Consider the following 120,470-nt stretch of genomic DNA (forward strand, 5'->3'; position numbering starts at 1 on the left):
AAAGAAAACAGGTCAGTCCCAGGGAGTCCTTTAACCCCCTTGGGGTCACTGTTCCCAATTTGAATATCCAAGAGGATTCAAGTTGGAGGAGTCTCTTCCCTCTGTCTCCTCCTCATGTCATGGGGGGTATCTGATCTATAATTATATATCGGATCGATGAGATCCCATGCCTGGCCTGGGCAAAATGCCTAGCGACCGGTTGGTCGCTGGTGCCCTTCACCAGTGCGGCTTTAATGGCCGACCGGTGCATGGCCATTCGCTCCCGGAACTGTCTTTCTGTCTTGCCCACATACTGTAGTGAGCAGGAGCATGAAATAACATATATTACAAACTTGCTGGTACATGTAAGGCGATGTTTAATGTGATACTTTTTGCCTGAGAAGGGGTGATTAAATGTTGGACCCGTGAGCATATAGCCGCAGGTAACACAGTTGGGACATTTATAACATCCGTTTTTAGGGGGCGGCAAAAAAGTTTTTTGTTGGGGTATGCCCAGGTCAGAGATGTCCGAGCGGACAAGTCGGTCTCTAAGGCTTCGGCCTTTTCTGTAGCAGGGCATCAATTGTGTATCCTGTAGATGGAGACTGGGATCTTATTTAATAAGTGGCCAGTATTTACGGGTTTTTTGTTTTATTGACATGCATGAATATGTGTTTACCCATGTCACCATGGGCTTTTCAACTATCTCTTTTTTGGGTCTTAACAAGTTTTCTCTGGGAATTTTGATGGCTTTAATTTTCATGTTGTCTAATAGTTTTGGGTCATACCCCCTATCTATCACCGCCCGTATGTATATATCTATATAATAAGTTGAAGAGTGTGTGTGCGTGTGCGTGTCCGTTGCATTGTGGACACACTGTGGCACTCAGAGCCCCCGGATTTGGCAACAAGGTACCTCTATACCCGGTGGTGTGCACCTCGAAGCCGTTTTTGGGAAATTTCACTTAGAAATTTAAAAAACACCAAGTTTTAATTTGCCTGCATTGATGATCTGGGAAAAAGATTGACGACTTGGGAAACCGTTGTCAAAGGAACAACTCCACACCTGGGGCGAAATGTAATAGGGTGCGATTTTTGGACGAGTTCCAAACTCGCCAGAAATCGCACCTTTAAAAATCGCATTTTTTTACGCTAAATCGCATATGTAATGAGATGCGAATTAGCGGCAAAAAATGCGATTTGCCGCGATTTTGGTCGATTTTTAGTCATGAAAATGTGCGCATTTTCAGTCCTGAAAATGTGCGCATTTTCATATATGCGATTTTGGTTTAAAAAAAAAAAAAAAACGGCGTGCGGTCCCCCCCCTAAGCATAACCGGCCCCGGGCTCAAAAAGCCGGTGCTGGTATCATAAAATCAAAGGAACAATCAAGTTGGGGTTCCCTGGATTTTATAAAACCAGCACCAGGCTCAAGGTCCGGCGCTGGTTCCCAAAATACGGGGGACAAAATGACTAGGGGTCCCCCGTATTTTAAGAACCAGCACCGGACACAACCAGCCAGCAGGGTAATGCCACAGCCGGGGGAAACTTATTATATAAGCTCCCGCGGCCAAAGCATTAACCCCCTGGCTGGTCAGCATGGGCAGGGGTCCTGGGGAAGTGGGGACCCCCCCAATGAAGGGGTCCCCCCCCCTCCAGGACTTACCAGCCCATGCTGATAGTCCGGGGCTGTCCCCGATGCCCCTGGCCGGTGGGCATCGGGCTGATGACTTGTGTAAAAAAAAGAATGAAAACTATTGTTTTACACTGGCGAACTATGAGTCCCAGCAAGCCTACCCCGCATGCTGGGACTTGGGGAACCACAAGTCCCAGCATGCAGGGCATTAAAGGGCCCGCTGGCACTTGTAGTTCTGCAGTGAAAAAAATAGTGCACAAAATCACACTGGCACCCTGTAAAATAAAAGTTAAATACACACAAAACTCACACACACTGATAATTACCTACCTTGAGCCCGTAGGTCGGTCCCTGGATCCTGGGTCCGTCCTCCGGGGCTCCAGGGCAGAAGAGTCCGGTTCCGGGGCCTTGGTCCTGGTTACGGGGCTGGTCCTGGGGTTCCGGGGCTCCTGGGCTGCAGAATCCGGGGTCCGGGATCCGTGGTACTCCCCAGGGGTACCTAAGGAGGCAAATCCAACTCACCTGCTCCCCGGCGGCGACCTCCGGTGACAGCGCTGCTCCACACTGGTACCCGGCTTGCAGGACTTTGACCGGCGCTGAGATGTTTCCTCCTCGCCGTCTCTGCACAGAATGATTTCTTGGCCAATCAGGAGCCGAGAAAGTCGGCTCCTGATTGGCCAGAAATCATTCTGAATACAGACGCCGAGGAAGTAACATCTCAGCGCATCTAGAGCAGAGATGTTACTTCCTCGGCGTCTCTAGTTAGAATGATTTCTGGCCAATCAGGAGCCGACTTTCTCGGCTCCTGATTGGCCAAGAAATCATTCTGTGCAGAGACGGCGAGGAGGAAACATCTCAGCGCCGGTCAAAGTCCTGCAAGCCGGGTACCAGTGTGGAGCAGCGCTGTCACCGGAGGTCGCCGCCGGGGAGCAGGTGAGTTGGATTTGCCTCCTTAGGTACCCCTGGGGAGTACCACGGATCCCGGACCCCGGATTCTGCAGCCCAGGAGCCCCGGAACCCCAGGACCAGCCCCGGAACCAGGATCAAGGCCCCGGAACCGGACTCTTCTGCCCTGGAGCCCTGGAGGACGGACCCAGGATCCAGGGACCGACCTACGGGCTCAAGGTAGGTAAGTATCAGTGTGTGTGTGTTTTGTGTGTATTAAACTTTTATTTTACAGGGTGTCAGTGTGATTTTGTGCACTATTTTTTTCACTGCAGAACTACAAGTGCCAGCGGGCCCTTTAATGCCCCGCATGCTGGGACTTGTGGTTCCCCAAGTCCCAGCATGCGGGGTAGGCTTGCTGGGACTCATAGTTCGCCAGTGTAAAACAATAGTTTTCATTCTTTTTTTTACACAAGTCATCAGCCCTATGCCCACCGGCCAGGGGCATCGGGGACAGCCCCGGACTATCAGCATGGGCTGGTAAGTCCTGGAGGGGGGGGGACCCCTTCATTGGGGGGGTCCCCACTTCCCCAGGACCCCTGCCCATGCTGACCAGCCAGGGGGTTAATGCTTTGGTCGCGGGAGCTTATATAATAAGTTTCCCCCGGCTGTGGCATTACCCTGCTGGCTGGTTGTGTCCGGTGCTGGTTCTTAAAATACAGGGGACCCCTAGTCATTTTGTCCCCCGTATTTTGGGAACCAGCGCCGGACCTTGAGCCTGGTGCTGGTTTTATAAAATCCAGGGAACCCCAACTTGATTGTTCCTTTGATTTTATGATACCAGCACCGGCTTTTTGAGCCTGGGGCTGGTTATGCTTAGGGGGGGGACCGCACGCCGTTTTTTTTTTATTTAATTTTTGTTTTAACTATTTTTTTTACAACAGAAGCATGCACAGATCTCAATGATCTGTGCATGTTTCTGTAAAAATCGCCAGCAAGAAGCTGGTCTATTTTTTTTTGCGCTTTTCGGTAAGGTCCCATATGCGACTTTAGAACTCGCATCCTATTACATATGTGAGTTCTATAGTTTCCTATGGGAAAACATCTGGATGCGATTTTCAGTGTGACTGAAAATCGCATCTTTTAAATGTGCAAATTCACGGGAAAAAATGCGCTTTTTCCCGCGAATCGCACCCTATTACATGTGGGATTTTTAGAAAAATTGCGATTTTGGCCGTTTTAGACCAAATATCGCAAAAGTCTAAAAATCCCACCCTATTACATTTCGCCCCTGATCTCATTGCTGTCATTGAGTATGAATTACACATTCTAACATTATGGTGAAGGCTTTAAACAATTAGGAATAATTGAGGATATACATAGACCACACATCATTGTACACGCACACACACACACACACAGTACAACACATATGCACACATAGCACACAAGACAGACATATATACGTAGCGGACCTCACACACTTAAACATTGGACAGATACACACAACAAAACACACACATAACACACCACATGCAGTACAACACAAACCCATATACACTACAGTACAACAAACACACACACTTAAACATTGCCAGGACACGCACAGCACACTACACACACATATATATGTAGCGCACCTCACATTCGGCAGATACTGTACACATAACCCAACACACACACATAACACACCACTCACAGTACAACACACACCCATATTCACTACAACACGCACCCAAAAACAGTACAATACACAGAACACACAAACAAACATTGAACAGATACACACAGTACATTACACACACCCACACACACATTTATACATAGCACACCTTACACACTTACACATTGGGCAGATCACACAACACACACATAACATACCTGTAACAGCACAACACACACCCACATTCACCACACACACACAACAAACAGTACAACACACAAAATACACACATAAGCTGTGTACACACGGGGGCGATAGAGGCTGAATTCGCTGGAAATATGGTCGCTGGCGACCATATTGCCAGTGATGGGAGTGGGGGGGTGCGCATTCCCGTTTTCAGCCCCATTCTAATCGCAAGCTCCTGCGACCAGCTGATTACCTCTGCGACTCCCCCGGCAGAGGTTCCTTTTCATCAGCGATCTCTGGTCGCTGATAAAAAGGAGAAACTGAGCAATATATTGCTCAGCAATATATCTCCCCATGTGTACGGGGCTTTAAACATTGCACAGATACACAAAGGCACAACACACACATACACATACTGTATATACATAGCACACCTTACACACGCATTGGACAGATACATACAACACAACACACACAACCACATACACTACAACACACACACACAAAAACAGTACAACATACACAAACACATAAAAAAAAAAGAATTTGCAGTTTATTTAACAGTCTGTACCGGCAAATAAAAACTGTACCTAATGTACCGTTTTATCTTTTTCCCATATCCGTCTCTGCGCTCCCCGGCCAGTTGCACTGAGAAATCTTTGTCCTGGCCAATGAACCCATTGATCAATACAAAGTGGGTACACTGCACTTACCCTGTTAGTCAGCAGGATGTTAGGCACTGCTCTGCCCTAAGGGTTTCCCAGACTCATTTGGTTCACAGATAATGTTTGGTCGATGGGCATGAGCGCTGCATGTATTTGTTTGAATGTTATGAGTGAAAGAAGTTGAAGAATAAGACTGAGATGAAGATTTGGCACATTATAGTGTACAATTTACTCAATAAATCGGGAAATAAATATGTGTACATAGAAGTACAATCAAGAAATGAAAGTAGGATTAAAAAATAAATTCTGATTCAAACTGATAATTGTTTGGAAACAAATTTGGGTTGCGAAACAAATCTATAGGTGGAGGGGGTATGGAAATTGTGGGCATAATTGGTGTTTGGTACACCTACAGGGGGTCCCCAGTTGATGAGAAATTTTCACTACAGTGTCACCATAGGGGGATTTCCAATTGGGGTTCAGGTGGTCTTTTAGGGACCCCTTTACAATCCCATTTTCTCTGCTCCTGGAGCCTTTGGTCTCCCTCAGTGATTGACTATCATTAAGGGAGACCGTAGGCTCAAGGAGAAGAGACCTACGGGATTGTAAAGGGTCCCTAAAAGACCACCTGGATCCCAATTGGGAATCCCCCTATGGTGACACTGTGACCGTGACACTGTAGTGAAAATCCCATCAATTGAGGACCCCCTGTATGTCTACCAAACACCAATTATGCCCACAATATCCATACCCCCCCACCTATAGATTTGTTTCGCAACCCACCCCCATCCAAACAATTCATCAGATTGAATCAGAACTTATTTTTTAATCCTACTTTCATTTCTTGATTATACTTCTATGTACACTTATATTTTTTTTCACGATTTATTGCGTAAATTGTACACTTTAACATGGCAAATCTTTATCTCAGTCCTATTCTTCAACTACTTACACTCCAAACCTTATCAATGCACCCATTTATGATTGCGATGGCTGGATCGGTGGATTGGCCCGGCGGGTGTAGGGAAGAATTTGGCTCATTGCACCCATTCCCAGTGGTGCGGGTAGCGTGCGTTGCATCATGACGTCATGTGGCCAGGCCCGCGGACCTGCTCCCACACTCAGGGGCTGCCCCACTCTTTGGTAGAGACACCCTGTGCATGTGCTTTACAGATCTCCTGACCTCAGAGACTGCTGCAGGCAGGATCGGTGAGGGGAGCGGCAGTGGCAGGGAGCAGTGAATTTTTTATTAATTATGGCGCGGAAAGTAACGTCAACCCCGATCTCCACGCACCCTAGAAACTCTTACACACCCTAGAAACTGTACCATTGAAAGTATAGAAATGGAGGTGTGGCCACGTCCCTTTCTGATTTTGTACTGATTTCTGACCCTCAGATGTTGGAGGGTATGTCATAGGTGCTAAATATCAGGAGTGGATGTGGAATTCATCAACACATACAAGTTATCAAGTCAGGAGCATTGTGTTTCAAACAACAACACCACACCTGATTTCATTGCCATCATTGAGTATCAATGCAAACACATTCTAACATTATGGTGGAATCTTTAACAAATTACAATCTTGGGTCTTTGGCACAGCATACTGTAAGATGACATTTTTCAGCAATTTTGGAAATAAAAAAACCCCCAAGTTTTTCCGGGCAACGCCGGGCGGGTCAGCTAGTATATATATATATGTGTGACACCAAACTCCGCCCCCCCCCACACCCCTGGCACACATCACTGGGAGCTGCCTGTTGCAAGTTCCACCAGAAGTAGGGACATGCTGAATTCCTTGCAAGGAGCATCCCTCCAGCAATTGGTGAGGGAGCCCACTCGTAAGGACGCAATATTAGACTTAATACTTACAAATGGTGACAGAATATCTGACATAAATGTGGGTGAAAATCTGGGATCCAGTGACCATCAAGCAGTATGGTTCAAAATAAAGACAGAGACTGACTCATCGCACACAAAAACAAAGGTGTTAGATTTTAGGAAGGCTGATTTTGTAGAGATGGGAAACTCTGTAAGGGATTCTTTGGCAGAGTGGAAGAACTTGGAAGGAGTGCAGGATAAGTGGGAACAATTAAAAAGTGCAATTCTAAAAGCAACAGAACTTTGTGTCAAAAGAGTTAGGAAAACACAAGAAAAAGAAAGCCATTGTGGTTTGCAAAAGAAGTAGCAAGTATTGTGAAAGCAAAAAAGTTGGCCTCTAAGAAATTTAAGCAGACGCAGAAGAATGAGGACAAAGAGGTGTATCTTGTTAGACAGAAGGAGGCTAAGAAGGTAATCAGATGTGCAAAGGCACACGCTGAAAAGAAAATGGCCCAGTCAGTGGGTAAAGGGGGGAAAACTTTTTTTAGGTATATAAGTGAAAGGAGAAAAACAAAAAGTGGAATAATTAGACTGAAGACAGAGAGTGGAAGTTTTCTTGAGGGGGACAATGTAATAGCAGATAATATTAATAATTATTTCTGCTCAGTATTCACTGCTGAAAGAGAGGGGAAGGGGCCACAGTTAAGTTGCAAGTATAGTCAGAAAACTGAGGGAGAGACAAGTACATTTACAGAGGAGAAAGTCCTCACAGAACTCTCAAAACTGAAAGTGGATAAATCAATGGGGCCAGATGGGATACATCCAAGGATACTAAAAGAGCTTAAAGGGGAGCTGGTAAAACCAATAACAGAATTATTCAACCAGTCACTAGCTACTGGAGTAATCCCAGAGGACTGGAAAACAGCAAATGTAGTCCCACTGCACAAAAGTGGAAGCAAGGAAGAGGTAAGCAACTATAGACCAGTGAGCCTTACATCAGTAGTAGGGAAATTGATGGAAACACTCTTAAAACAAAGAGTTGTAGAATATCTCAAAACCAGCAATTTACAGGATCCAAAACAGCATGGGTTTACTGGGGGAAGATCATGTCAAACAAATCTTATTGACTTTTTTGACTGGGTGACTAAAGTAATAGATCAAGGTGGGGCTGTAGATGTAGCTTATCTAGACTTTAGTAAAGCTTTTGACACTGTCTCACATCGCAGACTGTTAAATAAACTTGAAAGCTTGGGATTGGATTCTAAGATAGTTGAATGGATAAGAGCGTGGTTGCAGGACAGAAAACAGAGAGTTGTAGTAAACGGAGTACAGTCAAAGGAGGGAAAGGTTACAAGTGGAGTACCCCAGGGATCTGTACTTGGACCGGTGCTTTTTAATATCTTTATTGGTGATATTGCAAATGGAATTGAGGGTAAAATGTGCCTTTTTGCAGATGACACAAAGGTATGCAACAGGGTAGACACACCAGGAGGGGTAAAACAAATGATTGAGGATCTAGGCAGATTAGAGAAATGGTCAAGAGAATGGCAACTACAGTTTAATGCCAAAAAATGCAAAATCATGCACTTGGGTCTCAGAAATCCAAAGACTCAATATAGTATAAATGGCACTATAATTGAAACTACTGAGGAAGAGAGGGATCTAGGTGTCACTATTTCAGGGGACTTAAAAGCAGGTAGGCAATGTAACAAAGCAATGAAGAAGGCAAGTCAGATGCTTGGTTGCATAGGGAGAGGTATCAGTAGTAGAAAGAAAGAAGTAATAATGCCACTGTATAGGTCATTGGTACGACCTCACCTAGAGTATTGTGTTCAGTTCTGGAGGCCATATCTCCAGAAGGATATAAATACATTAGAGACTGTACAAAGAAGAGTAACTAAAATGGTGCATGGCCTACATCACAAAACATACCAGGAAAGACTAAAAGATCTTAATATGTATACTTTAGAGCAGAGAAGGGAAAGGGGGGACATGATAGAAACTTTCAAATATATCAAGGGCTTTAACAAGGTACAGGTGGGAGACATTCTTCACAGGAAGAGGAGCAACAGAACACGAGGCCATGCACTGAAACTAGAGGGAGGAAGATTCAGGGGAAATGCGAGGAAGAATTTTTTCACAGAAAGAGTAGTAGATAAGTGGAATAGCCTCCCAACAGAGGTGGTAGACGCAAATACAGTAGTACAATTTAAACATGCTTGGGATAAGCATATTGATATCCTTACAAAAAAATTAGGATCAAATATGGTTTGAGGTAACATGTTTAAAAAAAGGGGCAGACTAGATGGGCCAAGTGGTTCTTATCTGCCATCAAATTCTATGTTTCTATGTTTCTATCACTTCATGCGAACAGCTCAGAGTCTTTGCGAGAGTCTGTTCACCAAGGAACCTTTCACATGCGCATAAATCATTATGTGCATGTGCAGTAAAAAAAACATTGGTCCCCCCATGTGAACTGAATAAATCGGAATGACCCCTTAACACAATGAACCCTGCCCCCACACATGAGTAGGGCAAGTTTCTGTTGCAAGGGCATGTAAGTGGCAGCAAAGGCTTTGTAAGTTACTCACTTTCCTATCTTGCCCCAGATTTATGGATATTGCACGCAGCTCTTTGCGGCTGCACACAAAAATCCATGAATACAGCAGTACTGTAATTGCAGCATGTCATGGAATGATGCAATGTTTAACCAACAATGCCCTTATGTTGCAGCAATATGACTCATGTGGGTGGGGTCTAATGACACAACAACAGCTGCTGCATTACATCTTTTCCCTTAAGGTAAGTGTGAGATCCTGCATTTGCGCCTGCCATCCATGAAAATACAAATGAAAGGATTCAACGTAAAGAGAAGAAATTAGTAGATTAAGGATGAGATGTATCATTTATCGCAAATATTTTACAGTCATCTCCCCCTGCATGCCAGCACTTTAGATCTCTGGCAGGAATTCTTGTGAAAGGATGATATTAGCTAGTGAGCCCAAGCTCCTTGAAGTTTCCTGATCTTGATGAATGCAGTGACATCAACGCCCCATAAAAACCTATGGGGGCTGCTGCGCCACGGGGCCACAGCAGATTCATATGAGGAATCATATGCAGGGCTGGACTGGCCATATGGGCCGATTTTACACTCCTTGGTTTAAGCCCCGCCTCCTGGTCAGTGCACAGAGAGAGCCTGCTGGACTCACAACGGCTCTGGCAGCTCTCTCTGTGCGCCGATCTGGTCCAGGAGAGAGGAGGGTATCACATGCGGCAATTCCTGTCTCTCCTGCAAGCCAGGAACAGCAATGCACGCTGGTCTCGTGCATATATATGTGTATATATATATATATATATATAAGTAAAAAATTAGAAGCCAGCACAGTGAATGAGAATGTCCAAAAACGTTTTTATATATCAAAAAAGTGAAAAGATTAATTCCATCAGGAAAAGACAAGTGGACACACCAATGCAAAAAATGACATAGTCCAAATACATGGTAGTTACCACATCCATAACAGAGGCATGGTGGTCCACTGCAAGGGCATCAGTGACCCTTGCAGTGGACCACCATGCCTCTGTTATGGATGTGGTAACTACCATGTATTTGGACTATGTCATTTTTTGCATTGGTGTGTCCACTTGTCTTTTCCTGATGGAATTGATCTTTTCACTTTTTTGATATATAAAAACGTTTTTGGACATTCTCATTCACTGTGCTGGCTTCTAATTTTTTACTTATCTACATTTATGTGGCTACAGCACGGTACAGTCGTTTGCAGTTTAGTGTGCATACTGCCCTTGCCTCCTATATATATATATATATATATATATATATATATATATATATATATATATATATATAAGGGTACTTTCACACGCTTCTTCCCCCGGACGGTTTGAAAAGTTAATCACAGTCTTAAAAAAGGTTTTCCTTCTCCTAAAACACAGTCCTAAGTGGCAGGTGACTGCTGATTGTTCTCCCTATAGGACATTGTTGTATTGTCTCAAGGCGTAAGATACTGAAAATAATGAGAAACAGCGTACTCTAGTGTAATAGTTAAGTGAATTCGCTGTGGATAGTGCTTAATATGCGTACCATGTGATTAAAATAATTGTGCCCATCAAAATATTTAGTGACCCTTTTTAGGACTTCATTGGTTACCAGGATCTCCCCGGATGGTGTCAGAAAGGACCTTCTAATCGGTCTCCAAACGAGTCCAAATGGTATTACTTTATAATTGCTAAAAATGTTAATGGTGGCTGATATCAGAACACAGTTCACAACAGCTTGCTGCTTATGGGGCTGCATAGCCGCAGACCAGTCAGAGTGCCTCTGCTACCATGTTCACGGTCAAAAGCACCTACAATATAAGTGAAAACTAGATCATAGAGCAATGGAAAATGGTGGACTTGTTTGATGAATCATGTTTTCTTTTATATTAAGCGGATGGGGGGTTGAATGTGCATCATTTGCCTGGAGAAGAGATGGCACAGAATGCACTATCGGAAAGCAAGGTAGTGGAGACGATGTGATGCTCTGATCAATGTTCTGAAACTTTGGTCCTGGTAGATATATGAATGTTACTTTGACACATACTGTATCACCTACTGTACCTTAACATTGTTCCAGACTAAGTACACCTGTTTACGGCAATTGTATTCCCTGATGGCAGTGGCTTCTTTGATCAGGAAAGTGCACCCTGTCACACTTGGAAAAAATGTTCAGCAATGGTTTGTGGGACATGAAAAAGAGTTCAATGTGTTGACTTAGTGGCCTCCAATTTTCCTAGAAATTAATCCAATTAAGCATCTGTGGAATAATACGATAACCAAATGATCACCAAATAAAAATAGAGTAAGTTTTCCCCATACTGTATTTCCTCTCTAAACTGAGCATTTGCAGTCATGAGCAACTATGAGCGTAGACAACTACATAACATCGCTTGTCCTCTTGAGGCTGAATGGGTGTGTGTGGGGCAAAGGGAAGTTTGCATGTACAGTAGGTTGCGTTCTGAGAGTGTGTGTGCCCCCAGCACATGCCTATTCTCAGTGCCAAAACACTTCTGTGGATCCCGGACCCCTGATTTACAGCCCCAATCAGCCACTTTGTTGAGCAAGTGGGACAAACAGTTAAATATCGACCTATTTACAGTAGGAGACACAGTGCTGGTGTTAGCACTCTGGGAAGTGCCGTCAAACCTGACCCCTTACTCTATTGCCTCTATCTGTGGTCGACAGACACGTGCGGTGCTAACTTTAACCTTTAACAGCCGCGTTCGAAGAAGCTGGTTATGCTGGCTCCAACCCCCAAGCCACCAGGCCTTAAGCGAGACAATGTGTCCGCCGAAGCAGGTAGAGCACAAGAGGATGACTAACTAAGAACCCACACAGGATGGGGTACCCCCAGAGTCTCCGGGAAAGCAACAATGCTAGAAAGATGACACACTAAATAAAATATACTGGTGTAACAATACACAGGATGGAAATGCCCAAAGGAGAATAACAATAGCAGAGGTGCAACAATGCACAAGGTGATACCGGAGAAAGAACAACTGCAGAACCCCAGACTTATCTGAGAGATGGAGATACCCAGGGAGTCAAGAAACTGGTAGATACAGGCTGTAGCAGGAACCATGAACCAGGAGATGACTTGAAGGCTGGGAACAGCTGATAGGCACAAAGACACTGGCGCTGGATAGGCAGAGGCGTAGCGACGGCGGAGCTGGTGGAGCACACGCTCCAGACGCCGAAGATAGCATGGCGCCGGAGCTGTGCTGGCACCGGTACCACCAACTCGCTCGCCCATTCCCCCGCTCGCCCGTTCTCCCGCTCCCCTGCCCGCTGTGTCCGGGTCCGGGAGACGGAGAGAGACGTCCACTGCTGATATGTAATATTCACTTTTCACACTGGACCGCTAGCCAATGGGCGCTTGCGGTCCAGCAGCCAATCAACTGGTGGCTGCTGGACCGCGAGCGCCTATTGGCTAGCGGTCCAGTGCGAAAGACTTTAATTTTACATAGCAGCAGTGCACGTCTCTCTCCGTCTCCCGGACACAGCGGGGAGCGGGGGACAGGCGACAGGACACAGGACAGGACGCACACTGGCAGGGGGAGGTGAGTGGCTGGCTATGTAGGTGTACTCCCTCCCTCCCTACGGCAACTGCACCCACCCACCTGCAGTCAAACCCACCTGCAGTCAAACCCACCCACCTACCCACCCACCTGCAGTCAAAGCCACCCACCCACCTGCAGTCAAAGCCACCCACCCACCTGCAGTCAAAGCCACCCACCCACCTGCAGTCAAATGCACCCACCCACCTGCAGTCAAACCCACCCACCTGCAGTCAAACCCACCCTCCTGCAGTCAAACCCACCTGCAGTCACCCAGCCACCCACCCTCCTGCAGTCACCCAGCCACCCACCCTCCTGCAGTCAAACTGCAGTCACCCACCCTCCTGCAGTCACCCACCATCCCACCCTACTGCAGTCACCCACCCACCCTCTTGCAGTCACCCAGCCACCCACCCTCCTGCAGTCAAACTGCAGTCACCCACCCTACTGCACACTACTCGAGGTGCATTGAATTGAAAATAGCGTCGGGGAGTGGGCCGCTGCACAGTTCTGTCCCCTTGGCAATAAGCAAATTCAGTCCCCCTTGGCATCGAGCATGAAGCCCCTTGGCATCGAGCATGAAGCCCCTTGGCATTGAGCATGTAGGTAAGTGGCACTTTTGTGTCCAATGTGTAATGGGCATTATGGTGTGTTATATAGTATGTAATGGGCATTGCGGAGTGTTATATAGTATGTCATGGGCATTGCAGAGTGTTATATAGTATGTCATGGGCATTGTGGAGTGTTATATAGTATGTCATGGGTATTGCGGAGTTTTATATAGTATGTCTTGGGCATTGCGGAGTGTTGTATAGTATGCAATGGGCATCATGTGTGGGCTTATGTGTAATTGGAATTACAAAGTTCACTAAAATGTGCAATGGGCATTACGGTGTGTGGTATAATGTTGGTCCGTGTCCACTTTTCACTGCGCAGGAGCCTCACCTATTACATATTGGGGGGGGCGCGAAACATGCCCTTGCTCCGGGCGCCGTGGCACCTAGCTACACCACTGTGGATAGGTCTTGGAAATGGAAACACTCTGAAATGACTGGCACAAGCAGATCTATAACTGCCATCTGTTCCCAGCAGACACCGGCTTTAAATACCCAAGAATTACACCTAGTGGCTTTTGATGTCAGCCGCTGCCCCTGTCCGCGTAGGGCGGAAATTCGGGACGTTGCTTAGAAATGCTCGACGCTTCTGCCCTGGCTGCCCGGCTGAAGCCGGAAAAAGATGGCCGCCGCCCCCAGTCCCCGAACCTCCGGTGCCGTGAGTGACAGCGGGTCTGCCGGAGGTAGGATACGGGCGGCGGTGCCCACGGCGCCTAACAGCTGGTCAGATGTAGAGCAGGCTGGATACAGTATGGGTCGGATAGAATGTTGGTTATTGCGTGGGTCAGATAAAGTGCAGGCAAGATACAGTGTGGGTTACAGTGTGGGTCAGATACAGTACAGTTCAGTTTGGATACAGTGTGGGTTACAGTGCATGTTGGATACAGTGCTGGTTACATTGTTGGTCGGTTACAGTGCAGGTTACAATATGTGTTGTATAGGGCACTTAATGTGACCTCAAAAGGGTCCCCCAATGGTAAATGCCTCTTACTAATAGTGAACTTACCAATAGTGCACTTACTGTGACGGCAAAAGGATTCACCAACGGTATAAATGCCTGGTGATGGTCCAACTGCTGCAGTGTACACAGCGCTCTTTCAGTGGTTAAACTCAACAGTTGCCTCTGGATGGTAGAGGACACAGCAGCAGCCACTGCTGCACTTCTTGTGTGTTAGAATGCAGGAAACTGACAATTTCAATTGGACTTTGAAATTTGCCACTGGAATCCCAAACCTGGGAAGATTAAACTTGGTCTTGCAAAACAAATATTGAGAGAAACCATGCTTAGAATCTGAAGGGGACTCACAGCTTCTAATCCTCCATTCACAGACACTCCTGTTTTCTCTCCACAACTCCCAGAAAGAAACTTACATTAAAGTTCTGGAAGGTGTACGCATAAAGGTATCTTTCAGTTTTGAGTTTGGTATTCTATCCCGCATTCACTGAAAGGGATCTTGAGTTGTACTGCGACAAGCCACACACCATATCCTATTTGATATAATACAAGTAAGATAACCGCATTAATGTTCTGCCTCATGTTCCCTGAAAGGTTTCTTTAATATAGACGATCCAAAGAATAGTTATTAACTTACAGACATCCACGACAAAAAAATATTAAAAATGGTATATTGTGAACAAGTCCACGAGAATGCTCTATCAGATTGCAGGGGAATCCACACAGATATACGGTCATCAGTGCTGCAGACACTCCCAGACTTCAGTGTATTGGATTCACAGTGGATCCCCGTCAGTGTCTCGATGTACTTTAGCAAGCGGCACCTCCGATCAACGCGTTTCAGGTACTTCCTGTACCCTTTTTCAAGATGAGCCGCTGTGCCTTCTATTGTGTTTTTAAAAGTCCCTCCATAGGTCACCTGACCTTTTTGCACCAATCCTGGAGACCTATTGCCCGGCTTTAGATAATACAGATGAGCATTAACTCCTACTACTACTATTTTCACATAAGTGGCTACAAACATAGTCTTTATAAGTGAAACATATGCTGATATAGATAATATTTTCTGATGTTAGAATGTATCAGCATATGTTTTATTTATAATGATTACGTTTGTAGCCACTTAGTAGTAGTGAAAATAGTAGTAGTAGGGCTGTATTATCTAAAGCCGGGCAATAGGCCTATGGAGGGACTTTTAAAAACACAATAGGAGGCACAGCGGCTCATCTTGAAAAAGGGTACATGAAGTAGATGAAACGCATTGATCGGAGGTGCTGCTTGTTAAAGTTCATCAAGACGCTGAGACTGTGCTGTTCCTGGCTACGCATCAGTACAGAGACCCTGGACATTTGCTTAGCAGCCTGCTGCACTTTGTAGTACCCCATTTGGATTCGGGCCAGCCGCTCCAACCGAGATTCGTCTCCACACCTTCATTGCCACTATTTATCAGCTCCACTCTCTTCAAACACCACCAATATGGAGGCTATCGCTGCCATGCATTCCAAATTAGAATAGTTCCCCCAGTGGATGAACTGTGGTAACTACAGTATACTCACCCACTTCTTAGGGCAGTATTCAATGAGAAAAGTTCTCATTGAATACGTGTTTCGTGTTTTGTGGAGAACTTGTGCTTTGTTCGCCTTGGACATTTTGCTCTCCAAAAGCGAGCAACCCTATTCAATGTGAAATTCTCTCCGTCTTTCTAAGTGATGTTCTCCGTGTCTCTCCGTGTAGCAATTCTCCATCTTTTGATGGAGAGCTGGAATGTGAACTTTTAAACTAAAAGGTTTTTTTCTTAAATTTTGGTGTCAAAAAATCAGTTTTTTTTTTCTGTGAAGGGGCATGTTATTTTTATTCATGTGCTTATAGCACATGAATATATATTTAATTTAAAAAAAATATATATATATTTTTTTTTTTACACAGTGCAGCCAGCAGGGGGCCGGAGCGCTCGTGCCGCTCATTACATATTCATATATTCACTGCACCCGATCGATAGTATGCACGAACGGGTGCAGTGAATACTGGGTCCCCCGCTGGCTATAGGGGGGGGCAGCCTGTGCTGCCTGGGTCCCGGAGAGCCCCCCTCCTCTCCACATTCCTCTGGAGCAGCCAGGGAGACTTTAATCTCTCTGGCTGCTTCCGGCTCCCTGAAAGCTCCCTGCTCCCTGCAGGGGTTAAGACTCTCCGCGAGTGGCGGAGAGTCTTAACCACATTGAATAGAGGGAGCAGGAGTGGCAGAGAGCCCTCCGGAACACGGAGAGTGCATGGAGAGCGAAATAAAACGCTCTCCATGCACGGAGAACTTTGACATTGAATACTGCCCTTAGAGACATTCATTTTTTGGAGTTTATGTGTGGACACCATCATTGGCAGCAAATATAGGAACGTATAACAAACACTTATTCCCTATTGTCAGAGGTGCTTTTGTGCATATCAGTAATTTGTATATGGTTTTTTATCTATATTAAATATTAACTATTTCTCATTGGTATATAGTGCTATTTCTTCTTTTTTCTTGTGTGACTACTCTTCCCTCTTTAATAGCTGCTCTTCTGTCACACCCCACTCCAGCACCCGGCCAGTTGCCTAGGCAACATTCCCTGTCTTTATATGCCCAGTGGTAGCTGCTTCTTCTAGCAAGTTTGCTGTATGTGTGGATCTGAGTCCTCAATCAATGCACTGGACCAGAGAGCAAATGCCAAGTCCCCATAGTGGATACAAGGGACTTGGATACAGGAGAGGAGGTACACACCCAAAATTGTCTTTCCCACCCCGCTTACCTTAAGTGGATACAAGCGCATAGCAGTCTCGGGACTGTTTTTAATTTTTTTATATTTTTTATGCACTTTTGTTTAGTGTGAATAAAATAATCTTATTTGAACGTCATTGAAAATGAAATTATAATTCATACATCAATCTTAAGGTGCCCACAGACGCTACAATTGTACTGTGCTATGCGTTTTTGACTGTACAATGGTTCTATACAATTTTTCTTCCAGCTTGCTATGAGATGTGCACTTGGATGCATGTGATGAACCCATGTTTGTAATGTTAAATTTCAGATGTAGTCTAAAAAGTACATGCAGCACGTACTTTTTTTAGACATACAATATCGGGCTCCTGGGAACAGAAACACCATCCAATAATTGTACATAAGATGCAATTTGTGCTTAAAAAGTACAAAACGCATTTGATAATTGATGCGTCTGTGGGCACCTTAAGAGCCTTTCATTCAACCTCCTTAACTTTTTGTTTTTTACTGGTTTTATTATGTTTATGTATTTATTCATTATGGTATTATTTAAAAGTTTGCTACAGCCTATAATATAGTATAGACATATATAGTGTTAAATATTAATACTGTATTCTATACAGAATCCAGTATATTAAAAGACCAGTGTGTACATTAATGTCCAGGGTCATTACTAGGTTCTTCTACTGCTCCCCCAGACTCTCGCTCTTGCTCCAATGTTCCACAGAGTGGTAATAAGTGTACTGCATTTTGAAACCCCCCCTTTAGAAATCCTGCTTTTGCCACTGGTTTCCCCTTTACTGAGGGCCAGTCCAACCCTAATTATAAGGTACTAATATGTACCAAGATTTGCACCAGTGTATTCAATTGAAGGGGACTCAGTAGAGGGCCCAGTGGTGTCCTGACAAGCTGGACAAGGAGGGTCACTGGGGATCATGTTCCAGACCAGCAGTAGGTAACCAGCCATATCTGTCCTTGTTAACTTGTAAAAGGCAGTATATATTCAATGACTACCAATGACGGACTCTTTATATACAAAGCTTTGTAAAAGTGTCCATCATCTTTCTTTCCTGACAATGTAATGAGCTGTGACAGTTAAATTGTTTATATGAAGAAATAAAACAGAAAAGGACAGATGAGGACATATACAATGATTAATTTTCCTTTAAAAGAAAACTTCATCCATTTACTTTGGAATATGTAGATAACTATGTAATTAGTTTAAAGATATGCTGAATAAATTCATGTTTCTCAAAGTTTCATAAAATAAAACACCCTCAACTTTTTCTAATTACAGAGGCTAAAAGATTCAGTAGTCAACAATTACCCCAGGCAGAACGTACTTACAGCTGCAGATCTCTGTTTGATGGTGTATTATTAGTGTAATGAGATACAAACAAACAAACAAACTGAACCATATAGGGAGAGAGAAAAAAAAACTACAATTGTTTTCCTGTTACATCAGTTACAGTATAGTAAAAACTATTTTATCAAACTATATGGAAGCTGCTATGTTTTTTGCGCATCTCACAACCACTGTGTCTTTTTGTGTTTGCAGTGAGAGACAAGAAAAGGACGGCGGATAGTGGGGTGAATGGGGGAGGTGTAATTGTTGTGTACTTAGAGGGCCACACAGTGGCATGTAGGGTGGCCAATCCCAGGATCGGGATCGGCGGGATCCCAGGATTTGGCCCCAAAATCACCGGGATTTCAATCCTGGTATTGGATGTTCCAATCCTGGGATTTCGGGATTAGACAGCACATGCGCCGTCTAATGCCGGGCAGCATCTGAGCTCCTACTCAGATGCTGCCCTGCTTCTTCCAACGCCACTGCGGCTCTGCGTAGCGTGGCTCTGCGTAGCGTGATGTCAGTAGTCACGCTGCGCAGGCCAGAAAGCTGCACATCCGCTCTCGGACACGGCCGGATTTACTTCAGTCGCACCGCTCAGCTTGTTCCCCACTGTTACAGCCTCATAAGTCCTGCCACAACCCCGGATCCTGGCCGCACCCACCCAGGTATGTAAATATGCGGGCGGCCGGGCAATAGGGAAGCCAATCCCGGGATTGAGCATTTTTCAATCCCAGGATTGAAAAAATGCCCCGGGATTGGCATCCCTAGTGGCATGTATGGCTGCTTTATACATAATTTTTAGGGTGATGGAATATATAATATAATATACAGGTAGAAGTACAATGTTAAAAAAAAGTTTACACTTTAAATTTGAGAGCAGAAGTTGTATATTCCTCCTCTGCAAACTCCTTACATACAAAATGGATGGTATGGGCCAAATATAGAGAAAGAATGAGCCATTCAACGATACACAGCACACCCGCAGACATTATTCTCTCAAACTCTCCAGTCGCTTTTTTCGGTTTTGATGTTAACTCCTTCGCTCCTTCTTTTGATTTACGTAATATGACATATGTATATGTTTTTTCTCTGAGTATGCTTGTCTCACTCAATGGGTAACTTGTTTATATTGATGTTACTATTTCCTGGCTACCCTAGGCTATGTGTTCCTTCTTTGTTTTGTATCTCTCCTTTTTTTACTTTTGGAAAATTCAATAAAAATTATTGATTAAAAAAAAAAGTTTAGAAAAAAATATATACATTATTCTCACCAGGCCAGCCTATAATTTGTTTCACCATAATTACTGAATCCAGAGCTGTATCAGTTTTTAGGGTGAGGGGATATATAACATAAACATGAGATTGCCACAGCAAATCTTCTACTCAGCGAGTACCCGTAAATCGCAACAGAAATATATACATACATATTCAAAGCTGGAGTGCTGCATCCCCTTGTTATATATGTATTTTTTTATAAAGCATAATGGAAAGTTTTACCAGCAAATCATGACTATTAGTAACACTTCTTAAGGCACCCATACACTGGTCCGATTTGTCCTAAGGGCAAGTCGGACCAGTTTGCCCTTGAGAGCTCCCCGGGAGGCTAACATGCGATCTGGCACTTGATGTGCCATTTTTACATGCAATAAATCGCATGCAATTTATTGCATGTAATACTCCCGCTGCAGCGGTAGCGGGAGGTGGGCAGCTGGTGATGGTGGCGGGCAGCTCATAGTTGCAGGCAGCGGGGTCCGGTCTGAGCAGCGGAATTCTCTCAGCCAATCAGCAGCCCAACATCTGATTGGTTGAGAAAATTCTCTCAGCCAATCAACATCCGGCCAGTCATTTCAAAATATTCAGCAGCCGCATCCTGCCCCGCCACCCGGCAAAATGCCGCCAAAAGTTCCCAGCTGAAGCAGCTGCTCAGATGGACCCCGCCACTAGGAGCTGCCCAGACCACAGTGCCCGCCTCACTGGGAGGGAGGACCCAGGTTGGGTGGTCAGAAGGCCAGCAGGTCAGACCACCAGCTCAGGTCCATGCGTACGGGACCATGCATCGGACCTGAGGGGACATCAAACTGACCCAAATTGACTCAGTGTATGGGCACCATTATTCCCATCTGATTGGCTATGTATGCACACACCAGTTTAGCCAACTGCAGATCCAGAACAAAATGACTTTGGGCACCATGACAGGGTAAAGGTGGGGGATGTTATTTGAGCAGGTTGAAGGTTCATTTCTGGAAATATGGGTGTGGCCCCTCAAGGGGCATGGCCTCAGATGGAAATGCCATAGCTGCATGATTGGTAGAGTGTTATGCCTTGAAGACATAAAGGATAACAGAAAAGAGAGTGGGCAATTGAAATATAGTGATTGAGAAGAAATACAAAGGGTGGCAGTGGGTGTCAGAGGGAATGAATAACAGGTGGATGAAGTGGAGTGTCACACCAGGGGTCTGAGTCGCAGAGACAAAGACCTCTGGTGGGGACTTGGGCCGATATAGTAATCGGGGAGGCTTTAGGAGACCCTTGCGCATTCAGTGCACCCAGAGGCAGAGATGAGGCAAGATAAAAAATACAACCAGGTTTATTGAAGACAGGAAGGTTGTAGAATGCAGACAGTAAAGTATAAAAATACAGCGCCCCATAGGGGGTAATGCTGGCAGCGCTTGACTATGTTGTTTCACTAAGCTGCTGGTAGATAGGGATAGTCAATACCTGGATGTGGGGTGAGCAAAAGAAAAAATACAAATGGCAGTGCTAATTAGATAAAAATTCTAAGACCAATTGGACCAGTTTCAATATTTAAAAACACAATTTATTAAACATTCTGTGACCAGATGGGTGATAAAATTTGACAGTATATTTATATCACTGGGCAAATAATAATAAAACCTTATTACTATATAAAAACACTGTTTTGGTGCTAGTGCACTAGACTTATAGTTCCAGAGTTCCTGGTATTCTGAGATGGTGAGTTGGGGGATCTGTCCGTTCCTGTTTAACCCTTTAGGGCACTCCCAAGATGAATAATAAAGGGGTGTTGTTACCGTCCACCTTAGGGCACAATCTCGTGCTGTTGTTGGCCTCCCGAACAGGTGTGTAAGCTGGTCCAAGTTGGTGTCCAGTCCACCGTGGAGGATGGTTGGTGCTGAGGGCTTGATGGAATTGGCTCCTGTGCTGGAAACGGTGGAGGATCGGTGTGGAGGGCTGGTTCGGAGAGGTCCCAATCAAAGATGGTAGATGGGCTAGGATACCAGGATTCAGTGGGTCTGGGTAACACCTCTGACGCGTTTCGCTGTATTAAGCAGCTTTATCAAAGGATATTGATCTATCCTTTGATAAAGCTGTTTAATACAACGAAACGTGTCAGCATGTTACCCAGACCCCACTGAATCCTGGTATCCGAGTATGAAAGATGATTGGCACAATACAGGACAGATGATTTGTGGTGCAGTGCAGAGCACTGATGAAGTCTTTGAGACAATAAAGTCAATATTGAAAGAGCAATACTTTACTGTGGCTTGCTTTAGGATGAGTAGTGGAACGATGGCTGGAACATCGAATGCGCGGGTTCTATGACAGGAATATTGGATACTCAGGAACAATGGTAGAACATCGAATTCTAAGGAACGATGGTGGAACATCGAAAACTCAGGAACGATGGTGGAACATCAAAGACTCAGGAACGATGGTTGAACTGCTTCCAGGCTTGGAACTGCTGAGGTGAATCCTAGACTGGATACCGGATCACAGGAGCTGTAATACCTGGATGGTCTCAGGAGCTGGAATACCTGGAGCAATCACACTGCAGCACAGAGAAAGACAACTGCACCAACAGGAGACAATTGGCATAAGACAAATTAAGCACTAGCATCAGTCTGTGGGCTCCCAGAATACTTATACCCACTGGAAGGCCAGGATTGGCTGGGTATGTATGACAGGGAGCTTAGACTGCACAGTATTGGTTCAGACTGACATTTGACTGGAAGGAGCATGGCAGCCCCATGTCAGGCTAAGGCGGGAAAGTCTGTTTGTTACATAGTTACATAGTACGTGAGGCTGAATAAAGACTTGCGTCCATCTAGTTCAACCTATGTTTATAAAAGTTTATCCCTTGTTGTATAGTATGTTCTGATATTTTAAAGACAGATTATGTTACTTATTCGTACCCATGGATGTTTTTAACCAATAAACGTTCATCTAATCTTATTTTAAACGTATTTATAGTGTCTGCCAACACCACTTCTCCAGGAAGAGAGTTTCAAAGTTTGACTGCTCTGACTGTAAAGAATTTTTTTCTTCTAAATGAACAAAATCCTTTTTCTTCTAATCTAAACTCATGCCCTCGCGTCCTAGATTCCTTTCTAGCAGAAAAAAGGGTGTTTGACAGTTCCTTATATTGGCCCCTAATATATTTATACCTGTTGAGCATGTCAAACGTCTCTTCTCTAGTGTAAATAGTCCCAAATTGCTTAATCTTTCCTAGTAGCTTAAAAGTCTCCATACCCCTAATAAGCTTAGTTGCTCTTCTTTGGATTTTTTCTAATTCTATGATGTCTTTTTTATAGTGTGGGGCCCAGAATTGTACTTTGTATTCGAGGTGCAGTCTAAACCAATGATTTGTACAGATGCATAATTGCTTTGAGTCCCTAGTTTCCATGCCCCTTTTAATACATGCTAGAATTTTGTTGGCCTTTTTTGTTGCTATATTACATTGAGCACTACACCCCAGTTTGTTGTCTATTTGGACTACTAGATCCTTTTTGAGTACTGAATTACCCAATTCATCCCCGCTTAGGTTATACAGTAACTAGCACACCTATGTTTTGATTATGTCTCCCAAGGTGCATTTGTCCACATTGAACCTCATCTTCCATTTTTTTGCCCACTCATCTAGATTTTCAAGATCATTTTCTGATGATTTAATAACTCTGCTCAGTTTTGTGTTGTCCCCAAAGATGGATACATTGCTGAGTAACCCCATTCCAATATCGTTAATAAAAATGTTAAATAAAATGGGCCCTAGAACCGAACCCTGAGGTACTCCACTTAGTACTGGTATCATATTTGATACGGCCAGTACTATTTTTCTGGAAAAATAGGTCCAGGAACTCTAGGTCTGGGGATGAATCAATTAAATAAAAAAATATATATTTATATATAATAGAGAGAGGGATAGAGGGATAGAAGTATATATTGTATTTAGAAACAAAGGCACTCACAGCATACCCTCCAACATTTTAGCCATAAAAATCGGTACAGGGGGCGTGGCCACGGATACAGGGGGCGTGGTCACATGTAGAGGGGGTGTGGCAATACCTCATATATTCATGGCCATGTCCCCACCTGAGAATGGACATTAATTTAAAATTGTACTGTACCCCATTTAGCTGCTTTGTTGCGCGAATCCCGGCGCCAGTCGGATCAACGGGCGCGCAGGCAGTCTGGGCGCCCAGCCTGCGGTTGATGTAAGGGGACTGTCACTGTCGCAGAGCAAAGCAGAGCAGACCCGGCACAGGCTGTCATTATGGCGAGCCCACTAGCGGGTGATCCGGGTAGTGGGGAGAAGGCTGTGGCGGAGGACTGCACCGAATCCTGTGGCGCCAGTCAGCTCAACAAGCGCGCAGGCAGTGTGCATGACAGATGAGCACAGATCGCGCTGATGTCATGCAACGCTTAAACGCTGGCTGTCGCGCAAGGCACACCTGGGAACGGGAACAGCCTCACTGCAACACATTAACCCCCACTGGGTCCAATCACCTGGAGCATTTGCCTGCAAAGTTGGAGGAGCGGCCACCAGCACAGGAAATCGGTACATCGGTACAATTGTTTTTTAGCCGGTACAGTCCATTAAAAAACGGTACTGTACCGGGAAAATCGGTATAGTTGGAGGGTATGTCACAGGTGACATTAAAATAACACTTATCTTATGGAAAGTAGATTTTCAGTACCTGATGATGTCATATTTAATTAGAGGTTCAGGAACTGAGTTCCTGCTGGTTCCTGCTGAAAAATAGCACTGGATATGGCACTGTTCATGACCACTCTCTGTTCTCTATTACACAGCCAGTTCCCTACCCATCTACAGATATTTGCCCCTAATCCCAGGTCCTCCATTTTATTTATCAACCTTTTGTGTGGTACTGTGTCGAAGGCTTTAGCAAAATCTAGGAAAATCACATCTACAGCATTTCCATTAGCAAGGTTTTTGCAAACCTCCTCATAGAAACCAAGTAGATCAGTTTGGCATGAACGATTTTTCACAAACCCATGCTGGTTATTACTGAGTAAACTATGAAGGTCTAAATATTCCTGGATACCATCTATTAAAAATCCTTCAAATAGTTTACCCACTAATAGTTTGTATCCACCATGCTTGTGGCCGAGAGCAATGGCGGCGGACTGGAGGATTGCAGCGTGAGGGGAGCGAGAGGCTGTACAGCTGCGGATTCAGCAGCAATGAGAGAACTGGGAGATGACTGCTGAACAGCCGCACAGCACCCAGGACGCAGGCTGCGTCTGGATCTGAAACGCAAGCTCAGCCTGCACAGACACTTAGCCGGTAAGATAGCTTGCTTCAGTACTCGGATCGTGACATGGGTCACACCATGAAGAGGCAGTGGATGACGTAGAGGATGATAGGAGGAGGCAGTGGGAGACAGGAGAAAAAGAGGTGTTGGGGAGAGATAGAGGGTGACAGAAAATGGTTAAGGGGAACGGCAGTGGGTGACAAGGACAAGATGACAGGAAAGGCAGTGAGGGAGAGGCAATGACTGATAAGGAGAGGTGCTAAACCCAGCATCACATGGAACAAACAGGTGGGCATCGTTTAAAAAAAAAGTCACCTAAACCAGACCTGTAATATAGCCATTCCAGGAAAAATGTTAATACTGCAATTAGCACAAAGATAACAATATCAATACTGTATATATAAAGTAAACTAGACATGGAGGATTACAGAACACTGCTGTTTAAGTACAGTACAGAATCCCATATTTTATAAAGCAATGTGGTAGAGGACAAAGTATCCTATAGTCTGGGGTTAAAGTGAGGGGGAACGAGTGGAACTGAGGGCCTTATTGTAGTTCACTCTTAAGGCCCCCACACACTGAAGCAATTTGGTCCGATTTCAGCCGATTGCGACCAATTGGCCCGTTAAATTGGACAAAATCGTCCCTCCCTGACATGCCGTTGGGTCTGATGCGCAGTCCCATGCGCATCAGACCTGACGAGGTGGTCGGAACCGGCAGGCCGTCCGACCACCCATTCCTCCTAGCGGCGAGGCAGGCGAGAAGCAGGGACGCATGCGATCCATCACAACGGATCGCATGCGTCCCTGCGGCTTGCAGGTTGTCGGGTGTCCGTACACTGTTGCGAGACATCGCAGGAAGTGTATGGGCACCTTTAGAGGCAAATTCCTTCTCAGATGAACAAATCCATGTGCACTGCAGGGGGGCAGATGTAACAGGTGAAGATAGAATTAGATTTGGGTGAGTTAATTTGTTTCGGTGCAGGGATACTAACTGACTGCTTAATTTCTACACTGCAATATAGATCTCACTTTGAAGAAAACCCCCACCCAAATCTAATTCTATCTGCACGTTATATCTGCCCCACCTGCAGTGCACATGGTTTTGTCCATTTGAGAAGGAATTTGCCTCTAAGAGCAGGCTTGCCTACCCTCCCTGAATTGCCGGGAGGCTCCCGAAAATCGGGCCCCCCTCCCGGTCCCCTGGGAAGGTCGGCAATCCTCCTGCTTTTGCCTGGCAGCCCCCGCACCCTCCTTTCCCTACCGCACTAATTGCCATTTATTCACGCGTCCGTGGCAAGGGGCAGGACTAAAATGACGCAAATGGCATCATTTAGCCCCGCCCCCTACTCGCAGACTCGCAAATCGTGGCATTTGCCTGGATTGGGGACGGGCTTTCAGTCATCAGCCCCGTCCCCTGACCTGAAGATCCGGCTGTCCTCTCCGGGCATCTCCCGGAGAGGTTTCTCGAAAAGTCGGCAAATAGGTCTAAGAGTGAACTAGTATAAGGCCCAATGTTCCACCACCTCCTAATGGTGAGGTGGAACATTTTAACCTCCTCATTGGCCCTGCACAGTAATTCTCACAGAAAAGTAGTCTAGTTTGCAGGGGATGCCAAAAACCCTACCACTTGCCCATGACATAGAGAAATTAGTTCCCCCACCTCTCCATGACCACTTAAGCCCTGCCTATGGTTAGAAATAGCTGGACTCCATACCCTCCAATTGTACCGATTTTGCCGGTACAGTACCGTTTTTTAACAGTCTACTGGCAAAATCAGTTTGTACCGAATGTACCGCTTTTTTTTAACTTATAGTGCGCCGCAAAAAATTCCTCCTATTGGCTGCTGCTGTCAGTTCCTGGGCCCCGCTGCTTGCTTCCCTGTGGTGCGCCGGCTCTCCCCCTCCACTCCCATGAGTGCATTGCGGCCTGCGGGCATTGCATGGCGTCATGACGTCACACGCCAGCACAACACTCAGGGGAAGGACGTGCAGACAGAGAACTCGCCGGAGCGAATCTCTGTGAGGGAGAGAGGGATGCGGTGGCCAGCCCCGGCGCGCGCATGAGGGGGGGATGATTCTCCATGAGGACGCAGTGGTCGCAGCCCCGGTCCGGAGCCTGCCACAGTAACAGCAAGCACATCATCCAGAGTGCAGCAAGTAGGTGGCTCACTAAATCACTCCAGGGGTGTCTTATAGTATCCAGCATCATGTCGCACCGGTTTGCAGCTCATGTCACATGGTGGCTTGGTGGGCTGCTGGCATATTAAATAAGCATATTTAATATGCTTAATTTTTAAATAAGTATATTAAATATACTGATTTAATATGCCAGCAGCCCACCAAGCCACCATGTGACATGAGCTGCATCGGGGTGCTGGGCCGGGGGCGTAACTACCTATTTTGCTCCCCCCCGCCGCAAATTTTTGGGCGCCTCCCGCTGCTGTCTCTTCCGGTACCTGCCTGCCGTGCCCGGTGCCGTCACAGTCCCGTCTCTCCCAGCGCTGGCTAGTGGCTCCTGCTGCTATAATGAAAAGTCTCTTAGAAAATGGCTGCCCCCATACTGCAGACAGAAAACTGTCTGCAGTATGGGGCAGCCATTTTCTATGTGTCTGTTTTCATTATAGCAGCAGGAGCCACTGGCCAGCGCTGGGAGAGACGGGACCGTGACGGCACCGGGCACGGCAGGCAGGTACCGGCAGAAACAGCAGCGGATAACTATAGCCCCGCAGACCCCCGGCGCCCAAACTTTCTCTGCGCCTCCCCGCCACCGCTGGGGCTGCGGAGCTATAGTTACGCCACTGCCCCCAGGGCTCTGTTACCTGCATACCCTCCAACATGCCTTGCCCCCCCCCCCCTTTATCCATGACCACGCCCCCTTTATCCATGGCCACGCCCCTTTCAGTATGTGCACACACCAGAGGTGTAAATGATCTGTTTTCAGAACATACCTGTACTACACTATTTTGTTTTTCCTTTATCCTTTTTTTCTGTTTATGCTGAAATCATTTGAGGATTTTACAATGGAAGGAATAAAACTAAGGAAAAAAATATAGGAGGAGAAATGTAATAAGGTTCGATTTTTTAGAACACCTAATGAATGTTTACCATTCGATTTCGGCAAACATCGCAATGCCGCGGCCATCGAATGATAAAACCACTACCTTCAAATTAAAAACATCGATGGTTTCGAAACATCGCAATCCGTTGTCCATGATCCCTATTACGCACAGTTCTCACTTCCTGTTACCGGCTGGTCCCGACTCCCTACTCCTTTAAAGGTGCCCATACACTAGTAAGATTTATCTTCAGATCTGGCTGGTTGGAACAAAAACATGGTTATGGATGAGTGACAGTTTGTCAGTTTTCCAGCATTTCCAAGCAAATGGTCAACAGTCATTTGCTCTCATCCATAACCAGGTTTTTGTTCCAACCAGCCAGATCTGAAGATAAATCTGTGTGTGTATGGCCACCTTTACTCGCCTAAGCTATCGAGGCGTCCCGCGGCAGCCGGACACGCCCCCACCCGGCATGCCGCTGCTATATCAGTTTAGTTTACTTTAGGCGTGTAACGAGCCACATCATACAGACCAATTGCAACTATTCTTAGATTCTGTGGCGGAGAAGCCTGAATAGACAGCAGCGCTTATTGGTTGTTTTATTAAAGAAGGAGGCGTGGCGGCGTGCGGGATACGTTCTGTTGCCGCTGTGTAACTGTGTTGTGCTGCTGCTGCCGGCTGGAGTGTGACACTGAGCAGCATTGTTGTAATGGCCGTGTACTGTGCTCGGTGGTGGGTCACTGCAGTAAGGTATGGTTCTCCGGGGTAGGGGGAGATAACCTGAGGCCTCAGCTGGAGCTTGAAGCATGCCCTGCCAAACTCTGAATGGCAAATCATGCTGTGACTTATAGTCCCACAACAGGGAAAACGGCTATTTACTTTTTCACAGGGTTTTAATAACACCGGATATTTTCATTTCAAATCTGTTTCATTCCCACAATAGTTACAAACATCCTGTAATAAATAATGCACAGATTGTAGCACTAACAATACCAAGTGGCTGGTCCTATTGGCAGTGATGTGGCAAGCACGTGGAAGTGCCAGCACCCCATCTCACCCTAGGCTCACATGGGAAGCGGTCATCTATAGAATGAACTTAGGTCTACAGTCATTAGGTCGACTCCACTAGGTCGACTGGCAGGAAGGTTGACCTGACTTAAGGTCGAAATGGGCCAAGGTCGACATGACTTAAGGTCGAATTTGCATAAAGGTCGACATGAGGAAGGTCGACTGGTCATAAGGTCGACATGGGTTTTTCACTGTTTTTTGAGCCGACATGTGCCGACAGGCGGTATTTCATGCCCTACCATCCACTAGGGCATGGAGGAGGTTATTAAAGCTGCGGCAAGCGAAGCGAGCGACCGTGCCCGAAGCATTGCGTGCGAAGCGAGCAATGCGAGGGTCCGATTCTCATTGCCAACTGTGTCCATGTCGACTGTGTCGACATTCGGGTCAAAAGACGGTGAAAAACCATGTCGACCTTATGGCCAGTCGACCTTCCTCATGTCGACCTTTATGCAAATTCGACCTTAAGTCATGTCGACCTTGGCCCATGTCGACCTTAAGTCAGGTCGACCTTCCTGCCAGTCGACCTAGTGGGTTCGACCTAATGACTGTAGACCTAAGGGCTGTTTCACACAGTACGGTTCCTGCCGCACGGTGAAATCCCGTACGGCCAGGGAGCCGTGCCGCACTCAGCAGTTGTGAATGGACACTATTGTGTCCATTCACACGGGACGGCCACGGCCCGGCCGCACGGCTGCAGCCGGATCCCCCCACTGGAAGGGACGGCTGCCGGGCTGTGGCCATCCCTGCCATTATAAAATTCTGAGTGCGGCGCGGCTCCCTGACCGTACGGGATTTCACCGTGCTGCAGGAACCGTACTGTGTGAAACAGCCCTAAGTGTGGTCTGACAGATGTACCGATTCCGCTCACATTACTAGCTTGCTAACCGGTATGAGAAAAAACTGAACCTGGACAAGACCCTGGAATGCTGGACATCAAACGCTGCATTCTGGAGCTTGTAGTGTCCAGTGCAGGGTTGTCCTGTCTGGGGGGCTGCCCGTGACAGCTGTCACCCGGGAGAGGGAGATAATAAGGCTGGTTTCATACACTCCGGCTCCTGCCGGACGGTGAAATCCCGCACGGACAGGGAGCCGTGCCGCACACATTAGTTGTGAATGGACACTATTGTGTCCATTCACACAGGATGGCCACGGCCCGGCCGCACGGTTGCAGCCGGATCCCGCCACTGGAAGGGACGGCTGCCGGGCTGTGGCCATCCCCTCCATGATAATCCACTGTGTGCTGCACGGCTCCCTGGCCGTGCAGGATTTCACCGTCCGACCGGAGTGTGTGAAACCGGCCTAAAGCCTCCCTGTGTGGTCTGGGCATGTAGCAAAAACCAGACCGGTCCAGACCAACCGGGGAAGCTGTAATCTCCCCTTCCCCATGTCCCTGGTGAAAGCTATCACAGGCATTCCCCCTGGAAGTCCATCTTAAGAGACTGCTGATGCGGTCACTTCACTTTATACAAATCTCAGCAACGTGGTATTGGTTACATTCCAGCACTATTATAATATGCCACAATGCAGTTGTGTCAGCTAATATCATGCTCAGATTGTTCTTAAAAGGTAATTATTGATAAATGGAGCTCGTACTATTATTTAAGTAAGAGTAGGTTTCACTTACTCCATAAACCATGAGGTAGTCTCCTATTTTGTTGTATTGTTAAAACAAATACAGATTTTGCCACATTCATCTATCTTGCAATGTGTACACATCGCGGGTGCGAATTGCGGCCCGGTATAAATAGTCACATCAGCAACTAGCTTATACATTGACTTTATCCCCCACATGTTCATACTTTGCTTACCTACTTTTGAAAGTTCCTGTCTGGAGGAATCCAGGTGTTTAAAGGGGCAGGGTCCGGTAGTAACATATTTTTTCCCTGCCCCCATGATTCACAATTTGCAAAGGGCTTAATGGCGAGAATTAGCATTTTTTAGACCAGACTTTCAGTTCAGACCTGTATTGCAAACCGTTGTCTCCCAATTCTGCCTGCTTCAATAGGATGCTGGTGGTTTTGCAGCAGGAGCTCCGACTTCCAGGTATGCAGGGGACTACCCAAAATATCAGGAGTCTCCCGCACCTTCCAGGAGAGTAGGTATGCATGGTGCATATGCTTTGCAGCAATGTAGTAGCAGGTGTGACTGGCCACAGGATAGATGGGATACGGTCGTTTTATCGAATGACATTAGGTCGAATGTCATTTGGTCGACCCCACTAGGTCGAATGTGTAAAAAGGTCGACATGGGTTTATGTCGAACTTCCGACTATGTCGACTGCCATTAGGTCGACTGGGGTTAGGTCGAATTGCTCTTTTTGTTTTTTTTTTGGTGCCGACATGTGCCGACAGGCGGTGGTTCATGCCCTACCATCCACTAGGGTGTGGAGGAGGTTATTAAAGCTGTGGCGAGCGAAGCGAGCCACCGTGCCCGAAGCATCGCGAGCGATGCGAGGGTCCGATTCACTATGTCAACAGTGTCCATGTCGACACTGTTGACATTTCGGCCAAAAAAACCCCAAAAAGAGCAATTCGACCTAACCCCAGTCGACCTAATGGCTGTTGACATAGCCGGAAGTTCGACATAAACCCATGTCGACCTTTTTACACATTCGACCTAGTGGGGTCGACCAAATGACATTCGACCTAATGTCATTCGATAAAACGAACCACATCCGGATAGATGTATTCATCTATATAAGTACAAAGTTGGTAACTTGATAAATACAACTGATTTTATTACTAATATTATTGTTTTCCTTTTGTTCTGATGTTTTATTGAGTTGTATTTGAGGTACAAGTACTGTAAAGCTGGCCATACACTCAGTTTATGGTAATCGTGCAAACCAGCAGTGCTAAAATATTACAAAGTTAAAATCAAATATTAATCATTGATATACAATTTATCTAATATATATTTTATGTTTTATAATTAAATGTGTGCATTTAAACACATCCTACTTTATGTTATATTTATTCTGCTTTTTTTGGGGGGAGGGGGGGGCGCTAGGGGTGATATCAGTGGCGTAAGTTCGCTCCAGTTGCCCGGAGGCAAGATATATCTTGGTGTGTCCTCCCCCCCCACTCACACACACACAACCCTATATAACCTTATATAAAAGATATAATTCTGTTCAGAAATCTAGATAGATAGATAGATAGCTAGATAACTCAGCCACAGAAGCAATATCGTTGGCTTTTAAATAACTGATTTAAACTTCCAGGGGGAGGAGAGGTGCCCCCTTGGGAGCAGGAGCCCGGCGGCAGATGACTCCATTGCCTCCCAGAGTTCTGCCTCTGGGTGATATGATACTCTAGGGTTGGGAACCCCTGCCATAAAGTAATTGTCTTTAAAGTACAAATACTGCAAAGCTGGCCATTCACTCACTGTATGGTGAGGGATGGCCATTCACAGCCTGAAGAGGTCATTTAATTTGGTCTCCAAAAATGCCTTTTGCCACCTGAGCCTCATTCAGCCACCTTCAGGCTGTGAGTATAGAATAGCTGCATAAATACCCTGTTTGTTGTATCACAGTCTCCTTTTGTAAAGCGCAACAGAATATGCTGCGCTATATATATAATCATGTAATGTATGGAGAGGACCTGATTTTGTCAGGCAGTTACTTGTGCCCTTTTTCCTTTTGTGACACTATTGTGCAATATATAGTATGACCAGTTTAAGTCATTATCTAGCAAAATGATGCCCCGTCTGCATTCACCATTTGTCAGCAGATCTTGGCAAGTGCAAATACCTGACGTAAAATTCATCATGTCACATGTTCCCCTTTTTAAACTAAATAGATATTTTTAATATTAAACAAGGTTTTAAAATCATTGTCTATGTAGTGATTGCTATAGACATTGCAATATTTACATAATTTTTATGTTTCTCTGCCTACACAGTGCCTGACAGAAGAAGAACCTTCTGGCTCTCCTGCCCTCTCCTTTTGCTGACCTAAATCCATTATGGACATTGCACAGGCTGCTTTATGCGCCACGTTTCAGTGTTCCTTTCTATGCTGCAGGCGTGTTGGATCCTTACCATGGAAGGTGAGAAATCTTATTTTCCATTGTTTTATTGTTTTATACAGGTAACTTGCTTCAATGGCAGACAATGGGCCAAATGTAATAGGGTGAGAGTTTCAGAAAGTGAGAGATTTTGGGAGAGTTTTCCCATGTTTTTTTAAAGCAGCAATCAATTACATTGCAAAATCAACCTGGTTTTGCAGTGTAATTGATTGCTGCTTTAAAAAGGGGGAAAACTCTCCCAAAATCTCTCACTTTCTGAACCTATCTCACCCTATTACATTTGGCCCAATGTCTGTGTTTTGCTGGCTTATGTAAATCATGACATGTAGTACTTTGCCTCTGTGGCATGGGGTAGTGTATCGTAGAATGCTATTAAATCTATGCATTGACTTCTAACCCACCCTCCAATACTGCTCCCCTGTTTGCCGTATTCAACCAGTTTTACAATAGTAAATGCGGGGGCTACCAAAGTAAGGGTTGGAGGCCGTAAGTTTGGCACGTCCGTTTTAGACCACACTTTTCTGCTCTCTCCTCTCGGGGAAGTCCAGAAGAAACGTCCCACTGACAGGAGATGGGGGCAAGGCCCCTCCACTGCACGTCATTAGTTCCTGTTCCCTTACGGGAAATGCTGTGAGTCACTCGTGAAGGTGTGCGGCCAATATGACCTGATCTTCCTAGGAATACATCATATTGGCCCTGCTTCAGCCTTGGTAAGTGGGCAGGATGCTGGAGGGCAGCCTATTCTTCTGAAGGTGTGGGGGACTGCTTACAAATTTGGATGTCTCCCACAACATCTGTAGGCAAGTATGATCTACCCAGTTATGCTAGGGGTTGGGGGTACTTGTGTATTTTGGCGGCGCCCATCGCATACCATTACGCATGCGATGGTATGCGATGCGATTTCATTGGTTAGTGTACGATGGCATACAATTTTCAAATTGTATGCCATTGTACATGGCATACAATGCCATACGATGCGATGCGATTAAACATTGTATAAGCACCCTAATGGGTGCTTATACAATGTTAAGCACCCTAATGGGTGCTTACAATGTTAAATGCACCCCCACGCCACCCCCCCACTATAAACGTGAACCCGAAGCGTGGCGAGCGGCGGCGGTACGTGTCCTATGACCTTTTCATACCCCCACTATCCACGTCGGCGTGGAGTTGAGAATAGATTTGTGTGGCAAGCGGACGCGGATACCTGTGAAGCCCGCGAAGGGACGCGTTTACCTGTGAAGGTATCCGCGTCCCCTCGCGGGGCTCGCTGCGCTCGCCACACTAATCTATTCTCAACTCCACGCCGACGTGGATAGTGGGGGTATGAAAAGGTCGTAGGACGCGTACCGCTGCGCTCGCCACGCTTCGGGTTCACGTTTATAGTGGGGGGGTGGCGTGGGGGTGCATTTAACATTGTAAGCACCCATTAGGGTGCTCAAAAGTACCCTTTAGGGTGCTTATACGATTTTTCATCGTATAGGGGGTCAAAATCGCGTCGCATCGCACCGCATGCCATCGGGTACATGGCATGCGATGCGATACGTTCATCGAACGATGCTGAAATCGGGCGCCGCCAAAATAAAGTACCGGGGTGGGGCATACAGATATAGGGGACATATTGGGCTCAATATATGCAAATTAACAGGGTTTGTGTGGTTTTTCCTGCATTCACAATCCATCATATACCATGTTATACTGTTTTGAACAACCATTATGTTTCCAAAGTTATGTCACCAATTCCTATGATAATTGCTGTTTCAATTGTAAGATATTTTTTTTATTTAAAGTGCCCCTTACTAAAAATGTCACCACTGTCATCTGCTTTCATGGCTGTGTCAAACTTCATTCAGAGACTGATAGAGAAACATGGTTTTTCCACTAACATCCTGGCCTATCTTCGGCCCAGTAGCTATTGATACAGCTGACACTTGCCACTGCATGTCCTTGGTCCATTCAACAGACCAGTAGAGGATGGTAGAGATTGAGGTAATGGTCTTGCTGACTAAAGAGCAGCTGCTGTTACATTGCTGCAGGACTCCAGGACAGCAGCCTGCAGCTCTGATGCTTCATGTCCTGACTAGGGAGGCCAAACCCGGGATTTCCAGGATTATGGCGCGCATGCACTGAGCAGTGCCGACTGAACACTAGTACTATGCTGCGAAGTGCCTTGCTTCCACTTGCTGCCCACGTGTAATGGCTGACCAAGCCCTGGCTAGGAGTTGGCCCTGCTTTGCCTGACATAAAGATGAGACAAATTTTGTTCAGTAAGGGGTCTAGGTCAGTGGCGTAACTATAAATTTTGCTCCCCCCTGCCAAAAAACTTTCTGCCCCCCCCCCCCCCCCCCAAATAGTGCACCTACACTATATGCGACTTACCTTAGGACCCCCTTTCACAATATGACGCAATGTGTAACGGCACATCTCACGTATGTGTGTGTGTGTGATTATATATATATATATATATATATATATATACACACACACACAACATGTGTGTTATGTAAATTGTGCTTACCTGCCATAATTCTTGTTTCTGTTGGTCACTTTTAATGGCAGCCACCAGCCATGGATGGGGGAGGTGCAGGCACACATGAGGATGAGGAGGTAGCAGATGTACAGATGAGGAAGGACGAGTGGGGAGAGGGGTGCCTAGAGGGACAAATGTAGATTGTGGCAGAGGTAAAGAAAGGAAAGAGGCATGGATATACAGATGGGCTACACTGAACTGGGACGCGCGTGCGTTTCATACGCGTGCACGTCCCAGTCTCTCGGCGGGGACGCTGCATGTCCCTGTCCCTCTCCGCTTCAGGGAGATGGGCAGGGTTAGGGGGACGCTCGGGGTGGGGGGTTTGAGGGCGACGGGGGCGGGGACCGGAGGCAGGCTCCGTTGCCCATCTGTAGAAAGTACCAAAGACCTTACAAAATATATTGAAAGTCTTGCATGCTCATCAACTTCTCATCCATGCACACACCCTGCCTATTCAATTTTCCTTCACGGCCCACTACTACATTTTTCATTTAATTTCCCTATTCCCACATTTTTCTTCACATGTCTCCCCTGCCCATCACAATTATCCTCAATTGCCCCCACCATTCAAATTTTTCTTCACATGCCCCCTTCTCATGATATTTGTGTTACCTGTCCATATTTTTAATAACATGCCCCCACCTCCCACCATTCACATTTTTCATCATAATGTTAGCACATTTCCTCCTTGCCAATCACTTGTCATCAGAATTTTATGACATTCCATTTCCCACCCCTCTTAGCCATTATACCTACAATATCTTATTCACTCCTTACATGATGCACACCCTGCACACAAGTCCCCCCCCCCCCCCCCCCCTTTATTCCCACTACATACCTCAGTTTCTGATGTGTCTACTCTTTACTAACTGTAGCTGCTGTGTAAATATATGTATGACTGCAGCTTCAGCTTCCATTACTGCTAGTAGTGCAAATGGTCTGAGGGGAGAGCAGGGGCATTCACACACACCATGTACAGACACCAACATAACATAGATACACACACACACATCAGATACACACACACACACACACACAAGCACAGCATAACTTCAAACACATAGCATACACACAAAAAAGATACACAGCATGTACAGAAAACACACATAGCAAACATACACACAGAATACATAAGCACAGCATGTACACAGTCACATACACACATAGAATACATACACACATGCATACAAGCACACACACAGCATATACACACAAACATACCACCTCCGAGTCCTCCCCCACTCCCTCAAACTTCAGCAAAGTGTACCACTACCTAGTACTGTACTTACTCAGCTGCTGGACACAAGATTCCACAGGGCAGGCCTTCTCTCGTACAGGACAGGACACGCCGGAGGCTGGAGCTTAGAGGATCTGCACACTAGCTCCCTCTATCTGCAGCCAGCGGCAGCCTGTCTCTATGACACTCGGAGCTTAGCTGCCGTCAGAGGGGAGAGAGAGAGAGTTCCTGCTGCCGGCGCCGCTGACTGACAGCGCGTCCCGACCCAGTCCCTGCACTGCACCGTGGGGTATGAGGGTGCAGGCGCCCCCGCTGCCCCCGCTCCCCCAAGCGGCCGCGGGGGTTGCCTCACGCTAGTTACGCCACTGGTCTAGGTTTTGGTAGAGAGGAGACAAATTTTGAGACACAAGGTCACACTAAAAGGGCTGGTCGCAGTGATGATCGCAAAACAATTCTTTAAAACTTTCTCAATATGTGAATAAGAATCAGATGCAGCTGCAGCCTCTAACACACAGGAATTATGAGCCTCTAATAGAAACATAGAATTTGACGGCAGATAAGAACCACTTGGCCCATCTAGTCTGCCCCTTTTTTAAACATGTTACCTCAAACCATATTTGATCCTTATTTTTTTGTAAGGATATCAATATGCCTATCCCAAGCATGTTTAAATTGTACTACTGTATTTGCGTCTACCACCTCTGATGGTAGGCTATTCCACTTATCTACTACTCTTTCTGTGAATTAATTCTTCCTCACATTTCCCCTGAATCTTCCTCCCTCTAGTTTCAGTGCATGTCCTCGTGTTCTGCTGCCCCTCTTCCTGTGAAGAATGTCTCCCACCTGTACCTTGTTAAAAACCTTGCTATATTTGAAAGTTGCTATCATGTCCCCCCTTTCCCTTCTCTGGTCTAAACTATACATATTAAGATCTTTTAGTCTTTCCTGGTATGTTTTGTGATGTAGGCCATGCACCATTTTAGTTGCCCTTCTTTGTACAGACTCTAATGTATTTATATCCTTCTGGAGATATGGCCTCCAGAACTGAACACAGTACTCTAGATGAGGTCGTACCAATGACCTAGACAGTGGCATTATTACTTCTTTCTTTCTTTCTACTGCTGATATCACTCCCTATGCAACCAAGCATCTGAATTGCCTTCTTCATTTCTTTGTTATATTGCCTACCTGCTTTTAAGTCCCCTGAAATAGTGACCCCTAGATCCCTTTCTTCCTCAGTAGTTTCCATTATAGTGCCATTTATACTATATTTAGTCTTTAGATTTTTGAGACCCAAGTGCATGATTTTGCATTTTTTTGGCATTAAACTGTAGTTGCCATGCTCTTGACCATTCCTCTAATCTACCTAGATCATCAATTATTTGTTTTACCCCTCCTGGTGTGTGTACCCTGTTGCATACCTTTGTGTCATCTGCAAAAAGGCACATTTTACCCTTCATTCCATTTGCAATATCACCAATAAAGATATTAAAAAGCACCGGTCCAAGTACAGATCCCTGGGGTACTCCACTTGTAACCTTTCCCTCCTTTGACTGTACTCCTTTTACTACAACTCTGTTTTCTGTCCTGCAACCACGCTCTTATCCATTCAACTAACTTAGAATCCAATCCCAAGCGTTCAAGTTTATTTAACAGTCTGCGATGTGGGACAGTGTCAGTAAAAAGCCTTACTAAAGTCTAGATAAGCTACATCTACAGCCCCACCTTGATCTATTACTTTAGTCACCCAGTCAAAAAAGTAATTAAGATTTGTTTGACATGATCTTCCCCCAGTAAACCCATGCTGTTTTGGATCCTGTAAATTGCTGGTTTTGAGATATTCTACAACTCTTTGTCTTAAAAACAACAAGATTTATCAAGTAACAGTCATAGGATTGTGAGTCTCAGAGGTGCTGCTGTATCAGATGTCAAACAAACCACCATTAAGTAATATAGTTTTTATTTAAAAATATTGAATATATTCCAGAGTGCACTCAATAAGTCACATAAATAATATGTCATACTGTAATATGACAATAAAATACAGTACCCTATACAGTCCATATATAGATGTTCCTATGAGGCCTAAGGTGAACTTTATAATTGTCCTGTCTTTTTTGAGGACAGATGCTATAATGATGGTGCAAACAATTACTATTAGACTACACAGTCCCACTTTTATGTGTCCACTTTTTGTGCTCACTTAACACAGTCTTTCTCTGCACATTCCTCTTTGTAATCACTGCTAATGGGAACATTTCTCCTCTGGTAAAGATATTAATGCATATGCCTTATCATCAGCATTCCGCAGGTATTGGTTAGCAGTGCAGCAAAAGTTCAGGATCCAGTGGTATATTAGGTGGTGACTGGATAATGCCAGGGCACAAATTACGCGTTTCTCCGCCTAATAAGCAATCGGTGGCTTCGTCAGGTCCTACCTGATCAGAAATTGATAGTTGAACAATCCAAACCAACAATCTGATGTAATCGCTATAAGCTCATAGATAGGTAGGAGTGAATGTTTGCTGCAGTGGTGTGTCTATGCACTGCACACATGTCCCTTGGTCTAGGGGGCCCCACACCAGCAACCATGTTTTATACTTACCTCCCTAGAGTCCTGCTGTGGCAACACTGCACAAAACACCAAGTGATGCTGCAATTATTTTCCTTGAGATTTGCTCAGTAGAAAAACCATTTGGACCATGGCACCAGCCCCTTGTTTCCTGAGACCTACTCATGGACAGCAGACACTGAAATGGTGCCAGAGCCTACTCCGCCGCACTGCCGGAGAGAGGAGGAGACATTCATTGCACATTGGCCTTGGTTCTCTGGTTCTTTAATCATGTTTACATTTTTCTTTCTTCAGGAACTGGAACAACTGCTGATGCTGCAGCCGTCCTTTGTTTTGGCCATTTTAGAAAAGGTAAAAACATCTCTGAATTTTTAACCCCTACTGACTGTACACATGGGGCCTGATACATCAGTAGACAGATTTGTAAAATCACAAGCAGCTTTGCAAATGTAGAAGGAGGTTTCTGACCCGTCTTTGCTGCACTTGCGATCACATTACTGTGACTCAGGTTGCAGCCTGGGATCATCATAAGTCGGGCAGAGCTAGAAGAGGGACTGTGTGCACTCACTCAGAAACAGTTATACATATGCACAGTGTTGACAATCGCAGCATATTACAGTACTATAATGACAGCAGCTGCTGTCTCCAGCCCCCAGTGTATGTAGATTTTGCACAGTCCCCTCATGGCCATGACCCCCCCCCCCCCAAGGAAAGACTGTGTGCCGCCTGCAATAGATGTAGTGGGTGGGTGGAGGCAGTGCAACCAGGGAGAGTCTTCAGCCGGGCCATGGAGATGTACATTATGTAGTAGCTTGCGGACACGGTGATTCTAAAAAAAACCTGACTCCTTACTATGTATTTTCGGGTAAAATACACACTATAGCGCGTATTTGCAAACACTGACTCTTTACACCCCATGTTATCCAGTATCCTTTAGAGAAATGGTGAGTATCAAAAATCCTATTTTTGTATTTACTCAGGTTGTCTTTGTTTAATATTGTATTCCTTTGAAGAACTGAAACAAGTGTGACATATGCAAATAGTAGAAATCAGGAAAGGGGTGCAATTTATTATGGCACTGTATCCGGTCCGATCGGGATATTGTCAGTACAGGTCGGGTTTTTTTTTTTTTTTTTTCCTAACCCTCTTTTATTACTTACCAAGTCCTCCGGCGTCCACGGCAGGCCTTCAGCATCCTCTCCGGCGTCTCCAGCGGTCCCAGGAGTGCTTTGCGTGAGTATGCGGTGATGTCACCGGCGCGCCTGGGAACTTGCGCAAAGCACTCCTGGGACCGCTGGAGACGCCGGAGACGGTGCTGGTGGACACCGGAGGACTCCATGGACGCCGAGGGACCATCGGGGACCCACCAGGGGCAGGTAAGTATGGCAAAAAAAATATATATTCCAAAAAACGGAATTTTCCCTTATCCGGAATGCTCGTGGTCCCGAGCATTTCGGATAAGGGATACTCAACCTGTATATGGAAAGACCTGCAGCTGTCAGTAGCGGAGAAAATGATGAGTTTTGTACTAGAGATGCTGTGGAAAGTCAGGGTTATACTGAACAGTGTATTTTTTCCTTCATGGTTCACATCTGATAATGTATATTTTTGGAATGTGTAACTCTTAATTCTTACTTATTTGTTTGCAGACCATTAATCATCCTTTGGCCCGAAAGCACCCTGCATCATTGCAATACAGAAGATTATTCTTGTCTGAGTTAATAAAAAAGGTGGTAATTTAAGCAAAAGTAAAAAGAAATATTTTTTTTTAAATGTTTTTCAGTGCATTCATTAATGGCATGCTAGTAGATCTGTAGTGTGTAACAAACAACTAGTAAACTTTCAGCTGCTGGCACTAGTGTCTGCTCGTTATCAGACTTATTCTCTTCTTTGTCATAAAGCAAAGTATAATGGTGCCCATACACTAGGGCCATATTGCATACAATCCTTTAATTTCAACCGCATCGGTGCGATATGTATGCACATCAATTTCTGCCGCCCGCCGCTAACTACCACCGCCAAAATCAAACTGGTTTTGCAGTGTAATTGATTGCCACTTTAAAAAAAACTGGAGATTTCTTACCAAATCTCTCACTTTCTAAATCTCTCATCCTATTAAATCTCACCCCTTATTTTTAGCGTTTGCGGCAGCTGACTGTATTTGCACTTTTGGATGTACAGATGTTTATTATGAGTAGACTTTGGCGCAATATTTGCATAAAGTCACAGACACGCAAGCACCAATAACTCAGACGTGTATGTGGCTGCATCTGATAGAATAATCTATAAAAAATGAAAAGAGGATAGATTCAGATATTTGTAATGTGAGGGGGGGAATAACTGAACTTTATTTTCTAAAAACACTGCATTGAAAAGTCAGTATAAGACCAATTTAGTTTTGTTTGATATATGAATATTTTGGAATTTAATTGTCTTTTAAATTGTCTTCTTCATCTGCAAGCTAGATTTATGACTAATTATGTATGCTCTTTTATACACATTCATTATGTATAACAGAAGTACATTTCTCAGTGTGCATCCAACCACATTGCTTCTGTTAAATATATATAAAGCTGTAATTTCTGCATAATGCATACCAGAAGTATCTTATTATAGGAGATGCTACTTCAGGCAGTAATTCTTCACCCTGTTCTCTGCAGCATGAGTGTACAGGAGCAGAACCTCTGGATGATTTATATAGTGCACTGGCTGAAGTGCTAAACTCGGAAGACACTACAGTGTGCTACAAGAGTTACTGTTTAGTAAGTAGTTACTTTTATCATACAGTGAATAATAATGGAAAATAAATAGTAGATAGTGATACCCAATAATTTGAAAGAAATACTTTATATTTATTAACCCATATTTATAGAACACCAGCATTTTCTACCCATTACACTTTACAACTAATGTATAAATACAGGGCTCTATAGTCACTCAATAGAGTCCTAAATGCTCTGGTAGCAACAGTTAAGATGGAACAGATGAAAGCCGGCCCGTCTTTTTCCCGCAGGCACCTGAGTGCTTGCGCACAGGGCCGGTGCTAGGGTGTCCGGCGCCCTCCTGCAAACCATACATTTTGCGCCCTTTCACATACCCATTGCAACAAGCTGCAGCCCGATTGTGGGAGTGTTTGCAACATGCGATCCTATGGAGGATCTCGGGTGCATGTACATGTATGTATACACATTTCAGTGCTGTGTCCGCAAAATGTTGCAGGCACTAAAGGTGCCCATACATGGTGCGAGAATCGCATACATTATGGGCTAGATCGCATCGTACGGCATGCATGCAATGAGTGTGTGATGCGATCCGAAAGCAGTACAAAAAGTATGTGCAGCACATACTTTTTGTACTGTGCGATGCCCGCAGGAGTGCACATCGCATCGCATGCTGCTATTACAGCATGTATGGCCACCTTTAGGCACATAACCCAGCCCATTATTTAAAAAGTGTCTAAATTAATATACAAAAAAATCTACAATTATTAAAAAATTTGTTATAAACATGTATAATAAGAGACTCACTGTTCTTTTGCTGTGTAACTCTTGTGAAGTCCCTCTTCTTCTATCTGTGTAGGCAGGACGCTGAGGACGCTATTGCACCCCTCTTGTGAATGAGGGAGAAAGGAGGGGAGAGGAGGAGATGGAAAAAGAGGGGAGGAGATAGAGGGGGCGGAGTGTTGAGGACTGGCAGTGGCACTGGCACAGCACTCTGAGAAGAGGGAAGAAAGGGGAGGCGGCGTTGCTGCCTGTTCGTTATTTGAATGACAGCTGACAGGCACAGGGAGCAATGGGTAGGGGGCGGATCCGGACATGACATGTCATCCAGGTATTCACAGACAGCACTCCATGCCTCAGCGCAAGTGTCCGTGAGGAAGAGGGGGCAGGTCACAGGAGGAGGATAGTGTGTGCACAGTGCAGGGAGATGCTCAGCCTGTCCATACTGCCGCCCCCGTTGTCAGACAGGCACTGCGGGCGGCATGCAGGCTGTGTGCACTCGCGGCGCACGGAGCAAATCTTTATGCTGCCGCCCGCTGTCAGACAGGCACTGCGGGTGGTGTACAGGCTGTGTGCACTTGCAGTGCCGGGATCATCTCTTTATACTGCCACCCGTTCGCTGTCAGACAGGCGCTGAGGGCGGTGTGCAGGAGGCAGTGACAGTGAGGGCTGAGGCAGCTTTAGCAGAGCAGGGAGGGAGACAGCACCTTTTCAGCATGGCGCCTCCCTGCTTTGCAGGAGCTGCTGAGTGGGTAGCGCCGGCCCTGCTTGCGCACAGCATCTATTAACATGTACCAGAGTGCTCAAGGGTAGCCCAACACCTCCGTAGCTGCTAGGCATACCTCCAAAAGTGAAGGTGGCATCCAGGCCGCCCACTTTGATAGCGACGGCAACTGGGCCCACCCACTTTGGTGATGTCCGTGGGGCTGTCCCGCCGCATTCATGCTGCCCTGATCCTAAAATGATCACTAAATTCTATAAATTCTCACTTTAGTTCCATAAATATATCTCTAGGACTATCTGTGTGTGTGTGTGTATGTTTGTAATATTTGCAGCAAGTGGTGGCTGCATATTTTTGTCCGGGTACACCCTAAATGCTTGATATTCAAGTTTTCTGACCATCCTTTGGAATTGTTTATACCAGAGGGCAGCTGCATTATTGGAGTTTTATTGTATTTGGGAGAGGTGCTTACTACAGACATTTTATATGGGTTCAGTATGATTTCCCGACAGTCGGGATCCTGGCCACCGGAATGCCGGCAGCGAGGGAGTGCAATGAGGATCCTTGTGGGCTTGCTGCACTCACCATGCTGGGGGCACGGTGGCTCACTTCACTCGCCACAAGGTTCTATTCATTCTCCCTCTATGGGGGATGTGGACCCTCATAAGGGGAATAGACCCTATGCATCAGGATTCGGGCTGGCGGTAATATCGTCAGTCTGGATCTTGGCGTTGGCGTCCTGACCACCAGGATCCCAACTGTTGTATATTAACTACATCCTTTTTATATATGTAGGTGTGTATATATGAGGTTGGATCAATAAGTACCTTTGTTTTGAAGACAAGTGGTGAAAAGTTGGTATTGCTATCAGGTACTACCATTTTTCAAACCACGCCATACCAAATTTCAGATTGATTCATAGGTTCGTTTTTTTCTATTCCCCCACGACAATGCACCAGCTCCCTCATCCAGAATTGTTACGGCCAAATTGCATGAATTACGCTATGAATTGTTGCCGCATCCACCGTACTCGCCCGACTTGGCTCCCTGTGTCTTCTTTCTGTTACCTAACCTGGAAAAAATTGGGAAAAATTCAGCTCAGACGAGGAGGTCATTGTCGAGATAGAAACCTACGTGAGTTTGACAAATCATATTTTTTAGAGGGTTTAAAGAAATGGCAGGGACGTTGGGAAAAGTGTATTGCCGTGAAAGGAGAAAAATCTTCATTCTTAACACAGGTACTTATTGATCCACCCTCGTATTATTGTGCATTGGACTAATATATATTCATATTTCAGTCGGTGGTGTTGGACAGGCACCTTTATTGGTTTGAGTCTGTAAATATGTAATCCTTTATTGTATTTTTTTGTATGGATACATTCTGGTATCGGACTATATATATATATATATATATATATATATATATATATTTAACAAACGGCACTTTAGCTTTTATGGCAATATTCCGATTAGGAGTGCTGAGCTACTTTTACTGTTTTAGCTTATACACACCCTAATCCATTGGCAGAGGTAGTGAAGCTCATACTGTAAATTAACCCCTTTTTTATTACTCTGTATTGCTACTAAGTAAAGATCAGACACTATTTTATTAATGGAAGGTTATAACACATTTGTGTTAAATTTATTTATGGATTGCAGGTAGTGTTAACATTAACATTTATTTTGTTATTTTATAAATTATTGGTGTTTAAAGCAATGCATTTAAGTGAACTGCTGTGGAAGCCAAAAATGTTTTATAACTTAAACATTGAATCGCTTGGCTGCTTCCCTTCCAGAAACATAACGAGATGGCTGCATTGCAGTCTAATTAATCAAGCTTGCTAGGTTGTGTTAATGACTTAAAGGAAAAGGATTGTTCAGTTATGTTTCTTTTTTCAACTAGTGTTTACCATGAATGAGGATGAAACACATTTTTAACAATCCACTGCAGATGGCAATTATACATATTATTAAAAGCATTGTAAATTAATGATATAAATAAAACAAATATATATATATTTTTTAGATTTTGCTATTGCCAATGTATTACTTTTGTTTAGGGACTGAATATGGACATTATGTAACAGTAATTTTTTTATTTTTTTTTAGCCATCAGGGGACTCTGTAACATTATGTGAAAATATTGCAATAATCTCAGAAGGGACTACCGGTTTAGTGACCTGGGGAGCTGCTCTTTTCTTAGCCGAATGGGCAATTGAAAATATTGACATCTTCAAAAATCGGTAATATGTTCAGGTATCATTTACAGTTATGGGGGATTGGGTAGAATATGTTGACACCACCTATGAGCCATTTCAGACTTGTACGCAAACTCAATGGTTTCTGCAATTGTGTGATAGAGTACAACTGTAAATCAGGTCCAGGTCCATGGTTTAATTTTTATTTATTTTTTTAAAGCATTTCACCTGTGACATGCCTTACTGGCATCTTAAAACCCACATGGGTAACATGCTGTAAGTAGCATTAAAAATGTGTCGGAATCTTGAAGCCAGCATTGTCATGTTGGCATACTTACTGTGAACATAGGCCCTCATTCAGTTGTTGCGCCGCCCAGCAGCCCTGGCGAACGGCCACCATATCCTCTCGCAACTATGCAAGGGGATGTGTCATGAAGACACATCCACTCACATGTGCCCTATGCTGGAGAAATCATTGGATAGTCGCCGACCATCCAATGATTTCTCCTGGGCTCGCAAATATAAGTCAGTGGAGACTAACTTATATTTGCTGGCCTCCGGCCGAAGACAGGGCGGGCGGCTGACGTCATGTGCAGCCCTGACTGCTTTGCATCTATCATGGATCAGGACCTTACCCAGCCTACACTTTAGAGCCTTGCAGGGTGTGTTACAGTCCAGAGACACTCCGCACCTACCACCTCTGGCTCCACCACCCAGTCTGGGTAATACGTCATCCTGTTCCTCCTGTTTTATTCCATTTGGACATTGATGTGATACTTTTATTTCTGATCACGAATTTGCTTACCATTCAGCTTTTCCTGTATTTTATTCCCAAATTCCATGGGTTTATATTAACCCATTGTGTGTTTTTATGTGTGAATTTTAAATACATGTTTTTTATCTTGTCATCTTGTATGCATTAAATAATTTTTCTTACCAATTCTGTGCGCCAAGGGTCCTTATACCTTCATCTGTACCATAATATTTGGATAAGTCTGGCCAGAAGTGGTCTTCATGGTAGAATTGCACTCCAAAAAGCCATACTTTCGGTGTGGGAACAAGGCACAGTGGACTCAACGATGCATGAAAATATAGTAACGGGTGCAGAAAAGTCAACATTTTAAATCTTTGTCAGTAACAGATAGCAGTTTGTTGAAGGGCTAGAGAGCAGTATGATGAGTGTCTGCAGGCAACAGTGAAGCATGGTGGTGGTTCCTTGAAAGTTTTGGGGTTGCATTTCAGCATTGGTGTTGTGGATTTTGGCAGGATTAATGGGGACCTTAATGTTGACATGAAGGTATTTATCCATCAGGTAATACAGGTCGAGTATCCCGTATCCGAATAATTCCGAAATACGGACATTCCAGAAAGTGAAAAAAAAATTTTTTTTTGCTAAAAACTCACTGGGGACATATGTAACAGCATCACTGGGGACATGATATGTAACTGGCACTATATATGTGCAAGACAATGATTGCTTGGCATTCAAATTCAGTGCTGAGATAGTACACACATTTTGTTTCACGTTTTGAAACCTTGTTTTTTGAACAATTAAAATATATTTGTGTGTATATTATGTGTTTATACAGCATAAATGCAAGATACTTCAAAATACATCATTGAAATATTAAAATATTCCGAAATACGGAATAATCCGTTATCCAAAATTCTACTGGTCCCGAGCATTTTGGATACGGGATACTCAACCTGTACCATCAGGGAGGCATTTAGTTAGCTCCAAATGTATTCTGCATTTTACAGCCAAGTCATTAAGAACGGACAAGGAGTCCAGGGAGTGATGAGAAGACCCCCAAACAGCCATGATCACATCATCATTGAGTATGTTTAGGATTACATGAAGCAGAGCCGTCCCTAGCCTAAATGACGTCCTAGGCAAGATTTTGGCTGGTGCCCCCTAGCACCGCCACTAGTTCCGCCTCTGGCCCTGCTCCCCTTTCCCAGCACCATCAACCATCATCATAGCAGTCATCATTTTGGTGCTCCTACCCACAATATTTTAATAGAAACCTTTCTTGCTGGGAAGGGGCATGGCCACACAATAGCACCCCCAATTCAAATTATGCCACACAGTAGTGCAACTTTATTCACATTATATCATGCGATGGTGTCCCTTATTCATATTACATCGCACAGTAGTACCACTTTACCTTATATACATTACTCCTCACATTATACCCTTAGAAAAATATCCTGAGAAAATAATGTATTTTAAGCACCTCCATGTCCACACTGCGACCCAGCACAAAGCAGTGTTTGCTGGCAGAGGAGAAGAGCTGCAGCTGCTGCTGTCACTTAAGGGGAGGGGGCCCGGGGCCCCCACTGGGCCCTTCCATCAGACTTTGGCCTGGGTAATTTGTACCCCCTACCCCTTTCTCTCAGCACCCCTGATAATACCACACAGTAATGCCCCTTAAACATGACACATTATTAATGTCCTTGTAAACATAATGCCCCTTACACATATGCCAACATTTATTAATGCCCTTCATACACATAATGACACACATATTGCCCATTACACATTATTAATGCCCTTTTATACATGACACACATAATGCCCCTTACACATATGCCGAACACTATTGCACAACCAACCTGCCTCGGCTTGGATACAGATGTTTCCTCATACATCTTGCCTCAATAGGCCATGCAGCTTATGGCCAGTTCTGCTAACGTTGGGTGCCTTTTTTTGCTGAAAATTCATCTCATTTGCATTGTTATGCGACCAGGACACACAAGGAGCTTAAAATGATATGCGGCATGCCTATATGCTGTGTGCGACTGTGGCTGTACCTGCATATGGAATGCTACAGTATGTTACAGTTACAGATGGAGTAGGTCTCATCCTTGCTGGCGGGTCGCCAGGACGTCCCCTCTGGCGACCCGCCAGCAGCCTCGCCAGCGAATATACTGAGACGCGCGTGCGTCTCACGCGCAGGCGCGTCTCAGTCTCCGGGGGAACGGATAGAAGCGCCGTCGGAAGCGCCTCTCGTGCGCGCGCGTCCCCATCTCACCATGGCGATGGCGGTTGGCGACGCCAGTGCCATCCCCTGCCAGGATGAGAGCTGCTCCATCTGTAGTTCTATGAATACACTATTACATATGCAGATACAGGCTGTATCTGCATATGAAATTGTGTATTCATGGAAATCACTGTAACATAGCATTCCATATGCAGGTACAGCCACTCACACAGAGAATATAGGCATGCTGCATATCATTTTAATCAGCAGAAGCTGCTGGTGCTCCCAGGCATTCCAAATGCCCTAGGCATTTGCCTAGTTTGCCCATGCCTTGGGCCGGCTCTGACATGAAGTGACAGAATGATTTGAGCAAGCCTACATCTACAGCTGATCTGCAAATAGTTCTCCAAGATGTTTGGAACATCCTCCCTGCCAAGTTCCTTCAAAACCAGTGTTCAAGTGTACCTAGAAGAACTGATGCTGTTTTGAAGGCAAAGGGTGCTCACAACAAATATTGCATTGAATTAGATTTTTCTGTTCATTGACATTGCACATTTGGTTTGTTAATGTACAAAACCATGTGCTCTGCAGGTGGGGCAGATGTAACATGTGCAGAGAGAGTTAGATTCGGGTGAATTATTTTGTTTCTGTGCAGGGTAAATACTGACTGCTTTATTTTTACACTGCACTATAGATATCAGTTTGAAGTACACAGCCCACCCAAATCTAACTCTCATGGTTTTGTCCATAAGCAAATAAATGTGCTTTGCGAGCCAACCTGAATCACCCCCCAATTCATATTTGTGTTTTAAAAGCCACGAAAGCTAAAACTACTAATATAAACTAAATACAAATATTAACAAAACATCTGAATGCGCAATAATATCAATAATTTGTATATTTGAAAACACATACAGGTTTAGTATTCCATAGCCATAAATTTGATATAAAAAATATTCAGAATGTTCTTTAAGTGCGACAGATAGTAACACCTTTGCTTTGTGATGGTTCAATGTTTACACAATTATTAAAATATATTGTTTAAAATTATCTTCAGGCTGAGTGTATAAATTGTACACGAAACACAACTAAACTCATTTAGTTTACACCTGGGTTCCATCCCCACGATACCTCATTATGGTATGCAGATATTTGAATTAAATATGTAAAAATCCAAAATACTTCTGGTCCAAATCATTTTGGATATGGGAGACTCAGCCTGCATATAACAACAAAATCCTAAAAATACATTAAACTACAGTGTACAAAGTATAATCATTAAATACAGATCTTTACAAGACACAGTGCTTACAATATGAAAATACTGAATAAATTACCTTAAGAGAAGGAAAATGGTCTTGTATGTAAGGATTTCTTACAATAAGGGACAGCTGTCCAAACTTTACATAATATATAGCTGTAACACCAATTTAATTAATTAAATTGATTGACAGTATAAGCCCAGAAGATTGCAGCCAACTACAGCACTCGCAGTGATATTAGTTGTCTTCATTCGTTCTGACCATATGCTACAGTATATCAATCACTGCTGCATTCACCTCTCTAAATAAGTCATTGCCATAGTGAATAAGTTCTAATGCTGCCCATACACGCTGCTAAGCGTGCTGAGCCGATGTGTGCTTTGAGGTGCGCGCACCTCATCGCACAGTACAAAAAGTATGTGCTTGCACATACTTTTTGTACTTAGGTTTCATCAAATTGCATCGCATTGCATGCACAACGCATGCACATGCGATGCAATGTAATCCCTGCTATTGCAGCCCACAACGCACGCCCGCATCGGAACGTGTATGGGCTGCTTTAGGTCTTCTTGAAAAGAAGTGTGACCTCCCATGTACAGCTACCACCTGCATTAACCCATTATTACACATTGCATGTTAACAGTGTATCCCAGTGATAACTATAGCCAGGCAGTCCAGATTAACCCTAAAAAATATACTTAGGTAATTTTTGTTTTTAGTACATTGTAGCTAGTGCACCAAAACATTGCAATTCATTCTAATTTGATATTTAAGCTAGAATCTGTCAGGAACATTTCCACAGTATTTTTGTACATTTAAATGGACATTACAATTTGAATGTCAACTGTCATCACAATACAGTCTACACAATATTTTTTTAAATAATGTCCATTTAGATGGAAAGGGTAGTCATAAATGTTTAGGTGGTGGATAAAGAAACCATAGAACAGTGAAAGTATTTAACTACTACAGTATGTGTTCTTAAATCTTGGATTAATTTAATTCATTACATACATCGGTCTTGCAGAGACACATTTTCCAAAGTCAGCACAGTGGCTCTTTACTGCACTAAATTATTGCAGGATTTTAACCCTCAGTTAGGATGAGTTGTTACGATTGTATTTCCATCTGGTCCGCATTCTGTTCTTTTGACTCCTTTACTGGATAGGGATGGGGCTTATTAGGAAGTTTTAATTTACAGTTCAATCCAGTGCACAATTAAAGCTGCGGCCAAACGTTCCTAATTGATATTTGGATTCAGTGTTTTTTTTATATGCATATATTTAATTTATTATTTTTTTATTATATTTTTGAAACTTATTACCAACATTGTATAAACTGGAAATTACAGTACGCTGTATACTCATTAGGGCCCCCTCCATATGCTGTCTCAAGTTATGTTTACTTTTTCATGCTTGTCTGTACATAAGGCCTGATTCAGTCTTTCATTGTTGTACAAATTCACAATCCATTAGTTTATCGAATGAGTGCACAGGCGTACGGATCGTAGCGCACATGTGCGAGCTCATATAATGACAACAATTTCTGATCTTAGCGTTCTTGCAATTAGAAGGATAGGAATTTGGATTTTGGATGTGGTAACCTGCTGTTTTCAAGGAGTAGCAGAAAAAGTGCACGTCTTGCGTTATGTGGGTGGGTGATGTCAGCACTGAGTTCAATCCTCCTGTTGGGGAAGTTGTGGAATGGTCAGATTTACTCACATTTACACAGACTGTGAAAATCATTTGATGGTGAGTGAATTGTGTTGATGTGTGACAAGATACCAGATTGTGAAATATTCTCAATATTCTCTACTAGTTTTACACTAATCGCAAAGTTGCAGATCAGCGATCAGGTCCGAATCAGGATCTTAATCTGTTGCACCGAAAAACCCAGGTCCATCCCAGGTTTTCGGACAAAGTTCAATCCCAGGTCAGAGCCTGTACCTTGGACTCCTTTGAGTCGGGTTCTGAATACACAAGCAATCAGCAGATTTTAAGCATAACCTATTACTCAGGTGCTTCCTGAGTCAGGCTCATTCGACTGAGAACGGCCAGGAATTGACAAGCTCCCGGGCACAACTCGACGATTCCCGGCCGCTTCTCACGGCCACACCCCATTTTGGACCCGCGGCAGGTGGGACATTGAGTCCCGTCTGCAAAATCTCGGTCGAGCAGACCAAGAACGGGACAGGGTCATGGCTCTTGGGCCAGCCCGACACTCATGACTTAACATTGAATATATCCTTAAAATTGAATATCATCCCCTCACTAAGCTCACCATGCTTTGGGCATGGGGTGCCTTGCTGTGCTCGGCACACTCCCTCCATTCCGTACTGGAAGGTAGGACATGAAATACCACCTGTCAGTACATGTTGGCTCAAGTTTTTTTTTTTTTTTAAAGAAAAAACGGTACTTATATGTTAGTTGGGTGCCCACTATAGTTAGTACACTCATACCCCCACTATCCATGTCGGCATGGAGTTGATTTTATATAGTGTGGCAAGCGCAGCAATCTATCATGAGTCCGGATACCCAATAAAGGGGTATATGTATGATTTGTGTTTTGTATTATTTGTAACTGACTTCCTGGCACTGTGGAGTCCCACAAGTAATCAATAAGGATGGCTTGTTAGCGCTACATAAACTTTCATTGCTTATTAAGTCCCCTGGAGTGTCGCAGATTTCTTCTCTGCATATATATATCATATGTATCTAATTTTATAATGTACAATATAAATATAACCTTTTTAACTTCAGAAATTATGTTTTCAGAACAATTTTAGAGCTTGGAAGTGGAATTGGATTAACTGGATTGGTCATTTGTAAGAGCTGTTTTCCAAAGAAATACACATTCAGTGACTATCACCATAAAGTACTTCAGCAACTCAAGGAAAATATCCTGTTGAATGGCTTTGTGCTGGGCGAAGATCTTGGTAATCTGTTGAACTGCGTAAAAGAAAGTGAACATGCGAAGAATGACAGCGCAGTTCATCTATCAGTAATTGAGCTTGACTGGGAGTCTGTTACGGAAGGACAACTTTCGCATCTTGAATCTGATGTGGTAATTGCAACAGGTAATGTAATAATATCCTAAATATTCTTTACTCAATCTGCACACTCACTATATTTATGAATGTAGAAAGTGTAGGATCTGCAGAGAGTCAGACCCACAACTTTCGACCTGTGTGAAAATGTTGAGGTTTTTTGTACACCTACTGTATGTGCAAAACAAGATTTAATTTGCTATAGAGGATTATTTGAATGAGATGAGTGGACATTATACATGTACGTGGACATTTTCAAAAAGAGTGCCAGCCTGCTATAACATTTGCTCTAAATGGACTTCATTTTTACCCTGTTGTCAGAGGCTAAATGGTGGTTTTACATATTATTTATTATGGTTAAAACAGATGTAAAACACTTTTGAACCCCAAAAAAGTCCAGATTCCCCCCTTCATTAAATTTGTATGAACCACCAGATTTGCTAAGTGGTGGTTTTCCAATTTGACATAAAAAAAAAAAAGTTTTAATTGTCACCATCAACATTTATAAATTTGAACACTTGGAAATGTTGACATGGACAGAATGTTACCATATAAAAGGTTTACTTTGTGAAAATTCAAAATTAATGGTAGACTTATCACAAAAGCTGAATCTCAACATAAAAACAATGTCAAAATGTGGTCACATGGGGCATGTTGACATAATCTAGATAACCCCTTTAAGACTAGGATGGGTCTTGGGTACAGCTTCGGCTGTTCCCCTGTTATAATGGCGCACACCATGGCCGGCAAACCCTTGTGCTGGTAAAGAAATTACAACGGGTACAACACATTCTTTCAGCCCCTCCATCAATGTGATTTTTCAACTACTAGCCTAGGCTTAAAGTTTATGGGTAAACTTACTAAAATGGGAGTTCTATTGAAGATGGGATGTTGCCCATAGCAAGTGAAGTTACATGGCCAAAGTCTATTATGACACCTGCCAGCCTGCTTGTGAAAATCATAAATGACAAAAAAGAGAATTTTATTTATGGACATCTTTAGTCTTTTCCACATATATCCAGAGATCCCACACCACATCCAGGAGGCTAACTAGGGAGAAGAATCAAAACCGGTGCAAGCCAGCAACACAATCTCATGGTTAATGCAGAATTAAGAGACTACCTTAGGAAGATAGCTCAAGTGAGTCCCCAGTACCGCCGTTCTGAATGAAAAATAAGACAAGGTGCTCAAGTCAGAAACCAATGAGTGGAGGTAAAGGCCCCCATACACTAGGGCGACTTAGGACAAGTCGCCCCCGACTTCCCCCTGAGCTTCCCCGGCTGCTCCCCGGGGGAGCTTGATTAGATTGGCACTTGATGTGCCATTTTTTACATGTGATAAATCATCTCGATTTATCACATGTAAAAAACCCGGGGAGCAGGGGGGGGGGCTACAGAGCAGGGCTGCTGGTGGGAGCAGGGGGGGCTGGGGACGCTGCGGGGGACACAGGCGGCATAGAGCCGGGCAGAGGGAGCCAGGAGCTGTCAGTGCTAGAAAAAAAAGCCTATACAATGAATGGGCAGCCTGTGATTGGCTGAGCGCTCTCTCAGCCAATTGCTGACTGGCTGAGAGAGCGCTCAGCCAATCACAGGCCGCCCATTCATTGTATGGGCTTTTTTTTTTTATTCAGTACTGACAGCTCCCGGCTCTATGCCGCCTGTGTCCCCCGCAGCGTCCCCAGCCCCCCCTGCTCCCTCCATCGCCGCGCCGCCCCACTAGGTCCCAAGTCGGGTGGTCGGACGTGCAGCAGGTCTGACCACCCGACGCAGATCCGATGCGCACGGGACCGCGCATCGGATCTGAGGGGACATCAAAACTAGCCGATTTTGGGCCTATTTCGGCCAGATCCGACTGATCTGACCGAAATCGGACCAAAATCGGCTAGTGTATGGGGGCCTTAACTGTAAGCAAGAAGATGGTTTTCCACATAAGCCACTTAACATCCACCAACTTCAAAGGTTCAAAAGGAGCAGATTGTAAAATCTGAAGAGCCAGGGACAGATCTTGTAGGGCAACTGGTAACAGCACATGTAAGATATCCAGAAAACAAAACTTTGAATGTCTGGTGTGACAGAATAAGTCTAGGCTAGGGTGTTATTTAATATAAAGAAACCCATTGATTAGGGTGAGTAGGCTAGAGTAAGTAGTAATTATTTTATCTATGGAGCTGCTGGTAATCTGATCCTATACACCCCATTGTGTACAGGAACCCAGATAGGTCATCTGAACTTCTTATCAAACTCTTGACCTGCTTGTGCTATGATTAGACCGGGCAGGGTATAAGAAGGGGTATGGATTATTAGATAGACAGTAAATAGGTTGACAGGGTCAAAAGGTCGACATGGAAATTGTAGACACATGAAAAGGTTGATGAGTTTTCCCACTGGGAGGTGGGATCCTTGCAACCGATTGCAACATTACCTGAAGTCAATGCCGAAGCCCAAGCTGGTTCCTACTGAGCAGATCCTACAGCTGCAAGATCCTCTCTCAGGGTAGTCGAGAAACACAAGACACAAAGGCCAACTTGGTCAATGTGCTGATGAGAGAGATGGTACTTATGTAGTATCTGGGCGCCCGATTTTAAAATCGGGTCGGAAAAATCGCATCGAATCGCATCCGATATCGCATGCGATCTGATGCGATTTTCCATAGGATTCAATGTTAACATAGTCCTGTTCATTTCCCCACTATCCAAGTGGGCATAGAGTTGATTTTATAAATGCCACGAGCGCAGCGAGCCACCAAGCCCTAAGCGTGGCGAGCGGCCGCGGATTACGTAAAAATGTTTTCCGCGTCCGCTCGCCACGCTTCGGGCTCGCTGCGCTCGCCACGCTTTATAAAATCAACTTTATGCCCACTTGGATAGTGGGGAAATGAACAGGACTTTGTTAACATTGAATCCTATGCAAAATCGCATCGCATGCGGTTCGATGCGATTTTGCCGAAAATCGCATCTGATTGTATGCCTTAAGGTGAAGCAGCCCATACACGCTGCTCTGTGGGCGTGCTGTACTAGCACGGATCACATTGCATTGCATTGCATTGCATGTGCATGCAATGCAATGTGATGAAACTATGTGCAAGCACATACTTTTTGTACTTAGGTTTCATCAAATTGCATCGCATTACATGCACAACGGATGCACATGCAATACAATGCAATGTGATCCGTGCTAGTACAGCACGGAAAGCACGCCCTCATAGCAGCATGTATGGGCTGCTTAAGGCATACAATCAGAAAATCAGCAGCCCAGATACTACATAAGTACCGAGAGACTACTAGCACAGGTTTTGCAAGAGCCTGGTACAGAAGTATTCACCTCCTTAAGTGCCTCTTGGAAGACATTATATACTGTATGCCAACCAAGGTGTTATCACACACACAAACTCAGGTAAACTTGGGTGCTATTAATGTACATATGCCTCAAGGTCTCTCCCCCTGTGAAGATGAGGCATTCAATTTGATTAAAATGGGTGCCTAATGTAAAGGAGGTGGAGTTAACCATAGTCGGGCTGTCACCTTGTGCAAGTTCACATAAGGGTGGTGGAGGAAGCTAACAAGAAGATGCAACCTCCCCGAGGTCCGACACATTCCAGAACCACCAGTGGTCTCCTGCACCAACGATGTATAGCTGCCAGTATGTTGCTTAATGCTAGTAGGGAGCTGTGCTTACCTGGCTGTGGGTGCTGAAAGCTGTTTCCGGCCATGAGGCTCCCACAGTCTCCGATCTGCATGCAGGTGCTGCTGCCATTGGCACTGAGTGTTGGGAGCGTACCCTTTAGGATGCCCTGCACAAACTACCAAAGTTTCAGTAAAATAAGTAATAAAATAATAAACTAAAATAACCAGGGGAGAGCCATTTAAAATCCGCCCCATCCAAGCAATGCTCAGTAATAAATTAAATTAAATGGACTAGCAGGGGTATAGTGTAGAGGAAGGTTCGGCTGTAACCGCTTTGTGCCCGAATATCTGCTCATATAGGGTATGCTCTTCCCCTGTTTCCCCTACTGGAAGAAGAGAGACCTTTGTATGGTGATAGAAAATCATCTAGTACTAAAAAAATATAAGTGCACATTTGCGGCTTACTTTTTAACATATTGACATACTTGTGGTGGTTGCTGGGGTCTGGGCTGCTCACATGAGATCAATTGATGGTTGTTAGATCTTGCACATGCCCAGTGGAACCATCTTGGAGGTAAAACAGTGGTGCATCAGCAGTAGGATGATGCGCTGTGTCTCTGGCGGGGATCGCTGGAGGGGGGAGTTTTCACTATGGCAGCTGAGATGTTAATACCTCTTGTCAACATTGCTTAATACTTCACATTGATAAGAGCAATAACCTGATCAGTGCCTCTATAGTAAATGTACACCAGAACAACCTGGACACAAACAGATATGTGCATGTCAGAAGTTCTCTCTCTTGTGGATGCCCAGTGGCCACTTTATAACGTCCACCTATTTAGCGTGCCTTTAATTTCATATTAAAGCCTATTCACATTTTCCACCAAAAAGACGCCCAATGCTAGCAGAGCTGCCTGGGACCCAGAGGCTCACTAATGCCAGGCATCTTGCACTGCATGACATATAGAGGCCAGATGTATGAGGACACGCTTGGACACTTAGGGCCTTATTCTAGTTCACTCTTTCTGACAAAATCCTTCTTAGATGGACAAAACCATGTGCACTGCAGGTGGGGAAATGTTACTTGTGCAGAGAGAATTAGATTTGGGTGGGGTTTTACTTCAAAGTGAGATCTATATTGCAGTGTACAAATAAAGCTGTCAGTATTTACCCTGCACAGAAACAAAATAACTCACCCAAATCTAATTCTCTCTGCACATTTTGCATCTGCCCCCCTGCAGTGCACATGGTTTTATCCATCTAAGGAGTGCCTAGTGCATTAGTGCCTATGCTACATTACAGAGCTGGAGGCATATTTTTAGCTCATTATTTACACAGTCGTGCTTTTGTTTTGTTTTTTCATTTGTGTTTCAGACGTATACTTTTTACATAAAATGCCTCTTAATGCAGAGTCCTAATCTATCACCTGAGATCATGTTCTAACCATTAATGTTGTTTTGTATTGTTTTGGTTTTTGTAGATGTTGTATATGACCCAGAGATAGTACTATCATTTTCAAAAGTCTTAAAGAAGCTTTTCCAGTGTACGAAAGTTGGAAAGAGCCTGGAAGTGTTCATAGCCTCTACAATTCGCAACTCTGAAACATACATATTATTTCATACTGCTTTAGGTAAGGTTGTTCATTCATTCGTTTCTGTTGTTCCAGTTACACAAATTCTTCCAAATTGGCTTTTGTCTGCAGTAATTGTAAGTCCTTGCATGAATTCCGCACTATGTAAACCAAGTTTGCTGTTTTGAGATTTTCTGATCTCATTTTAAATCATGCAATATATTAAAAGTAAATATGTTTATTGGTACTTGTGTATTATCACGGCGCCCATCGCATACCATAAGGCATGCGATGCGATATTGCGCGATGTTCTACAATTTTAAAATTGTATGGCATTGTATATGGTATACAATGCCATACAATGCGATGGGATGCGACTATAACTTGTATAAGCACCCTAATGGGTGCTTACAAAGTTAAATGCACCCCCACGCCACCCCCCAGTATAAACGTGAACCCGAAGCGTGGCGAGCGCAGCGAGCCCGCGAGGGGCGGTGGTACGCGTCCTCCGACCTTTTCATACCCCCACTATCCACAGCGGCGTGGAGTTGATTTTATAAAGTGTGGCGAGCGCAGCGAGCCCGAAGCGTGGCGAGCGGACGCGCATAACTTCACAGGTATACGCGGCCACTCGCCACGCTTCGGGCTCGCTGCATTCGCCACACTTTATAAAATCTACTCCACGCCGACGTGGATAGTGGGGGTATGAAAAGGTCGTAGGACGCGTACCGCCGCCCCTCGCGGGCTCGCTGCGCTTGCCACGCTTCGGGTTCACGTTTATACTGGGGTGTGCATTTAACATTGTAAGCACCCATTAGGGTGCTTATACAATTCTTCATCGCATAGGGGACTAAAATCGCAGTGCATCAGGTGTATGCCATGCGATGCGATGAAAAATCGCGCAATCACATATTGGGGGGTGCCGTGATAATACACAAGTACCTGTTTATTTAACAAAAACCTATGAAAAAATAAATAAAAGGACTGCATTCGCTAAATAGTGAAATACAGTATTTAATAGTTTTCAAAGTCTGTCGCGTCTACATCATGCATGCGCAGCGTGACTGGGGGAGTGTGCCAGACACTTCCACTGGGAGATGGGACACACCTAGCCAACTGCCAGTGGGGAGCATTCCAAAATGTGGTAAGTATTGGGGTCGGTATGGAGTAGGGGGGATGTATAGAGCCAGAGAGGGGGAGCCCACTAAAGTGATCTGGGTCTAGGATTAGGTATATTTAAAAAGACAAAATTACATACAATTTGCACTTCCCCTTTCATGTATATATTATACTAGGTGATTCATCGCGCCCTCCGGGCGCTCTTCACACCGTCGTGAGGGGCTACGCCCCATTAGAAGTAGAAATATATGTGAGTGTGAGATCTAGTGTAATTGAGATAGAGATCGCAGAGAGAGATAGAAAGGGATCGCAGAGATTGAGAGGGGTTGCAGAGAGAGAGAGAGGGGTCGCAGAGAGATAGATTGGTATCGCAGAGAGATAGAGAGAGAGGGATCGCAGAGAGAGAGAGGGATCGCAGAGAGAGAGGGATCGCAGAGAGAGAGAATCCTTTTCGTGGGCACCCCTCCCCCCACCCGAGACCCCCCCTCCCGAAATTCGCGGGCACCCCTCCCCCCATTAGCGACACACACACACCCCAATTCACGGGCACCCCTCCCCCACCCGTGACCCCCCCCCCTTCCGAAATTTGCGGGCACCCCTGCCCCACACCCCCCCAATTCACGGGCACCCCTTCCCCTACCCGTGACCCCCCCTCCCGAAATTCGCAGGCACCCCTCCCCCCACCCGCGACACCCCCCCCCCAATTCACAGGCACCCCCACCCCCCCTTCCGAAATTTGCGGGCACCCCTCCCCCCACCCGTAGCCCCCCTCCCGAAATTGGCGGGCGCCCCTCCCCCCATCCGCGACCCCCCTCCCTAAAATCGTGGGCACCCCTCCCCCCACACGTGACCCCCCTCCCGAAATTCGTGGGCACCCCTCCCCCCATCCGTGGCACCCCCCCCCCCCCCAAATTCGCGGACACCCCTCCTGAAATTTGCGGGCACCCCTCCCCCCACCCGTGACACACACAACCCCCCGATTCGCGGGCACCCCTCCCCCCACCCGTGACCCCCTCCCGAAATTGGCGGGCACCCCTCCCCCCACCCGTGACAACCCCTCCCGAAAATCGCGGGCACCCCACCCACGACCCCCCCTCCCGAAAATTGCGGGCACCCCTCCCCCCACCCTCGACCCCCCCCTCCCGAAAATCGCGGGCACCCCCCCCCCCCCCATGTGGGGGGTGCCATGACGCCTTCAGCAGGGGCTGTACGCTGAGTACAGAAGTACTCACTGTGGATGTTTGGCCAGGGAGGAAGGAAGGGTGGTGTTCAGCCGTGGGGCGGGGTTTGGGTGGTATTTGGCCAGACATGGGGAGTGGTGGGAGAGTAAGGGGCAGGAGCTTTGTGTAGGACATAGGATGTGTAGAACTTGTAATGCAGGTTCTGCGTTGTGGATAACGGTGGATGGGCCTGTCAATCACCCGTGGAACCCCGCCCACCATTACCTACACTGCTTTTGAGTGACGGATCTGGCTAAATATATAAGAGATTGTATTGTATGAAGTTGCTGCCAATGGGGTAAATGTAACAAATACTCCCTATTTCTTTGTTGCATAATTCATATAATACTTAACACATGGCCCTGGCACATTTATTATTGTAATAACCTGTTTGAATCATGATGGATTACAATGTAACAATGTATTAAACTTTCAATAAAAAAAAATGTATCCGTAAGTAAATGCACATTTACGTACATCACTAGAGATAATTGCATGATAGTTCATATAGATAGGTGCTAGCACATTGGTGGTTACTTGTTGTGAGTTTCCTGACTCGATGAGGGTTCTCCTGTATCCAAGATGTTTATAAAGTTATTTGACATTGCCTAGCCGTGCATGTTTATTAATGGGTGTGCCTGGGGTCTACAAATTACCATGGTGCCACACTACAGGTCGGACTCTGGAGACACATATAAAGGATATTTTATCTCCATCATATCAAAGTTAGCCTGGGTACAGGACCAAGCAACTATGTTACACTAATTTAGTCAGTCTACATAAGGGATTCTCAACTCCAGTCATCAAGCAGCACACCAGAGGTCTTTAACCCTTTGATTGCCAAATGAATTAGTCAAAATAGATGTGAAAATTGCAAAATAAACTTTTTTATTTATCATAATGACTGTTTAATGTTTACCTTATGTAAGAAATTTAGTATTATTTTGGTACTTGTTTAGTTTAACGGCGGCAGCTTTACGCTATGCTGACAACGTAGCCTAACCTACGTTGTCAGCGAAGCAGGCACCACCGTGAAACTACACTGGGAGCAGGGTGGGTGCTTCGTTGTATACTTACCGATCCCCATGGGCGGGAGCTTTCAGTCCCCCTCCTCTGGCAGTCACTCCCCGGCGCCAGCAATGTACGTAATTCAGCACATTGCCGCTGGGGGAGCATCACATGGTTTCCCTGCTCCCCCAGCGGCACTACGCTAATTGCGTATTTTGGACGCTGACAGTGCCGGAGGAGGTGGACTGAACGATGGCGCTGGGGAGTGACTGCCGGAGGAGGGGGACCCAGTTGACGTGGTGGCCGGGCCGGAGGAGGGTAAGTATAACGCACAACACACACACACACACATTTCCCCCACTATCCACGTCAGCATGTAGTTGATTTTATAAAGTGTGGCGAGCGCAGCCGGATACGCGTCCCCTTGCGGGGCTTGCCACACTTCGGGCTCGCTGTGCTCGCCACACTTTATAAAATAAACTCCACGCCGACGTGGATACTGGGGATATTGTTTTGTTTCAGGGCTACAGAAGCAGTTACGTAGTTTACGTAGGCAGCATAGTCCTGTATTAGTATTCGAAGAAAGAGAAAGTGTGTCTTGGTGCACCAAAAATAATTAATTGATGCCAATAAAATGTAACCTTTAATTGATTGTTCTAAAACTGCAAAACATAAAATAAACACAAATGACAAAGTGAAAATTAGTGTGTGTTTAAAAACAGCACGTGTGGGGACTACTTGTGTGTCTGAGTAGGTCTCTTAAATATTATATTTGTACAGTGTGGCGTCTTGAAAAACCAGTAACCGCTTCAAATGTGGGAAGACTTCCTCTTATTACATTTGTTGCAACTGCTTGTTGCCATATAGGTGTACTGTTTGCACTTTATTCAAAAACTGTGTGTCTGTTGCCAATGAAGTTGTTAGTACTGATATGTCGACACGTTGTGTCAATGATGTTGCTGTGGGACTGGAGGTATTGTGGATGCCTTATTAGGTTGTGCTTAAATGCAATGCCCGTATAGTGTGAAGCCCTTGGCTTCTACAGTATTTGCTTATAGCAATATAATCAGGCAGAGACTAATAATTGTCCCAATATTACCAGTAATATAGGGCAAATTGCAAGCACATACGCTGAAATACACATGTAATAGATTCAATGCAGGAGAGACAGTGCACACAGTAGTACACCCACACGGCCGTGCTGCCGGCATGCGTTTCACTCCCCGCTTTTTTTGCCTTGAAAAACATATACTGGTAGGTCAATTGGCTTCTAACAAAAATTAACCGAACATTGACTTTGTCTGTCTGTGTGCGTGTACATGTGGTAGGGAATATAGATTGTAAGCTCCACTGGAGCAGGGACTGATGTGAATGGTCAAATATTCTCTGTAAAGCGCTGCGGAATATGTATACGCTATATAAGAAACTGTTAATAAAAAAATAAATGTATGTGTTCTGTAGAGGAGTAGAACAAGATTATTGTTCCATGGAAATCTGATGGCTAGGTGGCCACAAATGGCCAGAAAACTTATGGTAATGCCGAAGGTGGTGTTTTGGGTAATGAGATGCCCACCTCCATGTTCTGTGATCTGCTGCATGTGTCTAAAGACACAGCATCACACATGTGTGCAGTCTGGTATCCAGGCATTAGGTCTACAGTGTCTAGGTAGGCAATCATATGTTTGACCACTACTGGTCGACAGTCAAAAGGTAGACAACTATTGGTCAACATGAGTTTTTCAAGATACAGTGTCCATGCGGACCTATGTCGACATAGACACCCAAAAACATTGAAAAACTCATGTTGACCTTTTGATTGTAGACCTAAAAGACCATAACAGTGCAGTCCAGAGGAATGCCCAAAATGTGCACTGCAAGTAAGCTGCAGAAGCTAGTGAGTCAGAAGACGCAGTGACTGGCTTTCCTGTGCCTCAAAAATCACAAGTATTTGCTACCTGTCTCTGGCTACTGCCACATTGACCAGAGCTACAGTAGGAACCAAATTTGATCTTATGTATACAGTAACTGTTGGCACTTGTAGTCAACAAAATGTCCTGTTTTTCTCCCCTTAGATGAGGCCGGCCTGAAGTGGGAAGTACTTCCTGAACACAAGAAGAGGATTTTTGCATATGATACAAGCTGCCCTGTTGAAATTTTAAAATTGACTTTTTAATATATATATATATATATCTCAAATATGTGTGCATATATTTGTGACTTGTGTATGTAAATAATAAACTATGCATTTATTTCCAAGAAAGTACATTAAAACAATTTTCTATTTAATTTGTGCCTCTAGCACAGTGTTTTACAAGTAGCAAGAGCTCTATCCAGCAGCACAACATGGAAACCTTAATACCACACTCCCAATACGTGGCATGTGGAAAAATTGATCGCCCGGGTTATTTAAATATCCATGATCTGGGAGTGAATGGGATTTTCTTTTTCACCTTGAAAAACCTCAATACCTAGTGGGTTAATGGGTACTGCAAAGTTAGCACTAAGCACCGATTCTGGGTATTAACGCCTGTTAACTCCGGCACAAATAACATGGTGATTGGGAGAACAAGTGAATAGGCCTGTGACTACATCCCTTTTACATCTTCATACTGTCATTTACAGCAGGTAATTGAATGCCAGCCTTTGTATGAGTAAGAAGGACATGTTTTAATTTTTACTAAATTCAAAACAAATTCCCTTACGTGCGTGTGTATGTGTGTGTGTGTGTGTGTGTGTGTGTTTTTTAGCAGCTTCCAAATTATAATAACATACAGCAAGTGTATGGAGATGTTCACATCTAGCTTAAGCATTGCACACACTGAAAATTACTTTGTATATTTATTGAGCATTCTTGAATATTTAAACTTTGGTTAATGCACGGCCAACCTGAGAGCTGCACTTCAACACACACACACACATTGGGCCAAATGTATGGCCAACCTGAGAGCTGCACTTCAACACACACACACACACACACACATTGGGCCAAATGTAATAGGGTGAGAGTTTCAGAAAGTGAGAGATTTTGGGAGAGTTTTCCCATGTTTTTTTAAAGCAGCAATCAATTACATTGCAAAATCAACCTGCAAAGCAAGAACAATTTGAACATGAAACAACACTCACCTAAATACCTCCACCACGGAAGTCCATCCCTCACGCCGTCCTCTGTCCAGTCCCGCCAACTTCCTGAAAGGCGGTGCATCGCGCACACCTACGTCACTCGAGGAAGCTGTTGCCAGGTAATCCAAGGACCCTCCGGGGCCGCTGCCGAGCAACCCAGAGACGCTCTGCGGCCCGACACAGTCCCGCTCACGTGATCGCGGGTGTGTGTCACTTCTCCGTTCTAGGGTTTGGCGATGCTAGGTAACCACCGGGAACCTTTGGATTTGTATTGGGGTTGTGCCTGGCCAATTGGACTGTTTATAGATAGATAGATAGATAGATAGATAGATAGATAGATAAATCTATATACATATAATACAACAAATGGGTTAACCTCCGAGGTTCGCTAATCCTAAACAGACAGCAGCTCCTCCGATATGGTTCTCCTGTTAAGCTGGGCATACATCAAGGCGATTTCAGCCGATTGAGACCAATCGGCCCGTTAAATCGGACCAAATCGCCTCTCCGACATGTAGTCGGGTCCGATGCGCGGTCCCGTGCACATCGGACCCGACTAGGTGGTCGGACCGGCTGGCCGTCCGACCACCCGTTCTGGAACGGGTGCTAAGCAGGGACGCATGCGATCCATCACAACGGATCGCATGTGTCCCTGCCGTTGGAAGGTCCCGGCGGCTTGCAGTCCATCGGGTGTCCGTACACTGCTGCGAGACGTCGCAGGCAGTGTATGGGCACCTTTAGTGAGAGCCAGGGGTGTACAAATATACAAATGGGGGTTATCGGAGCACGCTATACAGAGTACCACCTAGCCAATTTACAGTTAGTCCATTCCACTGATGTATTTATCAGTTATTTAGAAGAAAAACTGTTCTTCCATCCACTTTTCTGACTCCTAGTCAGATAAGTGATCCTTTATTCATAAAACCACGTTCCCGACATATTAGCCGCTCACAAGCCCAATTTGGGGTTATAAGGGTCGCAACCCTCTTGAATTAATACACTGGAATAGCGGTTCCCTATTAATATGTCCCTCAGGATGGGTATTAAGTTGAAAAAAAAAGAATTTAAAAAAACATTGAAAACGGAAGTGACGTATCAATCACTTCCCTATTTAATCCCCAGCCTTAATCCACATCATTGTATCTGCTAGCAGAGGCGATTGGATGCTATTACTAGGGTAAGTGCATATCAGACATCTACATAAGAAAAAATGGTACTTATGTAATATCTGGGCTCCCGTTTTTCTTATGAGACCGCGTCCCCTCGCGGGGCTCGCTGCGCTCACCACGCTTCGGGCACGGTGGCTCGCTGCGCTCGCCACACTATATAAAATCAACTCCATGCGTAGTTGGATAGTAGGGGTATGAAAAATGGGGTGCATTTAACATGGGAGCCCAGATAATACATAAGTACCGAAAAAATTGCCTGGCTTTAGAAACTTAGGGCCTTCACTCTGACAAAATTCTTCTTAGATGGACAAAACCATGTGCACTGCAGGTGGGGCAGATGTAACATGTGCAGAGAGAATTAGATTGGGGTGGGGTTTTACTTTAACCCCTTCCCGACATTTGACGTACATTTACGTCATGGTCGGGAAGTACTTCCCGACACATGGCGTAAATGTACGTCATGGCATTTAACTGTCACCGCGTCTATAGACGCGGTGACAGTTTCAACATGTCTGCTGTCCCTGACAGCAGACATGTCCGTGCATGCCCAGGGGGGGCTGCGATGCCGCCCCCCCGTCGGCGATCGCTGTGATTGGCTGTTCAGTGTGAACAGCCAATTACAGCGTTTTCCTGTGTCACCGGCGAATAACGTTCGCCGGTGACACGGGATCAGAGGTGATTGGTGCTGTAAAGTACAGCACCAATCACCGCGGGGTGTAAGGGTGACACTGGTGTCACCCCACCGCACCCCGCCCGCCCCCAAAGGCCGTGATTGGTTCGTCGGACCGACGGACCAATCACAGCCAAGGAGGGGGATTTAAACTAACGGTGACTGCACTGCAGACGCCATTCCGGTCTGGAATAGCGTGCAGTGCGGTCACCGTACCTCCCTGCCGCCATACTGACCAGAACCTTGCTCCATAGCTTGCTCCATACTTACCTGATCGCTGCTTCATCACTGCTTCCTGGATCCTGTTACTACTTGTGCCTTCCTGTGAAATTGTGCTGCTGCAGTGTACTAGCTAGATAGAGAGAGAGATAGATAGAGAGATAGAGAGAGATAGAGAGAGATAGATAGAGAGATAGAGAGAGATAGAGAGAGATAGAGAGAGAGATAGTGTCAGAGAGTGCTATATTTTGTGCTGCTGCAGTGTGATCTAGTTATAGATAGAGAGAGAGAGATAGAGAGAGAGAGATAGATAGAGAGGCCTAGTGACAGAGTGCTATATTTTGTGCTGCTGCAGTGTGATAGTTAGAGAGAGATAGAGAGAGATAGAGAGAGAGATAGTGTCAGAGAGTGCTATATTTTGTGCTGCTGCAGTGTGATATAGTTATAGATAGAGAGAGATAGAGAGAGAGAGATAGATAGAGAGGCCTAGTGACAGAGTGCTATATTTTGTGCTGCTGCAGTGTGATAGTTATAGAGAGATAGAGAGAGATAGAGAGAGAGAGATAGAGAGAGATAGTGACAGATTGTGCTATATATTTTTGATATAACTGACTGCTGCCCCCTCCTTTTGTGCTGATCAGTATAAATTAACTGATCAGCAACTTTTTGGGGGCGCAGTTTTTTTTTTATATATAGATATACCTGTCAGTGTTGCTGCTGCAGTGTCATAGAGTGATAGATAGTGAGAGATAGAGAGATAGAGAGAGATAGTGACAGAGAGTGATAGAGAGTGCTAAATTTTTTGTCTGCTGCCCCCGCCTTTTGTGCTGATCACTATATCTGAGGTGATCAGCAACTTTTTTGGGGGTACAGAGGTTTTTTTTTTTTTATATATACCTGTCAGTTGCACCAAAGGTTGTGCACCTGCTGCACCTCACTGGTAATCAGTGTCGCATCACTGATCACCTTTTTTTTTTGTGTGTGTGCTGTGGGGTCTTTTTTTAATTTTTTTTTTACACACACTGTGATTTTGTGGGTGTCCTGTGGCCGCTGTGCGCTGATCAGTGACGTACATCACTGATCATCTTTTTCGGCACAGGGTTGATCTATATTTTTTTTTTTTTGATCAAATTCCTGTTGCCTTTGAGCGCTGTTCAGTGACAGACGTTACTGACCAACATCTGTGCTCAATTTTTGGCGCAGGACCTTTTTTTTTTTTTTAACCCCTTAAATTTTTTATTTTTAACCCCTTCATTTTTTTTTTTTTTATTGGTATAAAGTATTTTTTTTTTTCTGCACCACATACACACTACACACTACATACCCCCCGGATTGAAATAAAGTTTGTACCCCCCCCTACACTATACACGTGTTGAAACATTTCACTACCAGTAACACAAAAATAAAAATGGCATCCCAAATGTCCTCCCAAATGTCCTCCCAAATGTCCTCCCAGTCATCCAGGAGAATGTATTCAGCGGAGGAGGCATATGCCCTGCTTGCTTCTGACTCTGACACAGCCAGTGATGCAAGCGGGGAATTTGAAGGATTCGCCTTAAGCTCCTCTTCCTCCTCTGGTGATGAGGGACCCCCTCAAAGACGCCCCCGTAGAGCAGCTGAGACCCCCCCCCCAATAATTGATCTCGTATGGACCCCACCACCAGACAATTTTGAGCCCCAGGTTCCTGAGTTTTTGGCCATGCCAGGAATCCAATTTGATTCCACAGGTCTCAGAGAAATTGACTTTTTCAAATTATTTTTCTCTGATGATTTTATAAATTTAATGGTGGACCAAACTAATTTATATGCCCAGCAGTTTATTGCTCAAAACCCCACGTCATCATTTGCTAGGTGGACCCCTGTAGATGCAGTAGAGATGATGACGTTTTGGGGTCTGGTGTTTCATATGGGCATAGTAAAAAAGCCAGAAATTAGGCAATATTGGAGTACAGATGTTCTGTACAGTACTCCATTTTACCGTATGGCCATGACCCGGACTCGATTTGAGACAATTCTTAAATTTATACATTACACCGATAATGCACAGTGCCCACCCAGAGATGATCCCACCTTTGACCGGCTATTCAAAGTCAGGCCGGTCATTGATCATTTCAGTGCCAAATTTGAAGAGGTGTACATCCCTGAAAAATTTATTTGTATCGACGAGTCCCTTATACATTTTAAAGGAAGGGTTAAATTCCGCCAGTACCTTCCCAGTAAGAGGGCAAGGTATGGCATAAAAATGTACAAACTGTGTGAAAGCACCTCAGGGTACACCCACAGGTTTAGGGTTTATGAAGGGAAGGATTCAAGAATTGAACCGCCAGAATGCCCCCCCTCCCTCGTAGGTGTTAGTGGGAAAATTGTCTGGGATTTAGTGCACCCCTTCCTGGATAAAGGTTATCACCTCTATGTGGATAACTTTTACACCAGCATCCCCCTGTTTAAGGCCCTTGGTTCAAGAGGTACAGCAGCTTGCGGTACTGTGCGCAAGAACCAAAGAGGCCTCCCAAAAACGCACATTGCCCAAGTAATGAGAAGGGGTGAAAGCAGGGGAATATGCACCGAAAATATGTTGTTGGTCAAATATAAGGACAAGAGGGATGTCCTTATACTGACAACAATTCACGGAGACAGTACCACCTCCATCCCTGTACGAGGTACCAGTACCCACACCTCAAAACCTAATTGTATCCTGGATTACAATAGGTACATGGGCGGAGTGGATCTTTCAGATCAGGTACTGAAGCCGTACAGTGCCCTGCGGAAAACAAAAATCTGGTACAAGAAGGTGGCCGTGTATATCATCCAGATGGCACTGTATAACGCTTACGTGCTATTCCGTTCTACCGGCCAGAGGGGGACATTTATGCACTTTCAAGAGGAAGTCATAAAGGGCCTAATATTTGGGAACCAGCAGGCAGAGGGCCCCAGTACTTCTAGTACTGGCCCCCGTATTGTACCAGGGCAGCATTTTCCTGATGAAATCCCCTCCACTGGAAAAAAGGGCAGGACACAAAAAAGGTGCAAAGTTTGCTATAAAAAGGGAATAAGAAAGCAAACTATTTTCCAGTGTGACACTTGCCCCGACAAACCCGGCCTATGTATAAAGGAGTGTTTTAAAATATACCACACATCTATGGAATATTAGGTTCATAATTTCACCGTGCTTCGGGGGTCTTGCTAATGCCACATAGCACCCACCATTCATTCCACCAGAATCTGAGCCGCAAAATCCAAAAATCACTCCTTCCCTTCTGAGTCCTGCCATGCACCCAACTGGTATTTTTTGGTCACATGTGAGGCATTGCCGTACTCGGGAGAAATTGGGGCACATATTTTGGGGTGCTTTGTCTCCTTCATTCCTTGTGAAAATGAAAAATTTTGAGCCAGAACTGCATTTTTGTGTAAAAAAATGTAATTTTTCATGTTCACTGCCCACTTGTATCAAAATTGGTGAAACCCCTGGGGGTTTGAAATGTACACTATACCCCTAGATGAATTCCCTGAGGGGTGTAGTTTGCAAAATGGGGTCACTTGTGGGGGGGTTCCACTGTATTGGTGCTTTGGGGGTCTTGCTAATGCGACATAGCACCCACCATCATTCCACCAGAATTTGTGCTGCAAAATCCAAATATCACTCCTTCCCTTCTGAGTCCTGCCACTTTTTGGTCACACATGAGGCATTGCCGTACTCGGGAGAAATTGGGGCACAGATTTTGGGGTGCTTTGTCTCCTTCATTCCTTCTGAAAATGAAAAATTTTGAGCCAGAACTGCATTTTTGTGTAAAAAAATGTAATTTTTCATTTTCACTGCCCACTTGTATCAAAATTGGTGAAACCCCTGGAGGTTTTAAATGTACACTATACCCCTAGATGAATTCCCTGAGGGGTGTAGTTTGCAAAATGGGGTCACTTGTGGGGGGGTTCCACTGTATTGGTGCAACATAGCACCCACCATTCATTCCACCAGAATCTGTGCTGCAAAATCCAAAAATCACTCCTTCCCTTCTGAGTCCTGCCATGCACCCAACTGGTATTTTTTGGTCACATGTGAGGCATTGCCGTACTCGGGAGAAATTGGGGCACAGATTTTGGGGTGCTTTTTTTCCTTCATACCTTCTGAAAATGAAAAATTTTGAGCCAGAACTGCATTTTTGTGTAAAAAATGTAATTTTTCTTTTTCACTGCCCACTTGTATCAAAATTGGTGAAACCCCTGGGGGTTTGAAATGTACACTATACCCCTAGATGAATTCCCTGAGGGGTGTAGTTTGCAAAATGGGGTCACTTGTGGGGGGGTTCCACTGTATTGGTGCTTGGGGGGTCTTGCTAATGCGACATAGCACCCACCAAAATTCCACCAGAATCTGAGCTGCAAAATCCAAAAATCACTCCTTCCCTTTTGAGTCCTGCCATGCACCCAACTGGTATTTTTTGGTCACATGTGAGGCATTGCCGTACTCGGGAGAAATTGGGGCACAGATTTTGGGGTGCTTTTTCTCCTTCATACCTTCTGAAAATGAAAAATTTTGAGCCAGAACTGCATTTTTGTGTAAAAAATGTAATTTTTCATGTTCACTGCCCACTTGTATCAAAATTGGTGAAACCCCTGGGGGTTTGAAATGTACACTATACCCCTAGATGAATTCCCTGAGGGGTGTAGTTTGCAAAATGGGGTCACTTGTGGGGGGGTTCCACTGTATTGGTGCTTGGGGGGTCTTGCTAATGCAACATAGCACCCACCAAAATTCCACCAGAATCTGAGCTGCAAAATCCAAAAATCACTCCTTCCCTTCTGAGTCCTGCCATGCACCCAACTGGTATTTTTTGGTCACATGTGAGGCATTGCCGTACTCGGGAGAAATTGGGGCACAGATTTTGGGGTGCTTTGTCTCCTTCATACCTTCTGAAAATGAAAAATTTGGAGCCAGAACTGCATTTTTGTGTAAAAAAATGTAATTTTTCATTTTCACTGCCCACTTGTATCAAAATTGGTGAAACCCCTGGGGGTTTGAAATGTACACTATACCCCTAGATGAATTCCCTGAGGGGTGTACTTTGCAAAATGGGGTGACTTGTGGGGGGGTTCCACTGTATTGGTGCAACATAGCACCCACCATTCATTCCACCAGAATCTGTGCTGCAAAATCCAAAAATCACTCCTTCCGTTCTGAGTCCTGCCATGCACCCAACTGGTATTTTTTGGTCACATGTGAGGCATTGCCGTACTCGGGAGAAATTGGGGCACAGATTTTGGGGTGCTTTTTCTCCTTCATACCTTCTGAAAATGAAAAATTTTGAGCCAGAACTGCATTTTTGTGTAAAAAAATGTAATTTTTCATTTTCACTGCCCACTTGTATCAAAATTGGTGAAACCCCTGGGGGTTTGAAATGTACACTATACCCCTAGATGAATTCCCTGAGGGGTGTAGTTTTCAAAATGGGGTGACTTGTGGGGGGGTTCCACTGTATTGGTGCTTGGGGGGTCTTGCTAATGCGACATAGCACCCACCAAAATTCCACCAGAATCTGAGCTGCAAAATCCAAAAATCACTCCTTCCGTTCTGAGTCCTGCCATGCACCCAACTGGTATTTTTTGGTCACATGTGAGGCATTGCCGTACTCGGGAGAAATTGGGGCACAGATTTTGGGGTGCTTTTTCTCCTTCATACCTTCTGAAAATGAAAAATTTCGAGCCAGAACTGCATTTTTGTGTAAAAAATGTAATTTTTCAATTTCACTGCCCACTTGTATCAAAATTGGTGAAACCCCTGGGGGTTTGAAATGTACACTATACCCCTAGATGAATTCCCTGAGGGGTGTAGTTTGCAAAATGGGGTGACTTGTGGGGGGGTTCCACTGTATTGGTGCTTGGGGGGTCTTGCTAATGCGACATAGCACCCACCAAAATTCCACCAGAATCTGAGCCGCAAAATCCAAAAATCACTCCTTCCGTTCTGAGTCCTGCCATGCACCCAACTGGTATTTTTTGGTCACATGTGAGGCATTTCCGTACTCGGGAGAAATTGGGGCACATATTTTGGGGTGCTTTTTCTCCTTCATACCTTCTGAAAATGAAAAATTTTGAGCCAGAACTGCATTTTTGTGTAAAAAAATGTAAATTTTCATTTTCACTGCCCACTTGTATCAAAATTGGTGAAACCCCTGGGGGTTTGAAATGTACACTATACCCCTAGATGAATTCCCTGAGGGGTGTACTTTGCAAAATGGGGTGACTTGTGGGGGGGTTCCACTGTATTGGTGCAACATAGCACCCACCATTCATTCCACCAGAATCTGTGCTGCAAAATCCAAAAATCACTCCTTCCCTTCTGAGTCCTGCCATGCACCCAACTGGTATTTTTTGGTCACATGTGAGGCATTGCCGTACTCGGGAGAAATTGGGGCACAGATTTTGGGGTGCTTTTTCTCCTTCATACCTTCTGAAAATGAAAAATTTTGAGCCAGAACTGCATTTTTGTGTAAAAAAATGTAATTTTTCATTTTCACTGCCCACTTGTATCAAAATTGGTGAAACCCCTGGGGGTTTGAAATGTACACTATACCCCTAGATGAATTCCCTGAGGGGTGTAGTTTGCAAAATGGGGTGACTTGTGGGGGGGTTCCACTGTATTGGTGCTTGGGGGGTCTTGCTAATGCGACATAGCACCCACCAAAATTCCACCAGAATCTGAGCTGCAAAATCCAAAAATCACTCCTTCCCTTCTGAGTCCTGCCATGCACCCAACTGGTATTTTTTGGTCACATGTGAGGCATTGCCGTACTCGGGAGAAATTGGGGCACAGATTTTGGGGTGCTTTGTCTCCTTCATACCTTCTGAAAATGACAAATTTGGAGCCAGAACTGCATTTTTGTGTAAAAAAAATAATTTTTCATTTTCACTGCCCAGTTGTACCACAATTGGTGAAACCCCTGGGGGTTTGAAATGTACACTATACCCCTAGATGAATTCCCTGAGGGGTGTAGTTTGCAAAATGGGGTCACTTGTGGGGGGGTTCCTAACTTTTAGCATCTTATGGTGCCTTGAAACCTAAATGGTGCCTAAAAAATAATCTCATAAAAAGGAGGCTCCAAAATCAAGTAGGTGCTCCTTCTATTATGAAGCCTGTGGTTTGGTCACCGTGCACACTAGGGCCACATATAGGATATTTATGAAAACAAAAGAATTGGGGGAATCAATTTTTAGTCACATTTCTCTAGTAAAATGTACTGTGTTCCTTATAAAAATGTATTAAAATTGCAAATCTGCAAAAAAAAAGAAATTTTGAAATTTCACCTACACTTTGTTTTAATTCCTGTGAAACACCTAAAGGGTTAACAAACTTCCAAAATGCTGTTTTGAATACTGTGAGGGGTGCAGTTTTTGAAATGGCATCATTTATGGGGGTGTCTCACATACAAGTCCCTCAAAGTTACATCAGAACTGAACTGGTCCCTAAAAAAATCAGTGTTTGAAATTTTCTTGAAAATTTGAGAATTTGCTATTCATATTGTAAGCCTCCTAGTGTCCCAAAAAATTAAAAGGAAGTTGAAATAATGATGTCAACATAAAGTATACATATGGTCTATGTTAGTTATTAACTATTTTGAGTGGTAAGATTATTTGTCTCACAAGCAGAAAATTTAACATTTTGCAAATCGCTAAATTTTCCATTTTTTCACGATATTTTGGTATTTTTCACAAAAAAACACAGACTGTATCGACCCAAATTTACCACTAATTTGAAGTACAATGTGTCACGAAAAAACAATCTCAAAATCACTGGGATAAGTAAAAGCAAAAAAAAGTTATCCCCACTTAAGTGAGACATGTCAGATTTGAAAAAAAGGGCTCTGTCAGGAACGCAAAAACTGGCTCTGTCAGGAAGGGGTTAAAGTAAGATCTATATTGCAGTGTAAAAATAAAACAGTCAGTATTTACCCTGCACAGAAACAAAATATCTCACCAAATCTAATTCTATCTGCACCTGTTACATCTGCCCCCCTGCAGTGCACATTGTTTTGTCCATCTAAGAAGGATTTTGTCAGAAAGAATGAAATAGAATAAGGCCCTTAGTGAGTATGCCGTCTCTATAAATTTAGGCTATACTCCAGCATTTATTATCTGCCAGCAGCCCTTTCAGGAATTACATCGGCTAATTTTATTGGCGAGTGCGAAATTTTTTTTTTTTTTTAAATGTTTACCTGTAAGGTATATATGACATTGGTGATCTGTGGAAAGCCCATTTGTGGTCCACTATGATGCCTTACCAATCATGCTCATTTAGGGTTTTAATATACGAGCCTTCAGATATCACATACTTAAAAGGTAGCGGTCCATGTCCATTTTCATATATGAAACCACATGGTTTTACTGAAGTGGATGTTTGTAGAGGATATATTAAACTAGGGTTATATCCCTGAAATTATGCCTACCTTTAAAATGGAACATAGAGACTATTACTCACGTAATGATAAAGTAGAGAAATGGTCGAACTGAAAGGTTTCGTTAATACATGCGTCTGACAAAGATCATCATCATAAGTACATTATTACCATAGGAATATTACCCTTTGAGGTGAAGGTACATGTGGACCGGCGGGTCTTATAAAGAGATTGTCTAAGTGGGTGGGGCTTATCCACATACTACTAAAATCATGGTAGGTGGACTCTACCATATACCCCATATAACAAACCTAAAATCAGTGCCGGAGTAATTAAGAGAATGATTTTACTCCTCCTTCTAAATCTCTACATTGTACGAAGATCCTTTTTAACTGATTGATAACAGGATTTCTCAAAGTCATAGTCCTTTGAACAGGATATAAAACCTATAGGTAAGAAATCCCTAAAAAATGTTTACATACGTAAGTATGTTTTTCTGTCATTTCTTTGTCGCTTGCTCGCCCTCTGACCCCAAAATATTGAAATTTGTTATTTTTAGATTTTATACAATTGTGTGAAGACATTTTCCCACACTAATCTTGCTGTGAGGTTAATAACTTTTTTGGTATGTATATCCCATACCTTTTTTTAATTGTTTATATGTATTGTGTTTATGCATAAACACTCATATTGTATCCTGTTTTATTTGCACCATCTGTAGCCATACTCCTGACGAAGTCCCCTGTGATTAAACGCGTTTAAAAAAGGGTTTTATGAATAAAGGATCACTAAAAGGATCCCATATCTGACTAGGAGTCGTCTTCTTATTTGAAAAGTGGATGGAAGAACTGTTTTTTCTAAATAACTGATACATACATCAGTGGAATGGACTAACTGTGTAAATTGGCTAGGTGGTACTCTGTATAGAACCCGCTCCGCTAACCCCCATTTGTATCTATATACATCTATCTATATCAGGGGTTCTCAAACTATTTGCTCTGGGACCCTGTCAGACAATATTATTACAGGACCCCAGCAAGTTACCACAGAATGGCCGCCACATGTGTGGACAGTGAAGTGACCACTATTGTGACAGGGAGGCAGTGGGTAATGAGGGGATGGAAAAGGGGATAGGGTGATAGAGGGAAGCAAAGGGGGTTTACTTAATGAGTTATCCCTTGTCCCCCTCAACAAACACATTAGTCCAATGGCCAGCAACATGGAGTCGTGACCCCATGCTGAGGTGGTCGGGACCCACTTTGAGGTCAGGACCCACAGTTTGAGAACCGCTAATCTATAATATATGTATATATGTATATGTATGGCGCCCAGAGCATTGAAGTAATTTTGCTACCGATCTCACAAGATCCCCTGTTGGATGGGGGATATGGGGAGATATGGAGCACAGTCGTGAGTTGGCGCATATATATATATATATATATATATATATATATATATATATATATATATATATATAGCGCAAGTATTTTCACGGTGCAGGCGGCACTCAAAAGGAGGTACTTGATAAGAAATGAGAAGCTGACACCGTGACAGCTTGGTGCTAACAGTTTCGGAATGTTTAATTCCTTCGTCAGAGTACAAAGAATAATTACAAAAGCAATTACCTGAATAGATAACCCAACACCCATGCTGCAGCTACTGAGACGGCGGTCCTGAATATGGTGGTTCTGGACTTGGTCTTCTACAAGGAGGACATTTATAAGCAATTATTGGATCCCACTGTCTATCGCAAACTAGATGGTGATCCGACAAATGAGTTTAAAAAGGAACTCGATCTCCTACTAGTACCGGCAGTACGAGACAACATAATTTGTAATCACTGCAGTGAGGCGCTCACAGTCAATAACCCCATTATACCACTTCTCCACACACTACCCAAATTGCATAAAGACGCCCTCAGACCCCCGGGGAGTCCAATTATCTCTGCCAGGGGGTCCTTGTATTATTCTATCTCAGTACCTAGATGCATTTCTGCAACCGGTGGTGCAGGAGCAATCATCCTATTTGAAGGATACGACCAGCCTGATGCTAAAATTACAAGCATTGACGCATCTACCCATGAACAGCACATTGTGCACAATGGACGTCGTGAGTTTATACACGAATATACCTCACGACAGAGGTCTGCAGGCAACCCGTAGGCTGATCTCTGGCAGCAAAATGTTTAACAAGCGCTAAGGAAGAGGGGGTGGGTGGGTACCATAGATATAGAGTGGAGAAAATAGATAAAGTGATGGTAAAACTGAAAATAATAATAAGAATAACAAGTAAAATTAAAAGTAATAAAAATAAATATAAAAAGAAAAATAGAAATAAAAATAATAAAAATTAAATAAATAAATCAATAAAATATGACCAAACTAATGTTTACACTCCTTTTTGGAGTTGTGGAAGCAGTCCAGATGTTTAAGGAGAGTTAGGCTGGCTACCCTGCACTATGTATGTAGTGCCGCAAGACGCTTCGGGTTGGCGTTGATAGTGGGGGTGGCGTTGGGGGGTGCTTTTAACATAGTAAGCACCCATTACGGTGCTTATACAATTCATTATCTTATAGGGGGCACATTTAACATTGAAAACACCCATTAGGGTGCTTATACAATTTTAAATTGTATACCATTGTATATGGCATGGGTCTTCAAACTGCGGCCCTCCAGATGTTGTGAAACTACAAATCCCAGCATGCCTTGCCACAGTTTTGCTATAAGGGAGTGTTAACTCTGTGGCAAGGCATGCTGGGATTTGTAGTTTCACAACATCTGGAGGGCCGCAGTTTGAAGACCCATGGTATATGGCATACAATGCGATGGTATACAATTTAAAATTGTATAACATTGGCTGCCATCGCATCGCATACCATCGTATGCCTTATGGTCTGCGATGCGATGGGCGCCGTGCTAGGAAACAAGTACCGTAAAATGTGATGTGATGCTTCTGCAAAGGTCATCTGTAGTATTCTTTGGAATCAAGAACTATTTGTGAGGCCCCTGAAAAACATATTACCCACATGTGCCATAGAAGTGAAGTATGGACCACAGCAAAGATAAATGATGTTATGATCAGCTTTAATCTCCATAACTAGTTTATAAAGATTGACAATATAAAAAAAGATTTTTTTTTTCAGAAACAACATATAAATATATAGCTGTGTTAATGACAATGGGTGCTGAACATTCTGCTTTTTAACAGTTTTAGTTATGTATATGAACATCACTGTTAAAAGATTGCCTTCTGCAAATAAATCCAGGCACCACAGAAAAACTATTTTAAATATGAAATATCAGCAATGGTGTTACGTTTTGGAATTGCCTCTAAATACTGGTAAAACAGTTTGATCCCAGCTTTGATCCCAACGCATTTGTTTAGATTTTTGTAGATTTTGCCGAAATTTTTTCAGCTTGCTGGAGTCAGTAGTAAAGGAAGTAAGCAACATCTGTGAAGAAAGAAAATATATAGGTTTTTTTTTATACCACGAACTACAAGCATTTTCATGTTAGCATTTCTTATAGGGCACCACAAATATGTGCAGATACATTTTAAATAGTGCCTAATTGATGTGCATGTGTATATACACATATACATACGTACATACACACAAATGCAAAATAGGTAAACCTTAGCTCATAACATCAGTAACACTAGTTACTCGGTAGCAATCACCAAGTCCAAAAGTTTCCAGACTGCAGCTCCCTCCAGTACAAACTCACGGGAGTCACGGGCACAACAATGTCTGTTAAAATAAAATAGGAGCGCTCCATAGTGTTTAAAATAAGTAAATATAGTAAAATCATGCATATCAGAATACCTGTAGTTGTTCAGCAAGCTCTGTTGAATCTTCAAATGTCAAACCATTTTCTTTATGTTTTACAAGTTCATGTAGACTGTGAGAAAAAAATTATTATTAGTGTTCTTAATACATCACACAGAGTTTTTGTTGGGCTGCTACGGTAATTATGTAGCATAGTTCAGACATCACAAACCAGATTTTAAAAGTATTGAATACTGTACAATAGCTTCAGTGAATTCGCATTACAATTTTCTGTGCGTTTTAAAATATGAATGTATTCAAGAATGGAAAACTATACAATGGTTTCCCTGATGCCATATCTGGGAAGCAGCAATTACTGATTAATTTTACTTAGGTTTTAGTATATAGCCAGAACTTTCTTCTTACAGGCTACACAGAAGGGGTATTCAATTGGTGGACAGCTAAAATCCTTGGGGTGGGTAAAATCTATTTGATTAACCAATTTACTAACTTTTTTTTTTTTTACACACAAAGCCACTCAGATCTTCTTGTGTTTTCTTTAACCCCTTCACGACATATGACGTATATATACGTCATATGTCGGTTGCGGGGGAATCAAGCCAGCTCACGGAGTGAGCTGGCTTGAAAGAGAGCATGTAATGGCTGTATATTACAGCCAGGTCCCTGCTCTCACGGCCACGAGCGGCGAGTTCGCCGATCGTGGCCGTTTAACCCTTTAAGCACCGCGGGCAAAGCGCCCGCAGTGCTTAAATAGCTGATCGGAGGGGGGGCGCCCCCCTCCGGCACCGATCGGGGCCCCCCGCAGCGAGATCGGAGGGTGCCGATCGGTTGCCATGGTAGCCAGGGGTCTAATGTAGACCCCTGTGCTGGCCGTGTATGCATACCTATTACATCCTGCCTCAGGCAGGATGTAATAGGAAGTGCATAAAATCACTACGTTCAGCCATAGAGCTCTATGGCTGAACCTAGTACAGGCGATCGCGCCCCCTAGTGGTCAAGTACACTAGGGGGCCTTGTAGTAAAAGTAAAAAAAAAAAAAAAATAAAGTTTAAAAATAAAAAAAAAATAAAAAAATATTAAAAGTTCAAATCACCCCCCTTTCCCCATTTCCCAAATAAAAATAAATAAAAAATAAAAAAAATAAACATATTTGGTATCGCCGCGATCCTAAAAGTCCGATCTATTAAAATATAACATTAGTTATCCCGCACGGTTAAAGGCGTAAACGGAAAATAATCCCCAACGCCAAAACTACGTTTTTTGGTCGCATCGCGTACCCAAAAAAAATAACTAAAAGAGATCAGAAAGTCGCCCATATCCCATAATGGTATTAATTAAAAAGTACACTTCAGCCCGCAAAAAATGAGCCCTCACCCAGGTCCGTAGGTGGAAAAATAAAAAAGTTATAAGCCGCAGAACATGGCGACGCAACGCAAATTAGAAAAAACGTAAAAGTTGCGATTTTTTTTTTTAGTGGTAAAACATAACGAAAACTATATAAGTTTGGTATCACCAGAATCGTAACGACCCATAGAATAAAGATAACCCATCATTTTAAACGAACTATGAACTCCAAAAAAACCGTAACCAGCGCAAAATTGTGCAATGGCGGTTTTTTTTTTTTTTACCCCACATTGAATTATTTCCTGATTCCCCAGAATATTATACGGTATAGTAAATGGTACCATTACAAAGTACAACTTGTCCCGCAAAAAAAAAGCCCTCATGTGTCTATATAGCCGGAAAATTAAAAAAGTTACGCTTATTTGAACGCAAGGAGGAAAAAAAAAAAAAAAATTACCTTAAAAGGCAATGTCGTGAAGGGGTTAATTATTAAAGTCTTTAAATAATGGATTCAAATATTTTATTAAAAAATATATATATATTATAGCTATGTATCTAGGTGGGTGTATAAAATACATTCTTACCCCTTTGGTACCCATGGATTTTTATTATTATACCACCAACCCTCTCCAGCATATATTACTTTATATGAACCCTCACCTCCTGCCAATTATTACTGATCCCCCGGGAAGTCCCCCACACCAATAGCCATACACATCCCCCCACACACACTTGTGGAGCGAACGTTGTGTGTGTGTGTGGGGGGGGGGTCAGGGGGTGCAGGAGCTGATTGGTCTCTGCACCGTGCATCCCCAGAGCATACTCCCCAGACTGCCGGCCACATGGCATTCTAGTACACAAATCCAGAAGTGATGGCCCCCAGAAAGTTTGATTTACAGTTAAATGAAAAATAATAAATTAATTTTTAACATTTCCCATTTATACTGTGAGATCTTGTAGATCAGTCTACTCAGCAACAAATTTGCTAGAAGCTACATTTACTAAAGCAAATTGCAAGTGTTTTCATTTATTTTATTACCATTTAAAATTGACTGCACACACAGGAAGACAGCAGCCAAACATATCAACAACTTTCATAGGAAGGTCCAAACCACTGGAAGACTTGTGAAGACAGACTCCTAGGTCAGCTGATCCTGAAAAAAATAACATCAGTAATACAAATATGGCTTTTAGCGGCTATTTTCCCAATTTCCATTGAACAAATGCATATGCAAGCTTACATAAGAATCCAGTGTTACATTGTGAATAGATCAAATATCCATTATATTTTCCACAGATCTGAACAAGTCATTTTATTAATAGAAACATTTACCTAGTGGCTTCAATTCTCCAGATAGGATATCTCGAAGTGCTGTCTGAACAAGCTTTACTATTTATAATTTCCCATTTATCATCCCCAAGACAAATAGACAGTTTCAGTACTATTGCAGGAAGTAGCCAGGGCTGTCAATCATTACAACGTTAGCAGAAAGATGCACTGTAAGTACTAGGCTTAAGGATCTGTGGTGTCTACAAGCAACCAATTCAAGCCATGTTGATGCCTGACTAGCCAACAAATAAGCATTTCATACAGTATGTGAAAAATTATATTAATGCTTATTTTAACAAAACTAAAAAGGTTCATAAACAGTAGAACAATTTTTTGACCAGTATCGTTCAGAAGGGCCCTTCTGAACGATATTAGTCAAAATATCGGCATGTATGTGTATGCATGAACAACAAACAATGATGCGCAGGCAGGTCAATTTTGGCTAGGTCGCTAATAATGGAGGGTGTATGCACCGAACGACAAGGGACCCGTCCACTCCTCTGCGCCATTTTCTCCAGACTGCTTGAAAGAGACACCATGCTCTAGGAAAAAGACGACTAGCGGTGAGTACACCGCACAAGCAGACTGTCCACCAATGTTTTAATGCAGCTACCACCCAGCTGGCCACCAATGTATATGTCTTAAATAACCACACTGTCCACCAAATCTTTTTTTGAATGGAACTTCCATCCCACTTCCATCCATGCTTTTTTATATATATAGTTTTTACTATTTTTTACACATAGAGGGACATTTAATAAGATTGAATAAGTAGGAATGCATCCATTCAATCTTAAAAAAAAAAAAGTTATATGGTGGTAGGCTATCTATCTACTATCAATCGTACTGCTGAATTCGGTCACAAATTCAGCAGAGAATACGAATGGAATAATAGACCGTATTTTACATTCGTATTTTGATGAAGCCTGCACGGATCAGTCACAGCTATGCATGATTCTAGGTGTAAAAAAATAAATAAAAAAATAAATAATTATAAATTATGTATATGTCACTATGGGAGGAAATGATGTAGATGTCCCTGGGCGGGGGGCATCAACTACCTTTCTGGTGCAGGAATCCAAATTCCCACATATGTTTCACCGAGACTGCCCTCTAATTATCCTATTTATAATATGGCCCCGGCAACAACAATGTGCCGGGCTAGACATATCTAGTCATTGCTGTGTCCTCTCTATTGAGAACAAAAGCGGTGATAGATCACTCAGCGCTGGTGCAGCACTGTGCGCTGAGGGGTCTGTACTTAACCAGATTGCTCAACACAAATCTCCTGTCACCCCGTGTGTATGGGGTGTAAGTCTTATTTAGCTTGTGGAGCAAATTTGACAAATTCCCATCCGCAAAATGTACACATTTGTGAATGTATTATTAGTATGCCATTATATTTATGCTAGCATCTAAAAAAGAACATTTGGATATAATAAACTGTTTATAAAATGTAGACAACCAATGTCACCCACTGTTCTTACCAAGTAAGACTGGATACATTTCAGCTTCTAACCAAGGTGTACAGATCTGGATGTTCTCAAGCTGTAGCTCGCTTATTAATTTACAGTAATATTCTTTTAATGGCCCTTTTCCTAGGATTAAACAAAAATCAAGGTAATCTTAAATAACAGATGTAATGCAATATCAATGTACACGCATATAAAAAAATAATATATATTGCAACTTAAAAATGCATGCTATTCATGCCAAAACAAAAAGCCATACAATCCTGCATATTACAATATGGCATCATTATTGCAGAGTACAAGATAAATCTGCAGAGGGGTCCTCATACATCATTGCTCTAGTCCCACCTTTCAGCCACCAGGCCCCATTAGGTTATGCTTGCATTGGGCAACTTTTTGGCTGAAAATGCATCTAGCTAGCATGAACCAGGAGACTGCGGATTTATTTAATACTTGAATATCTGTGTGCGACTGAGCCTCTTCAGCACAAAGTGCTGAAGCTTTTTTCCAACACATGTTCCGCACAAAATATACAAGTGTTGCACATATCAAATTATTCAGCACATTCTACTAGTGTCTCAACTTTGCGACTAGCAGGCATTTCCAGCAAAAACAAATATGTCCAATGCTAGCACAGCTGCACGGGACTTGGCGGCTCACTCATGCCAGGCATCTCGAGGCAAGATGTATGAAGAAAGCATCTGTAATTGACAGGGAACATAAACTTCTATTTTATATAGACACACAAATCCCAACATAATTACAATAATCACATAATTTACTTCCTTTCATGCAATTAAAACACTTGGACTAATATATCTAAAGCCCAAACACAACAGTTAACGTTATTGGCCGTGGCTAGCCGAATTGGGTGTACACACTAAAATTAATTGGTTCGAGGGTATGGTTATGAGGATTAGTAAAATCACTGCAATCATATAAAAACAATCCAATGTGTGCACATATCTGCGCTTCCTGAGATGGAGGATACTGTATATGACAGCTGATGGTAACAACTTTGGGCTGGATTCATACTTGTAAGTAAACCAAACAAACCAAGTAACGGTCTATAACAAACCACGTTGCCATGCAAGTGGATCAAACACATTTAAAGTTTTTCTGTGCAGGGTAAATACTGACTGATTTTGCATGCAGACCACAGATGTTTGACCGCTTTATTTTTACATTGCTATTTAGACTTCAGTTTGTACACACGCCACCAAAACCTAACTGTCTCATACATCTGCTGCAGCCCAATCCAACAAGGTTTTGCCCAGTTGCTTTCTTTTTTGCTTTACTTACAAATATGAATCAGGCCTATTATTCCTATTGGTATGCTAGTGGAATAAAGATGAGGGGAGAGTTCAATAAACTATTTTACTCTTCACATTTAAACACTATGGACGGCATATAATCTGTGCTGATATTTACCACAGGGAAATGTCGGCACTCGCCTCTTCAATGCTGCCGTTTCCGACAACATTGAAGGTCTTTTTTTTAAAGACAAAAATGTTTTGTAGGAAACAGCCTTGGATTGTCAAATCCACAGCCATTTTCGATGAGTCACATTTAGAACATTGCTGACTATCGAGTTAGTGTTGGAGACAGGGAAAAATGGCCAGGATTCTGACTGTCGGGAGGTTCGTCGGAATCCGAGTTTGAATACCCCACTATGAGTGGTACTTAATCTGTGCTGAATTCACAGCCTATTAACAATACACTGCGCATACATATGGTTCGCAGTATGCATGCATGAGGATGTCCTCCAATTAAATCCTGCAACTAATTCTATACGTACGCCGTTCGCAAGGTGATTAACAAGAAGTAGGCGTCTGGGGGTGGAAACTGGCCGCTTAGTGGAAGTGCTAAGATAAATGCAGGCATGACCGAAAAAAGTATCCAGGAAAAGGACTAGGCGTGTCTGAACATTTTAGGGGAGGGTGTGTGATATCAGCTCCAACCGGTAGATGCCATTTTTACATCGCACCACCGAGTAAGATTCTGGCTACACGGTGCCTGCGATTACTTGTGCACAGTATAGAAAATCAATAGACGGTGAGTCTGTTACAATGGGTTTTGGACATATTGGCACGGCTGCAAATGGATGTGTAGCCGTACACATTCATGCGCACTGCAATCACATGAATGTGCAAGGCAGGATTTCACTCTAGCGCAGGGCTGGGCAACACCGGCCCTCCAGATGTTGATGAACTACACATCCCAGCATGCCTTGCATCAGTTTCAGCATGGCCACATAGCAAAACTAATGCAAAGCATCCTGGGATGTGTAGTTCATTAACATCTGGAGGGCCGGTGTTGCCCCGCCCTGCGCTAGAGTGAAATCCTGCCTTGCACATTCATGTGATTGCAGTGCGCATGAATGTTTTAGGCTACACATCCATTTGCAGCCGTGCCAATATGTCCAAAACCCATTGTAACAGACTCACCGTCTATTGATTTTCTATACTGTGCACAAGTAATCGCAGGCACCGTGTAGCCAGAAACTTACTCGTGGTGCGATGTAAAAATGGCATATACCGGTTGGAGCTGATATCACACACCCTCCCCTAAAACGTTCAGACACGCCTAGTCCTTTTCCTGGATACTTTGCAATCAGGTCGGAATTGGGCCCTGGGTACAAAGAGTGGGATCTTTGCCACTTTGGGGATAACAGTTACTGTATGTTGCAACAATGATATTTAAAATAAATACAAGAAAAATCTAACCAACATTAGGGTAGATTAAAAACACTACAGAAACCATTAAAACTGGAATGATACCTTCTGTAATCTTTAAAAACATCCAGGACTTGTTGGGTGGCAAATAAAGTATAAAATAACAAGACTTGATAATAAGGATAAATATATTATACTGTTATTTAAATTAGTTAATTGCAGGCATTTGCATGATGACCCAATTGTGGTTGTTGCATGTGCACATAACTCCTAATACAGTATGTATGGTGTGCACCCAGCTCCCATTGTGCATGCCATACACATTGCGTATGATCCACACATGCTGGAGGAGAGAAGAGGATCGGGGATTGATGAGGTTAAGTATTCAATATATCCTATTCAGTTTAAATGGACGCACAATTTATAGCAAGGTATAGTACTGCACAGGGAAGTCCTGCCACCAGCACTGTAATTACTGTAGCTTTGAAGTTCCCAGGGCTCTGTATTGGTGGCTAATCAGTTATTTTTAAGATCACGCATCACCATTGGGATCCATCAATCTAGAATAAATAAAACTGGAACGCAAGAGCTGCATGCAAATAATTTTTAATAGGAAAAGTTAAAAATTATAGCTAGTATGTCCCTGGTACCAAAGTTGGATAAAAACACAACCGTTATAAACAACGTATTTCAAACCCGCTGTATGTGCTGGAAAAAGTGGACACATGGAAATCTTACATTTCATTTGTTTACTGTCTGACGGCATTTACATAAGACCCTCCGTAGCCACAGTTCTTTATTGGGACAGTGAAATTGGGCTAATTTGCTTTTTCGCATCTACTCTCCCATATACGGTAGATCACCCTCTGCCCTAGAAAGTTTATCTGTATATAAACGATAATCACTGCAAAAAGTGTTGATAATAGATTGTAATACACAGCCGAAAATGACCATACATAAATAAGGCCCTAACAAAGTGCCTGATACTGTTCCTCCTTCAGCTATACATAAAATAATTGGATTAAAACTTAAATAATGTAAGGCAGGCAACATCAATCATATATTTGCCTATTTTCTTAGACCAATAAAATGCCTTTCAGAAATAATTTGAATGGTATTACCTGTTATAACGCAAACAAGAGAGGGAAGCTTGGTTCCATTTCTGATAAATGTGTTATAGTCTGAGGAAACAAAGTGATAATTACTACATATTTGGCTAATCTGATCTCACCTCAGATACTTAACCCTTTGAGTGCCAACATATCCGCTAAAAATGCCAGCGTCTCTCACATTTGTTATATAAATGCAAATATAAATGTTTTGTAAGAAAATATTATATTTCCTATATAATGTAAACATTACAGGTCATTATGATGAATAAATAAGTTTGCTTGGTCAATTTTCACACCTATTTTGACAAATTCATTGGCACTCAAAGGGTTAAGCCAATAAGATTAAAAATAAAAAGATATATATATATATATATATATATATATATATATATATATATATATATATATATATATATATATATATATATATATATATATATGGCAAATGCCTGGAAAGGCCGAAGCTGCTCTGTATCAGTGACTTGATTTAGGTCCCAGCACTTCTGCTTCACTATGAGCAAAGTATGATGCTCAGGGGTAGATTTATTAAGCTTGGTGAAGTGATAAACTGTCTAGTTTTTATCACCAGCCAATCAGCTCCTACCTGTGAAGTTACAGGCTTGGTTTGAAAAATGACAGGTAGGAGCTGATTGGCCGGTGATAAAAAAACAGACACTTTATTACTTCACCGAGCTCAATAAATCTACCCCTCTGACCTTTGCGCATGTGCAGTACACACCCTGAGTCGCCTGAATTAGAATGTCTGCAAATGTCAGTTGATTGAACATCTGCAGCCGCTGGGGGGAGGGTGACTGACAATGGTATGATAGTTGATGCAACACAGGGTGGTTTTGAAAGTTCAAAAAATGCATTACCTAGCGTTTACATAGCGGTATGCAAAGCAATGTAAAGCATCCAGTAAAGCTGGCCATACACCTTAAGTTAATTTGATATGGTTGATATAAAAATTTAGTAACATATGAAATTAAATGAGAATTTAGTTTTTGCGCCGAAACACTGGAAAATAGACCAGAATGGTTCAGACAAATTGGCTGAATCATTTTTATTTTATTAGTTTTCTGGCATTTGGAAGCAATCATAATTTTTCCCTAAACATTACCAGATTTTCATTCCAACTAGCCAGATTGGCCAGAATCTAAAATGGCAAGACTGGTTCAAGCCAACAGGAAAGTGACAGTAACTCAGATACTGTAAACTATGTTCTACATCAATGGTATAACAGAAGAGCTGCACCCACCCTATGGAATGCCCTTCCACACACAATAGGACTCTCTACTAGCCTCCAAACTTTCAAGTGTTCCCTGAAAACTCAACTCTTCAGGCAAGCCAATCATATTTAAATTCCATACGCATAACCCTCTGAGGCACTTATGTATTATATAGCTTCCACTCTGGACTTGCAACTTGGTGGGACTGCTAGGGACCTCCAAGCTCTATGTCTGTCTGTTTTACCTAGTTTGCTCTTTCAGTGTTGTCAACATTTGTAAAGCACAACGGAATCTGCTGCGCTATATAAGAAACTGTTAATAAATAATAAAAAAAGAGCAGCTCAGAATCTACAGGAAGACTAACACATACTGTAAGTGGATTGGCTACATCAACAGGAAACCACGTAGGGTTCCGGTCCTTTCAGGTAAAAACTGGAAAACATGGGGTATATTTAACTAAAGGTTAATTACCACTGATCTTTATTTATTTTCTTCAGATGGAAATCAATCTAAACCAGTTTTGAGTTTAAGAGGATAAAATACACATTTACTAACATTTAAAAACTTACCAAAAAGCACCTGTTAGTAAAATGTTTTAGCCCCAGAAGCATAACGTGAGTTTTAAATCAATAAAATACAGGTGGAAATTGACTGTAAATATGCCCCAAAGGCTACAATTGTGACATGCAGATGGGTCAGTATTCAGCAAAAACATTAATACAGGGATCCATCCTACTTTATTTCAACAATTCAGGCTAGTGGGGGTTTAGCAGTGTAGGCAAGACTTACTTTGCAAATCAGACCCCTTTATATCAATTGCCATAGCATGACCATGTTACTGACCATGCGCATTACTTTCTGGCCCCAGGCTACAGCAGAACATTGGGGCAGATGTATTAAGCCTTAACAAGAGATAAATGCAAGGGTGATAAGGAGAGATAAACGTCCAGCCAATCAGCTCCTTACTGAATTTTTTCAAACACCGCCTGTAACATGGCAGTTAGCAGGTGATTGGCTGGACGTTTATCTCTCCTTATCACCCTTGGATTTATCTCTTGTTAAAGCTTAATAAATCTGCCCCAATGTGCCATATTACAAAGCATGGGTCATCGCTAACTGGATCCATGAACATGACAATTCCTCAGTGTACTCCACAGTCACCAGACCTTAATCCAGGGCTGGGCAACACCGGCCCTCCAGATGTTGATGAACTACACATCCCAGCATGCCTTGCACCAGTTTCAGCATGGCCACATAGCAAAACTAATGCAAAGCATCCTGGGATGTGTAGTTCATTAACATCTGGAGGGCCGGTGTTGCCCAGCCCTGCCTTAATCCATCAGAGCACATTTGGGATGTGGTGGGATGGTCATGAACGTGCAACTGACAATCTGTGACAAGTGTGACACCATCATGACACCAATGACCAGAAGGTAACCAGAAGGCTAATAGACAATGTCTAGGTCAACACCAAAAGGTTAACACTGACAAAAGGTCTGCCATATCCTCGTTCCCCAACAATAAAGCCCCGGGTAGCGACGGTATACCAATAGAGGTATATAAAAAACATAAGGAATATTTTATACCATATCTTCTCCAGCTCTATGTGGAATTAAAACAGGGAGGCGCCCTACCTCCGTCTATGGCAGAGGCGATTATTGTTGTTCTCCCCAAGCCGGGTAAGGACCCCTCCTTCCCAGACTCTTACCGCCCCATATCACTTCTCTCAACAGACGTGAAAATACTTGCCAAAATCCTGGCAACTAGACTCAACTCAGTGGTGACCACCATTATAGACGAGGACCAATCTGGCTTCATGCCGGGCCGTTCAACCACCCGGAACCTCAGGAGGCTGTACTGTCACCTGCAGGGGGGCGACTTGGATGGGTCGGGGGCAGTGGTGGTGTCCTTGGACGCTGCCAAGGCCTTCGACTCTGTGGAGTGGGACTATTTATGGGGGGTCCTGCGCAGATTTGCCTTTGGTCCTAATTTTATACAATGGGTGCGCCTGTTATATTCATCCCCAGTAGCTCGCATCTCAGTTAACGGGTACGTGACGGAGACATTCCCCCTTGGTAGAGGTACTAGGCAGGGCTGCCCGCTATCACCTGCCCTTTTTGCTCTTGCCATTGAACCCATGGCCATCATGCTTCGTGACTCCCCGGTTGTCAGGGGTATCCCTCTGGGAGGGCGGGAAGATGTTGTCGCACTGTACGCCGATGACACCCTTCTCTTTCTGAGAGACGCTGGAACCTCCTTGGAGGGGATGCTGCAGATAGTCCAGTCCTTTGGGGTCTTCTCGGGTCTCCTGGTCAACTGGGGGAAGTCTAGTATCCTCCCTCTCTCGGGCAAAATACCGGAGGGGCTGCCAGTTACCTCTCCACTCCAGTGGGTCCTCAGGTTTAAATACTTGGGGGTCTGGATCACCCCGAAAATCCCAGATTTTATAGACCTCAACATCAATGCGGTTACTAAGGACCTCAAAGCTAAAATACACCTATGGAAGAAACTCCCCCTTATAGTCATGGGCAGAATTAACCTCATCAAAATGTCTATCCTCCCTAAATACTTGTACTTACTCCAGCACTCCCCGATCTACATACCTAAGCATGTATTCACAACCATCAATACCCTCCTCTCCTCTTTTATATGGGCAAACAGACCACCTAGGATAGCGCTTAAAACCCTTACCAAACTGCGGGTGGATGGGGGCCTGGGACTGCCCGACTTTCGACTCTATTATTTCGCAGCACAACTGGCACATATCTCGGATTGGATTCTGGGAAGAGCTGGCCCCACCTTTGAGGGATCGTTTGCCGAGTGTGTGGGGTCCCACCTCCCTCCTCTCCAATTCCTTCTTTCCTCTCCCTTCAAGCCTACCCTATCCCCTCTTTTTAGGCAGGCGGTGCTGGTTTGGCGTCAGTCCCACAGGGTGTGCGGTTGGGGAGGGGTGGATGGGGACACTCCCCTATGGTTTAACAAAACATACCCGGAGTTTGAACAACTCTCCTTAGACGGTTTCTGGCTGGGGGCGGGTCTCATGTCAGTAGCCCAGCTATACACCTCGGGAGCAATCAAGACGTTCCAACTGATCTCAGAGGAACTGCAAATCCCCAATAGCTCCTTCTACCGTTATCTGCAACTTAGACACGCAGCCCAAGCCCAGTTTAAAGACTCCCCCCCCCCCCCCCCACTGCTGACTCCCCTTTAAAGACCCTCCTTCGGAGCCTAGCTACCACAAAACAAGTTTCTACCATCTATAAGAACATCGTTAGCCGGGTTGATACCGATAGTCTCACTCCCCTCAAAGATAAATGGGAATCGACCATAGGAGCGTTGGATGCGGAGCAATGGGCAGAGATTCTAGACTCAGTTAGATACGCCACTGCATGCCTGAAATATCAACAAGTGGCATACTATGTACTACATAGGGCTTATAAATCCCCAGTCTCCCTGATGCGAGCGGGGTTGAGATCGGATGACAATTGCCCCAGATGCACATCGCCGGGTGCTGACTTTTGGCATATGATGTGGTCCTGCCCACCGATTCACGACTTTTGGGAAATGGTCTGGACCGATGTACTCATCACTGACCCCTCTCTTCCTCCCTTTGACCCCAAATATTGCATGTTCGCTCTGGGCCTACAAGAATCCCGGTCCCCTCCGGCCTATAAATATGTGCTATGTCTTATGGCCATTGCTAAGGTACTTATAGCTAGGAAGTGGTTCGATGTAACGTATCCAAATGTACACCACTGGAGGGCGCTTGTCAACGAAGTAGTGAGTCACGAGAGATTCACCTATAGATCACGGGGTTCGCTTGGTACATACGCTGCTAAATGGGGCAACTGGAATGCCTCTAGACTGGCCTTGGCCATTGATCCACAATGAGGGCCATACATCCATTAACTATACATCTCTGGGGCCTTGCGGATACCCGCTCCCCTTTCCCCCCTGAATTGCGCTGCGGTCCATCAATCTACAACACACCTTACTGAAATACCTGAAGGTCACCTCTGTGCCTGCATGCACATCTAAGTCTTTACGGTTTAACATTGACTATCTGTTCTCTTTTCTTTTTTTCTCTCTGTTTTTCTTTTTTTTTCTTCTGGGGGGGGGGCGGTAGGATGGTACTCCATCTTGAGAGTACCGGGTTAAATTTATCTGTTACTTGTATGCTTAAGTTTAAAATATCATATCCGAACTCCTCATATATGTACTAGCTTTGCTTAGCAAACAACCTACCCAATGAGACCACGTTATTCGGAGTGGACATTTCTTAAAAAAAAAGAGAAGGGATGGACACAACATTTAATGTTCTTTTTTATTTTTTTTTTTCTTATGTGTTTTATTGCCTATTAACACTCCACGCATTGTATCCTCCCAGTGTTGTTTTACCAAACTTGTACAATGACATGTAAAGCTGTACATTCATTTTCATGTGCTTCAATAAAAATTTACACAATTAAAAAAAAAAACACTGACAAAAGGTCAACTTTAGTTTCTAAGATGATTTTTTCACATTTTTCATACTTTACCAACCACGTGGCCTACGATCTGGAATGGTAAAGTGGCCCAAAGCAAGGCAAGCGAAGCAAGCCTTTGCGAGGGGCTGCAGTATATTAACAGGGGGTCCACATGCTCAGGTGTCCACACTGACACAATAAATCATGAAAAACGCATGTTGACTCTTTACATGAGTTGACCTTTTCCAGCCATTTTGCTTATGTCGACCTAGACCAATGGTTCTTAACCTCGGACCTCAGGACCCCCCAACAGTTCACGTTTTTTAGGTCTCCACATAGAATCACAAGTGAAATAATTAGCCCCACCTGTGGATCTTTTAAAATGTTTCAGTGAATAATGAGTGCACCTGCAGGGTGATTTGGAAAACCTGAACTGTTGAGGGGTCCTGAGGACCGTGGTTGAGAACCACTGACCTAGATACGGTCTGTGAGCTACATCACACCCAACCAGAACTCTAAGGAATATAATTCATCTTATGAATGCAACAGGCACACCGAAGATTCAGGTTGCTCCGTGTACAACAGGCACACCGAAGATTCAGGTTGCTCCGTGTACAACAGGCACACCGAAGATTCAGGTTGCTCCATGTACAACAGGCACACCAAAGATTCAGGTTGCTCCGTGTACAACAGGCACACCAAAGATTCAGGTTGCTCCGAGTACAACAGGCACACCGAAGAATCAGGTTGCTCCGTGTACAACAGACACACAGAAGATTCAGACTGTTTTGGGTGTAAAGCTGTAAAGTACTAAATAGATATCCCTAAAAAGGTGCCATTGAATGGAAACGGTACATCTATCAGAATGAACTTAGGTCTACAGTCATTAGGTCGACCCCACTTGGTCGACTGGCAGGAAGGTCGACCTGATTTAAGGTCGACATGGGCCAAGGTCGACATGACTTAAGGTCGAATTTGCATAAAGGTCGACATGAGGAAGGTCGACTGGTCATAAGGTCGACATGGGTTTTTCACTGTTTTTTTTATCCGAATGTCGACACAGTCAACATGGACTCAGTTGGCAATGATAATCGGACCCTCGCATCGCTCGCAATGCTTCGGGCACGGTGGCTCGCTTCGCTCACCACAGCTTTAATAACCTCCTCCACGCCCTAGTGGATGGTAGGGCATGAAATACCGCCTGTCGGCACATGTCGGCTCAAAAAACAGTGATAACCCCCATGTCGATCTTATGACCAGTCGACCTTCCTCATGTCGACCTTTATGCAAATTCGACCTTAAGTCACGTCGACATTGGCCCATGTCAACCTTCCTGCCAGTCGACCTAGTGGGGTCGACCTAATGACTGTAGACCTAAGTTCATTCTAATAGATGACCGCTTCCCCATTGAATGTATATGTTAGATGATGAGAAAATAATCTCATCATTTTATTGCAATAAAATAATTGGAAAATAATTATACATTTATATTTTAATATTTACACATCATAAATAGTTGTTGAAAATAAATGAGTGTGCTTTTAACCAGTGTCTACTGCACAGAAAGTTGAGCTTAATAAGAAGAACATTTATCATGGAAAAGACATACTAAACAAAACTTACCTTTTAATGCATTTAATAACACACTAAAGTCTTCATCCTCTGCAAAAAAATAAAAATAAATGAGACATTACATCCCACTTATCAGAAAATGTCAACAAAAAAAGTACAATAAATCCTTTCCTCTGAATCCAATGGCAAACACTGACTTCTGATTCAGAATAACGGCATTCCCTGAACGTCTTCCGGGAATGCAGTTATTTTTCTAACAAAGCCGCCCAGGGCAAAACCAGAGAAACTAACCATGCTAAACACTTGATGAAGAATTAGAGCATAAATGGGCAGATGCCGAGTGTCCCTCCATGGATTTGGGGGTAAAAGGGAGATAACACAGGCATGAACAGTACTTTGTCCAAAAATGGACCGTACATTTCAGCAGGTTGCTCATGTAAAACCATTTGTCAGATAAAAGACTTTAGGTTATATTTTTTATGCAACAGTTTATGATGCCTGAAATTTAAAAGCAAAATGTGTTCTTAAGAAATGTTAGCATCCATGTCTTACAAAGCTACATCTCCAGTGAAAGCATTTTTTTTTTTTTAGTTTTCTTCTGGATTTAAGGCTTTCCAAGTTATTTATTTATTTGTTGCATGCAAGTTGAAGTGGCTAATGAACATGCAATGAACATTTTACTTTTTATATCAAGAACCACACAAAATAACTCACGGACACCAACCACTACCACACAGGCTTGCTTTATTTATTTTTTCCTACAAGCCACTAAATTTATCTGAAGTCTAAACACAGGTCCCATTTCAGTTGGGGTTCGGTTTATGAACTGTAACGCAATGAACATTATTAAGGCGTATGATCTGTCTTTTGTCCTCTGATCTTGCATCAAACGTTTAAGGTGCCCACACACGATGCGTTTGTGATGCAATGCGCGCTCCCGTGCACATCACATTGCAAAGTACAAAAAGTATATGCAGACTGTACTTTCTGAACTAGATTGCATCGCATCTAGTTTAAAATACACGCTCTTGTAGCATGTTGCATGCGATTTGAACGAGATGTGATACAAAACACACAGAGCATATCGCATTGTGTGTGGGCACCTATAGATCTATAAACAACCTATCCCATGATGAAATGAGAACAATCTGGAACACTCTCAGTTGAAACCACAGACACTGCTTGACTTCAAATGTTGAAACAAAATGGACATTTTAGAGTCTCCTGGAAGATACACCTTCTACTGTTTCGTTGTGAACTGCAGACACAGGAATTATTTGGTTCAGTTTTTCCAAGTGTGGCATACAGGATGCACTTTTGAGGTGAGCCATCTAAATGAAGAGGTCTTTCAGTCCAGCTGACAGCCCTCTCCCTCCCCCTGTTCCTACTCACCCCTCCCCGCTCCAACGCTGCCTGCCTCAGCTGCACAGCTTCTCTGCTCCACTCCCCTGCCCGGACATACTGCCCGGCGGGACGCCCCGCCCCCTCGGCTGACTTGCCTGCTCCCTGCTCATGCTGTGTGGAGCATAACGCCACTGACCACCAATGAAGTTGTTTTAAGGCAGTGATATATACAGTACAATGCTGGCACATGCCAGCAATGTATATAATACTGCACCACTGGGCACCAATAAAGTTGTTTTAAGCCAGTGATATATACATTGCTGGCACATGCCAGCAATGTATATAATACTGCACCACTGGGCACCAATGAAGTTGTTTTAAGCCAGTTTTAAGCCGGTGATATATACATTGCTGGCACATGCCAGCAATGTATATATTACTGCACCACTGGGCACCAATGAGATAGATAGATCTATCGATAGATCTATCTATCTATCTATCTATCTATATATATATAAAAATTATAAATATCATTGGTGGCCAGTGGTGCTATTAATATATACACTGCCCCTGTGGCAATGAGCACTTCAACCCCACCGCTGGCATCGAGCATGAAGGGCCCTAGCATCGATCATGAAGGGCCCTGGGATCGATCATGAAGGGCCCTGGGATCGATCATGAAGGGCCCTGGGATCGATCATGAAGGGCCCTGGGATCGATCATGAAGGGCCCTGGGATCGATCATGAAGGGCCCTGGGATCGATCATGAAGGGCCCTGGGATCGATCATGAAGGGCCCTGGGGTCGATCATGAAGCCCCTGGCGTCGAGCATGAAGCCCCTGGCGTCGAGCATGAAGCCCCTGGCGTCGAGCATGAAGCCCCTGGCATTATGGTATGTAGCTTAATGGGCATCATGGTGTGTGGCATAATGTGTAATGGGCATTGCGGTGTGTGGCATAAGGTGTACTGGTGTGTATAACCTGTAATGGGCATTATGATGTGTGGCATAACGTGTAAGGGGCAATACGGCTGCAAATAAAATTGTAGCTGTAGATGCATGTGGTGCATCTTGGTACATGTAGTCTCACGGTATGACTCACTTCCGGTCAGAAGGCCAGGCAGTGAGTCAGTGTTAGCCAGAGGCTGAATAAATACGCAACCTGTTTGAAGCTGCACAGGTGTCCGTGAGTTGATTGATACATACACATCTAGTAGCTATGCACATGGGCGTGATTTCTCTGGGCAGAGCAGCATTTACCTGATCGCTGGGCTCCAAATATACGCAGCCCAGCAATCAGTTCTGAATCAGGCCCCAAGAAAAGAAATGCACTGAATAAAATGGCCCCTGCTCCCACCCTTGGAATTTTAACCCCTCCCATTATGTAAATATCCTTTTATATGAAAGATTTTCAGCAAAGTCTTTCGCCTCCTGAAAATCTCTAGCTCTTTGGGGAAAATAGCTCAGTGTGTACACACTACTTTGCCAAAATCTCTGATAGATATATCTATCACCAAAGTCTTTGGAAATGAAAATCTTCTAGTGTGTATGGGCCTTTAGACATTTGGGGCAGTACGGGTGGTGTAATGGTTAGCATTACTGCCTAACCTAACTGTGCAGAGTTTGTATATTCTCCAAGTACTTGCGTGGGTTTCCTCCGGGTACTCTGGTTTCCTCACCACAATCCATAAATATACTGGTAGGTTAATTGGCTCCCAACAAATTAACCCTACAATGTCTTTGTGTGCGTGTACATATAGTAGGGAATATAGATTGTAAGCTCCACTGGGGCAGGGACTGATGTGAATGTTCAAATATTCTCTGTAAAGCGCTGTGGAATATGTGTGCGCTACATAAGAAACGGTTAAGTTTCTGTACTAAGTTTCTGTACAAAGTAGGAAGAAATAAATTAAGAGAAAAATGCTGACATATTAGAAAATCGACCTGTCCGAAGATAAAATAAATGAATATTTAAAAGAAAAAATAATAATAATAAGTTATAAAGTAAAGTTTCCTACAGTGTGGACATGCTTGACAATGGTGCATATTGCATGATATACTAAATTTATAATATTACATTTTATTCTGGTATATATATAGAAACCAACCAAAAGAATACCTGTCCAACTTGTACTACTGATCAGCAAGGCGGGTCTATCTGCCCTACATTTGACCGCTCCAGTTAAAATGTTTAATTCTGTGAAAGCTGATTTTTCCACATTCGATTTTGAACTTTTTGACCTGAAAAAAAAAAAAAAATACACTCTTCAAATACATTTCTCCAATTTATGTAAGCAGCAAGACATAAGGGCAGGTATTCAATGCTGTTTGTGAGTGGTGACAGCGAGCAGGGCTTACTGCTCGCTGTCACCACTCACCCTGACAGCATTCTACACACCCTCCGCATCCGCCAATTCCCTCTTGCTCCGTTTTTTGAGCGAGGGAAAATTGGCGGATGCGGCTCCAGAATCAGCGAGACTCGCGGCTAAAAACTGCGAGTTTTCTGCAGTAGCCGCGGGTCTCGCTGTTTTGGGGAATTCTCACCGTCCTGTGACGGCGAGGATTTCCCCAGAACATTGAATAGAGCGAGCGGCCGGTGCGGGGGTTAAACAGCGAGGATCGCTGGTTTTCAGCAATCCTCGCTGTTTAACCCCCTCGCCGGCCGCTCGCTGCAGCATTGAATACCCCCCCATTGTAGGAATTTGGTGTTTACTGAATTATAGATGTGCTATACTTAAGAGCAGCATTTAAAAAGTTACCACCGTCTTTCCCCCCAGTTCACCCTGCCTTCCTCAGTACCTTATGTAGAAGCACTGCCTCAATGTAATTATAAGAGTTTGTTCACATTTATGACAGGATCAAGAGGCAGTTGCAAATCTGTTTTTCAGCTATAAAGAAGCTTTATTTAATTATTAAATATACAGAATAATAAACATTATGTATGTAGTTAGCACATGTAAAATAGATCCATTTATATTTGTATCCGTTATATTAGAATACAACAATAAAAATGTGCCAAAGATGCACACTGTGGCCTTTAACAGTAAATGTGCCCATACATCTCAGTCAATCAGCATCCGGCCAGTATTTTCAAATTCAGCAGCGTTACCCGCGCCATCGCCCGGCGAATAGCGCTATTCACTTAGTTCCCATTCGCCGGACTCGCTGACCAGCAGCGCAGAGGGTTCCCACTGCCCGCCACAGGTCTGTGTTTAGTGCAATACTCTGTGCGTATTTTTAGAAATATCTAGACAATAGTATAAATGCAGCGTTTCTCACTTGTCCAGTGTGACTAGGTGTCCCCCCCCCCCTTCTATCCTAGAGGTCACAGTGTACTTGTATGTAAAAGGCTCCTCTTCCTCCCTAATGCAATTCCCTTACTGGCCACTACCTTCTTATTGCTTTTAACATTTTGGGAATGTGGGTACAATTTGCAGGAATTGATGCATTTATATTTTTTAGAATATGTTTAACTACAAACTCACTGATCTTTGAATGGAGCATAATCCTTGCCAAGTTCCATGAATAGCTGATGCTTCTGTTCCACTGAGGTCTCTTTAAATATTGAAGGAGGCTTGTCATACAAAGTGATGGCTCTGCAACAATAAGAGTAACTCATAAAGGCGTACATAGTAGGATGAGGTAAAATCAGAATAAGAGACCAACAAGACACCTCCGGCTCAACTACAGTATGTGAATGGGTATAATGTTTGCCTCATGCTAACTATCTGATATAGTCTTATAGTACCTTATACTCCAGTTACGCAGCAAATCTTCCTTCATGGCATTAGTTACACAGAAGTTATAATCAGACAATCGACCAAATAATTTTTCATACCTGCAAGAAACAACCATTGAGAAACATTAATGTTAATCTTATCACTATTAAATTCTAAAGGTGCCCATACACTGTGCGATAGCAGCGTGCCATGCGCGCTCCTGCGGGCAACTCATCGCACAGTACAAAAAGTATGTGCTGCACATATTTTGTGCTGCCCTCGGATTGCATTCCATCGCACGCAAAACGCACGTGTTGCGATCCAGCCAATAACGGGTGCAATGATCGCACCGTGTATGGGCACCTTAAGGTTATCCGACTGCAATACTAGTTGTTTACAGTACACATTAAATGTTATGCCACAATTTGGAGAAAATACAGTAGATTTTAGTTGGTAAAAACAATATTTGTCTATTTGCTACTTATACAATCCAAGTGTTATGGTTCATTCCATGTCAGAATGAAACAACAGTTTTCACCAATGTTACTCAAAAAGCACATGATGATATACACCGAGTGGCTAAATTATTATAGCCACAGGGGTAGTACTTTGTTGGGCCACCTTTTGCAGTAAGTATAGCTTTCATTCTTACAGGCATTCTACTAATGGTGTGTACACACGGGTACAATCACCCTGCGATTCTGACTATATAGTCAGAATCGCATCGGTATCGCACGCAGATCGCAAGGGTTTTAACCCTTGCGATCCCGATGCGCGCTCCCGTATCGCACGGCAGAAAGTCTTGGCTGCCTTGACTGCATAGTGCAGATCTGCACTATATAGTCAAAATTGTATGCCATCCCATGCATGCCGTGCGATGCGATGCTATCTGATCGCATCGGGGATCGCATCGCACGGCACATCTCACTGTGTGTACACACCATAACTGTCTGTATGCTGTGTGTGGAATAGTAGCCCAAAAGCAATGAACTGCATCTCCCAGCTCTCAATGGTTTTGTGGTGTTGAATCAGATGGTATCATGTTGTCTCCTTGTCCTCCCCCTAACATCTGAATGGCGTAACTTAAAAGTGAGTTATCAGACAAGACCTATTTCCATTTACTGTGAATTTCTGGTGTTCCTGAGCAAACACCTGTTGGCAGCAAACAACTATAGCGTATGGTCAGGTCGTCTGCTTCCCTTGTCTTATGATGTAATGTGTGGTACACTGTTCATGGATTGGTCATCTTTTTTGGTACCCAATTTAGATTATCCAAAGTTTGATGCACTGTTGACATCTGTGGTCTGATCAAGTCTGCCTATTTTGTACGCTTTATTTAATGAGTGACACAATTCATTCATCAGAGTCAGACATCATACATCAGCATTATTTGCAGAATAGCTACTTTACATAAAATCGTCTAGTGGTCATAATCATTTGGCCACTCAGTGTATAATGCTCCAAGCCACCTAAACACAGACCTAGTTAACGGTGGGTACACATCAGATGAATTGCAATCAGGCCAACAATGGTTGGCGCAATTTCCCTTCACTTTGTACCATGACAGATTACAAATACACACTAGTTTGATGTAATGAATGACAGAACAAATCTTGTTCCTTCATTACAGTGCACCTGGTCACATACAGTATATTCTAGTTGGCCGTGCAGCAGAGCAAGTCGGGAAAAAGTCACATGCAACCTGCGGCAGCATACAATAGTGTGTACACACTGCACAATGTAGAGGAGTTGTCATGCCGATACAGCATACCGCGCTGACATTGTGCAAGTGTGTCCTAAAAGCACAGTCACTAGCAACAATTCTGTAATCAGGATGAACCACATGCTACACAATCAAGACCCAATTCAAATGATTCAGCCGGCTTTCATAATCAAAGTGTTATTTCAAAATATAATCTATTTTTTAAAGTAAACATTTACTTTAAAAATGCCAAAATTACTGATGTACCACTTAGCACTCTCTAATGTAGAGCATACATGGTGAGATGTGCACTGTTTTTCTATTCGAGTTTATAGAAGCAAAATCAAATAGAAAATCGAATGGTTTTTCTACATTCAATGCAGATTCGATCCCAATGCATGCTCCCATGTAGTGTAAATCGAATGCAAAAATATAAGTGTTTTACTCTCCAGCAAGAATTCAAAGCCATAAGTAAGCATTCTAGTACAGTACTGTACATCTTCTATGAGCTAAATGTGCAAAAAGTAGCTTCCTCAGTTACATATGTGTACAAACATACAAACCATTTTGCAATGCGAACAACTGGATGTCCTGATCCATTTGTCAGACTCATGATTGAATACCCATAGTTGTGCCAATCAATTATCAGCTGGCATCTTCTCAGCAGGCAAAAGAACCATGCTACTGCAATGCTTGGTAAACCTGGCGGATTCTACCTTAAAGAAAGATAAATAATTTGATTTTTAGAAACAAACAATATATATTAACCAAATTAAGAAATATTCACTGACCAATAAACTCTGCTTGCATTTTTTATCTCCACTCAAAACATTTTGCAGACCTGATTGCAGTTGTGAGCACCCCGCACTCATCACGCAGCAGCACTGTAACCAAATTATGGATGGATCAAAAGACAAGACCCTAAATCCACTCAAAAGAGGGCAAAACCAAAGGAGGGGTTCATGAGTTCTCTTCAGGATTGGATCTGCTGTACCTGTGTAAAACATTCATTCTAAAGGCCCATACACACTGGACAACTTTGGGCTAAAAGCCACTCAAAACAGCCTGTTTGAGCGGCTTTAAGCTCAAAACCGCCCAGTGTGTATTCCCCAGCGATGAGCACTGCTGCGCGCTCCCGCATCATCGCCGGGAAAGCCGTTCATCTGCTGGCGTTGAGGGCAGATTTGCATAGCTCTGCACTATGCAACGCCGTACTCCCCTTCTCCGTCTGCGTCGGGGCAGGGGGAAAGCCGCCCAGTGTGTATGCCCTGAGCCGCTTTCCCCGCAGCGGTGATTGATATCATCGCTGTCCATACACGCTGGGCATAGTCACCCAGTGTGTATGGACCTTAACACCTGCCAGGCAAATACATGTGAACATCCCATTCTCTCACATTTAGAGGGGTATTTAATCTCTGCAGCTATTTCCGCTGGCAGAAATAGCAGCACTTGACTACTCAATGCTGTTGGAAACGGCAGCATTGAGTAGGCAAGTGCTGCTATTTCTGAATGGTGGGAAAAGGGCGCCAGTTGACAAATCCGCAGCCAATTCTGACAATTTAGAGTCCGTTTCCGACAAAATGCGGCCTTTCCTACACCCAACAGTAGGAACATTGAAAACGGACTATTGAGCTACAGTCGAACAAGTCAAAAATGGCTGTGAATTCAGGATTGAACAGTTAGATTCAAGACTGAATATCCCATATGAGAGAGAACAATTGGTTCATCTAAAGCAATTATCCAATCAATGGTTGAATTAGTGATGTCAAAAAAATAAAAAAAATTAAACACACATCTATCTATCTATATATATATATATATAAAGCTGGCTTTGGATCCACAGCTGTGGAATCACGAGGCGGCACTCTCCGGATTTAGTGCAAAATAAATTGTATTTAAATCAAGCAAGCAAAAAAAGTGCAGAAATCAGGTCTTGTTTTGTTGTCCTGCACACCATTACCCTGTTGGTCGTCCTGAGGAAGGGGATTGCTCCCCCGAAACTGTTGACACCCATGACCTGATTTCTGCACTTTTTTTGCTTTTTTTTTGCTTGTTATGATTTAAATTTATTTTGCACTAAATCCGGAGAGTGCCACCTCGTGATTCCACAGCTGTGGATCCAAAGCCAGCTTTATACCTTACTCAGGAAGGCACCCCGGTGGTTGGCCTGTTTCATCCAGAGTGCCAGACCGTTCGACATATATATATATATATATATATATATATATATATATATATATATATATATATATATACATACATATATACACACACACACATTTACATATACGTTGTCACCAGCTAGCATTTTAGAATGTGAACACTCCAAAGATAAGCTGATGATGTTCTATCTTCAAAGGTCTTTTAAAACTGGGGTGATATACAAAAGTAGGACAAGAATAAACAATGTACTTTGATTTTGCCAACACAGAAAAAATTTGCTATTTTCAGTCAAACATTTACCCTACTCCAAAGTTCTACAAAATAGCCCAATGTCTCTATGCTGCCAGGTGTACCATTCCCAGTGTTTGCAATCTACGGTCAGTAAAGGATGTTCATAAATAGAAACCACGCACCATCACCGAACAGGTCTGGTCATTCAAAATCTATGGCTAAATATATCTACCACTTCTGTACCGTGTTATGCTCCATACCTGAAGAAGGATAAAAGATGGGGGATCCATCTTCATCAGTTGCCAAAACAGCTGAACAGCTTGCACTATGACCTTTATGACATATCGAAACATCCTTGGACCAACTGAAAGGCAAGAAAATATTAACTGAACTTTCTATTAAGCATTATTCAGATATTACTGGATAAATACTACTTATTTTGCTTCTACTATTTTATTGCTATTTATAAAACACTACGTCACTTACATAAAATGACATTTAGAAATGTGTGTGTGTATGTGTATGTGTTGAAGATTCAACAGCTTATCAGAATTGTCTTTGCTAAATATGCCTAGTTCTCACAGTTGTTCATCCTGTGAGCGATTATCGTTCATGCACTACATCAGTGGTTCCCAACCCTGGTCCTCAAGTACTCCCAACAGTGCATGTTTTGCAGGTCTCCACACAGAATCACAAGTGCTATAATTAGCTCCACCTGTGGATCTTTTCAAATGTGCCTGAATAATGAGTGCACCTGCTGGGTGACCTGGAAAACGTGCACTGTTGGGGGTACTTGAGGACCAGGGTTGGGAACCACTGCACTACATGATAATTGTTCAGAACAGTTATTCCAACAGATGATCTGAACAATTACTGTTCATGGTTTAAGCAACTTTTAAGGTTCCTGATATCAAAGATAAAGCTGTGTTCAAGAATGGCAATTGCCCTTGTACTTTATTTGGTCTGTCAGATATCATAAAGCAAGGACATTGCAGTCAGCCTTTTTTGTGCACATTTTGTGCATAGTGACTCATGACAGAGCAATAACTACTGAAATACACACTGTAGTGGCTGATTCAGAGCTGGACGCTAATTGCACTTTATGTACGTGGCATTTGTGCAAAAATCTGCAGTAGTTATCTTAAATTAAAGGATGACCAAGCTTCTATGACTCACTGCTACATCTGAAGACACAGCATTGCATTAACTGCCTAACCATCAGCTTTGGAGTATCCCCTCAGGTGGGATGCAGTGTAAATCCCGGCGGTCGGGATCCCGGCGTTCAGAATCCCGACGCTGGAATCCCGATCGCCGAAATCCCGACACTTTCTCCCTCCGGGGGTGTCCACGACACCCCCGGAGGGAGAATAAATTAGTGTGCGTAGCGTAGCGAGGCACCGGGCCCGCTGCGTGGCGAGCGCAACGGCCCCGCTGCGTGGCGAGCGCAGCGAGCCCGCAAGGGGGGCGATCCATGTCCCCCCCTTGTCGGGGTTTCGGCGATCGGGATTCCAGCATCGGGATTCTGAACGCCGGGATTTAATACTGAATCCCCTCAGGTTACTTAGAATGCCCAGTGAAAGTTGCAGAGGTCAATACATCTGTTTATTTAACGTATTTTGGAAAGCTTATTTTGGATGTCACAGTATGGGACCTGCACATGGGCACATCTCAAATAATCAGAGATGTATGTTTAGATTGAATTTACATACATCTCTGAATCAGGCCCTAAATGCAAACAGTACACTAAACTATCAAATTCTAGAAAGCAATAGGCTCTTTTACATAATTATTTATAGACATTAATAGTTATTTATATCAGGCATAATTAAGTATTTCAATATACAGGATAAATCTCAAGAAGCTGTGTACTAGTTGGTAATGGCAATTTCCAAAAGCATTTGTCTAAGAAAAGGTGGCCATACACCTGAACAACCTGATCGTATGCAGGCAGTTAGTGCGACTGAACGAGTGTTTGTGCTTTAAAAGCACATAAGATCTGCTTACGATCACAATGAAAGGCGAAAGATTATATGCGCAGCATGTATAATCTGAGGGCCAACCTCTTGACGCGCCTTTTAACGACATTCCTCATGATGTGCACACGATCCGTCAAAATCATGCGTATAGGCCAGATATCGTTCAGGGGTATGGCCAGCTGCTTAACCAGTAAGCAGAGACACCAAAGAGCACAAAACTGGAGTAACTGGGTGGTAGTACTGACTTTATACACCAGATGGGGCCAGGTTGCTATTTGAAGAATACCTTGTATTTTAATACAGCCCGGTTCTCTTAGTTTTCAAAATATCACTATTTTGAGGTTTACAAAAATGTCTGAAAATAGAATTCTATGACATTCCCACTCCAATTGTGCTTACCTCTTAGTGCCTGGAAGTCCGATATCTCATGAATTTTTATTTTGTCATTGTTGAGGACATCTCTGTGAGGCTCGGTTTCTTTTAAAACATAAAAAACAAATTGCTATATTTAATACTCGTACAGTAGGCTAATGTCATGTATGCACTATAATGTAACTAGTTAACATCTCATCAAAATGACAGAACAACATACTGTAACAGTAAAGTTAAATGCTGGGGTCTATGACCGCCCAAACTGAATTGCTTGAATTACTCCGTAGGGAGCCAACAAGTGCACACATAACTTAAATTCCCCTCACAGAAGTGAGAAGCAGAGTTAGCCTTTATTATATAGGACTGTGGGCCTAATTCAGACCTGATGGTATGTTTTCTCTATATCGAAAAGAAAAATAGATGGTGCAGGCAAGGAAAATCGAATGTGTACACTGCACATTGAAAGTAAATAGAATTCAATATTGAAATCTAATCAAATGCAAAAGTCCAGATCGAATACGTATGTGTACTTTCCCTTACATCTGCAGGGGTGTCAAACACAAGGCCCGCGGGCCAAATCCGGCCCGCCAGACCTCTTCATGTGGCCCGCGCAGCCGCCGCCAGCCTTCACCTTTTATTCTCGATTTTTTTTTTTTAAACAAAAAAACTGCCTCTTCAGCGCATGCGCGGCAGCCTACAAGCCAGAGAACGTCTGCCCTCTAGCGCAGTGCCGCCGGTCGTCAACCCCTCCTCCGCTCCCACCTGCTGTATAGGAGCCAGAGAGAGGAAAGAGCAGGTCCGTTGTGGTGAATGGTGCTGCTGCTGCTGTGCGCTCCAGGTCACTTACTGCTGAGTGTGCACTGCACAGTGACCGGGAGCACGCTGCCTGGATAGATAGTGCGAGGAGCGCTACTCACAGGAGGGAGGGGGAAATGTGCCTGTGTGAGAGCGCAGCTGTGTCCTTGGTGGTAGAGCAGCAGACTGGAGTGGGCGCATCAGAGCGGGTAAGTGTCAAACTCTCTGCCTATGTGTGTGTGTGTGCACTGGCACATTGCAGCCCATCATTAATTGCTGTGTCCCATGATAATAAGCAGGACATATGCCCTAAGACTGAGTGCTGCCCCCCTGTGCAGGCAGCGTGTGCCCTAATGCACTGCAGTTCACAGCAATAGCAGGAGGGAAATGCTACTGCTGAGTTACAGTGGTATTATTTGGGACATACATGTATGAAGGACACTATTATGATAATAAAGAGTGGACACATAGTCCTACAGATACAACCGACCCTTTGAGGGTGACCAAACTGCTGATGCGGCCCCCCGATGAATTTGAGTTTGACACCCCTGATCTACAGGAACTGCAAGGAAAAGTCACATAAAAGCACAATTGGGGATAACCCCTTGATTCTACTGTTTACACAGAATGAGTTTCCATTGGGTAACTTAGGATTATAGGTGCGCAGGAGTTTAGCTATTTAGTTGAATATTTTTTCCCAGGCACTACGCAGTAATTAGCCCGGTACTTCCTTATCTTTGCGGTCGCAGCTTATGCCAGTTACGTTAGCCACTTTCAGAATAGCACCATTGTCCGCTCACCATGCATCGGGCTCAATGTCTCGCTCCGCTCCCCACAACTTTGCTAAAGGTAATAGATCACCATCTATGCGTAGACACAGGATGGTGGCGTGGCCCCAGGGTGGTGCAGGTTACTCTACATAAGTTCCGTAGGGTAAGCTGTGGCCGCAAAGATGTGGAAGTACATTTAGACCTTATATGTGAATTTCCCATTCTATTTGTTACTTTATTTTTATAAAAGCAGGGGAGAGCAACAAGCAATATGCTGGCTACAGGGACTAAGTAAAAACCGGACCCGGATAAGACAACGGAACGCCGGACCAGACATCAAACTCTGCATTCCGGATCTTATAGCGTCTGGTCCGAGGGGTGTCCCATGCGGGGGGTGTCTTGTCCGGGGGGATGCCTGTGATTGCTCACACCAGGGACATGGGGAAGGGGAGATTACAGCCTCCCCGTGTGGTCTGGACCGTTCCAGTTTTTATTACACCCCATGCGGTGAGGCTGTATTCTCCCCCCTCTCCTCTCCCAGGTGACAGGTACGAGAGCAGCCTCATCAGATGGAGCACCCCCGGACAGGACACCCCCGGTGTCTTATCCGATTCCGGATTTTACCCATACCCCTGGCTACAGTAGAACTATATATCCCAGCATTCCCTTCCACAGCTTTATCACTCCCTAATATCAAAAACGTGACAGGGCATGATGGGGATGTGTAGTTTCACACTGCCTAGCCCGGATAGAGAATAAGAATAGTAAACTTGCGTACACAATAACAGAAATGATACTGTCCGTCCGGAGACATCTCCAGGCATTATACATGACAGATACATGAAGGTGAGGGCTGCAGTAATACAGACATGTCTATGTGGAAGGAGCAAAGACCTGGGGCCCATAGCAAATGAATGTATAGGTGTATGACATCGGCGAATGTGTCCCGGCACCTGAGAGGTAGCCGCACGGCTCGGAGTACAATACACAATTCAGAATGACACGTAATCATCATCAGCCATCACCGTCTTACCACGGAAGCCGGCGAGGGTCACAGTAAACCCGTTCCTAGCCAGTGACAACGCGTGGTACATCATCCGGGGACTGCGGCCCAGGTCCCCCAGGACCAGCACACACACCTGTCCGGCGCCCGCGGGCTTGGTAATACATAGTAACACAATGGTGAGGAGCAGCAGGAGCAGAACACAAGTGGGGTCAGCGCCGTACACCAGTGCTGCACATGTACAGCTGGCCAGCAGCACAGCGCTGACACCCGCCATGCTCACTGGGTATACAGTATACACTACTACATACATACACAACACCGGACACGGCAATACTGTATAGTGTATACACGTAGGGATGACGGGAAACCGCATCACGATACGCCCTCTCACGCTGATTGGCCAGTGCAGAACCTCAACTCCGTCCCGTCCCTAGGATTCGGAATGTTGCGTCTGGAAAGTGTGACGTCGCACACTCTGCTACAAAGATGATAACCGGATATAATCTATTATTTCTATATTTTATTATTTTGTTACGTTTCTTATATATAGCGCACACATATTCCGCAGCGCTTTACAGAGATTTTACGATCGAGTAAAAATAAAATAAGATAAGGAATATATTTTTCCTTGTTGGAAAAATATGGAGTTTATGCTTAAAAGCATCGTGCTTGCCCCATAAGTAACATTTTGCAAGTTGATCAAAATATGATTCTTATTACAGTTTATTTACAATTGGTTTGCAGCAACGTACATACGGCACACCTTACGACAATACAAGGAACAGTACATAAAACATAACATTACAGCAAACGAAAAACTGAAACAGAGCACTGGTAATTACATTTTCTGCGAATTAGGACTAGGGATGGCCATCGACCATCGATGATTCCAAATCATTGATGGTTCATGGCCCATGTCGAATACTTTTGCCATCGATGGGGAGAACCAGATGGTTTCCCTCCATCGATAGAATAGCAAAACAATGTTTTGCTTTTTTTTTTCAAAGTGCCGGGACACGGAGATAACTTCGCCCCCGTGACACAGGCCAATTAATCAAAATATAATGGATGACCATCGATATGTAGAAATATCAATGGTCAGCCATTGCATAGTTTAGCACTATCGATGGGCAGTTGCATAATTGCCATTGATGGCAACCATCGGTGGCAATGGCAACGATGGCCATCCCTAATCAGGACTCCCCCACCTACCTGCTTGCTCTGAAAAAGGGGTGTGGCATCTTGGCAAAGTAGCATGGCCGTGTTTGAATTCCACAAGCTAAAGGAGCCCATACACGGTCCGTTGTGTATGGCTCCGTTCTGTACTATGCGATGCGCGCTCCCATGCATCGCATAGTACGGTACAAAAAGTATGTGCAGCACATACTTTTTGTACTAGCTATACATCGGATCGGATCGCAGTGCATGCACACTGCATGCACTAGGGATGCGATCCGATTCGATGTGTGCTGTTTAAGCACACAACGGATCCGATTAACGGACCGTGTATGGGGGGCTTTAGCCTCATTTCCCTTTACTATGGGAGCATGGCCAGCGGTCTGTGAGCTGCTGGCATGCCCCATGTTCAGTGGCGTAACTATAATTTCTGCTCCCCCCAGCCAAATATTCTCAGGCGCCCCCCTGTGCTCTCCCTCATAGGCTGGAATTCCAACTGTCAGCATCCCAGTTGTAATTCTGCCAGGGAGTGTTAGGCTACATGGGGGGGGGGGTAGGGTTTGCATGGCACTGCATAATAATAGATACTGTAACTTACTCCTTTAATGTTTTGAGGCCAAAAAAAATAAAATTATATATATATATATATATATATATATATATATATATATATAACCCATAGTTCCCATACATAACTAAACCTTACTCAGTGCAGAGGCTGTCACGATCACAAAGTACAGGACACAAGATCGCGTTCTCCTCCTCTGACCACAGCACACAAAGTGACACCTTCACTAAAGCCAGCATCACAAGCTTCTTGCCTCCCAGGAGCTGCAGAGGCGCATACAACTTATTGTGCATACAGGAGTTCTCTTAGACGGGGAAGCTGCTGTATGTGTGAGGACGCTTAGTGACCCGCCGCTGAGCGTCCTCACAGACAGCCTGGGGTTGTGAATTTAAGCTCGCCTCAGCTAAAGCTGAGGACAATAGACGCAAGTGGCACACTGCGGCAGCAGTGATTATTGTCAGTCAGTGTCATTGGCGGGTACCGGCGCCCACGCAGCCCCCGCTCCTCCAAGCGGCAGCGGGGGCTGCCATACACAAGCTACGCCACTGCCCATGTTCCTCTCGGGCCCATTTATCAACTAATATTTGCGGCTAAATCATAATACATTTAGGTGAAACTTAATATTTGCAGTTAACCCCCAAAAACGTTTTTTTTCGGGGGTTAACCGCAAATATTAAGTTTCACCTAAATGTATTAAAGGGGGACCGCAGCAGGAATCTCCGATCCCTGCTGCGATCCTCCGGGAGCACCGCCGGCCGCATCCCCCATAGGTTTCTATGGGGGATGCGAAGCTGCCCGATGTATCAACATCGGGCAGCCCGGCATTGCACCCCTGGACTATCACCATTCTGATATGGCGATAGTCCCGAGCAGGGCAGTGCGGTAAGAGGGGTCGGCGGGGGTCAGCGCATAACCGCGCATGCGCTGACCTCCCGGCTTCCGGTTTAGCACTTCGCAGGGACGGGCTCCTTTCGCAGCCCTGTCCCTGCAGTGCCAGGGATGATACATCCCAGTGATCTGATCACATTTTACAATGCTATCCTGGGCGGTAATATTCCGCCCAGATCGCATTGCAAATGCGATCATTGATAAATGTGCCCCTCTGTCTCTTGTAAATAATGTGTAGCATAATGGAAACTCAGGGGTTAACCGATACTGACATTTTTAAAAACCATTCAGCCTTATCAGTAATACCACTTTCACACTGCCTAAACGTTTAAAAAAAACGGTATTTTGAAATGGTATTTAAAACGGGTATGCGCCTACACAGTGCAGTAGATTACCGTTTTAAATACCGCTTAAATACCATTTACATCAGTCAACCTATTTAATCCCCATAACACGTTTCAAGGCAGAATGCAGGGGACAGCCTATCACAGGTCTGTAATTCGTTGATTTTACTAATACCATTTCAGAGCCATTCTCACTGCATAAAAAACAGCTCTGAAACGTGTAGGACTCTGCTTTTTAAACGTTTTGAAATACCGGTTATCTTTAACCGGTAAATGAACTCTGGTGCTTTCCCACTGCAGCCTTAAACGTTTTAAAATGGAAAAAAAACAGCAATATACCATTTAACAAGTGCAGTGTGAAAGGGGTATTAGTGGAGGAGAGTCTAGCCTGTACCAATTATTCCAGATCATTCTACATGTGGGGGGCTAAGGACATAGGACTGGCAGTTAAGCAGCCCATACACGCTGCTTTATGGGCGTGCTTTCCGTGCTGTAATAACACGGATCAAATCGCATTGCATTGCATGTGCACACGTTGTGCATGCAATGCGATGCGATTTGATGAGAACTAGGTACAAAACGTATGTGCAAGCACATACTTTTTGTACTGTGCGATGAGGTGCGCGGGAGCGCGCGCCTCAAAGCACACATCGGGTCAGCTCTCATAGCAGCGTGTATGGGCTGCTTACGTCATTGTAAGCTGAACTAGAAGGAGGCCACAGGTTGGAAGTACACTGTATATTAATACTGTAATGCAGCAGTCACTATTTATAATATGGGTAAAACGAGTCAATGCCAATAGGTCAAGATTAGGGTCAGGCTGTAGGGGGGGGGGGGGGGGGCGCTACACTTGTCTTGTAAGCCTATTACTTGTCTTGTTTTCCACTGGACTCTAAAATACTTTCAGAGTATATCTAAAGGACTCTGTGGGCCAAATGTAATAGGGTGAGAGTTTCAGAAAGTGAGAGATTTTGGGAGAGTTTCCCCATGTTTTTCAAAGCAGCAATCAATTACACTGCAAAACCAGGTTGATTTTGCCATGTAATTGATTGCTGCTTTAAAAAAACATGGGAAAACTCTCCCAAAATCTCTCACTTTCTGAAACTCTCACCCTATTACATTTGGCCCACAGTGGTTTCCGGGACATCATATCTGATCCTTGTTAACATCTATACCCCGGGAGGAGGAAGGAGCCGCAGAGATAATACCCTAAATGGTAATATTTATTTTTAATAAATGTGAGTGTATTTTTTAAATAAAGTGTTTCCCTGTGTATTGCTGAGTTGCACTATGTATATATCTCTTGGAGTTTTATATCATAAAAATACTCAATAAAAAGGAATAAAAGAAGGACCAAGCTGCTAACTCCTTAAAGAATTTATTACACGCTTTGAAACACATGAATATATGTAAGTGCAACCAGAAAAAATTAACTTACTTCAATTTAATCTACAATACTTGCACTATGTTGTTTTTTCTGTGTTATTACAGATCATGAATCCGCAAGGGAAGTATTGTTTTATATCTTGATACATCTTGTTAAAGGTGATTGAATATTGTTTTGGAATTGCCATTGTGTAACACGTTTTGTCTTGGAATTTGCTGTATTATTTTTGAGTCTTTGCTGAAGGCTTATGAATGTTTACACGGGCTGATCTGAAATAACATAAAAGGGTTACACCAGTAATTCTATTTCCGTTGATATATGAGACTGGATGACCCTTATGTGTATAAATTACTGCTAGCTCACCTTGGGCCTTATTTTGGTTCATTCTTTCTGACAAAATCCTTCTTAGATGGGCAAAACCATGTGCACTGCAGGTGGGGCAGGTGTTACTTGTGCAGAGAGAATTAGATTTGGGTGGGGTTTTACTTCAAAGTGAGATCTATATTGCAGTGTAAAAATAAAGCAGTCAGTATTTTCCCTGCACAGAAACAAAATTACTCACCCATATCTAATTCTCTCTGCACATGTTACATCTGCCCCCCCTGCAGTGCACATGGTTTTGTCCATCTAAGAAGGATTTTGTCAGAAAGAATGAACCAAAATAAGGCCCCTTGTACTTCCCTGTCCCCTAGCTGTCTGCGGTGGAAATTTACTAAGGCAAATATGCCTAAAAAATTGTAATTTGTATGAGTAAATACAATTTTTTTTTAGGCATATTCATTTATTTATTATGCCAAAAATACAACAATTCCTATTCATATTCATGGCACATTTGTATTTACAAATACAAATCTATACACCAGGGGTGGCCAACCAGCCAGCAGGGTAATGTCACAGCCGGGAGACACTTATTATATAAGGTCCCGCGGCCAACACATTACCCCCTGACCAGTCAGCCTGAGCAGGGGTCCTGGGGGAGTGGGGACCCCTCCAATGAAGGGGTCGCCCCTCCAGAATTTCCCTGCCCAGGCTGAAGCCAGGCTGTCCCTGATGCCCCTGTGCTGTGGGCATCAGGCTGATAAAAGTGTAATAAATAGAATAAAACTATTGTATATTGCTGGTAAACTATGAGTCCCAGCAAGCCTCCCCCACATGCAGGGACTTGGAGAAGTCCCTGCATGTGGGGCGTTAAAGGGCCTGCTGGAACTAGTAGCTCCAAAAATAGTTAAATAAACACACTGACACACCAGAATAATAAAACTTTATTAAATACATAGCCCACACATACTGATCCTTACCTATCTTGAACCCATAGGTAGCCGTCCATTCATCCATCTGTCCTGAAGAAATCCATAGGGGTACTTACAAGGGTCTTCCGGCGTAGATCTGGTCCTCTTCTTTCCATGTAGGTATCCACAGTCTTGGCAAAACAAAAAAAATGCAAGAACCCGAACCAGCAAACTGACAGAATGAGACGCAGGAGGTGTGCTCACATCCTGTGGCTATTCCTCCTGAATGTCGCTATTGGCCACATACAGCAGAACACAGTCAGACAGGGCAGACACAGCGTCAAGGTGTCCTGGGGGAGAATTTGCGGAGCGCGCTGCCATCCTGCACCTCTTCGGAGTCCGAAGTTCGTGCCCCACCAGCTCCACCCTCCCTACGCCCCTGTCTAGAAGGGGGTTAGGTTTAGACGTCAGGGGAGGATGTTTTTAAAAAATGTAAGGGACATCAAAGATTAAAATACTAGTAACCAGCAGAACTGCTCACTGACAGTTACCCATGGATGCCAATGAGTGCCTTCTCTGGGGAAGGCAATGACTGGGACACTCAGCAGCCAGTCTCCCTTCCCTGTCTCCTTTCAGCATATGAGTCTTGGGTCTTTGATGTTGTCCTGGTGGTGTCAGGAATTGTGATCACTTACCAGCATGCTGGTTTATCTTGCACTGCAGGTCCGCCACTGGAGCTGCCCATGGATATAATCCTTGGCATGACATTCCAGAGTCACCTTTCTGGTTGGCCTCTTGCTGCCCAGCATCCTCTCCAGACTCCTTGAGACATGGGTGTCACCTGACCCCTGGACACCCATCCTCAAACTCCAGAAACGGGGGGGGGGGGGGTTATATGCAGTGATCCCAGAAGCCTCCAGTAACTTGAACAATTGTCTGTTCCAAGACATTACTCCTGAGACTGCATCCAAAGCTCAGGATTACCAGCACAGGACCACCATTGGCTCCCATACCAAAATCCTTTGCAACTGGTTCCCAGGCCAATAATCAACATCATCAGTTTCCAGACCTATAATCTACACCATCGGTTCCCAGATTGATAATCAGTACCAGATTTACAGACTGACCATCGGCCCAGGCCTATATACTGTATATCGGTTTCCACCCTCATCGGTTCCCTAACCGATATTACCCCACTGTTATCTCAGCGCCCAATAAACTGTATACTCTTCCAGTATTCCAGTCTAGCTACACTACGGCGACGGGGTCCACAGTCGGAGTGCGGCATTCTTGCTTGGCTGTGCACAGGCGTCCTCCCTCAGCAGAAGTTTGCGGTCCATTAGGGGCACTGCGACTCAGCAACATCCTGGGGCGTTGGCACTAACATGGTACCCTTGCCACCATGCTGAATGGGCTTAGGTGTCCTCCCGGTTATCTACGTACAGTAAGTAAAGTGCTGCCGGGGCCTGTATTCCCGATGCCTCATACACGTGTCCATGTTTTTTCGGCTCCATTTTCGCTACGGGGCTGTCTGGGGGGAAGGAGACCATGTTTTTAGCCTTGGTGGTTTGGCTCCTCGATCAGTTAACAGTAAGAGTGCATGATAAGGCTTGCAGGCACGTCTGTGGCGCTTATAATCTACAAATAACAATTGTTGCTATATATAGTATATATAAATATATATATGTATATATACAGTCCACTGGACCGGCACTATCCCACAGCAGTTCAATGCAGCTGCGTGCCTTTGTAGAAATACATACACGGCAAGGTCCCCGACATCTATCAGGAACACACACGGCACTGCAGCATCTTCAGCAAGAATAACTTTATTCGCCTCGACGGGCCGTTTCGGGGATAACACCCTGTTCTCAAGAGGATCAAAAGCTCTTAAGTTACACAGAACTCACCCTTTAAAAAGGATCAGTGGCGCCAATCTCCCTCATTACCGCTAGCATCCACCCACAGCTGACCGTGGCTCAGACGAGCGCTCCCAGTGATGAGGCAAGCCGCTCACACCGGCTGTCATCATCACCATCGCAACGCGTCCAAACACCCCAGTCGCCATGCCGATAGACGCTACAGCTGACCACGGAGCTGTCAGCTGTGGGGCTTCTTTTATTTAAGGATCCCTAATGGATGGTCCAGACTTGGTTCCATCTTGCCTGACAAAGGACAGACAATTGACGGTCTTTTGTTACAATAAATATTGCTGTTTATGAGGAACATTTGCTCTTCTATCTACAAAGTTCATCTTTTCAGATTGGACCTCGGTTTGGCCTTCTATGGTGCGCTTAGGATGGGCGAACTGGTGTCGAACTCCAGTACAGCAGCATCGCCTATGTTTGTGTTCCTTGTTGTCGTATACCCCGACAGGTAATGGTGTAGGATACAGCACATGTTTGTCTGGTCATGGCGGCTGGGGCTTACTCGGATTTTGCATCCTCCTTTACCTACGATGAACTAATTACTTCCTTCAGTTTACGTTTTGCTACTGTATTTATTCAATTAGTCTTGAAACAAGGTATCCTGCATCTCGGTATTTTACCAGACGACTAAGGGTCACACTTGTTCAGGACAGTGCTGTTTCATTGACCATGGTGTCGGGTTGGTCTCAGGTCGATATATACGAACACTGGTTAGGCAGAGGTCTGGTGCGTTTCGGCGTTTCATCAGGCCTTCATCCGTCAGTGTGCCCCCTTGAGGAGTTATCCGCTCCCCGTAAACGCCTTTTGCATTTGCGGGGGCCTTGAGAGATTTTTGTGTTACCGCCAGTTTTAACTACAGATTTTGCCGGGTGGTGGAAGTTTTGTGTTTTGCTTCAAGTCAAACTGGGCGACCCACATCCTCCTCTCCCTTTCAGGTTAGGATTTCTATTTTCCTTTCAAAAAATGTTTTCATCCAAATATAAAGTTTTTCTTTTATAAGACTGCAGTTAATGCTGCTTCTTATCAGGGTCTATTTATTGGGGTAGGGGGTTATGTGCATTCTTGTATTTAATAGTTGTCTATGGCCCAAGTATGGTGGAGGTGATGCAGTGGTAAGGCTGGTTAAGTGGATTGGTCGAAAAACTCTTTGGTGGCAATGTTTTCAGGACTTTATGCTTAAATCTGCGTAACTTCTAGGTTTCTCAATGTTAATGAATTGTCACTTAAGGGGCAACGATAGTAATTCTCGAACCATAGGTTTTGAAGCCGCGATTGGCTATGAAAATGTGATAGGATGCTATATCCTGGATCAGATGATCTTTGATTAGCATTTTGCTAGCTATTATTCGGGTTGAAGTTCTGTTTAGGTTTAGTGTTAGTTATGGGGCGGTGCAGGTTTTGAGGAACCTGGTAGTTGGCCATTCAGAACGGTTATATATATTGTTTCTGTTTAAGTTATTGATTAAAGGACAGTTTGGTCATATAAGTGGATTGGCATGTATATCAGCTCATGAATATGGGCATCACTGGTCCAGGTGGGTTCACATGCCATTTTATGATTAGCTGTCATATCTATATGAATTGTTATGTGGCATTTGGTCCAATTCTTATCCCCGTAGGGGTAGAGTAATCAGCTCTGCCCTTATGAGTCGTGTTGTGACTTAAAAAATAAGGGATAGGGGGGAAGAGGAGGTAATGATCCGCACACTATTCGTTTAAGCCCTTCTGTTTTTGAGGGTCTAGGAGGGCCGCCTCTTTATGAATTTGTCATGGCGGGGGTGCTATCCGGGCAAACTGGGTACAATATGAATGGAGAAGTAGGAAAGAAATTGCGCTGTGGATGCACACCTAGGAAGATTGTTATTTAATTTTAAAAAGGTTGGGTACTTTGGCCCTTATTCTGATTGACGCGGACTTTACCGCATACTTTCGGATCGCGTGTTTTCGGCGTCTGCGCATGCGTGGAGAACGCAACGCGCATGTGCCACGCCTTGACTCCGTACCAGTTCGGCCAAATCCCGTCCAAAACTGTTCCCCGCAATCAGTCGGGAAATATGGGCGTATTATGGGCGTCATGCGGAATGACACATGGGCGTAGTTTCAAAGTGGGCAAAACGGGGCGGAAACATGGGCGGATACGGGGGAGTACACTTATGTTGGGGGGCGTACATTCGGATAGCACTCCGAATGCACGCGATCAAAAAGGGCAGAAATGTGCGGTGTCCACAAGTGTACTATTGCTTAGCGGACACCACTCGTTCATGCGGTAGGCGAACGTACGCCTAATGACTACAAGCATTAACACCTGAACCCAATAGAATCGACTCCTTTACTCATTACTCACTAATAGGACGCTTGTCAGTGCTTTAATTGAAACCATTGCACTTCAATTGCTGTAAGGGTTAATGTGTGCAATGCATGTGTTAGGCATGCTTGTAAGGATATATTGGCATCTAATTGATTCCAATTCCAAATAAGAAGTTTTTTATGAGGATAGGTATTTGAATAAGTGGGTCATGTGATGTCTTGCAGAAGATACATAATAGTGGGTTGTTTGGCGTAAATACTCCGCTTACGTGCGGTAGCACCGCTTGGCTCCCGTTCGGATGCGGTATTCCCGAGCATACTCTGTAATACTCTGTAATACCGTGCAGAATCGGAGTGTTTCTCCCGCACACGCATGGTTTGTATGTCGTCCGTAAACACGCCCTGTTCTTAAAGAGTGAGTCCGTCCGAATGCGGAGGACCCGTGGGCGTTTCTACGGACGATGGCCGCACGCGGCAGAACACCGTGGCGTGCGGACCGCACCGTAAGAATGCGGGAATATCCGCACCGATCAGAATAAGGGCCTTTATTATTTAACTCATTTATTAAGAAATAAGGGGGAGTTTAGTCCGTGTTCGTGGAATTTATAGGTTCACGGATAATCCCACCTTATTGGTTGTGACATTAATCAAGAATTAAAAAAGATTTTTTAGGACACACATAGACGAACATACATATAGCGTGATTTGCCGTAACGGCACTTTATAAAGAATGAAAAGTGTGTATAAAGATTTAAAAGATAGGCCTTGAATTCTATGTCATTGTTATTAGTTCACACACTGGCAAATTAACTCTGCTATTTTCTGTGGTATTAGGGTGATACAATGTTTCAAATAAATGACATACTGTCCAGAACTGTGTCTGTTGTATTACTCATACATTTGGATACTCCTCCCTTCTAAGTTATTGTTACTATTTATTTTGTAACATTTTGTGTAGAGGGATGATTATGCAGCTATTATGCGGGGTCTTTCTTGGTGATCTGCTGACCTCTTTTGGTCATTCAGCACAGTTGCGGTTGTATATATTATATTTCATATGACTTTATTTACCTTCAAATAGGGTTTATAGTCATATGAGTTTAATACTTTGTCTGCTATTCTGCAGTGTGCAGCCAGATGATGTTAATTATTTTGCTTTTGTTCACTTTTTACATGTTTTAGGGAGTTCAACATATAGGCTTGGATACTGCCTTTTTCTGGACAGTATGTCATTTATTTGAAACACTGTATCACCCTAATACCACAGAAAATAGCAGAGTTAATTTGCCAGTGTGTGAACTAATAACAATGACATAGAATTCAAGGCCTATCTTTTAAATCTTTATACACACTTTTCATTCTTTATAAAGTGCTGTTACGGCAAATCACGCTATTTGTATGTTCGTCTATGTGTGTCATAAAAAATCTTTTTAATTCTTGATTAATTTCACAACCAATAAGGTGGGATTATCCGTGAACCTATAAATTCCACGAACACGGACTAAACTCCCCCTTATTTCTTAACCCCTTCCTGACAGAGCCAGTTTTTGCGTTCCTGACAGAGCCATTTTTTTCAAATCTGACATGTTTCACTTAAGTGGGGATAACTTTTTTTTGCTTTTACTTATCCCAGTGATTTTGAGATTGTTTTCTCGTGACACATTGTACTTTAAATTAGTGGTAAATTTGGGTCGATACAGTCTGTGTTTTTTTGTGAAAAATACCAAAATGTCGTGAAAAAATGGAAAATTTTGCAATTTGCAAAATGTCACATTTTCTGCTTGTGAGACAAATAAACATACCACTCAAAATAGTTAATAACTAACAAAGACCATATGTCTACTTTATGTTGCAATCATTATTTCAACTTCCTTTTCATTTTTTTGGACACTAGGAGGCTTCAAATATGAATAGCAAATTCTCAAATTTTCAAGAAAATTTCAAACACTGATTTTTTTAGGGACCAGTTCAGTTCTGATGTGACTTTGAGGGACTTGTATGTGAGACACCCCCATAAATGATGCCATTTCAAAAACTGCACCCCTCACAGTATTCAAAACAGCATTTTGGAAGTTTGTTAACCCTTTATGTGTTTCACAGGAATTAAAACAAAGTGTCGG

At 43.9% G+C, this 120,470-nt stretch overlaps 2 protein-coding genes across 8 annotated transcripts; one reads left to right on the top strand and one right to left on the bottom strand.

The window, feature by feature from the left end:
• The first annotated feature begins 28,665 nt into the window (after nt 1-28,665).
• On the top strand, nt 28,666-64,085 carry EEF2KMT (eukaryotic elongation factor 2 lysine methyltransferase). Of its 3 annotated transcripts, none has more exons than XM_083153399.1 (9): nt 28,666-28,960; nt 33,181-33,327; nt 39,940-39,996; nt 41,295-41,375; nt 42,306-42,407; nt 45,976-46,109; nt 53,085-53,386; nt 58,459-58,608; nt 63,968-64,085. In XM_083153399.1, exons 2-9 carry the CDS (start codon nt 33,244-33,246, stop codon nt 64,066-64,068), a joined length of 1,011 nt encoding a protein of 336 aa, XP_083009525.1. In that variant the 5' UTR covers nt 28,666-28,960; nt 33,181-33,243; the 3' UTR covers nt 64,069-64,085. The 3 variants fall into 3 exon arrangements, with proteins under 3 accessions (XP_083009525.1, XP_083009527.1, XP_083009526.1); XM_083153401.1 differs by lacking the exon at nt 28,666-28,960 and adding an exon at nt 30,653-30,844; XM_083153400.1 differs by lacking the exon at nt 28,666-28,960 and adding an exon at nt 31,180-31,377.
• A 14,441-nt stretch (nt 64,086-78,526) lies between these two features.
• ALG1 (ALG1 chitobiosyldiphosphodolichol beta-mannosyltransferase) lies at nt 78,527-108,891 on the bottom strand. 5 transcript variants are annotated; one of them, XM_083153406.1, is made up of 13 exons: nt 108,836-108,891; nt 105,980-106,057; nt 103,865-103,968; nt 101,774-101,922; nt 99,538-99,627; nt 99,275-99,385; nt 97,909-98,030; nt 94,499-94,537; nt 87,190-87,249; nt 83,409-83,519; nt 81,631-81,745; nt 79,284-79,359; nt 78,527-78,911 (listed from the first exon to the last, which is right to left on the bottom strand). In XM_083153406.1, the coding sequence occupies exons 3-13, from the start codon at nt 103,955-103,957 to the stop codon at nt 78,771-78,773; spliced, it is 1,107 nt and encodes a 368-aa protein (XP_083009532.1). In that variant the 5' UTR covers nt 103,958-103,968; nt 105,980-106,057; nt 108,836-108,891; the 3' UTR covers nt 78,527-78,770. The 5 variants fall into 5 exon arrangements, with proteins under 5 accessions (XP_083009532.1, XP_083009529.1, XP_083009530.1 ...); XM_083153403.1 differs by lacking the exon at nt 108,836-108,891 and adding an exon at nt 108,551-108,828; XM_083153404.1 differs by lacking the exon at nt 108,836-108,891 and adding an exon at nt 108,412-108,531.
• Between the last annotated feature and the right edge of the window lie 11,579 nt (nt 108,892-120,470).

This window comes from Crinia signifera, chromosome 7 (assembly GCF_055691185.1).
Source record: "Crinia signifera chromosome 7, ASM5569118v1, whole genome shotgun sequence".
Classification (NCBI taxonomy): domain Eukaryota; kingdom Metazoa; phylum Chordata; class Amphibia; order Anura; family Myobatrachidae; genus Crinia; species Crinia signifera.

What these genes read in the sequence shown, in the direction of transcription:
- EEF2KMT (XM_083153399.1), top strand. Translation starts at nt 33,244, where the DNA reads ATGGACATTGCACAGGCTGCTTTATGCGCCACGTTTCAGTGTTCCTTT. An exon ending in TTGGATCCTTACCATGGAAG is followed by an intron (nt 33,328 to 39,939) that starts GTGAGAAATCTT and finishes TTCTTTCTTCAG; the next exon opens with GAACTGGAACAACTGCTGAT. An exon ending in GCTACAAGAGTTACTGTTTA is followed by an intron (nt 42,408 to 45,975) that starts GTAAGTAGTTAC and finishes ATTTTTTTTTAG; the next exon opens with CCATCAGGGGACTCTGTAAC.
- ALG1 (XM_083153403.1), bottom strand. Translation starts at nt 108,797, where the DNA reads ATGGCGGGTGTCAGCGCTGTGCTGCTGGCCAGCTGTACATGTGCAGCA. An exon ending in GACCCTCGCCGGCTTCCGTG is followed by an intron (nt 106,058 to 108,550) that starts GTAAGACGGTGA and finishes ATGTTTTAAAAG; the next exon opens with AAACCGAGCCTCACAGAGAT. An exon ending in TCTTGTTTGCGTTATAACAG is followed by an intron (nt 83,520 to 87,189) that starts GTAATACCATTC and finishes GTTTAATCCTAG; the next exon opens with GAAAAGGGCCATTAAAAGAA.